A 144,179-nucleotide genomic window follows, 5' to 3' on the forward strand; every position below is an offset into this window, starting at 1 on the left:
CGCGCTCTACCTGGCGCAATGTGTATAACGTGCTCTACCTGCTGCAATGTGTATAACGTGCTCTACCTGCTGCAATGTGTATAACGTGCTCTACCTGGTGCAATGTGTATAACATGCTCTACCTGGTGCAATGTGTATAACGTGCTCTACCTGGTGCAATGTGTATAACGTGCTCTACCTGCTGCAATGTGTATAACGTGCTCTACCTGCTGCAATGTGTATGACGTGCTCTACCTGGCGCAATGTGTATAACGCACTCTACCTGGCACAGTGTGTATAACACGCTCTACCTGCTGCAATGTGTATAACGCGCTCTACCTGGCGCAATGTGTATAACGTGCTCTACCTGCTGCAATGTGTATAACGTGCTCTACCTGCTGCAATGTGTATAACGTGCTCTACCTGGTGCAATGTGTATAACGTGCTCTACCTGGTGCAATGTGTATAACGTGCTCTACCTGCTGCAATGTGTATAACGTGCTCTACCTGCTGCAATGTGTATGACGTGCTCTACCTGGCGCAATGTGTATAACGTCCTGATTATGTCCCAGTCAGAGGTGAGTGAGGTGGAGGAGGTGAGTGAGGTGGAGGAGGTGAGTGAGAAGGAGGAGGTGAGTGAGAGCGAGGAGGTTAGTGAGGAGGAGGGTGTGGCTGCTGCTGCAGCCTCCAGTGATAGTGATGGTGTTGTGGCTCCGCAGCCACGCACCACTACAAAGACGGGCCGCAATGTTAAATTCAGCTACGCTGAGAATATGGCTTTGGTGCGGGAGCTGATGAGGCATCATCGGCAGTTGTTTGGCCATGATGCTGCAAAGGTGTCGTCACGCAGGAAGAGTGTTCTGTGGAGGAAGGTTGTTGCGGCTGTGAATAGTGAGGCGGACCGAGGACACGCGTCGTAAGCGTTTTTACAACATAAAGCGCCGTGTCAAGGCGAAGATGGCCAAGGAGGCTAAATCGGCCCGCCAAACCAGGGTGGACACCCCTTCCGTGCATCTTACCGTGATTGGGAAGAGCCTGTGCGTGCACTCATTCCGCCAGAAGTGGTTGGTGCCACTTATGTCCGGGATTCGGATCGGCCAAGGCAGGATGGTGAGTTGTGTTTTTTGTGCTTTGTCCTTAGTTGTCTGAAATGTCTTCTAGCTAATTGTGGTTGTCAGTTTGTGCATTCTTCTAATGTGTTGGTGATGTAGTGCAGGCATGGCCAACCTGTGGCTCTCCAGCTGATGTGAAACTACAAGTCCCATCATGCCTTGCCACAGTTTTGCTATTAGGGAATGCTAAAACTGTGGCAGGGCATGCTGGGATGTGTAGTTTCACTACATCTGGAGAGCCACAAGTTGGCCAGGCCTGATGTACTGTTTTTTTTTTTTTTAATTATTACTGGTTGCCTTGGCGTTTTCCTGGTGTTGTAAGTGAAAAGTAAATGTGTGTAGGTGTGTTTTCATGCTTTAACATTTTTAATTTAATTGGGTTCTATTTTTGTTAGTTGGTTTCTTCTAATCAAATTTATATTTCAGTCTGGTGCGGGATAAATCCTAGTTTATTGACTGCTCTCATTGTTCCCAGTCACTGCCCCGCGGCACATAGGACAAAAGTAGAAGAGGGATTCAGCCTATATACACCAGAGCTTCTTTATATCTATCAGATGAACGATCTCTACCAGAAGAATGGTTATAGCAGTTTATATAACAGCATATATTATCATTATTACAGGCTGCTACTCTCTCCCCAACCTCATTCATTCTTCAGATGTTATATTTCTGTAGCGGGTGCTGGAGATACAGAAAATAAGAATTTACTTAACGATAATTCTATTTCTCATAGTCCGTAGTGGATGCTGGGACTCCGTCAGGACCATGGGGAATAGCGGCTCCGCAGGAGACAGGGCACAAAAGTAAAAGCTTTAGGATCAGGTGGTGTGCACTGGCTCCTCCCCCTATGACCCTCCTCCAAGCCTCAGTTAGGATACTGTGCCCGGACGAGCGTACACAATAAGGAAGGATTTTGAATCCCGGGTAAGACTCATACCAGCCACACCAATCACACTGTACAACCTGTGATCTGAACCCAGTTAACAGCATGATAACAGCGGAGCCTCTGAAAAGATGGCTCACAACAATAATAACCCGATTTTTGTAACAATAACTATGTACAAATATTGCAGACAATCCGCACTTGGGATGGGCGCCCAGCATCCACTACGGACTACGAGAAATAGAATTATCGGTAAGTAAATTCTAATTTCTCTGACGTCCTAAGTGGATGCTGGGACTCCGTCAGGACCATGGGGATTATACCAAAGCTCCCAAACGGGCGGGAGAGTGCGGATGACTCTGCAGCACCGAATGAGAGAACTCCAGGTCCTCCTCAGCCAGGGTATCAAATTTGTAGAATTTTTCAAACGTGTTTGCCCCTGACTAAGTAGCAGCTCGGCAAAGTTGTAAAGCCGAGACCCCTCGGGCAGCCGCCCAGATGAGCCCACCTTCTTTGTGGAATGGGCATTTACATATTTTGGCTGTGGCAGGCCTGCCACAGAATGTACAAGCTGAATTGTACTACACATCCAACTAGCAATCGTCTGCTTAGAAGCAAGAGCACCCAGTTTGTTGGGTGCATACAGGATAACAGCAAGTCAGTTTTCCTGACTCCAGCCCTCCTGGAAAACTATTTTTCAGGGCCCTGACAACATCCAGCAACTTGGAGTCCTCCAAGTCCCTAGTAGCCGCAGGTACCACAATAAGCTGGTTCAGGTGAAACGCTGACACCACCTTAGGTAGAAACTGGGGACGAGTCCGCAGCTCTGCCCTGTCCGAATGGACAATCAGATATGGGCTTTGTGAGACAAAGCCGCCAATTCTGACACTCGCCTGGCCGAGGCCAGGACCAACAGCATGGTCACTTTCCATGTGAGATATATCAAATCAACAGATTTGAGTGGTTTAAACCAATGTGATTTGGGGAATCCCAGAACTACTTTGAGATCCCACAGTGCCACTGGAGGCACCAAAAGGGGTTGTATATGCAGTACTCCCTTGACAAACTTCTGGACTTCAGGAACTGAAGCCAATTCTTTCTGGAAGAAAATCGGCAGGCCGAAATTTGAACCTTAATGGACCCCAATTTGAGGCCCATAGACACTCCTGTTTGTAGGAAATGCAGGAATCGACCGAGTTTAAATTCCTCCGTGGGGCCTTCCTGGCCTCACACCATGCAACATATTTTCACCTATGCGGTGATAATGTTGTGCGGTCACCTCCTTCCTGGCTCTGACCAGGGTAGAGATGACCTCTTCCGGAATGCCTTTTTCCCTTAGGATCCGGCGTTCAACCGCCGTGCCGTCAAGCGCAGCTGCGGTAAGTCTTGGAACAGACATGATTCTTGCTGAATCAAGACCCTTCTTAGTATCTCTTGAAGTTCCGGGTACCAAGTCCTTCTTGGCCAATCCGGAGCCATGAGTATAGTTCTTACTCCTCTCCGTCTTATAATTCTCAGTACCCTGGGTATGAGAGGCAGAGGAGGGAACACATACACCGACTGGTACACTCACGGTGTTACCAGAGCGTCCCAGCTATTGCCTGAGGGTCTCTTGACCTGGCGCTTCAGATGGGACGCCATCATGTCCACCTTTGGTCTTTCCCAACGGTTCACAATCATGTGGAAACTTCCAGATGAAGTTCCCACTTTCCCGGGTGGAGTTCGTTCCTGCTGAGGAAGTCTGCTTCCCAGTTGTCCACTCCCGGAATGAACACCGCTGACAGTGTTATCACATGATTTTTCGCCCAGCGAAGAATCCTTGCTGCCATTGCCCTCCTGCTTCTTGTGCCGCCCTGTCTGTTTACGTGGGCGACTGCCGTGATGTTGTCCGACTGGATCAGCACCGGTTGACTTTGAAACAGAGGTCTTCCTAGGCTCAGAGCATTGTAAATTGCCCTTAGCTCCAGTATATTTATGTGAAAAGAAATCTCCAGACTTGACCACACTCCTTGGAAATTTCTTCCCTGTGTGACTGCTCCCCAGCCTCTCAGGCTGGCATCCGTGGTCACCAGAACACAGTCCTGAATGCCGAATGTGCTTCCCTCTAGAAGATGAGCACTCTGCAGCCCCCACAGAAGAGACACCCTTGTCCTTGGAGACAGGATTATCCGCTGATGCATCTGAAGATGCGATCCGGACCATTCGTCCAGCAGATCCCCCTGAAAATTTCTGGCGTGAAATCTGCCGAATGGAATCGCTTCGTAAGAAGCCACCATTTTTCCCAGGACTCTTGTGCATTGATGCACTGATACTTGGCCTGGTTTTAGAAGGTTTCTGACTAGCTCGGATAGCTCCCTGGCTTTCTCCTCCGGGAGAAACACCTTTTTCTGGACTGTGCCCAGAATCATCCCTAGGAACAGCAGACGTATCGTCGGAAACAGCTGCGATTTTGGAATATTTAGAATCCACCCGTGCTGTCGTAGAACTACTTTAGATAGTGCTATTCCGACCTCCAACTGTTCTCTGGACCTTGCCCTTATCAGGAGATCGTCCAAGTAAGGGATAATTAAGACTCCTTTTTCTTTGAAGAAGAATCATCATTTCGGCCATTACCTTGGTAAAGACCCGGGGTGCCGTGGACAATCCAAACGGCAGCGTCTGAAACTGATAGTGACAGTTCTGTACCATGAACCTGAGGTACCCTTGGTGAGAAGGGCAAATTTGGACATGGAGGTAATCCTTGATGTCCAGGGACACCATATAGTCCCCTTTTTCCTGGTTCGCTATCACTGCTCTGAGTGACTCCATCTTGATTTGAACCTTTGTATGTAAGTGTTCAAAGATTTCAGATTTAGAATAGGTCTCACCGAGCCGTCTGGCTTCAGTACCACAATATAGTGTGGAATAATAATACCCTTTTCCTTGTTGTAGGAGGGGTACTTTGATTATCACCTGCTGGGAATACAGCTTGTGAATTGTTTCCAATACTGCCTCCCTGTCGGAGGGAGACGTTGGTAAAGCAGACTTCAGGAACCTGCGAGGAGAAGACGTCTCGAATCTCTGATCTGTACCCCTGGGATAATACTTGTACGATCTAGGGGTCCACTTGCGAGTGAGCCCACTGCGCGCTGAGACTCTTGAGACGACCCCCCACCTCACCTGAGTCCGCTTGTACGGCCCCAGCGTCATGCTGAGGACTTGGCAGAAGCGGTGGAGGGCTTCTGTTCCTGGGAAGGGGCTGCCTGCTGCAGTCTTCTTCCCTTTTCTCTATCCCTGGGCAGATATGACTGGCCTTTTGCCCGCTTGCCCTTATGGGAACGGAAGGACTGAGGCTGAAAAGACGGTGTCTTTTTCTGCTGAGATGTGACTTGGGGTAAAAAGGTTGGATTTCCCAGCTGTTGCCGTGGCCACCAGGTCCGATGGACCGACCCCAAATAACTCCTCCCCTTTATACGGCAATACTTCCATGTGCCGTTTGGAACTGCATCACCTGACCACTGTCGTGTCCATAAACATCTTCTGGCAGATATAGACATCGCACTTATCTTGATGCCAGAGTGCAAATATCCCTCTGTGCATCTCGCATATATAGAAATGCATCCTATTAAATGCTCTATATCAATAAAATACTGCCCCTGTCAAGGGTATCAATATTTTCAGTCAGGGAATCCGACCAAGCCACCCCAGCACTGCACATCCAGGCTGAGGCGATCGCTGGTCGCAGTATAACAACAGTATGTGTGTATATACTTTTTAGGATATTTTCCAGCTTCCTATCAGCTGGCTCCTTGAGGGCGGCCGTATCTGGAGACGGTAACGTAGGGATGGACATCGATGGTCGATGTTTCCGAACCATCGATGTTTTCATTTCGATGGTAGTGTTTTTAGCATTTAATGGTGGCCTCCCGATGTTTTTCACCATCGAATGATAGTCATTCGATGGTCTTCCGATGGTGGCTTGTTTTTTTCTAATTCCAAATAGCTATGCCTCCCCTTGCTGCTGTGTCTATCAGGGAAACTTCCTAAGTACGTTGGAGGCTGTCTGTTTCACACATGAGCCTGCTCAGCCAGTCCCCTCACCCCCTCCCCTCTCTAGACTGCTGCTAGGCAACAGGGCCCACTGCAAGCTCTGATTGGCTCTCACTGACTCAGAGAGCCAATCAGATCCCAGACCTTACCCTGCAGCAGCAGAAGCCACAGACACTCGGAGCTCAGGAGGATTCAGAGGAGACAGAGTGACCTCACTGATCTTTATATCACCCCAGCTATACACCACCACTGATCAGGGGGAATAATTTAGGAGGGCTATGGACAAAGTCCTTGCTTGAGTATGTTTTGGACTGTTTGAAAAACCAAGAGAAAACACAAAAAACATGGAAAGAACATACAAACTCCACACCATAATCATCGGAATTGGTCCCATGTGAGACAGCAAAGCAAACCGCGCACTGAGCAAGTTGCCATCCACATTATTGTAATAAATTCCCAGCCGGTACGCCGTACCGCCGGGTCGTCCACAATACTGCATTCCGCTGGCTTCGTTCTGTGTGAGGGGAGGAGAGCGCAGCGCAGTGCCTCTCCTGCCCCTCAATTCTCTTGGATGCCCAGTCTCACTCTCCATCGGCGGCGGCGCGGTCAATCTGAATAAGGCACCGGTTTACTAGCCAATCAGAGCTCATGGACCGGCAGCCGTGGCTCCTGATTGGCTGGCGGTCCGCAAACTCTGGCTAACGACCCCGCCGCCGTTGGAGAGTGAGACCGGGCATCAAAGAGAATTGAGAGGCAAGAGAGACGCTATGCTACGCTCTCCTCCCCTCACATAGAAGAAACAGAGCCAGCGGTAAGGGGTGGGGGGCAATGAGCGCACAGTGGGGGTAATGTATATCTGGCACAGTGGGGGTAATGTATATCTGACACAGTGGGGGCATTGTATATCTGGCACAGTGGGGGCATTATATATCTGGCACAGTGGGGGCGTTGTATATCTGGCACAGTGGGGGCATTGTATATCTGGCACAGTGGGGGCAATGTATATCTGGCACTGTGGGGGCATTGCATATCTGGCACTGTGGGGGTAATGTATATCTGGCACAGTGGGGGTAATGTATATCTGGCACAGTGAGGGCATTGTATATCTGGCACTGTGGGGGCATTGCATATCTGGCACTGTGGGGGCATTGCATATCTGGCACTGTGGGGGCATTCCATATCTGGCATTGTGGGGGCATTGCATATCTGGCACTGTGGGGGCATTGCATATCTGGCACTGGGGGCAATGCATATCTGGCACAGTGGGGGCAATGCATATCTGGCACAGTGGGGGTAATGTATATCTGGCACAGTGGGAGTAATGTATATCTGGCACAGTGAGGGCATTGTATATCTGGCACTGTGGGGGCATTGCATATCTGGCACTGTGGGGGCATTGTATATCTGGCACTGTGGGGGCATTGCATATCTGGCACTGTGGGGGCATTGCATATCTGGCACTGTGGGGGCATTGTATATCTGGCACTGTGGGGGCATTGCATATCTGGCACTGTGGGGGCATTGCATATCTGGCACTGTGGGGGCATTGTATAGCTGGCACAGTGGGGGCAATGTATCTCTGGCACTGTGAGGGCATTGTATATCTGGCACAGTGGGGGCATTGTATATTTGGCACTGAGGGGGCAATGTTACTTCATCATTGAGCATTGTGTGTGTATATTATATATGTATATTATACACACAATGTCCAGTGATAAAGTAATATGTTGCTCAGAGTCTGGTCCTGCCCCCGATCCCAATTCCCACATTGCAAACGAAAATGCAGGCTTTTGCGCATGAACTAGTCATATAACTAGTTTTCACCATCGAATACTTTTGATGTGATGGTTAGTAACCATTGCATCGAAAGTTTCAATGGTGGAACATTGCCATCATATGATGGTTTGCTTTCGATGTCCATCCCTACGGTAACGCCATTTGTTTTGATAAGCGTGTGAGCGCCTTATCCACCCTAAGGGGTGTTTCCCAACGCGCCCTAACTTCTGGCGGGAAAGGGTATAACGCCAATATTTGCTAGCGGGGTAAACCCACGCATCATCACACACTTCATTTAATTTATCTGATTCAGGAAAAACTACCGGTAGTTTTTTCACTCCCACATAATACCCTTTTTTGTGGTACTTGTAGTATCAGAAATATGTAACACCTCCTTCATTGCCCTTAACATGTAACGTGTGGCCCTAATGGAGAATACGTTTGTTTCTTCACCGTCGACACTGGATTCAGTGTCTGGGTCTGTGTCGACCGACTGAGGTAAATGGGCGTTTTAAAGCCCCTGACGGTGTTTTGAGACGCCTGGACAGGTACTAATTGGTTTGCCGGCCGTCTCATGTCGTCAACCGACTTTGCAGCGTGTTGACATTATCACGTAATTCCCTAAATAAGCCATCCATTCCGGTGTCGACTCCCTAGAGAGTGACATCACCATTACAGGCAATTGCTCCGCCTCCTCACCAACATCGTCCTCATACATGTCGACACACACGTACCGACACACAGCACACACACCGGGAATGCTCTGATAGAGGACAGGACCCCACTAGCCCTTTGGGGAGACAGAGGGAGAGTTTGCCAGCACACACCAAAACGCTATAATTATACAGGGACAACCTTATATAAGTGTTTTCCCTTATAGCATCTTAATATATATATAAATATCGCCAAATAAGTGCCCCCTCTCTCTGTTTTAACCCTGTTTCTGTAGTGCAGTGCAGGGGAGAGCCTGGGAGCCTTCCCACCAGCATTTCTGTGAGGGAAAATGGCGCTGTGTGCGGAGGAGAATAGGCCCCGCCCCCTTTTCGGCGGGCTTCTTCTCCCGTTTTTCTGACAACCTGGCAGGGGTTAAATACATCCATATAGCCCCAGAGGCTATATGTGATGTATTTTTAGCCAGCATAGGTACTTTCATTGCTGCCCAGGGCGCCCCCCCCCCAGCGCCCTGCACCCTCAGTGACCGTTGGTGTGAAGTGTGCTGAGAGCAATGGCGCACAGCTGCAGTGCGCTACCTCATGAAGACTGAGAAGTCTTCAGCCGCCGATTTCTGGACCTCTTCTCTCTTCAGCATCTGCAAGGGGGTCGGCGGTGCGGCTCCGGTGACCCATCCAGGCTGTACCTGTGATCGTCCCTCTGGAGCTAGTGTCCAGTAGCCTAAAAAGCCAATCCATCCTGCACGCAGGTGAGTTCACTTCTCCCCTAAGTCCCTCGTTGCAGTGAGCCTGTTGCCAGCAGGACTCACTGAAAATAAAAAACCTAACAAAACTTTTACTCAAAGCAGCTCTTTAGGAGAGCCACCTAGATTGTGCCTGGCCGAGAAGGGTGCAAAGAACTAACTGAGGCTTGGAGGAGGGTCATAGGGGGAGGAGCCAGTGCACACCACCTGATCCTAAAGCTTTTACTTTTGTGCCCTGTCTCCTGCGGAGCCGCTATTCCCCATGGTCCTGACGGAGTCCCAGCATCCACTTAGGACGTCAGAGAAAGGTGGTTCTCCTGATTTGTGGACTCATTACATACAGACGTCATTACTAGTCACTGGTTACTACTCGTTATCTGACTGATTTATATTTATATCAGTCGTCACTCAGTGATTGGCAATAGTATTGTGTAGATGCATGTTGGGACAACTTAGCAGGCCTTTGGAATGAAACAGGCAGAAAGCTGGATATTATCTATGCACTAACCTTGGGATAATATAATGTATACCTCGCTCTGTGACAGGGTTTCATATTGTATACCTTGTTACAGGGAATATCCCTTCTCAATAACAATATTGTCACAGAATTGATACAAATGTGTAGAATTGGATATGCATGCCTAAAGGGCCCTACACACTAAAGGGCCCTACACACTAAAAGATTATCTGTCCAATCTAGCTGATTGGAAAGAAAATCTGGCAATGTCTGGGAGCAAATGGCAATTCACTATTTACTCTCAAACATTGGAAAACAGACAAAAATGGACTTTAAGACAAATTGGTTAAGTTTGTTTCATTAAACCAATTTATCTGAACTGTTTTTGTCCATTTTCTTGATTTTGGTAGCAAATTGTTGATTGTCATTTGCTCCCACCCATTGCCAGATTTTCTTTCCAATCAGCCAGATTGGACAGATAATCTTTAAGTGTGTAGGGCCCTTAAAAGATTATCTGTCCAATCTGGCTGATTGGAAAGAAAATCTGGCAATGATAGGGGAGCAAATGGCAATTGACTATTTGCTCTCAAACATTGGAAAACAGACAAAAATGGACTTTAAGACAAATTGGTTAAGTTTGTTTCATTAAACCAATTTATCTGAACTGTTTTTGTCCATTTTATTGATTTTGGGAGCAAATTGTTGATTGTCATTTGCTCCCAGCCATTGCCAGATTTTCTTTCCAATCAGCCAGATTGGACAGATAATCTTTAAGTGTGTAGGGCCCTTTAGAGAACTGTGCTGTGTTACAGGGTTACACATGATATGCTCAGTCACAGGAGAACACCTTCTATTACCAACAATATTGTTTTATTCCATGTGCAGATCTTTGTGATGTGGTCAATTATCAATTTATAGATGTACTGAATGTGTAACACATGTGATTGAGGATTCTGCTCTGGTACAGGGTTTTACAATGATATACTTGGTTGGTACTTATTTCATGCCTATTGAAAAATCTATCTTAAATAAAAATAAAAGTTGTTTTAATTTATTCATGAAACAAAGAAAAAAAAAGAGTGTGCCACACATTAAGGCTTCTTTAGATATAAGTCCACTAGCGTTTTTTTCTAGACCACCTAACCAGTCATTGCAATTTGCTTAATGGTGCACCTCCAACCAGATTAGCTAATCTTTGGTATTAACACTTTCGGATTATTCCCTCTATCGGTTGGTTCATACATTGAAGGATCATAAAACAATTATCATTTGGGCCTGTGCATAGTCCCTCAGACTTAACGTCTTCCCTGGAAATACTTGTGGATGGAGCCATTCATTCGCTTTGCCAGGATTCAAGGGTGGTCAATCTGTTGAAATCAGAGCACTACATTTTGGCCACTGTGCTCGATCCTAGGTTTAAAGCCTACGTTGTATTTCTCTTTTCGGACACAAGTCTGCAGAGGTGGAAAGACCTGCTGGTGAGAAAATTGTCAACTCAAGCGGAACGTGAACCGTCAACAGCTCCTCCTTCATTTTCTCCAGCAACTGGGGCTGCGAGGAAAAGGATAACATTTCCGAGCCCACCCGCTAGACACAAAAGTAACAATACAAGTGACACATTAACAGGAAATTGTTTCTGTCACCATAGCGACAATTATCTGGAAATAAGATAATACACAGACACATAAAAAGACTCAACGGAAATCTTTTGTTTTTAAACAACTTTATTTCATATCTTTAATACACAGATTTTTCTCTATATTTTAAACTTAAAAAATACTTTACTCTGCACAACATGGATAAAATATCGTTTAAATCACAGAAACAATTCAAGTTACATTATAGTATTGCAGGTAAGTAAAACAGATACATATCAGGAGAGCCAAAACCCTATGGGGGTCATTCAGACCCAACTGCAATAGCGGCCCGCAGCACAGTTTGCTGGTGGTGGCAAAATGCACATGCGCAGCGGCCACGCAGACACACACATTGCGGTCGCATCCCTGAGGGGTGAACGCGGGTGGGCCGGGACCATTTTCCGGGGGGCTGCGCGATGTCACATCTGCGATCATCTCTGATTAACCCCCTACAAGCTTCCAGAGTGCACCTCATATCTCATCTTTTCCAAGCTACTACAAATGATATGAGATCGGTAGCAGCACTACTTTCAGGATTATTACACAGAACACACATAAAGGCTGACACAGCAAATAACAGTAACACATACAAGGGATTAATTAGAAATAAGGAAGCATAATCATCATTAAGCCTAATTATCAACTGGTTCTCTGTGGGATCCATACACCTCTTTACTGCCACCAGCAGCCCCAGGTACTGCACTGCGGCCATCCGCCCTGTCTCCCTCCCACTACAGCCACCCACCCCACTACTGCCACCACCCTGTCTCCCCCCACTACTGCCACCACCCTGTCTCCCCCACTACTGCCACATCTCCCCCCACTACTGTCACCGCCCCATCTCCCCCCACAACTGCCACCCACCCGTCTCCTCCCACTACTGCCACCACCCCATATCCCCCCACTACTGCCACCTGCCCAATCTCCCCCCACTACTGCCACCCGCCCTGTATCCCCCCACTACTGTCACCGCCCCATCTCCCCTCACTACTGCCACTGCCCTGTCTCCCCTCTGACACCTTAGTGCTGCTTGAGGACAATATTACCCACAGACAGTGCCTCCGGCAGCCCCCGCTACAGCACTAGTGCCACCACCCTGTCTCCACCTCTGACATCTAAGAACTTCTTGGGGATTCTTGGTACTGCTGGTAACAGTTCTTCATCTGCAGATGGCAGCAAGCAGGGCAGTAACGAGGCAGAAGCTGCTTCTGGTACCATGGACCCTGGTCATGTAGGGTTGGGATAGCCCATTATGTAAGAGTCACCATCTTACAGGCAGCCGGTGAAGGGAGCAGAGAATGGGTGTTATGTGGCAGGAACGGGCTGGTTAGGTAAAAGCCTGGCTGCTGCATTCTGTACAAGCTACAAGCGGTGCAATTCTTTTGCTAGGAGACCCAGGTAGAAGAAATTGCAGTAGTCTATGCGTGATGATACAAGTACATGTATGACTGTAGGTAGATCTTATGAGGGAAATAAGTGTTGGAGTCTGGCTATGTTCCTCAGATGAGGATCTGATTGTGGCAGATACTGATGTCTAAGTGTCACTCCACTATCCAGGACACCAAGATTCCACACATGATCAGCATTTTGTAACTCTGAACCCCCAAGCGTAAGTCTGGTTGGTTTGCAAAGCTGAACTGTAGCCCTGCCCTTTGGTGGTGAGCTTAAAGACCTGCTTCACCAGGACTGAATCACAGCCAACTGGCATCACCCACACCTGGAGCTCAGCTAGACAACCCTTTAGGATTGGTACTGGGTTCTCAGTACCTAGAGCAAAGACAGGTCATCTGTATAGCAGTGGTAGATGAGGGCATGACATCTGATTATTTCACCCGGTGGTAACATGTATATTGCAAAAAGCATAGGAGATAGGATAAGAACCTTGAAGAACAATGCATGGCAATGATAAGTATACTCCAGAAGATTAAAATGGTTCCTCACCTGAGTGATGTCTATTGTGTGCAACAAGAGATGATTTATTTCTCAGAGTATAGAAATCACTTCTCACCTGTGTGACTTCTGTAATGTATAACAAGATGTGATTTACGTACAAAACATTTCCCACACTCAGAGCAAGAAAAAAGGCTTCTCACCTGTGTGATTTCTGTTATGTCTAACAAGAGCTGATTTGTGTGCAAAACATTTCCCACACTCAGAACATGGAAATGGCTTCTCACCTGTGTGAGTTCGCTGATGTGCAACAAGATCTGATTTACATGCAAAACATTTCCCACACTCAGAACATGGAAATGCCTTCTCACCTGTGTGACGTCTGTGATGTATAACAAGAACTGATTTCTGTGTAAAACATTTCCCGCACTCAGAGCAAGAAAATGGCTTCTCACCTGTGTGAGTTCTCTGATGTATAACAAGATGTGATTTGTGTGCAAAACCTTTCCCACACTCAGAACATGGAAATGCCTTCTCACCTGTGTGACTTTGCTGATGGGTAACAAGTCGTGATTTGTGTGTAAAACATTTCCCGCACTCAGAGCAAGAAAATGGCTTCTCACCTGTGTGACTTCTGTGATGTAGAACAAGATCTGATTTACATGCAAAACATTTCCCACACTCAGAGCAAGAAAATGGCTTCTCACCTGTGTGACTTCTGTGATGTATAACAAGATCTGATTTACATGCAAAACATTTCCCACACTCAGAACATGGAAATGGCCTCTCACCTGTGTGACTTCTGTGATGTATAACACGTTCTGATTTACATGCAAAACATTTCCCACACTCAGAACATGGAAATGGCTTCTCACCTGTGTGCTCTCTCTGATGTCTAACAAGATTGGATTTCCAGGTAAAACTTATCCCGCACTCAGAGCAAGAAAATGGCCTCTCACCTGTGTGCTTTCTCTGATGTCTAACAAGATGCGATTTAAGTACAAAACATTTCCCACACTCAGAACATGGAAATGGCTTCTCACCTGTGTGACTTCTGTGATGTATAACAAGATATGATTTAAGTGCAAAACATTTCCCACACTCAGAACATGGAAATGGCTTCTCACCTGTGTGACATCTCTGATGTAGAACAAGAGCTGATTTCTCTGTAAAACATTTCACACACTCAGAACATGGAAATGGCTTCTCACCTGTGTGACTATTCTGATGTCTAACAAGATGTGATTTAAGTGCAAAACATTTCCCACACTCAGAACATGGAAATGGCTTCTCACCTGTGTGACTTCTGTGATGTATAACAAGATATGATTTAAGTGCAAAACATTTCCCACACTCAGAACATGGAAATGGCTTCTCACCTGTGTGACATCTCTGATGTATAACAAGATGTGATTTCTTTGTAAAACATTTCCCACACTCTGAACATATCAGTGGCCTTCCACCTGCCTTACCTGTGTGTAGGTTAATAGGCTGTGTGTTCTTTGTAAAACATTTGGCATCTATAGAGCATGGAAACACTGTATCTACTCTCAGAGCTGTAACAGATGCACCAATATCAGAGTGACCAGGAGAACATCTCCCAGGATCAGGGGGATCAGCTGATAGAGCTGGATGTATAATTGGGGTAATGGGATTAGCTCCTGGAGAATCCTGTCTACTGTCATTATCTTTTATGTCACAATCCGGGGATAACATTAGATGTCCTTCTGAGATATTCCTGCTTGTGTGTCCATCTGCTGGAAATAAAATACATTACGGAAATGTGACATTTTCTGTAACAATATTAATCCTGTAAATAGGAGAAGACGACTCTCTGGGACACTTAATTGTAAATGTGTGTGTATAATAAAACTTTTAATGAAGGCTTTATAATATTGTGTCAGACTATCATTGTGTCCACCCTCCTGAGAACACTCACAATAACATATGTAATATTATAATAAGACTTAGATATCTCTCTCTTGTACTGGTAACTAACCATGAAGTATAAATGGAGATGTAGTCACTCACCAAGTCCTATGTCAGCACCAATGTAAAACAATGGATGGGGGAACATATCGTATGATTTGGAGATTCTAGATGAACAATAATATCAGTCATATGAGCTGATGGATCAGAGAAATGTCTCCTAACGTTACTCCTGGAAGCATTGGTAAGGTAGCATTCCTTTATGTGTGTGCTCATACGCTGGTAAGCCTGTACATGTGTTACTCACCCTTATATAACGTATATTGCTACAGCAGAGTAGGTGTGGAACAAGGTACTTTACATGCAATATACCATATAATACCCTGTAATCATCATCATCTGCTAGGTTATACTCTACTTTCTCTTATGTACTAGAGGACACTTGAGTCCATTTAGTACCATGGGGTATAGATGGGTCCTTTGGGAGCCACTGGCACTTTAAAAGTTTAATAGTGTGGGCTGGCCCCTCCCTCTATGCCCCTCCTACCAGACTCCGTTTAGAAAATGTGCCCGGAGGAGCCGGTCACAGCTAGGGGAGCTCCTAGGAGTTTTCTTAGCTTTTTATTTTCTAGAGATAGGTTACAGGAAGGCTGCTGGCAACAGCCTCCCTGCTTCGTGGGTTTTAGGCAGGGGTAGAAACCAACTTCCTGAAGAATAGTGATGTGTACTGGAAATTTTTCGGGTTTTGGTTTCGGTTCCGCGGGCGTGTTTTGGATTCAGGCGCATTTTGGCAAAACCTCCCTAAAAATGTTTTGTCGGATTCGGGTGTGTTTTGGATTGTTATTTTTTTTTTTTCAAAAAAACCCTCAAAAACAGCTTAAATCATAGAATTTGGGGGTCATTTTGATACCATAGTATTATTAACCTCAATAACCATAATTTCCACTCATTTCCAGTCTATTCTGAACACCTCACAATATTATTATTTTTAGTCCTAAAATTTGCACCAAGGTTGCTGGATGACCAAGCTAAGCGACCCAAGTGGCCGACACAAACACCTGGCCCATCTAGGTGTGGCACTGCAGTGTCAGACAAGATGGCAGATTTAAAAAATAGTCCCCAAACAGCACATGATGCAAATAAAAAAAAAAGAGGTGCACCAAGGTCGCTGGATGGCTAAGCTAAGCGACCCAAGTGGCCAACACAAACACCTGGCCCACCTAGGAGTGACACTGCAGTTTTCTAGCGAGAGGATGAGTGCTTCCATCCTCACCTCATGTGAATCTGAACCACTAGCCATGAACATAGGCCAGGGCCTCAGCCGTTCCTTGCCACTCCGTGTCGTAAATGGCATATCGGCAAGTTTACGCTTCTCATCAGATGCTTTTAATTTAGATTTTTGGGTCATTTTACTGAACTTTTGTAGTATGCTTTACAACACAGAGGTAGAGCAATGGACTACTGTACCGTACTGCTATATATATACTGGTGGTCACCAAAATTCTGCACTGTCCTCCTACTATATAATACTGCGCACAACTAAAATGCACCACAGGTATGGATGGATAGTATACTTGACGACACACAGGTAGGTAGAGCAGTGGCCTACTGTACCGTACTGCTATATAATACTGGTGGTCACTGGTCAGCAAAATTCTGCACTGTCCTCCTATACTACAATGCAGCGTTTTTCAGGCAGAGAACGTAGATATTTTCAGCACACTGAGCACAGATATTTTCAGCACACTGAGCACAGATATTTTCAGCACACTGAGCACAGATATTTGCAGCACACTGAATACAGAAACTGATAGAATACTGCACATCCTCTCCCTATCATCTCCAATGCACGAGTGAAAATGGCGGCAACGCGCGGCTCCTTATATAGAATATGATTCGAGAATCCGACAGCGGGATGATGACGTTCGGACCGCAAAATTTAAAAAATCCAAACCCCCTCCCGTCTTCTTTAGAGGTGGTCGGGGAAGATCAAAAAAACCTGCACCAACAGGTTCCCAGGAACAGAATCCAGGTTCTGCTTCCTCCAAATATTCAGCATGATGGTGGACCTGTCAGCCTGGAGATCAGACAGGTGGGAGCGAGACTAAAAGATTTCAGTCACGTCTGGGCGTCATCATGCCTAGACCCCTGGGTGACGGATATTGTTACCCAGGGGTACAGACTGGAGTTTCAGGAACTCCCACCTCACAGATTCTTCAAATCAGGCTTACCAGGTTCGCAGACAGAAAGTGCTATTCTACAGGAAGCCATTCAAAAAAGAGAATTTTGGTACTTACCGATAAATCCATTTATCTGAATCCTCTAGGGGACACTGGAGTCCTATACAGTAGGGGTGTGAAGCCTTGAACCGGAGGTGTGGCTCCTCTCCCTTCACATCCCTCCTCCCTCAGTTTGAAGAATTGTGACTGAGAGAATAGGACATAACACTATAGACCATGGCGAGGAACCGAACCGTACAACATATCAAAGAGCGGCCAAGAACTCTTAACCGAATAACAAACGCTGTTTGTACGAACTGATTAAAACAAGAACTTGGAACACAGCAGGCTGACAGCACCGAGGCGGGCGTCCAGTGTCCCCTAGAGGATTCAGAGAAATGGATTTAATCGGTAAGTACCAAAATCCTCTTTTCTCTTTCATCCACTAGGGGACACTGGAGTCCTATACAGTAGGGGACGTCCCAAAGTTTTCCCCCAGGGAGGGAGTGCTGTCGGTGGCCTGCAAAACTAAACGTCCAAACTTAGATTCTCCGGACGCAAAAGTATCAAACTTGTAAAATCTTGCGAACGTGTGGGCTGAAGACCACGTCGCCGCTCTGCAAAGTTGAGTAGTGGAAGCACCTCTGGCAGCCGCCCACGAGGCACCCACTGATCGGGTAGTATGAGCACCCGTCTGACCCGGAACCTGTTTGCCACAGGAAATATAAGCCTGCCGAATGGCAAGTCTAATCCATTTGGACAAGGTCTGCTTAGAGGCCGGCCAAACCTTCTTTGGCCCATCATAAAGAACAAATAAATGGTCCGACTTTCTGAAGGACGACGTAACCTGTACGTATACCCGTAAAGCTCGGACAACATCCAATGACACGTCCTCATCTGTGAGACCCTGGAAAGACGGGACCACTATTGGCTGGTTTACATGAAACCCCGACACCACCTTCGGAAGGAAGTCTGCTCTTGCACGGAGTTCCGCCCTATCCTCATGAAAAACTAAGAAAGGGCTCTTACAGGATAAAGCTCCCAACTCAGAAACCCGCCATGCCGAAGCCAAGGCCAGTAATAACGTGACCTTCCAAGAAAGATATTTCAGGTCCGTTCTCGTCAATGGCTCAAAAGTCGGTGACTTCAAATATTCTAACACCAACCCTAAGTCCCATGGTGCCGTGGGAGGACGAAAAGGGGATTGAATCCTCAGAACCCCCTGTAAAAAGGTTTGAATCTCTGGTAAGGATGCTAGCCGCTCTTGAAAAAGGATGGAGAGAGCCGAAATCTGAACCTTCAAGGAGCCCAATCTGAGTCCTCCCTCTAGACCGGCCTGAAGGAAGGATAAAGTTAGATGAATTCCATCCCCGTTCCTGACACCAAGCCATGTACCGTCTCCAAATCCTGTAGTAGTGCCTGGCTGTGACCGGTTTCCTTGCGGCAATCATTCTAGGAATGGCCGTTCGTGGGATCCCTCTGTTTCTTAAGATACGGGTTTCAATAGCCACGCCGTCAAACACAGCCTGTTCAGATCGGGGTGTAGGAACGGTCCCTGAGATAGCAGGTCCTCTCTCTGAGGTAACCTCCAAGGATCTTCCGCAAGTAACCCTCGCAGGTCGGTGTACCAACTCCTGCGGGGCCAATCTGGTGCGATTAGAATGACCCACACTCGTTCCCGCTTTATTCTTTTCAGAACCCTGGGTATGAGTGTGAAAGGTGGAAAAATGTAAACCCTCCTGTAACACCAAGGAAGTGTTAATGCGTCCACTCCTTCTGCTGCTGGATCTCGAGTTCTTGATACATAACTGGGCAGCTGATGATTTTGTCGAGACGCCATTAGATCCATCTGAGGCAGACCCCATCTTATCACAATCATGTTGAAAATCCGTGGATGAAGGCACCACTCCCCCGGATGCATGTCCTGGCGACTGAGGTAATCTGCCTCCCAGTTCTCCACACCTGGAATGAACACTGCGGAGAGAATGATGTCTTTTCTTTCTGCCCACAACAAGATCTTTGTGGCCTCCTTTAACGCCATCCTGCTCTTTGTTCCTCCTTGATGGTTTATGTAAGCCGTCGTCGTGACATTGTCAGACTGAATCCTGATGTGTTGATTCATGACTAGGTCTTCTGCTAAGAGAAGGGCATTGTAGACTGCTCTTAGTTCAAGTATATTTATGGGTAATTTGCTTTATTGTAGCGTCCACCGTCCCTGAAACTGATGGTCCTCTAGGACGGCTCCACAACCTCTGAGACTGGCATCCGTCGTCAGGATCTTCCAATCCCAAATGCCGCATTTCTTGCCGGCTGTAAGGTTCTTGTGTAACGACCACCATGTCAAGGAGACCCGTACTTGTGGTTGAAGTCGGATTCTCCGATGTAGGAGCCAGTGCGAACCTGCTCCCTGAGCAATGAGATTCATCTGGAATGGTCGGGAATGAAGTCTGCCATACTGGAGAGCTTCGAACGACGCCACCATCTTCCCGAGAAGTTGCACACAGAGGTGCAGAGAAACGGTCTGCGTCCTCAGTACCTGAGCCACTAATCTCTGTAGGTCCTGTACCTTACTCTCTGGTAGGAACACACGTAATAGGACCGTGTCCAAGATGAGACCGAGGAATTGAATCCGTTGAGTCGGTACGAGGTTGGACTTTTGGAAATTGACAATCCATCCATGTTGAATTAGAAATTGATGTGATGTCTGAACATCCTTGAGCAGTCGATTCTGAGATGGAGCTTTGATCAGTAAATTGTCCAGATAAGGTATAATCGTGACCCCCCAACAGTCTCAGTCCTGCCACCATGATCGCCATGATCTTTGTGAAAATTCTTGGGGCTGACGCTAGACCGAACGGTAAAGCCCGGAATTGGTAGTGCTCCGCCACCAGTGCGAACCGTAAGTAAGCCTGGTGAGGAGTCCAGATTGGGATATGCAGATATGCATCCTTTATGTCCATGGATACCATGAACTCGCTTGGCTCTAAGCCTGCAATGACTGATTGGATTGATTCTATCTTGAATCTGTAGACTCTTAAAAACTGGTTGAAAACTTTTAAATTGAGTATTGGTCTGACCGTCCCGTCTGGTTTTGGCACGACAAAAAGATTGGAATAGAACCCCGTTCCTCTCTGAGAAGCGGGGACCGGAATAATGACCTCTGCTTGAAGCAATTTGTGAATTGCTGCCCGTAGTGCCCTTGCTTTTTGAGGGCACTGAGGCAATCCTGTTGTAAAAAACTGACTGTGAGGCCTCTGTTGAAATTCCAGTTTGTATCCCTGAGAGATTAAGTTGTTCACCCAAAGTTCTGGTGAGGTTTTGGCCCAGATGTCCTGAAAACCTTCCAGTCGGCCGCCCACCAAGGGGGACCCCAGGTGAGCTGGGAGGCCGTCATGCCACGGTCTTGTCAGCAGGTTTATCCTGCTTTCTGGTTGCAAGCAGCCTCTACCTCTGCCCCGCGTGCTTGTGCACCGAACCCCCTACCTCGGGCTCGAAAGGACTGTGACCTAAATTAAGTAAAAGATGGTCCTGAATAACCTCTCCTAGTTTGTGGAGCGGTTCTCGTATAAGGAGTTGGCAGAAAAGTGGACTTCCCCGCTGTAGCCTGCGAAATCCACTTGTCCAACTCTGGTCCGAACAGCATTTCACCCCCAAAGGGAATGGATTCTACCGCCTTCTTGGTGTCAGAGTCACCTTGCCATTCTCCGAGCCATTAAATCCTTCTAGCCGATATGGCCGATGCAGATATGCGCGATGCTATTCTGCTAATATCCTTAGAAGCTTGACACAAGTATGAAGCAGATTCTCGAATGTGTAATCTCTTCTAAGCTATTTTCCTCCTCAATAGCTTGTATGATCCGGCCAGACCATGCACCCATGGCTTTGTTGACCCAAGCACAGATGATCGCAGGTCTCTGCGCTGCACCTGCTGCTACAAACATTGATTTTAACGCAGTGTCAACTTTACGGTCGGACGCATCCTTTAACGTAGTTACGTTAGGAATTGGCAAGATTGTCTTCTTTGACAATCTTCCTAGTGAAGCATCCACTACCGGTGGGTTTTCCCACTTGTCCATTACACCCTTAGGTAGGGGGTAAGTTACCTGAAAACGTTTCGGAAATTGAAAACGTTTGTCAGGTTGTTTCCAAGCCTCCTCCGAGACTGGAGGGATTTAGGAATGGGGAACGCTGCTGAACGCGGCTTCTGGGATTCGAACAAATCGAAATCCTCCGGCTCCCGGACTTCCTCTTCCTTAAAGCTTAGGATGTCCTTAACCGCGTCAATTAAGGAATCCAGACCAGAGATCGCCGAGTCTTCTTCAGGAAAATCGGCGTCTAGGATGGGTTCAATTAACTCACCTTCTTCCGTATCCAGAAGAAAACCCTCTTCCTCCACAGTTTCTGGTATAATAGGAAAAGTTCTTTTAACAGCCCTGCGCACACTCGTCTCAGCGTGTGTGGGCGGTGTTAACTTGATGAGAAATTCCTCCATTGTCTTTGAGAATCCCGCAGCCCATTCTGATTGCTGCTTGCGGGATTCTGCCATTTCCTTGGAGATTCTATTGGCAAGGTTGTCTTCCCATGCCTTAGCCAGAGCACTGCTCCCAGGTGGAGCGTCCTTGTCTAAGCAGGAGTCGCACACCCCGGAGCTGCCAACCTGCGTGCTCTTCTTGTTACATTTCGTACAAACATAGCAGGTCTTTGAGGTCTTGGTAGCCTTAGACATGTTGTTTTTCTTTTTAAAACCCCCTCATCAGGGTATTACGCAGCGCTTTCACCCTTTAAACTAGGAAGAGAAAGACTGGGAGATGACGGAAGCGAAGGTATTGGATCCGGCTGGAATTACCTGTCCCCTTTTCTTTATAAAAGGAACAGGTCAAAAAATAAAAATAAAAAAATAAAACACCAGCCGACTCTCAACCCTCACACCCCAACTGTAAATCAGCCACGATGTTAGAGTTGGCTTGCTTCTGTGCATTTTCTCCGGGATCTTTGAACAGACGTCCCTTGAAAATATAATTTGTAAAGTTTGTTTAATTTTCAGGAGATCCTCATATTGTATATATACACATTTCCCCAGCAGAGGGAGCTGTTTCCTAACTCTCTCTATTATCTTATGCCTGTACTAACCAGGCCGTGCAGCAGGGGGAAGGGGAGGACCCATCCCTCACCTCATCCTGGCGCCAAAACGAACAAACATGATCCCCACTATGTAAGTTCATATGGTGTGGTTCTGTTAATATCCTTAGCCTTTTAACATTGATCTCCCCCTCTGCCGCTACACAGCGCGCTCCGGACTCGCCGGCTGGCGCGCGCGACGGGTCCGTCTTCCACAGCGGTGCCCGTGCTCCTCTCCGCACGTGAGTCACCCCATTTGCAAATCGCCCAGGGCCGCCGGCTGGCGCGCGCGACGGGTCCGTCTCCCGTAGCGGCGCCTGTTCTCCGCTCTGATCTTGCTGTGCAGCACACCGCTTCCGCCGTCCCCCCTGCTACAGGGAAGACAGGCTGAGTCCCGCGCCGCACTAAGTCTCCCACGCGCCGCCATGCCCTTCCTCCCTGATTAGCTGTATAAAAGGGAGTTTTAAACAATATTCGCAGTAGAGGTTTTAGAGAGAGAGGGAAAGAAATGAAAAAAAAAAAAAAAAAATGATATCTTTTCTAACTGGATCCCTAGGCTAAGCTTGTACCAGTACTCACTATTAGCTGATGTGAGGATCTCCTGTGGAGAGATGCAGGTCCCTTCAATAGGGATATTTGTCTCTCTGATCTTAGGCAGCTTTGTCCCCCCTTTATTAGGGTTACGCAGCCCCTTTTAGATTTTCAGTCAGGAGCTCAAGTGCTCCATGTATTGTGCCTCCAGCACAATTCTTCAAACTGAGGGAGGAGGGATGTGAAGGGGGAGGAGCCGGCTGTGCAGACAATGTTAATTTAAGATTGTGCCACACCTCCGGTTCAAGGCTTCACACCCCTACTGTATAGGACTCCAGTGTCCCCTAGTGGATGAAAGAGAAACTGGTACAAACAAATGTTAATTGTTCCAGTTCCACCTCACCCAAAAATCAAGGGTTATTACTCAAACTTGTTTGTGGTACCAAAACCGGATGGTTCGGTAAGGCCTATATTGAACCTGAAGGTGTTGAAACCCTACTTGAGGGTTTTCCAATTCAAGATGGAGTCTCTGAAAGCGGTGCTCTCAGGACTGGAGGAGGGGGAATTCCTAGTATCCCTGGATATCAAGGATGCGTACCTTCACATTCCGATCTGGCCGCCTCACCAGGCCTATTTACGGTTTGCACTACAGGACTGTCACTATCCATTCCAAACATTGCCATCTGGCCTCTCCACAGCACCGAGGGTGTTCACCATGGTCATGGCGGAGATGATGCTACTCCTACGCAAACAGGGAGTGAACATAATTCCATATCTGGATGATCTGCTGATAGAGGCATCTTCCAAGGAGAAGCTGTTGCAGAGTATTGCGCTCTCAACTCAACTACTCTGGGATCATGGGTGGATCCTGAACCTTCCAAAGTCACATTTGGAACAGACAAGGAGACTGCCCTTCCTGGAGATGACACTCAACACGGAAGTGCAGAGGGTGTTTCTACCGGTGGAGAAAGCTTTGGTGATCCAATCAATGGTCCGGGATGTTGTGAAACCTCCCCGGGTATCGGTTCATCGGTGCATTTGTCTTCTGAGGAAGATGGTATCCTCCTACGAGGCTCTACAATACGGAAAATTCCATGCACGCTTCATCCAGCTGGATCTCCTGGACAACTGGTTGGGATTGCATCTTCACATGCACCAACGGATATGCCTGTCGCCGAATGTCAGAATTTCACTACTCTGGTGGCTGCAAACTTCTCACCTGCTCGAGGGCCGCAGGTTCAGGATTCAGAATTGGATTCTTCTAACCACGGATGCAAGCCTCACCCAGGAGGAAAACTTCCAAGGAAAGTGGTCAAGCCAGGAACCGGTCCTTCCAATAAACATTCTGGAACTAAGAGCCATATACAATGGCCTTCTAAAAGTGGCTCATCTTCTGCAATATCGAGTCATGCAGGTTCAGTCGGACAACATCACAGCGGTGTCCTACATAAACAGGCAGGGTGGAACGAAGAGCAGGGCTGCAATGTCAGAGGTAACAAGAATCCTCCTCTGGGCAGAACGACATGCGCTGGCGCTGTAGGCGTTCATTCCTCAGCAGACACAATCTCCTTCCAGGAGAAAGGGGCCTCCACCCAGAGGTATTCACAGAGGTAACACGCCGATGGGGTGTACCTCAGATAGACATGATGGCCTCTCGCCTCAACAAGATGCTTCGGAGGTACTGTTCCAGGTCACGAGACCCACAGGTAGTGGCGGTGGACGCCCTGGTGACTCCGTGGGTGTTCCAGTCAGTATATGTGTTCCCTCCACTTCCACTCATCCCAAGGATTCTAAAACTAATAAAAAGATAACCAGTTCCAGCGATCCTCATTGCTCTTGACTGGCCAATGCAGGCTTGGCACGCGGATCTTCCGAGGCCTCTTCCTCTTCGTGAGGACCATCTACTGCAGGGGCCGTTCGCCTATCACGACTTACCGCAGCTACGTTTGACGGCATGGAAGTTGAATGCAAGATCTTAGCTTGGAAGGGCATTCCGAATAAAGTTTTTCCTACTCTGATCCAAGTTAGGAAGGGGGTAACGTCTAAGCATTACCATCGGATTTGGAAAAAGTATGTGTTTTGGTATGAATCCAAGAAGTTTCCTACGGTGGAGTTTCAACTGGGACATTTTCTCTTTCTGCAAGCGGGTGTGGATGTTGGCCTATGCCTGGGCTCCATCAAGTTCCAGATTTTGGCCTTGTCTATTTTCTTCCAGAAACAATTGGCTGCTATCCCTGAGGTTCAGACTTTCTTGAGAGGAATTCTGCACATCCAACCACCCTTTGTGCCTCTTATGTCACCTTGGGATCTTAATGTGGTGCTGCAGTTCCTGCAATCGGATTGGTTCGAACCTTTACAGGAGGTGGACGTAAAGTTTCTTATTTGGAATGCAGTCACGTTGTTGGCCTTGGCTTCTGCCAGACGTCTGTCAGAATTGGGTGCATTTTCGCACAAGAGCCCCTACTTGATTTTCCATGAGGATAGAGCGGAGCTCAGAACGCGTCAACAATTTCTCCCTAAGGTTGTGTCGGCTTTTCATATAAACCAACCTATTGTGGTGCCAGTGGCTACTGACACCTCAATTACCTCAAAGTCCGTGGATGTCGTGCGGGCTTTGAAAATCTATGTGAAGAGAACTACTCATCACAGGAAGTCAGACGCACTATTTGTACTTTATGAACCCAACAATATTGGGTGTCCTGCTTCTAAGCAGACAATTTCACGCTGGATCAGGCTTACTATCCAGCATGCTTATTCCACGTCAGGATTGACAATTCCAAAATCTGTTCAGGTCCACTCTACCCGTAAAGTGGGTTCTTCCTGGGCAGCTGCCCAGGGTGTCTCGGCTATTCAGCTTTGCCGAGCAGCTACATGGTCAGGGTCGAACACGTTTGCTAGGTTTTACAAGTTCTATACTTTGACCAAACTTGAGGTCCTCAGAGGCCAATCAGTTCTGCAGGAACCTCAGTACTCTCACTCCTGTACTGGGAGTCCATGGTACTAAATGGATCCCAGAATCCTCTAGGACGTAAGAGAAAATAGGATTTTAATTACCTACCGATAAATCCTTTTCTCGTAGTCCATAGAGGATGCTGGGTGCCCGCCCTGTGCTTCGTATTACTGCATTGTTAATTGGTTCAGTATTGTTGGTTCAGCTGTTGCTGAATTGTTCCAAGTTGGTTAGTTTGGCCTTATGTTATGTGTGAGCTGGTGTGAATCTCACCACTATCTGTGTAATTCCTTCTCTCGAAGTATGTCCGTCTCCTCGGGCACAGTTTCTAGACTAAGTCTAGTAGGAGGAGCATAGAGGGAGGGGCCAGCCTACACTATTAAACTCTCAAAGTGCCAGTGGGTCCCAAAGGACTTGTCTAGCCCCCCTGGTACTAAATGGACCCCAGCATCCCCAACAGACTACGAGAAAAGGACATCCCCATCATCAGTGTCTTACCTCTATTCTCTCAATAGTAATAAGGATGATGTGTGTACGGTAAGTATGATACAGAGAATAACATATCAGAATCTATACTGCTGCCGCCATACTTTGTATTCTCTAGGATCCGTTCGCTGCATAAACCTTGCAGCTTTTTCAAAGGTTTATGCAGCGAAACGCGTCAGAAATTTACCCTTTTGAACATGACAACCCGGAATTGGACCCGAACCAGCCCATATCACCTACCAGCTATCCAGTGGAGTCCTAGAGAGGCACCATCCTATCTCCGCATCGCATGAGGTACCCACCATACATGGGATATTGCAATAACCCTCTAGCGGCATATGGAACTTTTATTTGGACTCAATACCATCTAAAAGGGACTCTTTATAGTGGTATTTAACTGGACATCTCATCTATGGGCAAAATGTGGAACGGATCCTAGAGAATCCAAAACATCAGTCCCGAATAATTTCCTGGGGTAAACTTCATCCATCTTATATCATTGGCTAAATCATTCCTTGCTTACAATTGGCTTATTTTGCACAAAATACTGCTTTTTAAAGAGTTACTGTTTTTTAATAAATTGTTTTACAATGTACACACTTAGTGAATGGTACTGTTCTTTCCTCTCATAGCGCAGCCTCCTTTTCTTTTCTATTGTTACCATATAGGGAGTGACTCCCCTAAATACTGGCTGCTGCTTAGCCAAGCACCTCGCCTCATAGCGCCCGAATTCCCCTGGGTATTTTTTTCCTTATTCCCCAATCTATTAAGTCCCCCACTCCTACTGCCCTAAAGCCGCTCGCTCCGCTCACTCCGGGCACCGTTCACTGCCGCAGCCTAGTGATGCCTATGAAGCCATGGGCTGTATTATGGGGCTATGTGCGCCCAGACTCTCCTGCATGCTCCGGATACCTGACTTGAAGGTGCTTTTGGCTCAGACGGGAGTACTTGCTCTCCAGGTAACACAGGTGCGTAGCTCCCGCTATTGCTGGGGACAGAACGGGCTGCCCACAGTCACCGGAGCCCAGCGGTGATATTGGGGAGGGAGATGACTGCCATTTTGGATCCTGGTGCGTGGCCATCGCATGCTTTGCCTTCAGCCTTCAATAAGGTTTAATATAACTAAGTGTCCTGACGGCTGGACCGGGGTCACTACACTAAATTGAAGCATTTGCCTGGAGTTGAAACTACCTTCTATTTATATTGTACCACTATAATCTACTTCCCTGGAAGAAAAAAAGACAAGGCTGAGATTTAAACTTTTATGGAGCCTAAACGTAGGCCCACATCCACAACAGCCTGCAGGAAGTGCAAGAAATGTCCCAGATGAAAATCCACAGCAGAATACTGTTGACCCTCACACCAAGAGACACATTTCTTCCATATGCGATGGTAATGTTTCGATGTGACCATCTGGCCGGCTTGGAGCATAGTCGAGATAACCTTGCCCGGAATCTTTCCTGGCAAAAATCCTCCCAATATACTTCCAATGCATCAAACGTAGCCGTGGTAAGTCTGGATAGATGAATGGCCCTTGTGTAAGACGATCATCCTGAATTGGCAGAGGCCAGGGGCCCTCGAGTAATAAGGCTAGAATGTCTACATACCAGGCCCTGCGGGGCCAGTCTGGGGCAATCAGAATTGCCTGAACCCTGTCCCCTTAAGTCCTTTGAGAACTCTTGGAATTAGAGGAACTGGAGGTAACAAGTACACCAACCGGTAAATCCACGGTGTCGCCAGAGCGTCCACTGCTGCGGCCTGTGTATCCCTCGTCCCAGATCAGTAACGCAGAAGCTTCTTGGTAAGCTGAGAAATCAACAAGTGGATTTGCGGGTAGACACACCGATGAAATATGAAACACTTGCAGGTAGAGGCCCCATTCCCCCAGGTGCAGATCATGTCTACTGAGGAAGTGTGCTCCCCAATTGTCTACTCCCAGAATTAATATGGTGGAAATGGCCTTGGAATTCCACTCCATCCAGAGGAGTATCTGTGACACCTCCCTCATTGCAGTTCTGCTGTTTGGACCTCCTTGTTGGTTTATGTATGCCACAGTTGGTGCATTTTCCAACCATACCTGTATGGCCTGATACTGAAGGATATAAAAGAGGTCAGCAAAAGGGCATTGTAAATCGCCCTGAGTTCCAAAACTTTTATCGGAAGGGAAGCCTCTTGGTCAGACCACCTTCATTGGAACCGAGCCCCTAGGGTCACTGCAGCCCAACCATGGAGGCTTGCATCCGTTGTCAACAGAATCCAATCCTGAATTCTGAAGTGTCGACCCTCCAGGAGGGAGATCAGCAACCACCATAAGAGGGAAATCCTGGCGTTTGTTGAAAGGCATATCATCTGGCGCATGTGCAGAGGTGACCCAGACCATTTGTCCAGCAGATCCAGCTGGAATGGTCATGCATGGAATCTTCCTTACCGAAATGCGTCGTAGGCGGCCATTATCTTTCCCAGTAAGCTTATGCAAAGATGTACCGAGATTTTGTTGAGCTTCAAAATGGAACATACCATTGTCTGAATTATCTTTGCCTCGTCCATAGGAAGGAACACCTTCTGAGACACCGTGTCCAATATCATTACCAGGAACTGAAGCCTCTGCGTAGGTCCTAGGTGGGATTTCTGCAGATTGAGAATCCACCCATGATCCGTGAGTAGTCGTGTTTGAAGGCTGATCTTTTCCATCAAGTGCTCTGAATATAGCCATTATGAGGAGATCGTCCAAGTATAGAATGATTTTCACTTCCTGCTTGCGGAGTTGTAGCAACATCTCTGCCATCACCCCTGATAACACCCTCAGTGCCGTTGATAAGCCGAAAGGCAAGGCATGGACCTGTTAGTGACTGTCCTGCAGTGCAAACCTGAGGTAAGTCTAAAGAGGCGACCATATTGGGATGTGAAGATATGCATCCTTAATAGCCAGAGAAAACCAGGAATTCCCCTTCTTCCATGTCACGCTTGGCTTGAGTTGGGGATCTGACGACTGATAATTGACTGAGGGTGCAGCTATCGGCAAAGGAAGGAAATGAGGTGGCTGAATGTAGTTCTTACTCATGGATTGAAGACTTAGGCCTGAAGATGTAGAGGGGTAGGCAATGAGGACAATGACCGAGAATGATACACTGAAGAAAGAGGAATTCAGTTTTAATGAGACCGCAAATCATACACTACGACTAGGAGAGACGTCCGAGTGAATTCTGAAAGACAAAAGGTACATGACTTGTAAACGATGCTGAAGAATACTGAATGAAGAAGTGACTTGTGATTTGTAAACGATGCTGAAGAGAGGATCGCTGTGAGCACCATCCGCAAACGGAGACCCTCTGCCAGATATCAGGATACCAGGGGTTAAACCATAAGAGCAGGTGGACTGGGAGCAAAGGACTGCAATAACAGAACTGACCACCAGGCGGACACAACAGAACCAGGATACCAGGGGTTAACCTGGGAGCGCAGAGCACCTTACAGCAGCAAGTAACTTGAAGTACTGGCAACATAGCTAAGCATCAACCCCTTTTTATAAGGGAAGCCTGTACCTGATTGGCTGGACGCGAACTGGGATACCTATCGTCTTGGATTGATCTCCAACATGGTGGCTCCCTGCACAGAGGACACATGTGGAACCAGCACACAGTCACTACCTCTGGCCTCAGCCTCCCAGATGCCGCACTCCAGTAACAGGACACTTGGAAACAGACACCTCCGGCTGCCATGCTCCGCTCCCCAGGACCCGGACCCCGGCCTCCAGACACCCAGCAGCCGCACCGGAAGACCTTGCTGCTGTAGCTCCTATCCATCGCAGCGACACCAGCCAGCTAAGAGGAAGGCCGCAGGGACCAGAACCGGTGGTAAGACTCCGGATGCTGACAGTACCCCCCTTTTTAGGGTGGTCTCCGAACACCCACGCTGCTTAGTGGGATTCTTGGCATGAAAGGCACAACTCAGTCTTGGAGCATGAACATCCTCTGCAGCCACCCAAGATCTTTCCTCCGGACCATATCCTCTCCAATCTATGAGATACTGCAGACGACCATACCTCTTGCGGATGTCAAGAAACTTATGAACCTCAAATTCCTCATTTTGAGCAGCTTGAACCTTGGGAGGTTAAGGGAAAGATGCCCGAAAATGATTTAGTACAAGAGGCTTTAGCAGAGAAATGTGGAAGGCATTGGGAATTTTCAAATAGGGAGGCAGTTTCACCTTGTAAGAAACAGGATTGAACACTCGTAATAGGATACGGACCGATGAATCTTGGAGCAAACTTTTTGGTAGGAACTTTGAGTCTGAGGTCTCTGGTGGATATCCAAACACGATCTCCCACTTTGAGACTAGGAACAGCCCTATGTTTCCGATCAACATAGGTCTTTTATTTCTGGTAAGTCTCAAGTAGCGCCTTATGAATTTGACTCCAAATCTTAGTGAACTGACGAAGAGCGGATTCAGCAGCAGGAACCTCAAGAGGTGGGAGAGATTAGAAGGAAGGAACTCGTGGATGAAAACTATAGTTAATGAAGAAAGGAGTGGAATTGGTAGAAGAATGATATAGGTTATTGTATGCAAACTCAGCAAATGGGAGGTAATCCATCCAGTCTTACTGAGCAGGGGACATGAACATCCGTAAGAAAGTTTCCAGATATTGGTTGACTCTTTCAGTCTGTCCGTCAGTCTGGGGATGGTGGGCTGAAGAGAAGTTCAACTTGATTCCTAGGACAGAGCAGAGAGCTTTCCAGAATTTGGCGAGGAATTGAGGACCCCCAATCAGAAACTATTTCCTGTGGAAGGCCATGCAAATGAAAAATCTATGAGAAAAACAATTTGGATAGCTGAGGAGCAGAGGGAAGACCGGTGAGGGGTATGAAGTGAGCCATCTTTGAAAATCATTCCACAATGACACAAATGGTGTTGTGCCTCCTGGAGACTGTCAAATCGGTTATGGAATCCATAAAGATGCGAGTCCAAAGCTTTTGAGGTGTTGAAAGTGGATGAAGAAGACCCAAGGGAGATGTTCGTGGACCTTTGTTGAACACACTTGGAACAGACTGCTTCAAATTCAAAGACATCTGTTTTAAGATGAGGCTACCAGTAGAATCGCTGAATGAACTTGAGAGTTGTCAGACTTGGTTTTGTCTGTGTCCCCGGAGGGGGCGCTAGTGGGTCAGTGGAGGTAGAAGGGAGAAAGCGAGGAGGCTGGATTAAGTTTCTGCGCATGGGCGCAATGATATTTATTATACAGAAAGTTCACAACGGCAGCAGAAAATAAACAATAAGAAATGCAAATGTCAATAGTGCAGCGTGGAAGCTGAAAGTCTATGGCAACGGAAATATGGCAAATGGATGAATGGTAACTGATGAATGATAACTGGTAAATGATAATAACTGATGAATGTACACTGGAGATAATCTGGTATGGGAACCAGAGCAGTTTAAAACGTGGAGCCAGCAGAGATGGTAATGAATGGCAAACCTGGTAGCAGAGGCAGGAGACTGACAATGTCCACAGTGCAGGTGATGAAGCACTAGCAGCAAGCAAGCTGCATCACAGGTGGGGAGATGGAACACACCTGGAGTCAGTCTCTACTGCTTAGGCTGAAGCACACTGAGTTGATGTTTAGTGTGAAGCCTGTAAACAGAAGCAGGTGTTGCTGAGGCTTGTAGTTCCACGGAGCTGTGAAAGGTAACCAGGAGCACAGAGTCTCAGGAAGATGACCAGGAACACGAAGGAACAGGTAGGTATCCAGGAACACGGAGGAACAGGAACCAGATCCAGACACATGGGTCGCAGGAGTGACACAAAGTTCAGGATGCCTGCAGACTGATCCTGCAGCTCCTGATATACCCCCTGATGTGCAGTCATTGGTGGGAGTGAGGAAAGTAGGTGCGGCCAAGCACCGGATTGGCCGCCGTGCTCTGACCGATGGAGACTGTCATGGCGGCGCCCATGCCGCGGCCTAACGGGAACGCGGCGTGTTACACGCCCGCTGTCACAGGAGCGCTCCCAGTCCCAGGATGACGTCTGATGGCAGAGGTGCGGATGACAGTGGAACGCAGGGACCCTGGACGGAGTCCGCACCGGCGGACAGATGTGACCATGGTGAGTCGATTCCTGACAGTACCCCCCCCCTTTAAGGGTGGGCACTGAACACCCACGAGGCTTGTAAGGATGAGTGTTATGGAAGACACGGACCAACCTTGGAGCATGGATATCTGACGAATTCACCCAACTTCTCTCCTCCGGACCATAACCGGACCAATCGATAAGATATTGAAGACGACCATACCGGCAACGGGAATCCAGAATCTTCTCTATTTCGAACTCCACGCCCCGCTGAGTTCGAACTTTGGGGCCGACTGGAAGAGCTCTTTGGAAGCGATTCAGGACTAATGGTCTGAGGAGAGAAATATGAAAGGCATTAGGTATTCGCAGAGAAGGTGGTAACTTAAGCTTGTAGGCCACAGGGCTGATGACTCTTTCAACAGGAAAGGGACCGATGAAACGTGGTGCAAATTTAATCGTCGGGACCCTAAGACTAAGGTTCCGGGTAGAAAGCCAAACCTTGTCCCCAGGTTTCAGGCTAGGAACTGCACGTCTTTTGCGGTCAGCAAAGTATTTATACCGGCTGGAGGCCTTCTTGAGAGAAGCATGAATCTTCCTCCAGGTTGAAGAGAACTGACTCAGGGCAGTAGTGGCAGCAGGAACATCCATGTGAGGGAGTTCTTGGAAATCTGGAACACGAGGATGTTGCCCATATACAGCAAAGAATGGGGTTGTCTCAGTAGCAGTGTGATAACGGAAATTGTGGGCAAATTCGGCCCACGGGAGCAGATCCAACCAGTCATCCTGAGAAGATGAAACATAAAGTCTTAAAAATGTCTCCAATTCCTGATTCACCCTCTCTGTCTGCCCATTCATCTGAGGGTGGTAAGATGACGAGAACTTCAATTTTACTTGCATGGCAGAACAGAGAGCCCTCCAAAACCTCGCTACAATCTGAACACCTCTGTCGGATATTATTTCTGAGGGTAGACCATGTAGACGGAAAATCTCCCGTAGGAAGATTTGGGCAAGTTTTGGGCAGAAGGGACACCCTGGAGAGGAACAAAATGGGCCATTTTGGTAAATCTGTCCACCACAACCCAGATGGTATTGTATCCTTGAGAAGGAGGAAGGTCGGAGATAAAGTCCATGGACAGGTGTGACCAGGGACGGCTGGGAACAGACAATGGTTGTAACTGACCTGCTGGAGACTGACGAGGAATCTTATGCTGCGCACACTTAGGACAGGATGCCACGAAATCCTTGATGTAAGCTTTCATCTTTGGCCACCAGTATGTCTCAGAGAGGAACTTGAAAGTTTTCAGGACACCGGGATGTCCAGTGAACTTGGATTGATGGGCCCAAGACAACAACTTGGGACGGAGTTCTGGGGAAACAAAAGTCTTACCAGGAGGAGGATCTGGGGAAACTTGAGATGCAGCAAATACCACTGGACTCAGGATAGGATGCGGAACTGAGTTAGACGTTTCCTCTTCGGACTCCATAGATCGGGATAAGGCGTCAGCTTTAACATTCTGAGAACCTGGGCGGAAATGAAGCTTAAAGTTAAAACGGGAGAAAAACATAGCCCACCGGGACTTGCGAGGATTAAGGCACTGGGCTGCCTTTAAATATAGCAGATTTTTATGATCCGTATAGATGTTGAACGGATATTTGGCCCCTTCCAGGAGATACCTCCATTCCTCGAGGGCCAGCTTAATCGCCAGTAGTTCTTGATCTCCAACGGAATAGTTAGCTTCTGCAGGGAGGAATTTACGAGAATAAAATCCACAGGGGTGGATCTTCCCATCAGTTCCCTTCTGGGAGAGAACAGCTCCAACTCCTACTGTAGAGGCATCCACCTCCAACTCGAACGGCTTGTTTACATCTGGTTGAGACAGAACTGGAGCAGACATAAAGGCCAGCTTGATCTTCTGGAAAGCCGCTAAAGCCTCTTCTGACCAGTTGGAATGATCTGCCCCTTTCCGAGTTAAGTTGGTAATAGGAGCGATGAGAGTGGAGAATCCTCGAATAAATTTCCTATAGTAATTGGCGAATCCCAGGAATTGCTGAACAGACTTTAGAGAATTTGGAATGGACCAATTGGCAATGGCTTACAACTTTGTCGGGTCCATCTGGAGATCCGATCCGGAAATTATATACCCCAGGAAGGGTATAGAGGAAACTTCAAAGGTACACTTGGATAGTTTTCCGTAGAGCCGGTTCTCACGAAGACGTCGGAGGACTTCACGGACTTGTAGACGATGAGAGGGAAGATCTTGGGAGAAGATAAGGATATCATCCAGATAAACTACAAGGTATTTGTACAGAACGTCCCGGAAGATTTCGTTCACAAAGTGCTGGAACACTGCTGGGGTATTACTCAACCCGAATGGCATTACCAGGTACTCGTAATGACCATCTCAAGTATTAAAAGCTGTCTTCCATTCATCACCACTTCGGATTCTAATGAGGTTGTAAGCACCGCGGAGATCTAACTTGGTGAAGATGCGGGCTCCCTTAACTCTGTCAAATAATTCAGTGATGAGTGGTAATGGATAGCTATTTTTGATGGTAATGTCATTGAGACCCCGGTAGTCAATGCATGGACGCAATCCTCCATCCTTTTTCTTAACAAAGAAGAAGCCTGCACCAGTGGGTGAAGACGAGGGACGGATGAATCCTTTCTGTAAGTTCTCCCTGATGTAGTCGCTCATCGCTTCAGTTTCAGGAACGGAAAACGGATAGGTACGCCCCCTAGGTGGTTTCTTGCCGGGAAGGAGATCGATGGGGCAATCCCACTCTCTATGGGGCGGCAGGACATCAGCGGCTTTCTCACTGAAGACGTCAGAGAAATCTTGGTACGCCGCAGGAAGACTTGACTGGGTTTTGACTTCAGTAGACTTGATAGGACAAACTTGGGCTAAACAGGACTGGTGGCAATGTAAACCCCAAGAAGTAAGTTGTAACGTTGACCAATCAAACTGTGGATTATGTAGCTGGAGCCAGGGCATACCCAAAACGATCTCCTGGGTGGCCTGAGGAATGACTAAGAACTTTATTAATTCTGAGTGCAGGAACCCAACTCCCAAAATCACTGGTGCGGTTTGGTGAGAGATATTCCCCTTGGAGATTCGGCTACCGTCCACGGCGGTAATGTAGACTGGGTATGAAAGTTCACATACAGGCAAACAAAACTTATCTACCGCAGCTTGAGTGATGAAGTTTCCTGCGGCTCCACAGTCCACTAACGCAGATGCAGATTGAAGCCCAACTGAAGTCTCTAAAGTCACGGGAAGGATAAGGTCTTGATTTGAAGGAGCTTGTCTAGAAGATCCCAACTTGACTCCTCCTTTACAAGTCAGGATCTGGCGTTTCCCGAACGCACTGTACAGGAATTAATCTGGTGACCCGCAGCCGCACAATAAAGACACAGTCTCTCACGAAGTCTTCTTGACCGCTCCTCAGGAGTAAGCCGGGACCTATTTATTTGCATAGGCTCATCAGAAGGTGGAGACTGAAACTGTACGGAAGGTACCATCCTTGACCTGCGTGGCTCACTACGAGCACGTTCACTGTTGCGTTCGTGGATGCGAGAGTCCAACTTGATGCACAGGGAAATTAAATCAGACAATTGCTCAGGAAGATCGCGGGTTGCCAGTTCATCCTTGATCCGATCAGAAAGTCCATGCCAGAAAGCTGCTACCAGGGCTTGATTGTTCCACTGAATCTCTGCGGCTAACGTCTGGAACTGGATGACATATTGCCCCATACTACGGGTACCTTGACGAAGTTGGATAAGGTCTGCAGAAGCTGACGTTGCACGACCCGGCTCGTCAAAGATCCGTCTGAAGGTTGACACGAATTCTGCGTAGTTGTTCATCAGAGGGTCAGCACGTTCCCACAGAGGAGACACCCAACTCAAGGCAGAACCAGAGAGTAGTGAGATAATGTAAGCAACCTTGGATCTTGGCGTGGGGAAATTGTGTGACAATAACTCGAACTGGATTTCACATTGGTTAAGAAACCCGCGACATAACTTTGGGCTGCCATCATACTTGCTAGGCACGGGCAGGTGCAAGCGTGACACTGGAGCTGATGCAGCCGGCATAGAAGAACTCACAGTACTTGCAGGTGCTGGAGTAACAGGAACTGTAGAAGTAAGTACACTAATGTAATGTAATGTATCAATCCGGGAGGACATCCCTTGCAGGAACTGAAACATCTGCTGCTGCACAGCCTCTTGACCATCCAAACGGGAGACCAGATTTTGTAAGGCCTCTGACCCCACACTCGGACCACCGTCCGAGTCCATCGATCCTGAACTTACTGTCAGACTTGGTTTTGTCTGTGTCCCCGGAGGGGGCGCTAGTGGGTCAGTGGAGGTAGAAGGGAGAAAGCAAGGAGGCTGGATTGTTTCTGCGCATGGGCGCAATGATATTTATTATACAGAAAGTTCACAACGGCAGCAGAAAATAAACAATAAGAAATGCAAATGTCAATAGTGCAGCGTGGAAGCTGAAAGTCTATGGCAACGGAAATATGGCAAATGGATGAATGGTAACTGATGAATGATAACTGGTAAATGATAATAACTGATGAATGTACACTGATGAATAATAACTTGACAGGAGATAATCTGGTATGGGAACCAGAGCAGTTTAAAACGTGGAGCCAGCAGAGATGGTAATGAATGGCAAACCTGGTAGCAGAGGCAGGAGACTGACAATGTCCACAGTGCAGGTGATGAAGCACTAGCAGCAAGCAAGCTGCATCACAGGTGGGGAGATGGAACACACCTGGAGTCAGTCTCTACTGCTTAGGCTAAAGCACACTGAGTTGATGTTTAGTGTGAAGCCTGTAAACAGAAGCAGGTGTTGCTGAGGCTTGTAGTTCCACTGAGCTGTGAAAGGTAACCAGGAGCACAGAGTCTCAGGAAGATGACCAGGAACACGAAGGAACAGGTAGGTATCCAGGAACACGGAGGAACAGGAACCAGATCCAGACACATGGGTCGCAGGAGTGACACAAAGTTCAGGATGCCTGCAGACTGATCCTGCAGCTCCTGATATACCCCCTGATGTGCAGTCATTGGTGGGAGTGAGGAAAGTAGGTGCGGCCAAGCACCGGACTGGCCGCCGTGCTCTGACAGATGGAGACAGTCATGGCGGCGCCCATGCCGCGGCCTAACGGGAACGCGGCGTGTTACACGCCCGCTGTCACAGGAGCGCTCCCAGGCCCAGGATGACGTCTGATGGCAGAGGTGCGGATGACAGTGGAACGCAGGGACCCTGGACGGAGTCCGCACCGGCGGACAGATGTGACCATGGTGAGTCGATTCCTGACAAGAGTCTTAAGACCACTGGTATGACCCATGAAAGATAAAGAATGAGCCCAAGTAAGCAATTTCCTGCAAAATTTTGGTGCTACAAAAGTTCTCCCCAGAGGAGGTAGAGGAACAGTATGAGTTGAAGCAAATGAAGCCAGATTCAGAATAAATTGTTTCTCAGAGGAGTTGAGTGAATCATCCGTTTGAAAAGAACGAGAAAGTGCATCTGCTCTTCAATTTAAGGTTCCTGGGCGGTTAATAGTTTAAAGGAGAACCGAGAGAAGAAGGGAGCTCACCTGGCTTGCCTTGGGTTTAAACAATGGGTTTAAGCCATCATGGAAGGACTTGGAGAAGATTCTGAATGATCAGGACTGGGACTTAATGTTAGTTGATTAGGAAGAAGAAAAAGGTCTCAAGTCAGTTTGAGAGGTTTCCTGTTAAGGACGAGGTTTAGCTTTCTTATGAGATGATTTTCCAGTTCTGCCCATTCTTCAGCATAACATTACAGAGATTAGAGAACAAGGTCAGGAGGCCAGTAGCAACATAGCAGAAGTATTGAAGTGTGGAAATAGGGAGACATCAGTGAGCATAGACCCCCAGTGGCCATCGGTTACAGAAACATTGTGAGGTCAGTTGTTTATGGGTAATAGCAAGAAGATGCCATCCTTGAGCGGTAAAGTAATTTATAGGAGCCAGCAACTGGAGCCTGCTACTGTCCTGGACACATGGACTGTTACACCGTAGCTATACTGATGCCCCAAGAGCTCTAATTGGATCTTAGGGGGATTGATAAGAGCAGGAGGGAAAAAAACCCCAGCAGCAGTCAAACAGTACGGAGGATGTAGTCAGCACAGTCTGCCACCAGAGGGAGTCGACAGAGCAGGAGTGGAGGCCAGGCAATAATAATAATAAAAGCAGTTCAGGCGACCACTTACTGCCCAGGTAGGGCTGCAGCGGCAGAAGTCCCTGCCGGAAATCACTGAGGCTGTAGTGAAGGGCACTGATCATGGGCTGGCAGTGTCTGTAGCTCCCAGAGAAGCGGCTGGTTTCAGGAGGGCATGTGGTTATATTGCCAGTTTTCAAGATGGCCACTTCTGGCAGGGAAGCCCAGATCAGAAGAAACTGGCCGGCTATGGTGGGAGAACCAGGTCAGTAATAAGGCAGGAGAGGAGAGGTTCCAGGATGCAGTGGCACAGGGTAGCGTATCTGGCTGCATAGGAACCACACCTGTATGTCCTCTATAATTCACAGCTCCACCAGATTTCCCCCGTAGCACCATGGGTTACGAGGAGAGGGGAGATGCCGGGACACTGCTGGAGAGATGACAGGCAAGCGCTCCATGTATTTCCCGCTGCCACGACTCATGGCTTCAATGGCCGGACAGTAGGAGAAGGCAGGCTACGGGTAGGTGAGCTGACTAACCTGACACGTCCCTGCTGAGGCCACCAATCCCCGTAGTATGCACCGCATCAGATGCCGGGAGAGCAGCTCTGCTCTGTCTCCAGCCGCGGTCACCGCTGATCTCCAGTCAGCCTCTCCCCACGACTCCAACAGTACGGCTAGGCACAAGAGTGGACAGGGCGCACAACCCTCGGTGAGTAGCAGTGCTACCTCGTTGAGGTCCGGTCCGCGGTGGGATCACTGCACAACTTCAGTCCGCGGCTTCGGATCCGGGAGTACTCCGCAACCTGCAAAATCCAAATGAATGGATCCGCAACCTACAAAACACACAGAGGGGCAAGAAAGGGCCTGAAAGAACCCGTAGGACAGCTGTAAAAGGCAGAAAGGACCTATATAAGCAGGAGCTCCTTTATCCTGCTTCCTGCTGCCTTTCCAGTCACCCCCCTCCCCCGTGACATCATTTATTGATGTTGAAAATAGAAGTAATGTAGATTTTTGCACCAATCTAAGACCTGCGAATCTACTTTGGGAGCCACCTCCCCTTTTTTTTTTTTTAAACATTCCCCAGCTGGACGAGGATAATTGGAATTCCATTTCTTGGAATTCTAACTTCCTACTGGGCGTAACCCAAAATTTCCATCAGCTGTTTTGGGATGTTTAAACACAGTTGCCTTAGTTTTTAACACAGGCTCTGCTGCCTCTTCTAAGGATAGAATGGCTTACATAGCACTAATTAGCTCAGGTATGTCCACTGAGCTGAGACCTTCCGAAGTGCAATGAGTCCTCATCCTCCAACGAATCCTCATCTAAAACATGTGTAGACTGTGAAGATGTTGTATCATGTCTATGTGATTTACTTACCACCAGCCTTTCAGCCTGCTTTTTTGAGAGGCTAACAATTCCCTAGGTGTATAAACCTCAGAATGAATGCTGCATGTAAGGGTTAATAGGGAAACCTATCACTGGTATAGGAGCTGGTATAAACTGCTCAGCTACATTGGATAATGTCTGTGCAAAGTAGCCCATGAAGGTTCAACAGAACCTCTGCCTGCCTCACTGTATGTTAGGCGCCGAGGGTCCGCTCGTCAGTGCGGCCGGCGCCTAGCAACGGGGACGCCACTGTCGGATCGTGTTCCCCGTTGCTGGGTCTAAGTTTATATCATCACTGGTTTCCTGGCTGTGTAGCATGCAGCTGCATGGCATGTTGTAATTATCACTCATCTGTTTCCCTGGCCATGCAGCTTGTCAGCTGCATGGCATTTAATCCAATCAGCCTCCAAACAGCTGATTGGAAGACTCTCTGTTAAAAGCACTCCCAGGACTCCTCACAGACGCCGGTGATAGCTTCCTGTTTGCCTGTGTCTGCTGCAGAGAAAGTTCCCAGTCCCGGTCTATCCGTTTGTTCCGGTTCTCAGTGATCCTGTACTCGGAAGTTACCATCTGTTCCTGGAGTCTGATCGAGCACCTTTTACATCTGGTGGTGTTCGTGAGTCGCGGCGCAGCCGTGTGTTGCGGCTTGTCCGCTATTATTTATTATTTTGTTTATATTGTGTTTTGGAGCTTTGCGGAGGATTCCGCTTCCACAAGATCCACTCTGGTGTCCAGCGGTGCCGGATAGGAGTGTCGGATCAGTGGATCTTTGGTTGTCCTTTTCCCTGGCGGCTAGTCCGCACATACCTTTTGATTTAGTTTAGTTAGCTTGTAACCCCTGGCTTGGTTGCTTAGTCAGAGGGCCCCTTGTTATCACCCTGTCTCGGACTTCCCCTTGTCTCCCATTAAGACCTGCGGGGGCATCGGGGTTGGGCAGACATAATCCGCCCTTCGAACGCGGCTGCCATGGGCTCAAGCAACCATAGTCTCGCAGGGGATTTCTGATAACACGGGCGAGACAACGGAGTTAGGGTGCCAGGGGTTACTAGGCTTTCCAGCTCCCACAACCTGTATATGGTTCCTGTGCTCAGATCCCTGCCATAAGATCTTCCCCAGTCTGGGGTACAGGAATCGTAACATTATCACCGGCCTCAAAAGAAAAAATTTCAACAGGAGTTAATTTTTTCACTGATCCAGTTGGGAGAATTTTTGTCGGCCTCATGAATCCCACCGGTGTTGGGCCAAATCCGGGCCAGTTCCTAGTTAGTCAGATTCAGGAACTTACCCAGATGGTTCAGGATCTGTCCCTCCGGGTGAGCTCACAGGAAGATCTGTTACGGACTTCCCCGAGGGTCATCCCTGAACCAAAAATGCATCTGCCTGACCGTTTTTCTGGGGATAGAAAACAGTTTTTTAATTTTAAAGAGTCTTGTAAACTGTATTTTCGTTTGAGACCAGTCTCCTCAGGTACGGAGGCTCAGCGGGTTGGGATTATAATTTCTCTGCTTCAGGGGGATCCTCAGACCTGGGCTTTTGGTTTGGAGATAGACGATCCGGCCTTATCGTCTGTAGACGCCTTTTTAAAATCTTTGGGGCTATTGTATGACGACCCTGATAGAGAGGCGTCCGCAGAAAGTCAGTTGCGTGCTCTGAGACAGGGTAGGAATCCTGCAGAGAATTATTGTACGGAGTTTCGCCGTTGGTCGAACGACTGTGGCTGGAATGACCCTGCCCTGCGCAGTCAGTTTCGCCTCGGCTTATCTGAATCTATAAAAGACAGCCTCCTTCAGTATCCCGCTCCTGAGACCCTTGATAAACTCATGGAGCTCTCTATTAAAATAGATCGTCGGCTCAGAGAGCGGAGGACTGAAAAAGGGGCATCTGTAGTTTCTTTTCCCTGTGTTCCTTCCGTTCCTGTAGACATGGGAGAGCCTATGCAGATTGGTCTCTCCAAATTGTCTCCGGAAGAAAGAACCAGGAGGCAAAATTCTGGTCTGTGTTTGTACTGCGGAGGTAAGGGACATTTTGCCCGTAGTTGCCCAAACAAGTCGGGAAACTTCCTGACCAAGTGAATAGTGAGGGGGTTCACTTTGGTCTACAGCTCATCTCCTCGAATAATTCACTGTTGGTTCCTGCTAAAGTTTCTTATGACAGCCTCTGTTCCTCGGTCTCTGCTTTTGTGGACAGTGGAGCTGCAGGAAACTTTATGGACTTAACATGGGCCAAGGCCTTAGGTATTCCTCAGCTAACCTTAGGTAGGGGTGTCACCATGCATGGTTTAGATGGGAGTCCCTTATCCAATGGGGTTATTTCTCTATGTACACCTCCAGTTTTGCTCTCGGTGGGAGCTCTACATTCAGAAAAGATTGAGTTTTTTCTTACCCATTGTCCAGCAGTTCCTGTGGTTCTGGGTCACCCTTGGCTGGCCTTCCATAATCCCATCATAGATTGTAGGATCTCCCCAGACTGCCAATGGGGTACCATCTGTGATAAAGAATGTATTACACTTCCTATCCGAGTAGCTGCTGCCAGGTCCGCACATATTCCTGGAGAATACCAGGATTTTTTGGATGTGTTTTCCAAGGGCAATGCTGATATTTTGCCTCCCCATAGGCCTTATGATTGTACCATTGAGTTAATTCCTGGTGCCACGTTGCCTAAAGGAAGGTTATATGCTTTGTCTGGTCCTGAAACGGTGGCCATGAATGAGTATGTGAAAGAAAGTCTTGAGAAAGGGTTTATCAGGCCATCTAAATCCCCTTTAAGTGCAGGTTTCTTCTTCGTAGAGAAGAAGGATGGTTCCCTCAGACCCTGCATTGACTTTCGAGCCTTGAATAAGATCTCAGTAAAGAATACTTACCCCCTGCCACTGATCTCTGTCCTCTTTGATCAGCTACGTTCGGCTGTTATTTTTTCTAAGATTGACCTGAGAGGAGCATATAATCTCATTAGAATCAGGTCAGGGGATGAGTGGAAAACGGCATTCAGTACTCAATCAGGCCACTATGAGTATCTGGTCATGCCATTCGGCCTATCTAACGCTCCGGCGGTCTTTCAGGATCTCATTAATGATGTGCTCCGTGAGTTTCTGGGAAGATTCGTCGTGGTCTATTTGGACGACATTTTGATATATTCTGACTCTGTAGAGCAACATGTTACCCAGGTGCGTCAGGTGCTTAAGAAATTACGTGAAAATCACTTGTATGCCAAACCAGAGAAGTGTGAATTTCACGTCACGGAGGTATCCTTTTTAGGGTACATTATTTCCCCTCGGGGATTCCGAATGGAACCTAAGAAGCTCCAAGCCATCCTGAGTTGGGCGCAACCCACTAACTTAAAAGCTATTCAGCGCTTTTTAGGGTTTGCAAACTACTATAGAAGGTTTATTCACTCTTTCTCTGACCTAGTTGCTCCCATTGTGGCACTCACTAAGAAGGGAGCAGATCCTACCAATTGGTCATGTGAAGCTAAAGCATCTTTTCAGGCCTTGAAACAAGCCTTTGTCTCAGCCCCTGTCCTTAGACATCCCAACCCAGAATTGCCTTTCATCGTTGAGGTAGATGCCTCGGAGGTTGGTGTAGGGGCTATCCTTTCTCAGAAGGATCCAGATTCCCTTGAGTTACATCCTTGTGCCTTTATGTCCAGGAAGTTCTCGTCTGCTGAATCCAACTACGATGTTGGTAATCGGGAGTTGCTGGCTATTAAATGGGCTTTTGAGGAGTGGAGACATTGGCTTGAAGGAGCGAGCCATACCATTTCTGTTTTGACGGAACACAAAAATCTTCAATACATTGAATCAGCTAAGCGACTGAATGCCCGACAGGCTCGTTGGGCTTTATTTTTTACTCGTTTCAAATTCATTATCACCTTCAGACCTGGTTCCAAGAATACCAAGGCAGATGCCCTCTCACGCAGTTTTCTTCCCGTTCAAGACAACAGTCCTGTTACTCCCATACTTCCGCCTTCAGTCATTCAGGCAGGTCTCACACAGGATGTTTTTTCTCAATTGAAGCTGCTTCAACATCAAGCTCCGGGAAATACTCCTGCTGGTCGTCTTTTTGTTCCTGAGTTTTTGAGAGCAACTGTTTTGGAGGAATTTCATGATAGCAAAGTTGCAGGGCATCTGGGAGTCGCTAAAACTTTGGAATTGGTATCCCGTTCAGTGTGGTGGCCTGGTCTTTCTAAAGACATTAAAGAATTTGTTTTTTCATGTCAGGTCTGTGCACAGCATAAAGTTCCTCGCTCTTTGCCTATTGGTCAACTCATGCCATTGAATGTTCCTCTTAGACCATGGTCGCATATCTCCATGGATTTTGTGGTGGATCTCCCTCTGTCAGCTGGATGCACAGTCATATGGGTGGTAGTGGACCGTTTTAGTAAGATGGCTCATTTTGTTGGTCTTCCCCGATTGCCATCTGCCCAGGGATTGGCAGTCTTGTTCCTCCGTCATGTTTTCAGACTCCATGGGTTACCCACTGATATTGTTTCTGACAGGGGTCCACAATTCATTGCACAATTTTGGAAATCTTTTTGTGCTTCATTAAAGATGAAATTATCATTAACCTCCGGTTATCATCCACAATCAAATGGACAGACTGAGCGAGTGAATCAATCCCTGAAACAATATTTACGTTTGTACTCGGCCAAACTCCAAAATGACTGGTCTGAGTTTCTTCCATTAGCAGAGTTTGCTTATAATAATGCCTGTCATTCCTCCACCAATGTATCTCCATTTTTTGCAGTTTTTGGTTTCCATCCCAGAGCTAATTCATTTTTTCAACATTCCTCTGTCTCCTCTCTGGCCCTGACCTCTCATCTTAAACTTATTTGGAAAAGAGTGCACATTGCTCTCAGAAAAGCAGCTTTCAGGGAAAAAAAAATTTCTGACAAGCTCCGGCGGCCGTGCACTTTTAAAGTAGGAGACAGGGTGTGGCTGTCGACTCGCAATATCAAACTTCGACAAACCTCAGCCAGATTGGGTCCTAGATTTATTGGACCATTTCTCATTATCAAAAAAGTCAATCCAGTTGCTTTCCGGTTACAGCTACCAAAAACTTTACGGATCGGAAATACCTTCCATTGCTCTTTGCTCAAACCATATGTTTCATCTAGCAGATTTCCTCGTAAAAAACCTCAGGGGAGATCACCAGTTAATGTACAGGGTCAGCAGGAGTTCGTGGTTGAGAAGGTTCTCGATTCCAAGTTGTCCCGGGGTCGGCTCTATTTTTTGGTCCATTGGAGAGGTTATGGTCCTGAGGAAAGGTCGTGGGTCCTAGATGAGGATCTTCATGCCCCAAGACTCAAAAGGGCATTTTTTCAAGAATTTCCTCAGAAACCCGGATTTAGGGGTTCCTTGACCCCTCCTCAAGGGGGGGGTACTGTTAGGCGCCGAGGGTCCGCTCGTCAGTGCGGCCGGCGCCTAGCAACGGGGACGCCACTGTCGGATCGTGTTCCCCGTTGCTGGGTCTAAGTTTATATCATCACTGGTTTCCTGGCTGTGTAGCATGCAGCTGCATGGCATGTTGTAATTATCACTCATCTGTTTCCCTGGCCATGCAGCTTGTCAGCTGCATGGCATTTAATCCAATCAGCCTCCAAACAGCTGATTGGAAGACTCTCTGTTAAAAGCACTCCCAGGACTCCTCACAGACGCCGGTGATAGCTTCCTGTTTGCCTGTGTCTGCTGCAGAGAAAGTTCCCAGTCCCGGTCTATCCGTTTGTTCCGGTTCTCAGTGATCCTGTACTCGGAAGTTACCATCTGTTCCTGGAGTCTGATCGAGCACCTTTTACATCTGGTGGTGTTCGTGAGTCGCGGCGCAGCCGTGTGTTGCGGCTTGTCCGCTATTATTTATTATTTTGTTTATATTGTGTTTTGGAGCTTTGCGGAGGATTCCGCTTCCACAAGATCCACTCTGGTGTCCAGCGGTGCCGGATAGGAGTGTCGGATCAGTGGATCTTTGGTTGTCCTTTTCCCTGGCGGCTAGTCCGCACATACCTTTTGATTTAGTTAAGTTAGCTTGTAACCCCTGGCTTGGTTGCTTAGTCAGAGGGCCCCTTGTTATCACCCTGTCTCGGACTTCCCCTTGTCTCCCATTAAGACCTGCGGGGGCATCGGGGTTGGGCAGACATAATCCGCCCTTCGAACGCGGCTGCCATGGGCTCAAGCAACCATAGTCTCGCAGGGGATTTCTGATAACACGGGCGAGACAACGGAGTTAGGGTGCCAGGGGTTACTAGGCTTTCCAGCTCCCACAACCTGTATATGGTTCCTGTGCTCAGATCCCTGCCATAAGATCTTCCCCAGTCTGGGGTACAGGAATCGTAACACTGTACACGTGGGTAAGCTTTGTCGCGACCCGGCGGGGAGTTGTTGGAGCGACTCTAAGGTGAGTATAAGATGCTTTTTAGAAAGATCACTCAAAAAAAATAGTAATACTATAAAAATAGGACTTAAATACCTACCAGTAAATCCTTTTCTCCTAGTCCGTAGGAGGATGCTGGGGTCACTTCAGAACCATGGGGTATAGACTGATCCGCAGGAGACATGGGCACTTTAAGACTTTTCCAGAGTGTGAACTGGCTACTCCCTCTATGCCCCTCCTCCAGACTTCAGTATAGGAACTGTGCCCAGGGAGGAGACGGACATTTCGAGGAAAGGATTTATTGTAAAGTTAACAGTGAGAGTCATATCAGCGCACACTTCAACCATGCCGTACAACAGGGCATTCAACGTTACACATGTCAACGGCATGAACAAATGGCCAGGCACCGAGCATCCTCTACGGACTAGGAGAAAATAAGAATTTACTTACCGATAATTCTATTTCTCGTAGTCGGTAGTGGATGCTGGGACTCTGTCAGGACCATGGGGAATAGCGGCTCCGCAGGAGACTGGGCACAAAAGTAAAAGCTTTAGGACTACCCGGTGTGCACTGGCTCCTCCCCCTATGACCCTCCTCCAAGCCTCAGTTAGGATACTGTGCCCGGACGAGCGTACACAATAAGGAAGGATTTTTGAATCCCGGGCAAGACTCATACCAGCCACACCAATCACACCATATAACTTGTGATCTAAACCCAGTTAACAGTATGATAACATGAGGAGCCTCCAAAACAGATGGCTCACTACAACAAAACCCGAATTTTTTGGCAACAATAACTATGTACAAGTATTGCAGACAATCCGCACTTGGGATGGGCGCCCAGCATCCACTACGGACTACGAGAAATAGAATTATCGGTAAGTAAATTCTTATTTTCTCTGACGTCCTTGTGGATGCTGGGACTTCGTCAGGACCATGGGGATTATACCAAAGCTCCCAAACGGGCGGGAGAGTGCAGATGACTCTGCAGCAGCGAATGAGAGAACTCCAGGTCCTCCTTAGCCACGGTATCAAATTTGTAGAATTTTACAAACGTGTTTTCCCCTGACCACGTAGCTGCTCGGCAAAGTTGTAAAGCCGAGACCCCTCGGGCAGCCGTCCAAGATGAGCCCACCTTCCTTGTGGAATGGACATTGACAGATTTTGGCTGTGGCAAGCCTGCCACAGAATGTGCAAGCTGAATTGTACTACAAATCCAACAAGCAATAGTCTGCTTAGAAGCAGGAGCACCCAGTTTGTTGGGTGCATACAGGATAAATAGCGAGTCAGATTTCCTGACTCTAGCCGTCCTGGAAACATATATTTTCAGGGCCCTGACTACATCCAGTAACTTGGAATCCTCCAAGTCCCCAGTAGCCGCAGGCACCACAATATATAGAAGAAGCAAGTGTTGGTATTTATCTGTGTCCAGGGCGCGTAAAAAAAAGAAAAAGGTAATGAAACTTAACACATCCCTTGTCAAATGGGTATACGATGTCTTCTCCAGATTATACAGGCCTATGAGTCCTTTCGTTCAGGTGAATCTTCTCGTTATAAATGGCTCCCAGTTCATGTCAGAATGGAGAGAAATAAGAGAGAAAAGAAATGTGTAGCACCGTTTACAACAGCTAGAATCGAGAATTCCACACAATGAAAGTTTTTAAGGGCGTACCCCACTCACACAGAAACAAGTAAGTGGGTTCCCGTAAAGGTATCTTTATTGCTAGTTTTTCTCTCCAATCCCCTCAGGTTAGGTTCACGTAATTAAGCGTGCCTGAATCTCACACCACATGGGGTACTGTAAACACGTAGGGGTAGCGTCTGAGGCAATTTCAATGCGTACCCTCACTTACACAGAGCAAAGCCAGAACATTCATATAACGGTTTCTTTATATCAACAAAAATCCTCAGGTGCGTACCCCAACTCACTCAGTAAACGATGAATGACTCCTATAAAGGTTTCTTTAAATAGATTCACTGGTATCCCTTTGGTGGATCCACAAGAGGAAAAGGAACTCTTTCTCCCAAATGCCAGACCAGAGTCATGAAAAAAATCCTTCTTTCTAAAACAGGTTTTTTATTCCAGACATAGTCCAAATTCATACAAAGAAATCACCACACATGGTGACAGAAAAAATAAAAAAGTAAAAATTTAAAAGTACAATAAAAATTCCAAAGGCAAAATTTGAGATAATAATCGGCGTGATTATTCCCTTTTTCCAGAAAACTACTCACAGTACAGTCATCCGACGCGTTTCGGTCTCGAATGGACCTTAATCATGATAATATTATCATAATATAATAATTATAATAAATTAAAATAACATAATATAATAATCCTTCTGTATTGTCTTACTGACCTATAGTTTCTTCTGTATTGTTTTACTGACCTATAGTTTCTTCTGTATTGTTTTATTGACCTATAGTTTCCTTCTGTATTGTCTTACTGACCTATAGTTTCTTCTGTATTGTTTTATTGACCTAGTTTCCTTCTGTAATGTCTTACAGACCTATAGTTTCCTTCTGTATTGTCTTACTGACCTATAGTTTCCTTCTGTATTGTCTTACAGACCTATAGCTTCCTTCTGTATTGTCTTACTGACCTATAGTTTCCTTCTGTATTGTCTTACTGACCTATAGTTTCCTTCTGTATTGTCTTACTGACCTATAGTTTCTTACTGTTATGTCTTACTGACGTATCATGGCTTACTGTAGTCTTACTGACCTATAGTTTCCTTCTGTATTGTCTTGCTGACGTATCGTGGCTTACTGAAGTCTTACTGACCTATAGTTTCCTTCTGTATTGTCTTGCTGACGTATCGTGGCTTACTGTAGTCTTACTGACTTATAGTTTCTGCTGTATTGTTTTACTGACCTATAGTTTCTTCTGTATTGTTTTATTGACCTATAGTTTCCTTCTGTATTGTCTTACTGACCTATAGTTTCTTCTGTATTGTTTTACTGACCTATAGTTTCTTCTGTATTGTTTTATTGACCTATAGTTTCCTTCTGTATTGTCTTACTGACCTATAGTTTCTTCTGTATTGTTTTATTGACCTAGTTTCCTTCTGTAATGTCTTACAGACCTATAGTTTCCTTCTGTATTGTCTTACTGACCTATAGTTTCCTTCTGTATTGTCTTACAGACCTATAGCTTCCTTCTGTATTGTCTTACTGACCTATAGTTTCCTTCGGTATTGTCTTACTGACCTATAGTTTCCTTCTGTATTGTCTTACTGACCTATAGTTTCTGTTATGTCTTACTGACGTATCGTGGCTTACTGTAGTCTTACTGACCTATAGTTTCCTTCTGTATTGTCTTGCTGACGTATCGTGGCTTACTGTAGTCTTACTGACCTATAGTTTCCTTCTGTATTGTCTTGCTGACGTATCGTGGCTTACTGTAGTCTTACTGACTTATAGTTTCTGCTGTATTGTTTTACTGACCTATAGTTTCTTCTGTATTGTTTTATTGACCTATAGTTTCCTTCTGTATTATCTTACTGACCTATAGTTTCTTCTGTATTGTTTTATTGACCTAGTTTCCCTCTGTAATGTCTTACTGACCTATAGTTTCTTCTGTATTGTTTTACTGACCTATAGTTTCTTCTGTATTGTTTTATTGACCTATAGTTTCCTTCTGTATTGTCTTACTGACCTATAGTTTCTTCTGTATTGTTTTATTGACCTAGTTTCCTTCTGTAATGTCTTACAGACCTATAGTTTCCTTCTGTATTGTCTTACTGACCTATAGTTTCCTTCTGTATTGTCTTACAGACCTATAGTTTCCTTCGGTATTATCTTACTGACCTATAGTTTCCTTCTGTATTGTCTTACTGACCTATAGTTTCTTACTGACGTATCGTGGCTTACTGTAGTCTTACTGACCTATAGTTTCCTTCTGTATTGTCTTGCTGACGTATTGTGGCTTACTGTAGTCTTACTGACCTATAGTTTCCTTCTGTATTGTCTTGCTGACGTATCATGGCTTACTGTAGTCTTACTGACTTATAGTTTCTGCTGTATTGTTTTACTGACCTATAGTTTCTTCTGTATTGTTTTATTGACCTATAGTTTCCTTCTGTATTGTCTTACTGACCTATAGTTTCTTCTGTATTGTTTTACTGACCTATAGTTTCTTCTGTATTGTTTTATTGACCTATAGTTTCCTTCTGTATTGTCTTACTGACCTATAGTTTCTTCTGTATTGTTTTATTGACCTAGTTTCCTTCTGTAATGTCTTACAGACCTATAGTTTCCTTCTGTATTGTCTTACTGACCTATAGTTTCCTTCTGTATTGTCTTACAGACCTATAGCTTCCTTCTGTATTGTCTTACTGACCTATAGTTTCCTTCGGTATTGTCTTACTGACCTATAGTTTCCTTCTGTATTGTCTTACTGACCTATAGTTTCTTACTGTTATGTCTTACTGACGTATCGTGGCTTACTGTAGTCTTACTGACCTATAGTTTCCTTCTGTATTGTCTTGCTGACGTATCGTGGCTTACTGTAGTCTTACTGACCTATAGTTTCCTTCTGTATTGTCTTGCTGACGTATCGTGGCTTACTGTAGTCTTACTGACTTATAGTTTCTGCTGTATTGTTTTACTGACCTATAGTTTCTTCTGTATTGTTTTATTGACCTATAGTTTCCTTCTGTATTGTCTTACTGACCTATAGTTTCTTCTGTATTGTTTTATTGACCTAGTTTCCCTCTGTAATGTCTTACTGACCTATAGTTTCTTCTGTATTGTTTTACTGACCTATAGTTTCCTTCTGTATTGTCTTACAGACCTATAGTTTCCTTCGGTATTATCTTACTGACCTATAGTTTCCTTCTGTATTGTCTTACTGACCTATAGTTTCTTACTGTTATGTCTTACTGACGTATCGTGGCTTACTGTAGTCTTACTGACCTATAGTTTCCTTCTGTATTGTCTTGCTGACGTATCGTGGCTTACTGTAGTCTTACTGACCTATAGTTTCCTTCTGTATTGTCTTGCTGACGTATCGTGGCTTACTGTAGTCTTACTGACTTATAGTTTCTGCTGTATTGTTTTACTGACCTATAGTTTCTTCTGTATTGTTTTATTGACCTATAGTTTCCTTCTGTATTGTCTTACTGACCTATAGTTTCTTCTGTATTGTTTTACTGACCTATAGTTTCTTCTGTATTGTTTTATTGACCTATAGTTTCCTTCTGTATTGTCTTACTGACCTATAGTTTCTTCTGTATTGTTTTATTGACCCAGTTTCCTTCTGTAATGTCTTACAGACCTATAGTTTCCTTCTGTATTGTCTTACTGACCTATAGTTTCCTTCTGTATTGTCTTACAGACCTATAGCTTCCTTCTGTATTGTCTTACTGACCTATAGTTTCCTTCTGTATTGTCTTACAGACCTATAGCTTCCTTCTGTATTGTCTTACTGACCTATAGTTTCCTTCTGTATTGTCTTACTGACCTATAGTTTCCTTCTGTATTGTCTTACTGACCTATAGTTTCTTACTGTTATGTCTTACTGACGTATCGTGGCTTACTGTAGTCTTACTGACCTATAGTTTCCTTCTGTATTGTCTTGCTGACGTATCGTGGCTTACTGTAGTCTTACTGACCTATAGTTTCCTTCTGTATTGTCTTGCTGACGTATCGTGGCTTACTGTAGTCTTACTGACTTATAGTTTCTGCTGTATTGTTTTACTGACCTATAGTTTCTTCTGTATTGTTTTATTGACCTATAGTTTCCTTCTGTATTGTCTTACTGACCTATAGTTTCTTCTGTATTGTTTTATTGACCTAGTTTCCCTCTGTAATGTCTTACTGACCTATAGTTTCTTCTGTATTGTTTTACTGACCTATAGTTTCCTTCTGTATTGTCTTACAGACCTATAGTTTCCTTCGGTATTATCTTACTGACCTATAGTTTCCTTCTGTATTGTCTTACTGACCTATAGTTTCTTACTGTTATGTCTTACTGACGTATCGTGGCTTACTGTAGTCTTACTGACCTATAGTTTCCTTCTGTATTGTCTTGCTGACGTATCGTGGCTTACTGTAGTCTTACTGACCTATAGTTTCCTTCTGTATTGTCTTGCTGACGTATCGTGGCTTACTGTAGTCTTACTGACCTATAGTTTCCTTCTGTATTGTCTTGCTGACGTATTGTGGCTTACTGTAGTCTTACTGACTTATAGTTTCTGCTGTATTGTTTTACTGACCTATAGTTTCTTCTGTATTGTTTTATTGACCTATAGTTTCCTTCTGTATTGTCTTACTGACCTATAGTTTCTTCTGTATTGTTTTACTGACCTATAGTTTCTTCTGTATTGTTTTATTGACCTATAGTTTCCTTCTGTATTGTCTTACTGACCTATAGTTTCTTCTGTATTGTTTTATTGACCTAGTTTCCTTCTGTAATGTCTTAAAGACCTATAGTTTCCTTCTGTATTGTCTTACTGACCTATAGTTTCCTTCTGTATTGTCTTACAGACCTATAGCTTCCTTCTGTATTGTCTTACTGACCTATAGTTTCCTTCTGTATTGTCTTACTGACCTATAGTTTCCTTCTGTATTGTCTTACTGACCTATAGTTTCTTACTGTTATGTCTTACTGACGTATCATGGCTTACTGTAGTCTTACTGACCTATAGTTTCCTTCTGTATTGTCTTGCTGACGTATCGTGGCTTACTGTAGTCTTACTGACCTATAGTTTCCTTCTGTATTGTCTTGCTGACGTATCGTGGCTTACTGTAGTCTTACTGACTTATAGTTTCTGCTGTATTGTTTTACTGACCTATAGTTTCTTCTGTATTGTTTTATTGACCTATAGTTTCCTTCTGTATTGTCTTACTGACCTATAGTTTCTTCTGTATTGTTTTACTGACCTATAGTTTCTTCTGTATTGTTTTATTGACCTATAGTTTCCTTCTGTATTGTCTTACTATAGTTTCTTCTGTATTGTTTTATTGACCTAGTTTCCTTCTGTAATGTCTTACAGACCTATAGTTTCCTTCTGTATTGTCTTACTGACCTATAGTTTCCTTCTGTATTGTCTTACAGACCTATAGCTTCCTTCTGTATTGTCTTACTGACCTATAGTTTCTTCTGTATTGTTTTATTGACCTAGTTTCCTTCTGTATTGTCTTACTGACCTATAGTTTCCTTCTGTATTGTCTTACTGACCTATAGTTTCTTCTGTATTGTCTTACTGACCTATAGTTTCCTTCTGTATTGTTTTACAGACCTATAGTTTCCTATATACATAGTTTTCCTGTCTATGTATGGTAGGTATGGAAGGGATACCTACCATACATAGACAGTATATACAAGCCTCAGCCTCTCCCTTCTGAAAAGGATAATGAATAAGGTGTGTGTGTGGATACCATGCACATGTAACTGATTCTATTCACAGGAAACAATAGGGAGAGCTCACGGCTGTCTGGAAGTGTTCTAGATGGTTAAGTATTACACATATGAATATATTTCTTCTAAATAAATATTTTTCACCCTGATTGATATAATACTGATAGTAAGAGAATTCAGTCAATAGTAATCTTTCTTTTAATTAAGTAGGATCATTTTATATGAATTTGTAGTGAATATTTATTAAAGGTTATATTTTAATTGCAATTAAGTTAACAAGAGTGCTCCCAAAAAGGAAGTTTACTTCTTTCTTTCCCGACCGCTCTTCTATGAAGAAGGGAAATATCTGCTGTTTATTGAGAGATGCTCCCTGTAAGGAATATAGAAATTTGCCACTTGTAGCTGAACTTGCAAAAGACCCCTCCCAATTTGCATCAGTCAAATCAAAGTCTCCCATGATTATGACTTCTCCCTTTAAAGCCATTTTAGTGATGTCCAACAAAAGATTCCTGTCCAAATCCTGCACCTGGCCTGGTGGTCTACAGATCACCCCAATGCGAATAATGTCCTTCTCCTCGGTTTCTGTGGTGTCCCAAAGGGCCTCAGATTTGTCTTCAATATTTTGTATTAATTGAAGTAGCATTTATGCTTTTTTTCAACGTACATTGCTACCCTTCCTCATATACTGACCATTCTATCCTTCCTAAATAAATTGTATCCTGGTATAGCTATGTCCCAGTCATGATTCTCACTGCACCATGACTCTGTAATTGCCACAATATCTAGGTTATTCCTTCTCATTATCACAATTAGCTCTGGAATTTTGTCTCCTAAGCTCCTAGGATTTGCACACATAGCTTTAAGAATTATGTCTGTGCATCTGTTATTAGTAGCCATGTCCAGATAGTACAAAATAAATTACACGTTTAAAGTTGAAATTACCTGTTTGATGATGTTGCTCAGTATTTGTTACTTTTAATAACACTATAGTGATGTGTGTAATAACTCTCTTCATGTGATATTTGTCATGGATAACCTTGTGTTATAAGCACCCGAGAACAGGGCTGATGGTGGAGGAGGGTGAAGAATAAGATTGCTGTAGTGACTGAGCAATGAGAATATGTTACTTCTGTAATAAGTGTTTATTACTCACCTGTGCTGATATCTGTAGGGATTTTCCCCTCCTTACACTGCTGATCACCCCTCACATACGTCTCTTCTTCTCCCTTCATATTAGTCACATACATCTCTTCTTCTTCCTCTATATCTTCTGCCTTTATATCAGTCACATACGTCTCTTCTTCTCCCTCTGTATCTTCTGCTTTCATATCAGTCACATACGTCTCTTCTTCTCCCTCTATATCTTCTGACTTATTATCAGTCACATACGTCTCTTCTTCTCTCCTTATATCTTCTGCCTTTATACGAGAAAGACGTTCTACCTAAATAACCCACAAAATACAATGGCATTTGCATACTGTTTGATTAAACTGAGGTGAAACAGAATAATATCAGTGTATAAGACACACAGCTTCTCTGAACATCATATAGTGACAGTCACTGGTATATTGGATGAGACCATAAATCCGACCTACCTGATCCTCCTGTGGGATCCTGTGATTCTCCTCTGTACAGTCCTCGGAATACAGAGGACGGGGACATCTCTCTGGGGTATCTCTGTTACTGGATCCATCTGTAGGAGACACACAGTGTCTGAGTACAGTGTATATGTGATTATCAGGTGATGTGTGTATATAGGTGGCCCCCATACCTGCTCTACCCTGTACAATACATGACAGTCTCATCTTACCCAGTGATGTGAGGAGCAGGTGATTCTCCATCATCACGTCCTTGTACAGACCTCTGTGTTCCTCTATATACTCTCCCTCCTGCATGGAGACATAGACAGTGACATCCTGACACCTTCTAGGAACCAGACACACACAGTGATACAGTCATCACCCAGACACATCCCCTGGTGTTACTGTATAATGCCCCATTCCCAGCAGTCACCTCTCCAGTCATCACCCAGACACGTCCCCTGGTGTTACTGTATAATGTCCCATTCCCAGCAGTCACCTCTCCAGTCATCACCCAGACACATCCCCTGGTGTTACTGTATGCCCAGATCTCCTCAGACCCCAGTCACGTCCCTGTATTATTACAATAGATATGTGACGTCACTGTGACGCTCCCAGATCCCCTCACCTCCCCAGTCATGTACCTGTATTATTACTATAGATATAAGTGACGTTATTGTGACGCTCCCAGATCCCCTAATTTCCCCAGTCATGTCCCTGTATTATTACTATAGATATAAGTCATGTCACTGTGACGCTCCCAGATCCCCTCACCTCCCCAGTCATGTGCCTGTATTATTACTATAGCTGTAAGTGATGTCACTGTGACGCCCCCAGATCCCCTCACCTCCCCAGTCATGTCCCTGTATTATTACTATAGATAAGTGACGTTATTGTGACGCTCCCAGATCCCCTCACTTCCCCAGTCATGTCCCTGTATTATTACTATAGATATAAGTGATGTCACTGTGACACTCCCAGATCCCTTCACCTCCCCAGTCATGTCCCTGTTTTATTACTATAGATATGTGACATTATTGTGATGCTCCCAGATCCCCTCACCTCCCCAGTCATGTCCCTGCATTATTACTATAGATAGAAGAGACGTTATTGTGACGCTCCCAGATCCCCTCACCTCCCCTGTCATGTCCCTGTACTATTACTGTAGTACCCTAGTGATTTGAAGGCCTTGGGACACTATGAGGGGGCAAATCAATGAATGAATGTATAGATCTATAAGGTAATAGAGATGCTGCCAACTGATGTATACCATATATGTGATAATAACTTGGATCTTTCTAGTGATCCAATAATGTATAGTGTGTTTATGCATGTTATTATTCTGTGCCTGCTGAAGGTGAGGGGACTCTGGTAAGCGCGTAGTGGAGATCGTGGAGAAGCTTCCAGAGGTCCGTGTGCTGAGAGAGGTGGCGGGGCGCGTGTAGTGGCGGTTTTGTTGGTGGGCTGACTATGGGGAGAGAAGGGAGCTTACAGGAAGGCGGTTCCCTGTGAGTGAGAGAGCCCCTGTGGGGGAAAGGAATTGGATGTTTTCCGCTGCGGGTGAGAAGCGCTGTGTTAATTTCCCCTGGTGGACGCTGAGCAGGGACATCCCGGTGCCTGGTTGTCACGGAGAGTGCTGGGAGGCGGGCCAGGCTAGTACATGGGAGGAGACCGCAGTACGGGCAGCAGCTACCAAAAGTCCAGCAGTAGCAGACAGTTTCCCCCCCGAGACAGAGCTGTGTCCCTCATCCCACCCAACCCGCAGAAAGAGCCCGGTTGTTGGAGGAGGCGGAGTCGGGGGCGGTCCAGACCGGGCACACTATCATTGTAAGTGCAGGATGCCCCCATATAAATCCTGCTAATCTGTATACTCCCCTATCAGCCTTTAACAATTAAAGTACCAGCCCCCAGCACAGTAGCACAGGTACCAGCAGCATCGGTGGATCTGAGGAGTATAAATAGCACCTCTAGAGACTCCATATCCATTAGATAATGACCAGCAGGGTAGTAGTCATAAAGAGTGCGGTGGTGTATAATGATGAAAGTAGCTCGGAGAGGGCGCAGGGTCACCTAAACTTGGTATAGAGAAAAAAAGGACAAGACAAAAGAAATCCTTTTCGGGAACACTCTTATTTGAAAATGGTAATGATGATTAGTCAATATATAGTGAAATGATATGATGATGAATGATCTAAAGCTTAATTTTTATTCTATTCCATTAAAATATCGACCTATGTGGTCCAAACATATTTAAATATCTAATATTCAAAATAGAAGAGAGAAAGGTGAAAATAGGATTTTGGTACTTACCAGGTAAATCCTTTTCTTTGAATCCATAGGGGGCACTGGAGTACTCTTGGGATATGGACGGGCTTCCGTAGGAACAGCACTGAATATTTAAATTTAGAACACTCCACCCCTCCATATCCCAGAGTACCTCTCAGTGTTTTTTACTGAGCCGAACAGGAACTATAGAGATGTTGACAATGGAGTATTACATATAACATAACTGACAATAACGAAGTTAACACATAACGTTACTGACAACTAAACAGTTGACACCCTAACCAGCACTTGTAATTTGAACCAGTCGGTGAAAGTGTGTTACCATAAGATCCTCAGAACTAACCACAACTAGGTAAAACTGCTCTGGGTGGGCGTCCAGTGCCCCCTATGGATTCAAAGAAAAGGATTTATCTGGTAAGTACCAAAATCCTATTTTCTTTATCATCCACTAGGGGTCACTGGAGTACTCTTGGGACGTACCAAAGCTTCCCCCGTGGGCGGGAGAGCTGTTTGGCACCTGTAACACTAGGCGGCCAAAGCTAGATGCTGATGCCGCAAACGTATCAAACTTGTAAAAGCGCACAAACGTGTGCACTGAAGACCATGTAGCCGCACGGCAAAGCTGCGTTGTAGAAGCCCCACAACCAGCTGCCCATGAAGTTCCCACAGAACGTGTGGAATGAGCGATTACTGACGTAGGCGGTTGTAACCTAGCATGAAGGTAAGCCTGACGTATGGTCAGTTTTATCCATCTGGATAAGGTTTGTTTAGACGCTGGCCAACCTATCTTGGCAGCATCATAGAGAACAAACAACGTATCCGTCTTACGAACTGAAGACGTTCGGGATACATAAATGCGTAATGCGCGTACCACATCCAGAGTTCCAGAATGTGCTGTCAACACAGGAACTACTATTGGTTGATTGATGTGAAAAGATGACACTACCTTTGGTAAGAAAGCGGGATTCGTCCGAAGTTCCGCTCTGTCATCATGAAACACCAAATACGGTGCCTTGCATGACAAGGCACCCAAATCCGAAACACGCCTTGCCGAAGCTAAGGCTAGGAGAAAAATTGTCTTCCAAGTGAGAAACTTTATATCCACTTGCTGTAAGGGTTCAAAATATGAAGACTGTAAGAACTCTAAAACCAGATTCAAGTCCCATGGCGCTGTAGGTGGAATGAATGGAGGCTGTACTCTGAGTACACCTTGGAGAAAAGTGCGTATAGACGGCAATAGAGCCAATCGTCTTTGAAAATAAATTGAAAAAGCAGATACCTGCACCTTTAGTGTAGATAAACGCAGTCCTCCATCTAACCCTGTTTGTAGTAACAACAAAATGCGGCATAACTTGAAAGATGATGTCGGAAATTTCCGAGCTTCACACCAACCTATATAGGCACGCCATATTCTGTAATAATGAGCTGCCGTAACCGGCTTCCTAGCTCGTAACATGGTTGGTATAACTGAATCTGGAATGCCCTCTCTTCTTAAGAGGGCGGTCTCAACAGCCACCCCGTCAAACGCAGCCGCGCTAAATCGGGGTAAAGGAACGGACCCTGTTGTAACAGGTCTGGACATAGCGGGAGCGGCCAAGGATCGTCTGCGAGTAATCCTCGGAGATCCGAGAACCAAGCTCTCCGAGGCCAATGAGGCGCCACTAGTATGACTGTGACCGACTCCCTTTTGATTCGTTTTAGCACCAGAGGGAGCAACGGAAATGGTGGAAACAGATACACAAGACTGTACGGCCACGCGACAGTGAGAGCATCCACCGCCACTGCCTTTGGATCTCTTGTTCTGGACACATACTGGAACGTTTGGTGATTGTGTCGAGACGCCATCAGGTCCACCTGAGGATAACCCCATTTCTGAACCAACATGTGAAACACTTCTGGATTTAATGCCCATTCGCCTGGATGAAAATCCCGACGAGTGAGATAATCCGCTTCCCAGTTGTCCACTCCCGGAATGAACACTGCCGACAATATCACCTGGTGGCATTCCGCCCAATTGAGGATACGAGCTACTTCCCGCATTGCCATGCGGCTTCTCGTTCCTCCTTGTTTGTTGATGTATGCGACCGCCGTCGCATCGTCCGACTGCACTTGGACAGGCTGAGAGCGAAGCATATGCACTGCTTGTCGTAGCGCATTGAAAATTGCGCGGAGTTCTAGGACATTTATAGACAGCAATTTCTCGTGATCCGCCCAGAGACCCTGGAGCTGACAATTTTGAATTACCGCTCCCCAACCTCTGAGACTGGCGTCCGTAGTTAGAATTATCCAATTCCAACCCCCGAATCGTCTTCCTGCGGTTAAATTGTGTTCCTTGAGCCACCAGAGCAGAGATACTCTTGCCCTTGGCGACAACCTCACCCTGTGGTGAATCTGCAGATGCGAGCCTGACCACTGGGCGAGCACATTCAGTTGAAATGGACGAGAGTGAAATCTTCCGAATTGAAGCGCCTCGAAAGCTGCCACCATTGTGCCTAAGAGGCGAATGCACAAGTGTACCGACACTGTGCTTGGTTTGAGCACTAATTGTACTAGATGGCGTAGAATTTGTACTTTCTGCTGTGGTAGGTAAATTCTTTGATTGACCGTATCTAGAATCATACCTAGGAATTGAAGGCGTTGAGACGGAATTAGATGTGATTTCTTGAAGTTGACAATCCACCCGTGGTGAACCAGTACATCGTATGTTAGCAGCGCATGTTGGAGAAGTATCTGTTGAGACGGAGCTTTGATGAGCAGATCGTCTAAATACGGAACTATTGTCACTCCCAGGGATCTGAGATGAGCTATCATCACAGACATCACTTTGGTGAATACCCGAGGCGCTGATGACAGGCCAAACGGTAGAGCCTGAAACTGGTAATGGTTCTGGCGTATTGCAAACAGTAAGAATTTCTGATGAGGCTGCCAAATTGGAATGTGTAAGTACGCATCCTTGAGATCTAGCGCAATCATAAATTCCTTTGGCTCCAACCCCGCAATCACCGAACGCAGAGACTCCATTTTGAATCTGTAGTAAGTGACGTACCGATTGAGACCCTTTAAGTTCAATATTGGTCTGACTGAGCCATCCGGCTTTGGTACTACAAACAGACTTGAATAATAACCCTGACCCTGTTGGTGTACAGGGACCGGAATCAAAACTGCTGAATCCAGTAGGGACTGGATGGCAATTTGCAGAACCGTCCTCTTGTCGTCCGACAGAGGCAATCCTGTCTTGAAAAACCGCAGAGGCGGAAGACAGTCGAACTCTATTTTGTAACCTTTTAACACTAAATTGCGGATCCACCCATCCGCGGATGTGTGGAACCACGCCAAATGGAACGTCTGAAGGCGTGCTCCCACAATCGGAGAACCGAGATGGGCTGGTAGCCCGTCATGCCACTGGCTTGTCGGTAACCTTAGTGTCTTGGCGAGTTGTGTTGGTTTGTTGGAAACCACGTCCGCGACCACGTCTAGCAGGCGTGGCTGTTCCCCTGCCACGTCCTCGAAAGGGCTGAAGTCTAAAGGATTTGAACGAAGGTCCAGCGTACCTTCTTCTTGATACCGGTGGAGGCAATGGTAAGAAAACAGACTTACCTCCCGTAGCCTCAGCAATCCATGCGTCCAATTCAGGACCAAACAACTTCTTGCCATCGTAAGGCAACGCCTCTATACCTCGTTTGACCTCTGCCTCCGCATGATAAGCACGCAGCCAGAGTGCTCTTCGTGCCGTAACTAGCGACGATGAAATACGAGAAGTGAGCTGACAGACGTCAGTAGACGCTGTACAGAGATACTCGACAGCCTCAATCATTTGATTTACAAGAAGTATCAGGTTTTCGTCATGTAAAAGAGATTTGAGTTCTGTAAGCCATATTATGAGCGCCTTAGTGACCCAAATACCAACCAATCCAGGTCTTAGCATCACACCTGCTGCTACATACATGGATTTTAGCATAGTTTCTATCTTGCGATCTGAAGGGTCTTTAAGCGTAGTAGCTGCTGGCACTGGTATGGTTAATTTCTTGGTAAGCTTTGACACTGAAGAATCAACTATTGGTGGATTCTCCCATGTACATGTTACCGAGTCTGGAAACGGGTAACTAGACTTAAATCTGCGAGGTATAGAAAACCGTTTATCTGGATTCTGTCATGTTTCTACTAACATCTGATTAAGAGATTCCGACACAGGAAAACTTATTGGAGTTTTTTGTCGTTTAGTAAATACGACCTGATCATTTGTGAGAGGCTCCTCAGTTTCAGTAAACTTCAGAGACTGACGTACCGCTCTGATGAGATCATCAATGCCGGAACTGTTAAAATCCTCGCCATCTGACTCCACGTCGCCCTCCTCACCCTTATCGTGTTCCGTGAGGTCTGGCATGGAATCGTCAGAATGCAACATAGCAGACACTGGAAAATCATAAGACATATGAAATTTATCCCGTTTACCCAAAATGGATTTGGACCTTACGCAAGGCTGAGACGCCTCCGGTAGTTCTGGCGGTCTCACCCTAGACTCAGATCTTACCGTTTCCCGCTCCTGACGAGCGGCGGTCAATTCTGATTGTAACCTATCCAGTACATTTACTAACATACCCCACGGAGGGTCCGGTGAGGAAATTGGTTGTAAAACAGGAGCAGAAATGGTATTCTGAACCGAATTAACAAAACATACTTTACATGTGGTAGATCCATCCGGTAATACACTGTTACAGACTTTGCAATTATGCTTTTTAGTTTTTGCTGGTGCCTTACTCATTATGGCGACAGACAATACAATACACAAAAACCAGACACCTGCACGACTCAGTAAAATAGCAGTAAGGTGTCTCTGTATATAAATCTGGCCAAGTGCAGTACACGTGGCCAGTACTGTGAAATGTGATCCCAAATTCCCTCTAACACCCCTGCGCCTCCGGTGGAGTAGAGATGTAGTACTGGAACGTTCTGGAATCACATCAGGAAGACACAGGAAGCATGGTTAAACATGGCTGCCATGCTATGCTTATACATATAATCCTAGTGCTGGTTACAAACTTTCACTGATTATAACCCTGCAAATATCCCTGCAGCCTAGCATCTGGTGCTGCAGTATTTGTTATGCCGCTTATTGCCCCCTTATTTATTTATTGCCCCCCCCGCCTCACCCTTGTGTAATGGTTGCCTGCTCTTTCCGAATCAGAGCAGCGGCAGCGCAGCGTGTGGGGCCCCAGCGGGTATCGCAGAGCGCTGTGTCTGAGCCCGGGTGAGCAGCGCATCAACCAGCGGTGGGACCCGGAGCAGTAGCGGCGGCCGGCTCCGTGAGCGAGAGAGCTGCGGCGCCGGCACCCTCTGAGCGGCAGATCAGCGGCGGCCTGTGTGCGGAAGAACTGCTGTGGCCGTCGCCATGTGGGGAGAGCGGCTGAGTGGGGAGAGCAGCGGCGGGACGGGCGGCTAAGTGGAGCGAGCAGCGGCGCTAAGCGCTAACAATGTCCCCACACCTCGGGGCGGCAGCGGGAGCTGACCGCCCCGTTCACATACCTTTATCCTGCAGCTTGTGAGGAGGCTCCGACGGGGCTTCTGAACAAGCACCGGCCAGCCTGTGCAGGAGGCTGTGTGTGTGGCTGTGAGGGAGCTCTTTCAGAGAGGCCTGACACGCCCCTGCTGCTATCAGCAGCTGTACTATCCCTGACCCTGCCTTTTGGAAGGGGGAAAGGGATGTAAAATAGAAAAAATCAAATCAAATAAAAAGAAAAAGAAAACTTCTTCAAAGTAATCGTGACTTGAGTCACAGAGATGTTGCTACGTCGAGCACAGAAAAAACACTGAGAGGTACTCGGGGATATGGAGGGGTGGAGTGTTCTAAATTTAAATATTCAGTGCTGTTCCTACGGAAGCCCGTCCATATCCCAAGAGTACTCCAGTGACCCCTAGTGGATGATAAAGAAATATAGATTAGGTGAGTAGGAGTGAGCAGATTAGAACTGCCCCACCAGTGTTTTCACATGAAGATATAGGTGATCATCTTAGTGATATCCACAGTGCCTGGTATTCCTAAGCGGTCCCCCTTCAAAGTACTAACCAGGTCTATCCTATCAGCTTCCAAGATAGAAGATCGGGCTACTCTCAGGATAGTACGACCTTGAATAGTGAAGATGACATGTGAAGGAAGAGAGAACCCACTTCTGCTGTCTGTACTCTGCCTGATACTCGTTACTGGATAAATTGGCCCCAGGCTTTTCCAGATGAGAGAGTGTTGGAAAGGAGAGCCATCACCAGTTTTAATTGGGGAAGATCATAAATTAATTGGTCTACTTCCACTTAGGATTAAGGCAGAAGGAAGAAGGGAGCACTTCTGCTTTCTGTTGTGACAGCCAAATGTACGCTGGGAAGGGCAGAACCCTTGCCAGCACAGCTATCAGCCAGATGAGAGAGTGCTGAGAAGAGATAAAGCTCTGATAAATAATCAGAAATGTATAATTTGTTTGAACTAATTCATCCAAATGACATTCTAAATATTATAACTGATCTCCTCTTATTCTCCTATGCCGAAGTGCATAAGAATAATAACATTTAAAGTGATTTCCATATACAGGAGACCAATTGACGTTCACACACTTTTAGATTTGTGTCCTGAGCATTTATCAATCAACATATGCTGGTAATTCAGGTGAGGTATTTAGGCAGAGGTGGCATCTCGTGGTGATTTAGCAAAATCATAGATATCTAGAGTACCTTAATGATAAATAATTGTTGGCAGGAAGTTCCTAATCTCTCACATAAAGATATAAAGAAACAGTGTTGCAGAGAAATACTCCAGCAATAGGTCTGCAGATTCAATTAATTGGTATATTAAACTTGTATAGGCTTGTAACAATTCTGCAATCAGAGAAAACACTATCTCCTAGGCTTGTAACAATTTAGCAATAAAGTGATCCCCAATACACATAGTTACATGAACTCATTAAAATAGGATTTTGGTACCTACCAGTAAATCCTTTTCTCTTAGTCCGTAGAGGATGCTGGGGATTCCAAAAGGACCATGGGGTATAGACGGATCCGCAGGAGCTTGGGCACACTACAAAAGACTTAAAACTGGGTGTGAACTGGCTCCTCCCTCTATGCCCCTCCTCCAGACCTCAGTTAGAAAACTGTGCCCAGGAGAGATGGACAATTTCGAGGAAAGAATTTACGGTTATAACCACGGTGAGTGTTATACCAGCTCACACCTCAAACATACCGTAGAACATGGCATTCAGTAGAATACCAGTCAACGGCATGAACAAAACCCTGAGAGAATATGTAACACAACCCGTGTGTCCACAGACGCAAAAATACGACCCCTCATTCTATGTCATGAACAACGGTAGCAACCGCCAGACAGAGAAGACACACCACCAGGGTGTAACCAAAAGCAATAACTGCAGACACCATACGCACTGGGACGGGCGCCCAGCATCCTCTACGGACTAAGAGAAAAGGATTTACCGGTAGGTACCAAAATCCTATTTTCTCATACGTCCTAGAGGATGCTGGGGATTCCAAAAGGACCATGGGGTTTATACCAAAGCTCCAAAACGGGCGGGAGAGTGCGGACGACTCTGCAGCACCGAATGAGCCAACATAAGGTCCCAAATATCAGGGTATCAAACTTGTAAAGCATCGCAAAAGCGTTTGACCCCGACCAAGAATCTGCTCGGCAGAGTTGAACCGCCGAGACTCCTCGGGCATTCGCCCAAGAAAAACCCATCTTCCCAAAAGAAGGAATTTCCACCGAGTTCGGTGACTGCAAAGCAGCCTTATGACAAACATGCCAAACCGCATCACAGATCCAGCTTGTAACAAACTGCATAACGCAGTCTCCCAAAGTAAGCTGGGAACATACCAGACAAAACAGGGTCTCGGTTTCTCCAAACTGAGCCAAATGATGACCTACATACACAAATCCCTGGCTAGATCAAGAGAATTTGAACCAGCTAATGCCGAAGTAACCAACGGCATCAAAAATAGGCTGATTTCTGCGACACCCAGAAACCACTCTTGGTAGAACTACCAACCGAGTACTCAATTTCTCTCTATCCACCTGAACGATCAAACAAGGCTCTTGTGAGACCAAACCATCACTTCTGACACCCGCCTTGCGAACGTCAAAGTCAATAGCCTGACCACTGTCCAAAAGAGAAATTTCGTAAATAAACTTATTAGGCCTGCCTCCACATTGGCTTTTAAAAGATGGATAAGCCCGACCTAGCTGAAAGTCCTCCATAGGAACCTTCCTGGATACACACCGAGACACATAATTACTCCAACAACGGTGGTAACGCTGTGCCGTCTGTTCTTTCCTATCCCGAAGAATTGAAGAAACAACTTTACTGGGAACACCCATTCGGCGTAGGATACAACATTCAACCGCCCCGCCGTTAGACACAGCCGCAGTAAGTACTGATACACGCCCCGACCTTGTTGTAACATTACCTCACGCAAAGGAAGAGGGCAGTCATTTTCTATGAGTAAACCATGAAAAACTACATAGCCAACCCTCGCTGGTTAGGCTGGATTTCAGAGGCTCATCAGAACCCTCAATCATCTTACGCTTACCAATGTCAGAAAAGTGAAAGCGGAGAGGCCATCTAGACCGACTAAAAACACCCACTGTGTCACGAGGATGTCCACTGCTATATCCTGAGTGTCCCTTAACCTGGAACAATCTCCTCAAGGCCTCTCGTTGAGGCGAGACGCCAACATATCCAATTGCGACACTCCACCAAGATCTGTCACGTCTGGGAAAGCTTCTTGATGATGACAGTATCCTTCCCGGCTGGATATCGTGTCCGCAAAGGAAATCTATTTCTCCGTCGTTTACCTCCGGAACGAAGACTGCTAACACAGCGTCTACCAGACTTCCCACTCAACTGCAAACTGTGCATCTTCTGCCATTTCTGCTTATTCCTTGTTCCGCCCTAGCGGCTTACTTACGCCATTGCTGACAAGTCTTCTGGCCGAATTAACACGACAGAACACGAAGAATACGTTCGTCAAAAAATAGCTCTTAATTCAAGAAAGCCTACAGCAGACAAGTTTCCCAACTTGACCTCAACCTCTGAAAATACATCCCTTGCCAAGGACTGCTCCCCAGCTTCGGAGATCTATATTCACGGACACCAGGATCTAAACCTGGATCCCTAACCTTCTTTCCTATAGAAGAAAAGAACCGAGCAGACACCACAGGAGGGATGTCCTGGCCTTTTGATTATATTCCTGTGTATGCACAGGTAATACCCGGACCACATTTCAAACTGGTCCTATGCCAACCACTCTGGTAGTAGACCTGCTCACCAAAATAAAAGGCCCTGTCTTATTAATGAAGCCTATTGATGATGACGTTCCACAGGAAAACCACCTGAACCTTAATCGGTCAGTATATACCCGGAAACCCACTTCGAATATCTGCGTCGTTGGGAACAAAAGGCCAATTCCTGCGCCGAAGCACAGTCAGAGATAAACCACAATATGCACCCTTTTACAGAGACAACCAGACTATGCCCTGTACATGACGCAGCTCTGTACGGCGTCGCGTGCTACCTCCCCTTCCACAGGGGAGAGGCAAGATCTATTGGAACAAACAGTAAGGGGAAACAGCCGTAACCCAGAGTGTACCACCACTCACAAGTCCTAGTCTATTCTCAGACTAACTGAAAAGTAGTAAACCAGTGGTCACCGGAGTGGAGACCAGCCAGATAAACTCAGCGAGAGTGATGGATATAGTGGAAACAGAAACAGACCTCCACTTCTGCTAACCTAACAAGGCTGCAGAACTCTTACCTTTTCACCTTCCATCGTCTATGCAGAAATGAAAATAAAAGAGCGGCATCGAAGCGGTGAAAACATGACTGCATCCCACAAAAGAATGCATCACTAACCGTTTTCGAAGGAGGCTAACTCACAAAGTTAGACTTACCATTGATATCCGCCGAGCTTGACTGATCATAGGCCACGCCAAACAGCTGTATACCTGCGACCAGCTTCTCCCGGAGACATCCTCCGCAATTTTCCGGTCATACCTCCTGCCGTCATGTGGCAGCCTGCTATAATTGGAATAAACATAGGCAAGCCTACCTACTCTAGATAAGGTAACTCTATGTGATGTCTACTCGAACACCACACTCCCTCAAATGCAGACAATGCAAAAAAAGGTCAAAGTATAGGAATAGAATTTCACTTAGCTGCCTGTGTATGATCCCTTGCGACCGGGCTCTGCGTCGACCAGGAGTTGACTGTCATGATTGTCTCTCCGCGTTGTGAAGAGAATCATATTCGGACACCTTGAGAGGGTCCAACCCAACTCCTCACGGCCAATCTAGAGCATAATCAACAGAGTGAGCAGCACATGATAAAAATATCAATAATTCAGCATTCCTGATAATTGCTCATCCATGGGTTTTGATCCTATGACCCTTGATGCTGTAGTGTGGAACCGCTACCACATGAGTCACAGCTTTGTCTTATACATATATCATATAATACACACCAACGAACATATATCCTAACCCTGCATAACTAAAGCTATATCTACATATATATAAACATATAGATATAACGTATACGCAAGTGGATTGTCCCGACCTATCGGGTCCCTATAGACAGTAATGTGTTGTGAATGTGTACGACCATGTACCAAAGTAGATCTATCAGGGACATTATAGTCGACAGAAACGAAATCAATGTCGACAGCCAGAAACAGTAATCAGTTGGCCATAGAAACCCCGAAAGGTCTGAGGGAGGCAACGAATACAATTTCTAAAATACTAAGGGCATAACAGCCTATTAACACTTTTACCACTGAGATTACAGTCGATGCCGCCCGGGCATCCCTAGCGTGTTTACAGTTTTAAGTACACAAACGCCAACTTACTAATACTTAATTTTCCGAATCAAGTACCATTCACCAGCGAAAGCGACAGTTATTTCCACAGCAGCTTGTGACCCCTCACACCTGTCGACATGTCGACTAACGGATAGTGGGAAACAAACCGGGAAACAGCGCATTTGTGCATTGCATAGATTTTGTCCTCCCAATGGTATGACACCCATATCGCATTAAAACCCTGCGCCCCCCCCCCACCTTTCTAGTACACAGCAAGAACCAGTGGGGGACTTAGGAAATGGCGCTGGTCTCTCTCGTGAGGGCAAAGCTCCACCCCTCCCGGCGTGCTTAAGCCCGCTCGTATATAAATATGTATATATATATATATATATACCCATATGGAGCCGGGGACCCTAAACACAGGTGTTTTATCTCTGAGAGGGGCAACATACCCTCCAAACACTATGTCCCTTACTGTGTTTGCTTGGCGGGGACAGGAGGGAAAATGGCGCTGGCTCCGTGCTATAGCCTCTCGGCGGCTATAGTCTGTAATATCAAAAGACCCATAGATCGAGTAGCCTAATATGTTAAAACATATTTACCCCGATCCATGCCGCTCAGGGCGCCTCCTGCGCGCCCTGCATCCCAGGCATCAGCATGTGGAATCCCGGCGCGTCGCGTACCCCGCGCTGTTCTGGCGGGACTTCGTATGCGGCGCCGGGAGACCTACACTCCCCATAGTCATGCTGGCCAGGACGCCACCATACCCCGGCGTCCTGCACCCCCCCGCTGCCGATCGGCATGCGGGAGCCCCGAGCGTCGCGCACCCGCCGGTCTCCTAGCGGGTTATCATGTGCGGCGCTCGGGAGCTCTACAGCCCGCATATCTATGCTGCCCAGGGCGCCACCCAATCCCCGGCGCCCTGCACCCCCGGCAGCCGACAGGGACGTGGTGCGCTAAAACATGCCTGCGGGGGTCTGTAGACGGAGCCCCCGGCAGCGCGAGCAATAACAGTGCACAAAACTGACTCGCTGCCCAGGGCGCTCCCACCCCCGCGCCCTGCAAAAGCGGTGGCGGGGAATCGTTAACATATGTTGGCGGGGGTAACGATTTAAACATTAAGCAGACCAGTAACTTGCTGCCCAGGGCGCTCCCCCCCCCCAGCGCCCTGCACCCTGTGAGTGCGTTGGTGTGTGGGAACATGGAGCGCAGCACCATCACTGTACCTCCGTTACTGAAGTCTTCTGCCGTCACTGAAGTCTTCTGTTTTTCTCATACTCACCCGACTTCTTACTTCTGGCTTCTGTGAGGGGGGTGACGGCGTGGCTCCGGGAACAAGCAGCTAGGCGCACCAAGTGATCGAACCCTCTGGAGCTAATGGTGTGCAGTAGCCGAGAAGCAGAGCCTTGAAACTCACAGAAGTAGGTCCTGCTTCTCTCCCCTCAGTCCCACACTGCAGGGAGCCTGTAGCCAGCAGGTCTCCCTGAAAATAAAAAACCTAACAAAAAGTCTTTCAGAGAAACTCAGTAGAGCTCCCCTAGTGTGTGACCCATCACTCCTGGCACAAAGTCTAACTGAGGTCTGGAGGAGGGGCATAGAGGGAGGAGCCAGTTCACACCCAGTTTTAAGTCTTTTGTAGTGTGCCCAAGCTCCTGCGGATCCGTCTATACCCCATGGTCCTTTTGGAATCCCCAGCATCCTCTAGGACGTATGAGAAATAACATTTCATTGCTAAGAGGGCGTCATCAGGCCTTGATGCATTAATGGAATTCCAAAAATTTGTTTATATTCATTATATTGCACAGTGCTGCAATGTGTATATCAACAGACCTAACAATTATAGTCATTTGCTAGTCACTTAAACTTGGAAATGGTACACTAGGGAGACTAAGCACCCCTCACCTATCAGAGACAGGTCCCAATAACCGGGACTTCTGTATGTTCTGGAGCCACACCCACGGATCTACAGTGGGGCTACGCTTATACTGGGACAGGTAACACAGATCATCCCCCACTATATGTAACGAGTAGACCACGGGTGTCAGTGATTCCAGGGTGGACAGCTCCACGTACTACCTTCCTGTTTCAGGTTGTCTAGGAGCGCTACAATTAGATCTTCCATGGAAACCATGCTGTTCATTGCCGTAAAGTAGGGATTGCTCAACAATCGTGAGGACAATTGCTCCAAGTGGATACCCATATAACCCAGAGTACTTCTTATACACAGACACGAAAGGGCCCCAACCGTGCACGATTATAGTAAGAGAACCCGGGTGGTTTTTCAAACGCAGCCCACAACTTTCTTATGGAATCATATTTTATGTATTGTATGCATTACCTTATGGTGGGGTATATTATTATGTATAGGTGGGGTACATTATTATGTATAGGTGGGGTATATTATTATGTATAGGTGGAGTATATTATTATGTATAGGTGGGGTATATTATTATGTATAGGAGGGGTATATTATTATGTATAGGTGGGGTATATTATTATGTATAGGTGGGGTATATTATTATGTATAGGTGGGATATATTATTATGTATAGGTGGGGTATATTATTATGTATAGGTGGGGTATATTATTATGTATAGGTGGGGTATATTATTATGTATAGGTGGAGTATATTATTATGTATAGGTGAGGTATATTATTATGTATAGGTGGGGTATATTATTATGTATAGGTGGGGTATATTATTATGTATAGGTGGGGTATATGATTATGTATAGGTGGGGTATATTATTATGTATAGGTGGGGTATATTATTATGTATAGGTGGGGTATATTATTATGTATAGGTGGGGTATATGATTATGTATAGGTGGGGTATATGATTATGTATAGGTGGGGTATATTATTATGTATAGGTGGGGTATAATATTATGTATAGGTGGGGTATATTATTATGTATAGGTGGAGTATATTATTATGTATAGGTGAGGTATATTATTATGTATAGGTGGGGTATATTATTATGTATAGGTGGGGTATATTATTATGTATAGGTGGGGTATATGATTATGTATAGGTGGGGTATATTATTATGTATAGGTGGGGTATATTATTATGTATAGGTGGGGTATATTATTATGTATAGGTGGGGTATATGATTATGTATAGGTGGGGTATATGATTATGTATAGGTGGGGTATATGATTATGTATAGGTGGGGTATATTATTATGTATAGGTGGGGTATAATATTATGTATAGGTGGGGTATATTATTATGTATAGGTGGGGTATATTATTATGTATAGGTGGGTATATTATTATGTATAGGTGGGGTATATGATTATGTATAGGTGGGGTATATTATTATGTATAGGTGGGGTATATGATTATGTATAGGTGGGGTATATTATTATGTATAGGTGGGGTATATGATTATGTATAGGTGGGGTATATGATTATGTATAGGTGGGGTATATTATTATGTATAGGTGGGGTATATTATTATGTATAGGTGGGTATATTATTATGTATAGGTGGGGTATATTATTATGTATAGGTGGGGTATATTATTATGTATAGGTGGGGTATATTATTATGTATAGGTGGGTATATTATTATGTATAGGTGGGGTATATGATTATGTATAGGTGGGGTATATGATTATGTATAGGTGGGGTATATGATTATGTATAGGTGGGGTATATGATTATGTATAGGTGGGGTATATGATTATGTATAGGTGGGGTATATTATTATGTATAGGTGGGGTATATTATTATGTATAGGTGGGGTATATTATTATGTATAGGTGGGGTATATTATTATGTATAGGTGGGGTATATTATTATGTATAGGTGGGTATATTATTATGTATAGGTGGGGTATATGATTATGTATAGGTGGGGTATATGATTATGTATAGGTGGGTATATGATTATGTATAGGTGGGGTATATGATTATGTACAGGTGGGGTATATTATTATGTACAGGTGGGGTATATGATTATGTATAGGCGGGGTATATTATTATGTATAGGCGGGGTATATTATTATGTATAGGTGGGGTATATTATTATGTATAGGTGGGGTATATTATTATGTATAGGTGGGGTATATTATTATGTATAGGTGGGGTATATCATTATATATAGGTGGGGTATATTATTATGTATAGGTGGGGTATATTATTATGTATAGGTGGAGTATATTATTATGTATAGGTGGGGTATATTATTATGCATAGGTGGGGTATATTATTATGCATAGTGGGGTATATCATTATGTATAGGTGGGGTATATTATTATGTATAGGTGGGGTATATTATTATGTATAGGTGGGGTATATTATTATGTATAGGTGGGGTATATTATTATGTATAGGTGGGGTATATTACCATGTATAGGTGGGTATATTATTATGTATAGGTGGGGTATATTATTATGTATAGGTGGGGTATATTATTATGTATAGGTGGGGTATATTATAATGTATAGGTGGGGTATATTATTATGTATAGGTGGGGTATATTATTATGTATCGGTGGGGTATATTATTATGTATCGGTGGGGTATATTATTTTGTATCGGTGGGGTATATTATTATGTATCGGTGGGGTATATTATTATGTATCGGTGGGGTATATTATTATGTATCGGTGGGGTATATTATTTTGTATAGGTGGGGTATATTATTATGTATAGGTGGGGTATATTATTATGTATAGGTGGGGTATATTATTATGAACAGGTGGGGTATATTATTATGTATAGGTGGGGTATATTATTATGTATAGGCGGGGTATATTATTATGTATAGGCGGGGTATATTAGTAGAACGGTTCATGGTTTGAGTATTATATGATATAACTGTATAAGGTGGCCTATAACTTCTTGCATATTAAAGCTAGTATACTTACCGGTGGAACGGTCTCCGTATCTGTGGAAGAGCCTGAAATCACAAAGGAAAGGTACCATAGGTAAATGTGCATAGTCCTATCTGGTTACATCACATACTAATGTTATAGGCGACCACTCTAGGGGTAGGTTATTTCTTAAGTGATTAGAGTATTGGGCTCTAAATAGCTTGGGTGGAGGCACATTGCACATATACACTGTACCCCCAGGTAAAAGAGGGGTTACATTACTATAGATATAAGTGATGTCACTGACGCTCCCAGATCTCATCACCTCTCCAGTCATGTCTGTTTTATTACTATAGATATGCAATGTCACTGTGATGCTCCCAGGTCCACTCACCTCCCCAGTCATGTCCCTGTATTATAACTATAGATATAAGTGATGTCACTGTGACATTCCCAGATCCCCTCACCTCCACAGTGATGTCCCTGTATTGTTACTATAGATATAAATGATGTCACTGTGATGCTCCCAGATCCCCTAACCTCCCGTCATGTCCCTGTACTATTACTATAGATATATTATATCTATAGTAATAAAACAGGGACATGACTGGTGAGGTGAGGGGATCTGCGAGCGTCAAAGTGACATCACTTAAAATAAGTGATATCATGTGACGCTCCCAGATCCCCTCACCTCCCCAGTCATGTCCCAGTATTATAACTATAGATATAAGTGACATCACTGTAATGCTCCCAGATCCCCTCACCTCCCCAGTCATGTCCCTGTATTATTACTATAGATATAAGTGATCCGACACACACACAAATAGCAGACATGGAGGACTACATTAGCCACAATTCCCAGAAAGCGGCATGCAATTGGCTGAAATGCGTTGGAGAAACAGGAGCGAGAGCGTTCACCGTACAGGACACAGATCCTTGCACGGATCACAGGAGGTACGGTGTGACAAAGGGACTCAGGAAGTCGGCATCAACCCCTACAGATACATCGGAAGATAAGGCTCCGTGTTGACTGCGTAGGCTGAAAAGCCGTGCTGGACGACGTCCCCTCGCCAGGCTGCGGCTGACTTCTGCGTTCCAGTGTATACCACCCCCCTATGTGTGTATACCACCACCCCATGCGTATACCGTCACCCTATGTGTGTATAACACCCCCCCACGCGTATACCGTCACCCTATGTGTGTATACCACCCCCCTATGTGGGACAACCTTGTATCATCAGTATGTGTATAACACTGGTAATATGGTTGGTTCTATCTCGGAGTGGAGAAGGGAACTTCTGACGTGGCCAGGGGGAGGAGCTACGGCCAAACAGGGTACCCAAAAAGAACCCTCGGGGGCTCGCATCGCTCGCCACCTGATTACTAAAGGTAATAGTTGGGGGCGTGGATAGTAGAGGACCTATCAGCAGGGCAGAAACTAGGGGGGGCTAGGGAGGCACGTGCCCCGGGTGCTGGGCTGCAGGGGGCGCTATTGAGCCCAGTTCGTGTGTAACAATAGCTTCCGCTGGCTCCCCGACAGCAACTGACCTGCTGTAGGGAATCAGCAGCACTAGACGCGGCTCCCTGGGCTTCCGGGATGCGGACGGCGGCACATCGCGCGTGTGATGTCACACGTGCATGTGACGTCACACGCGCGCACCCGGCTAGAAAGAGGACGGAGGCGGGAGTCTCTGGCGCCGCGGCCGCATCTATCACCACCACACTATCAGCAAAGGGGGCCGGGGCTAATATGCCTGGCTGCAGTCAGAGTACGATATACACTGTGACTGCTCACTGACAGGTAAAAAAAATTTAAACCAGTATCCCACATTAAGATATATATATATATATATATATATATATATATATATATATTTATTTATTTTTTTGATAATGCTGATATTGATTACCTTATAACCTTTACTCTATGGGTAAGAGACTAAATACGCAATTGGCGTATGAGATTCCGTAAGGGTACACACTTAGCGTAGCGGACGCTTATCCGAGGTCGAGACGCACGAGCGGCACGTTCGCTCACGGCTAAATGCGTAGAGTCAAGCACGCTATAGGCTGCCGACTAACGTAATGATACGCTACCAGTGTAGCGGACGCTCGAGACCACGAGCGGCGCAGACGCTCACACTATGACAATCAATAAACCTAGAATGTAACACACAGAAAGGACACTCTTATGCTGTAAACCTTGTTCTGAAACACTGTAGCGATATAACGCTGCTTAACCTTAATAATACTAAAGCTGTTTGAGCGATCGAGACGCTCTTATTACCCTTTGCAATATAATGAACACACAATACCGTGCTAAGGTTCCAACGCCTTTACTAACAAGAGTCTTAAGTTATATTGGAAAGAGAAACAGTTAACAAGTCATACACTACACACTAACATATAATTCTAACAGGTTATCTAGACAGAAATATACAATTGTGGCACAATTACATTTAAGGGAAAGGAGAGAGAGAGAGAGAGAGAGAGAGAGAGAGAGAGAGAGAGAGAGAGTGGCTTACAATAAACATGAGGTAAAATGGTTGCAGAGAACTTACGCACAAAGGGGAACAATCGCATGCGCCTTCCGGATATCCAGCTCCCGATTATCAGTGATGAGAACCGTTGAAAAGAGTAGAGAATGGAGCTGGACCAGGTCGGCTTGTCCTTATATACACTGCATACAGTATACTATAAAGGGACCTATAATCTCATTGTTCATTGGACACAGGAATGTCTCCTCGCATCATAACAAAAGGTCATAGGTTAGTTTGAACAGGTGGGCTGTGGCTATTACAAACAGCTCAGGTGGGAGGGAATCTCCGGATTCCCGCCGCATGGGTAATGAACTGCAAATATATGAAATGTCCAGAAACTACTAATGGCCATAACTATATGCAGGAGCGTTTAATCTATACCTAACCAACACCGGATTATTGCTATTAAAATACTCTTCGGTTAGGTACCAGACACAACTGTTCTACCTTAATCAGACCCTTTGTACCACGTAAAGAGGGATTCCCAAGTCCGTGAACAAGTAACATTAACCAAACTTACAGTTATAACTAAAAGGAACATTACCAATAAAACCTGCTATATGGATTTATTATCCAGCGATTGAGTCGCTCGCTAGACGCGCACAAACTCTACCGTAAGTGCACATACCATGCGCTTGAGCGTACGCTCATAGAAGCGTCGTCACGCATTTGCGAGTATGTGCACGCACGCCAGTGAAAGTGCGTGTGCAGCGAGCACGCGCATGAGGTGAATATATGGCAACGTGTAGCGCGATATTTTTCTGACTTTGACAATATATATATATATATATATATATATATATATACACACACAACTCGAACAGCCGGCACTCCACAGGATATTTCAATAGCTTGCCAGGGTGCGCTCCAGAGGCCTGCCAACCTCAAACATGCTCTCCCAATAACAGAGTCACTCCTGGGCTACATAGTTAGTGGAAAATCAAGGTGCTTTAATCTTCAACGTTTCGGGGTACTGCCCCCCGTCATCAGGACACACATCCTGATGACGGGGGGGCAGTACCCCGAAACGTTGAAGATTAAAGCACCTTGATTTTCCACTAAGTATGTAGCCCAGGAGTGACTCTGTTATTGGGAGAGTATATATATATATATATATATATACACACATATGTATGTGTGAGGGACGGGCTGTCTCTCAAAGAGGAGGGCACAGGAGCAATATTGTGGAGTCCGTGGGGACGGAGGGAGTGCCGGATCGTTCTGGGCATTATATATATATATATATATATATATGTATATTACACACATATACCTATTTTTGTATGTATATGACAGCAACTTTGGCTCTTGTCCTGTTTCTCCGCCGTAAGTGCCGCCTGCACAGACGTTTTATGTTTGAGGAATACGTTTCTTTCTTCAATTGGAGAGCACCGGCATGCTTTATGTGAATCATTTGAAGTAATTGGAGTGCCGCCTGACTGGCTGTTCTATGTATGTATGTATGTATGTGTATATATATATATATATATATATATATATATATATATATATATATATATAATTTATATAAATATACACATATAGATATATAAATAAATAAGAATTTACTTACCGATAATTCTATTTCTCGTAGTCCGTAGTGGATGCTGGGAACTCCGTAAGGACCATGGGGAATAGCGGCTCCGCAGGAGACTGGGCACAAAAGTAAAGCTTTAGGACTACCTGGTGTGCACTGGCTCCTCCCCCTATGACCCTCCTCCAAGTCTCAGTTAGGATACTGTGCCCGGAAGAGCGGACACAATAAGGAAGGATTTGAATCCCGGGTAAGACTCATACCAGCCACACCAATCACACCGTGTAACTCGTGATACTATACCTAGTTAACAGTATGAACTATAACTTGAGCCTCTCAATAGATGGCTCACAACAATAACCCTTTAGTTAGGCAATAACTATATATAAGTATTGCAGACAATAAGCACTTGGGATGGGCGCCCAGCATCCACTACGGACTATGAGAAATAGATTTACCGGTGAGTAAAATCTTATTTTCTCTGACGTCCTAGTGGATGCTGGGAACTCCGTAAGGACCATGGGGATTATACCAAAGCTCCCAAACGGGCGGGAGAGTGCGGATGACTCTGCAGCACCGAATGAGAGAACTCAAGGTCCACCTCAGCCAGGGTATCAAATTTGTAGAATTTAGCAAACGTGTTTGCCCCTGACCAAGTAGCAGCTCGGCAAAGTTGTAAAGCCGAGACCCCTCGGGCAGCCGCCCAAGATGAGCCCACTTTCCTCATGGAATGGGCTTTTACTGATTTAGGCTGCGGCAGTCCAGCCGCAGAATGCGCCAGCTGAATTGTGCTACAAATCCAGCGAGCAATAGTCTGCTTAGAAGCAGGAGCACCCAGCTTGGTGGGTGCATACAGGATAAATAGCGAGTCAGTTTTCCTGACTCCAGCCGTCCTGGAAACATACATTTTCAAGGCCCTGACTATGTCCAGCAACTTGGAATCCTCCAAGTCCCTAGAAGCCGCAGGCACTACAATAGGTTGGTTCAAGTGAAAAGCTGATACCACCTTAGGGAGAAACTGGGGACGAGTCCTCAATTCTGCCCTATCCATATGGAAAATCAGATAAGAGCTTTTACATGACAAAGCCGCCAATTCTGATACACGCCTGGCCGAAGCCAAGGCCAATAACCTGACCACTTTCCACGTGAGATATTTCAGATCCACGGTTTTAAGCGGCTCAAACCAATGTGATTTTAGGAAACTCAACACCACGTTGAGATCCCAAGGTGCCACTGGAGGCACAAAAGGGGGCTGAATATGCAGCACTCCCTTTACAAATGTCTGAGCTTCAGGTAGTGAAGCCAGTTCTTTCTGGAAGAAAATCGACAGAGCCGAAATCTGGACCTTAATGGAACCCAATTTTAGGCCCATAGTCACTCCTGACTGTAGGAAGTGCAGAAATCGACCCAGTTGAAATACCTCTGTTGGGGCCTTCCTGGCCTCACACCACGCAACATACTTTCGCCAAATACGGTGATAATGGTTTGCGGTTACTTCTTTCCTGGCTTTTATCAGCGTAGGAATGACTTCCTCCGGAATGCCCTTTTCCTTTAGGATCCGGTATTCAACCGCCATGCCGTCAAACGCAGCCGCGGTAAGTCTTGGAACAGACAGGGCCCCTGCTGTAGCAGATCCTGTCTGAGCGGTAGAGGCCATGGGTCCTCTGATAGCATTTCTAGAAGTTCTGGGTACCAAGCTCTTCTTGGCCAATCCGGAACCACGAGTATCGTTCGTACTCCTTGTCTTCTTATTATTCTCAGTACCTTTGGTATGAGAGGCAGAGGAGGGAACACATAAACCGACTGGTACACCCACGGTGTCACTAGAGCGTCCACAGCTATCGCCTGAGGGTCCCTTGACCTGGCGCAATACCTCTCTAGTTTTTTGTTTAGGCGGGACGCCATCATGTCCACCTGTGGCCTTTCCCAACGGTTTACAATCAGTTGGAAGACTTCTGGATGAAGTCCCCACTCTCCCGGGTGTAGGTCGTGTCTGCTGAGGAAGTCTGCTTCCCAGTTGTCCACTCCCGGAATGAACACTGCTGACAGTGCTAAGACGTGATTTTCCGCCCATCGGAGAATCCTTGTGGCTTCTGCCATTGCCATCCTGCTTCTTGTGCCGCCCTGTCGGTTTACATGGGCGACTGCCGTGATGTTGTCTGATTGGATCAGTACCGGATGGTTTTGAAGCAGGGGCCTTGCCTGACTTAGGGCATTGTAAATGGCCCTCAGTTCCAGAATATTTATGTGTAGGGACGACTCCTGACTTGACCAAAGTCCTTGGAAATTTCTTTCCTGTGTGACTGCCCCCCAGCCTCGAAGGCTGGCATCCGTGGTCACCAGGACCCAGTCCTGTATGCCGAATCTGCGGCCCTCTTGAAGATGAGCACTCTGCAGCCACCACAGTAGGGATACCCTGGTCCTTGGAGACAGAGTTATCAGCCGATGCATCTGAAGATGCGATCCGGACCACTTGTCCAAGAGGTCCCACTGAAAGGTTCTTGCATGGAACCTGCCGAATGGAATTGCTTCGTAGGAAGCTACCATTTTTCCCAGGACTCGCATGCAGTGATGCACCGACACCTGTTTTGGTTTCAGGAGGTCTCTGACTAGAGATGACAGCTCCTTGGCTTTCTCCTCCGGGAGAAACACTTTTTTTTTTTCTGGTGTGTCCAGAACCATCCCCAGGAACAGTAAACGTGTCGTAGGAACCAGCTGTGCTGTTGTAGCACTTCCCAAAATAGTGCTACCCCGACCAATAACTACTCCTTGGACCTCGCCCTTATTAGGAGATTGTCCAAGTACGGAATAATTAAAAACTCCATTATTTTTCGAAGGAGTATCATCATTTCTCTTTCATCCACTAGGAGACACTGGAGTCCTATACAGTAGGGGTGTGAAGCCTTGAACCGGAGGTGTGGCACAATCTAAATTAGCATTGTCTGCACAGCCGGCTCCTCCCCCTTCACATCCCTCCTCCCTCAGTTTGAAAAATTGTGCTTGAGGTGAAGCACGTGGGAGCACAGAGCTCCTGACAGAGATACTAAAAGGGGCTGCGTAACCCTAATAAAGGGGGGACAAGGCTGCCTAATATCAGAGAGACAAAGATCCCTATTGAAGGGACCTGCCTCTCTCCACAGGATATCCTCCAAGACTTCTAACAGTGAGTACTGGTAGAAGGAAGAGTTAGGGTCCCTCATGTACTTTTATTTATTTTTATAGTGAGCACTGCTGAGATCCTGTAATTGATCTCTGTTGTAATGCTGCCTCTCACTGTACAAAAGCTGCCTCCTGTAATAGCAAGATGTAATGTAATGCTGACTCCGGTAATATAATAGCCCCTCACAGTAGTTACAGCGGCGGGAGCGGAGTGCGGCGCGGGACTTGGCCTTTCCTCCCTGTGAGCAGGGAGGGACGGCAGAACGGTACGCTGCACAGCGAGAAACTGACAGCCGAAAGGAGCTCAGGCACCGCTGCGGGAAGCTGCCCAGGCGCGCGCCGGCCAGGGGGTCCGGAGCGCGCCAAAATAGTGTCCGCACAGAGCGCCAGAGAGTGTACTCGGCGCGCGCCGGCCAGCGGAAGGGGTCTAGTATAAAGGTACATCCAGTGGCAGCAGCAAGTGGAACTCGTATAGCCTAATGGCTAGAGTTCCTTAACAGCAGCATATATATATATATATATATATATATATATATATATATATATTTGCAAAATAGACATTGGTGGGGGCCATGTGTACTGATTATGGCGCCAGGCTGAGGTAATAGGTGGGTCCTCCCCCTCACCCCAGTAGATACATAAGGGAAGTGGTTTAAGAAAGAACTAGCTTTCCCTGCTGCACTGACTGCATAGTGCATAGCAGAGAGATCGTTAGGTAACTGTTCCCTCTGCTGGTGGATAATATATATACAGATGAGGATATCCTGAAAAGTAATCAACTTTACAATTTATATTTTCAAGGGACTTCTATTCAAAGATCCTGCAGAAAATACACGGAAGCAAGCGAATACCAACCCTAACATCGTAGCTGATTACAGTTGGGGTGTGAGAATTGAGAATCGGCTGGTGTTTTAATTTTATTTTATTTTTTAAATTTTTTATTAAGGTTAATTTAAGTCAAGTTATTGACCTGCTCCTTTTATATACGAAAAGGACAGGTAATTCCAGCCGGATCCAATACCTTCGCTTCCGTCATCTCCCAGTCTTTCTCTTCCTAGTTTAAAGGGTGAAAGCGCGGCGGGTTACCCTGGTACAGGGTTTTCAAAACAGCATGTCTAAGGCGGCCAAGACCCCCAAGACCTGTTATGTTTGTACGAAATGTAACAAGAAGAGCACGCGGGTTGGCAGCTCCGGGGTGTGCGACTCCTGCTTAGACAAGGACACTCCACCCGGGACCAGTGCTCTGGCCAAAGTATGGGAAGACAACCTGGCTAAAAGAATCTCAATAGAAATGGCTGAGTCGTGCAAGCAACAATCAGAATGGGCTGCGGGATTCTCAAAGACGATGGAGGAATTCCTCATCAGGTTAACGCCGCCCGCACCCGTAGAAACGAGTGTGCGCAAAGCTGTTAAAAGAACTCTCCCTATGATACAAGAATCAGAGGAGGAAGAGGGTTTTCTTCCTGATACGGAGGAAGGTGAGTTAATTGAACCTAACCTAGACGCCGACTTTCCAGAGGAGGACTCGGCAATCTCAGGTCTGGACTCCTTAATTGACGCGGTAAAAGAGATCCTACGTTTTAAGGACGAGCAAATACGGGAGCCAGAGGACTTTGATTTGTTCGAATCCCAGAAGCCGCGCTCAGCAGTGTTTCCAATTCCTAAATCCCTCCAATCTCAGATAGAGGAGGCTTGGAAACAACCTGACAAACGGTTTCAATTTCCGAAACGGTTTCAAGTAACTTATCCCCTACCTAAGGGTGTAATGGACAAGTGGGAGACTCCGCCGGTAGTGGATGCTTCCCTAGGAAGGTTGTCAAAAAAGACAATTTTACTAATTCCTAACGTAACTACTTTAAAGGATGCGTCAGACCGTAAGGTTAGTACTGCGTTAAAGTCAATTTTTGTTGCGCTGGTGCAGCGCAGAGACCTGCGATCGTCTGTGCTTGGGTAAACAAGGCCATGGGTGCATGGTCCGGGCGTATTGTACAAGCTATTGAGGAGGAAAATAGCTTAGAAGAGATTACCCAACTGGCGGAACACATTCGAGAATCTGCATCGTACTTGTATCAAGCTTCTAAGGATATTAGCAGAATAGCATCGCGCATATCTGCATCGGCCATATCGGCTAGAAGGATTTTATGGCTCAGAGAATGGCAGGGAGACTCTGAGACCAAGAAGGCGGTAGAATCCATCCCCTTTGAGGGTGAAATGCTGTTTGGACCAGAATTAGACAAGTGGATTTCGCAGGCTACAGCGGGGAAGTCCACTTTTCTGCTTACTCCGTATACGAGAACCGCTCCACAAACTAGGAGAGGTTATTCGGGACCATCGTTTACTTCATTTAGATCACGGTCCTTTCGGGCCCGAGGTAGGGGTTTCGGTACACAGGCACGCGGGGGCAGAGGTAGAGGCCGCTCGCAAGCAGCAACCAGAAAGCAGGATAACCCTGCTGACAAGACCGTGGCATGACGGCCTCCCAGCTCACCTGGGGTCCCCCTTGGTGGGCGGCCGACTGAAAGGTTTTCAGGACATCTGGGCCAAAACCTCACCAGAGCTTTGAGTGAACAACTTAATCTCTCAGGGATACAAACTGGAATTTCAACAGAGGCCTCACAGTCAGTTTTTTACAACAGGATTGCCTCAGTGCCCTCAAAAATCAAGGGCACTACGGGCAGCAATTCAAAAATTACTACAAGCAGAGGTCATTATTCCGGTTCCCGTTTCTCAGAGAGGAACGGGGTTCTATTCCAATCTCTTTGTCGTGCCAAAGCCAGACGGGACGGTCAAACCAATTCTCAATTTAAAAGTTTTCAACCAGTTTTTAAGAGTCTACAAATTCAAGATGGAATCAATCCAATCGGTTATTGCAGGCTTAGAACCAAGCGAGTTCATGGTATCCATGGACATAAAGGATGCATATCTGGTGGCGGAGCACTACCAATTCAGGGCCTTGCCGTTCGGTCTAGCGTCAGCCCCAAGAATTTTCACAAAGATCATGACGATCATGGTGGCAGGACTGAGACTGTTGGGGGTCACGATTATACCTTATCTGGACGATTTACTGATCAAAGCTCCATCTCAGAATCGACTGCTCAAGGATGTTCAGACATCCCATCAATTTCTAATTCAACATGGATGGATGTCAATTTCAAAAAGTCCAACCTCATACCGACTCAACGGATTCAATTCCTCGGTCTCATCTTGGACACGGTCCTATTACGTGTGTTCCTACCAGAGAACAAGGTACAGGACCTACAGACATTAGTGGCTCAGGTACTGAGGACGCAGACCGTTTCTCTGCACCTCTGTGTGAAACTGCTCGGGAAGATGGTGGCGTCTTTCGAAGCTCTCCAGTACAGCAGACTTCATTCACAACCATTCCAATTGAACCTCATTGCTCAGGGAGCAGGCTCGCACTGGCTTCTCCATCGGAGAATTCGACTTCAACCACAAGTAAGGGTCTCCTTGATATGGTGGTCTTTACACAAGAACCTTACAGCCGGCAAGAAATGCGGCATTTGGGATTGGAAGATCTTGACGATGGACGCCAGTCTCAGATGTTGGGGAGCCGTCCTAGACGACCATCAGTTTCAGGGACGATGGACGCTACAGGAAAGCAAATTACCCATAAACATCCTCGAACTAAGAGCAGTCTACAATGCCCTTCTCTTAGCAGAAGACCTAGTCATGAATCAAAACATCAGGATTCAGTCAGACAATGTCACGATGACGGCTTACATAAACCGTCTAGGAGGAACAAAGAGCAGGATGGCGTTAAAGGAGGCCACAAAGATCTTGTTGTGGGCAGAAAGACGAGACATCATTCTCTCCGCAGTGTTCATTCCAGGTGTGGAGAACTGGGAAGCAGATTACCTCAGTCGCCAGGACATGCATCCGGGGGAGTGGTGCCTTCATCCACGGATTTTCAACATGATTGTGAGAAGATGGGGTCTACCTCAGGTGGACCTGATGGCGTCTCGACAAAACCATCAACTGCCCAGATATGTGTCAAGAACTCGAGATCCAGCAGCAGAAGGAGTGGACGCATTGACACTTCCGTGGTGTTACAGGAAGGTTTACATATTTCCACCATTCCCACTCATACCCAGGGTTCTGAAAAGAGTAAAGCGGGAACGAGTGTGGGTTATTCTAATCGCACCAGATTGGCCCCGCAGGAGTTGGTACACCGACCTGCGAGGGTTACTGGCGGAGGATCCTTGGAGGTTACCTCAGAGAGAGGACCTGCTATCTCAGGGACCGTTCCTGCACCCCGACCTAAACAGGCTGCGTTTGATGGCATGGCTATTGAAACCCGGATCTTAAGAGACAGAGGGATCCCACGAACGCCCATTCCTACAATGATTGCCGCTAGGAAGCCGGTCACAGCCAGTCACTACTACAGGATTTGGAGACGGTACATGGCTTGGTGACAGGAACGGGGATGGAATTCATCTAATTTCCATTTATCGCGACTTCTACTGTTCCTTCAGGCCGGTCTAGAGGGAGGACTCAGATTAGGCTCCTTGAAGGTTCAGATTTCGGCTCTCTCCATCCTTTTTCAAGAGCGGCTAGCATCCTTACCAGAGATTCAAACCTTTTTACAGGGGGTTCTGAGGATTCAACCCTCTTTTCGTCCTCCCACGGCACCATGGGACTTAGGTTTGGTGTTAGAATATTTGAAGTCACCGACTTTTGAGTCGTTGACTAGTACAGACCTGAAATATATATTTCTTGGAAGGTCACGTTATTACTGGCCTTGGCTTCGGCTAGGCGGGTTTCTGAGTTGGGAGCCTTATCCTGTAAGAGTCCTTTCTTAGTTTTTCATGAGGATAGGGCGGAACTCCGTACAAGAGCAGACTTCCTTCCGAAGGTGGTGTCGGGTTTTCATGTAAACCAGCCAATAGTGGTCCCATCTTTCCAGGGTCTCACAGATGAGGACGTGTCATTGGATGTTGTCCGAGCTTTACGGGTATACGTACAGGTTACGTCATCTTTCAGAAAATCGGACCATTTGTTTGTTCTTTATGATGGGCCAAAGAAGGTTTGGCCGGCCTCTAAGCAGACCTTGTCCAAATGGATTAGACTTGCCATTCGGCAGGCTTATATTTCCTGTGGCAAACAGTTTCCAGTTCAGACGGGTGCTCATACTACCCGATCAGTGGGTGCCTCGTGGGCGGCTGCCAGAGGTGCTTCCACTACTCAACTTTGCAGAGCGGCGACGTGGTCTTCAGCCCACACGTTCGCAAGATTTTACAAGTTTGATACTTTTGCGTCCGGAGAATCTAAGTTCGGACGTTTAGTTTTGCAGGCCACCGACAGAACTCCCTCCCTGGGGGAAAACTTTGGGACGTCCCCTACTGTATAGGACTCCAGTGTCCTCTAGTGGATGAAAGAGAAAAGAGGATTTTGGTACTTACCGATAAATCCATTTCTCTGAATCCTCTAGGGGACACTGGACGCCCGCCTCGGTGCTGTCAAACCTGCTGTGTTAAAAGTTCTTGTTTTAAAAACAGTTCGTATAAACAGCGTTCCTTTTATTCGGTTAAGAGTTCTTGGCCGCTGTTTGATATGTTGTACGGTTCGGTTCCTCGCCATGTGCTATAGTGTCATGTCCTATTCTCTCAGTCAAATTTTTCAAACTGAGGGAGGAGGGATGTGAAGGGGGAGGAGCCGGCTGTGCAGACAATGCTAATTTAGATTGTGCCACACCTCCGGTTCAAGGCTTCACACCCCTACTGTATAGGACTCCAGTGTCCCCTAGAGGATTCAGAGAAATGGATTTATCGGTAAGTACCAAAATCCTCTTTTCGGCCATTACCCTGATAAATACTCTCGGTGCCGTGGACAGACCGAACGGCAACTTTTGGAATTGGTAATGACAAACCTGTACCACAAAACTGAGGTACTCCTGGTGAGGATGGTAAATGGGGACATGCAGGTAAGCATCCTTGATGTCCCGAGATACCATGTAATCTCCCTCGTCCAGGCTTGCAATAACCGCCCTGAGCGATTTCATTTTTAACTTGAACCTTCGTATATAAGTGCTCAAGGATTCCAATTTTAGAATGGGTTTCACCGAACCATCTGGTTTCGGTACCACAACATTGTGGAATAGTAACCCCGGCCTTGTTGAAGGAGGGGTACCATGATTTTCCCCTGCTGGAAGTACAGCTTGCTGATTTGAGGTAACGGCGAGAGGGAGTCGCCTCGAACTCCAGCTTGTATCCCTGTGATACTGCATGCAGAACCCAGGGATCCACCTGTGAGCGAACCCACTGGACGCTGAAGTTCTCGAGACGCGCCTCCACCGCACCTGGCTACACCTGTGGAGTCCCCGCGTCATGTGGAGGACTCGGAGTTAGCGGGGGAAGAATTTGATCCTGGGAACTGGCTGACTGGTGCAGCATTTTCCCTCTTCCCTTGTCTCTGTACAGAAAGGAAGCGCCTTTGACCCGCTTGCTTTTCTGAAGCCGAAAGGACTGTACCTGATAACACAGTGCTTTCTTAGGCTGTGAGGAAACCTGAGGTAAAAAAATTTCTTCCCAGCTGTTGCTGTGGATACAAGGTCCCAGAGACCATCCCCAAACAATTCCGCATCCTTATAAGGCAGAATCTCTATGTTCCTTTTAAAGTCAGCCTCACCTGTCCAGTGCCGGGTCTCTAATACCCTCCTGGCAGAATGGACATTGTATTAATTTTGGATGCCAGCCGGCAAATATCCCTCTGTGCATCCCTCATATATAAGATGATGTCTTTAATATGCTCTTATGTCAGCAAATACTATCCCTGACTGACAGGGTCACAGACCACGCTGCAGCAGCACTATCCATGCTGAGGCAATTGCAGGTCTCAGTCTAGTACCTGAGTGTGTAAATACAGACTTCAGGATAGCCTCCTGCTTTTTATCAGCAGGCTCCTTCAAAGTGGCCGCATCCTAAGACGGCAGTGCCATTTTTGACAAACGTGTGAGCGCCTTATCCACCCCAGGGGATATCTCCCAGCGTAACTTATCCTCTGGCGGGAAAGGGTACGCCATCAGTAACATTTTAGAAATGACCAGTTTCTTATCGGGGGAACCCACGCTTCTTCACACACTTCATTCACTCATCTGATGGGGGAACAAAACACTGGCTGCTTTTTCTCCCCAAACATAAAACCCTTTTTAGTGGTACTTGGGTTAATGTCAGAAATATGTAACATATTTTTTATTGCCGGGATCATGCAACGGATGTTCCTATTGGATTGTGTATATATCTCAACCTCGTCGACACTGGAGTCAGACTCTGTGTCGACATCTGTGTCTGCCATCTGAGAGAGCGGGCGTTTTTGAGCCCCTGATGGCCTTTGAGACGCCTGGGCAGGCGCGGGCTGAGAAGCCGGCTGTCCCACAGCTGTTATGTCACCCAGCCTTTTATGTAAGGAGTTGACACTGTCGGTTTATACCTTCCACCTATCCATCCACTCTGGTGTCGGCCCCACAGGGGTCGACATCACATTTATCGGCATCTGCTCCGCCTCCACATAAGCCTCCTCATCACACATGTCGACACAGCCGTACCGACACACCGCACACACACAGGGAATGCTCTGACTGAGGACAGGACCCCACAAAGCCCTTTGGGGAGACAGAGAGAGAGTATGCCAGCACACACCAGAGCGCTATATCATGTGGGGATTAACACTATAACCATACCTCCAAACTGTCCCGATTTTCGCGGGACAGTCCCGTTTATTGAGGACTGTCCCGCTGTCCCACCCGCGGGCCGCAGTGTCCCGCGGTGGGGGGGGGGCAGTTGGGAGGCTCTGTCACCCCGCTGCCCTGCTTAGCAGAGCAGCGGTGAATAGACGCTGTGCGCATGCGCACAGCGTCTATTCAGTGCAGACAGAGGGAGAGGGGGCATGCCAGCGGCTCACAGAGCGCTGGGCATGCCCCCTCAGTGACGAAAACGGGGGCGTGACTCGCGATCGCGGGTCCTCCCACAAAGCCACGCCCCCTTTTCGTAGACCACGCCCCCTTTCGGGAGCGCGCGCGGCTTCGCCGCGCGAGTGTCCCGCTTCACAGAATAAGAAAGTTGGGAGGTATGCTATAACTGAGTGAATTTTCCCCAATAGCTGCTTGTATATACAATATTGCGTATAAATTTAGTGCCCCCCCTCTCTTTTTAACCCTCTGAGCCTGAAAACTACAGGGGAGAGCCTGGGGAGCGGTCTTCCAGCTGCACTGTGAAGAGAAAATGGCGCCAGTGTGCTGAGGGAGATAGCTCTGCCCCTTTTTCGCGGACTTTTCTCCCGCTTTTTTTATGGATTCTGGCAGGGGTATTTATCACATATATAGCCTCTGGGGCTATATATTGTGATTGTTTTGCCAGCCAAGGTGTTAATATTGCTGCTCTGGGCGCCGCTGCCCCCCCCCCCCCCCCACCCCCCCACCCCCCAGGGCCCTGCACCCTCAGTGATCGGAGTGTGAGGTGTACATGAGGAGCAATGGCGCACAGCTGCAGTGCTGTGCGCTACCTTGGTGAAGACTGAAGTTTTCTGTGTTTTTTTATTATTTTATTTATGTTTTTATTTTAAAAAAAGTATTCATTATTTTAATTTTTTTGTGGGGTGGGGGGCGCCAAATTACTGCCTTGACCCGGTGACAGGAATCCTAGTTTCGGCCTTGCTATCAGGACCTATCCCGCTGGCCTAGCTCCTCCCCCTTGTGTCGTGGCCCTCCCTCTGAAGGAAAGGGTCCCTTAGCCCACTTGAATCTAGCATCAACCATACTAGATCCAAGTGGCCCAAGGGACCTTTTCCGTAAGGGGGAGGAGCCGCAACACAAGAGGGAGGAGCTAGGCCAGCGGGACAGTTCCTCTCCTACCCACGCCACCACCGAGCCTGAAGCGTGGCGAGCGTACTTTTCGGGTAACCTGTTCGGCCGTAGCTCCTCCCCCTGGTGACGTGTCTCCTCCCCCAGGTACGTCAGAAGGTCCCTTATCCCACTCCGATATAGAATCAACCACCCCCGGTCTCCTCCTCCAGGTAATGGCCGCCGCCCCCCTCTCCTGCCGGGCAGGGCGTATGTGCTGCAGTGTGTGCTGCATGCAGTGTATATTACCCGTGTAGGCCACTTGGATCTAGTATCAACCGACCGAGGACGGAGCCTTGTTTACAGGAAGTGGCGGGGCGGTGTTTCCGGGTCACCGTCTGCATAGCGCATAGGATTATGGGTACTGGCAGTTGCAGTCACTAACAACCAGGAGCAGCCCCGCCCACTCTCCCGCTCATAAGCCGGAGAAACCCGTCACTCATCATCTAAGCAACGCCCATTCTACCGTTCATAGGCCGAAGCTCCCGTCACTCAGACACACCCGCCCCTGTGTCCCGCTATTAGTCGAACCGACCCTTCGCTCATTCACACACCCTCCTGCCCCATAGCTCGCAGCCCCGCCCATTCTACCGTTCATAGGGCGCAGCGTCCAGTCACTCATCAACAAGCACCGCCCACTCTACCGCAACTTGTCGGAGTGCCGTCACTCAATCACCTTCTCTCCCTCCCATAGGCCGCAGCACAGTCCCCGCCTTCAGCTGCCTCCCGCCCCCCGGCCACTGTATTCATCATTATCTGCTGCTCACACAGACTAAGCACCATGGCGGCGCCCATAGGGAGCCAGCAACATGGCGCCTGCCCCATCTTGATGCTGTCCTGTGTGTGTATGACAGCGTGTGTACAGATCAGGGTTCTGTCTATGTAGCCTACAGATCAGTGGCGTGCCATGAGGTTATTGGCTGGGTAGGTACAGGTATATATACAGATATATAGATATATATATAGATAGATAAAGATTTATATATATTTATCACCTCCCTGTCCCTGTAGCCCAAGTGATCTGGAGGTGAGCTGCCCAGTCACTTCCCACCCAGTCCAACTCCCCCCCCCCCCCCGCCCTCACTATATCCTTGTGGAGCACCAGAGGCCGGAAACACTTAACAAATAACCAAATAAGGATGTTACTCACACTCCGGCCCTTCCCCACCATAACTATTTATTGGTTGCTATGGAAACCCGTATACACAGGGTGATAAGCACATATCCAATAGGTATAATAGTATTCAGTAATCAGATTTAAATCTGATTTGTGAAGTGTTTCCGGCCTCTGGTGCTCGACGAGGATATAGTGACACACGGACGGCGCGGTCATGTGACCGAAAGAACGACGTCCTCCGTGAACGCAAATGCGTACTTTGTCACGTGTCATCATCTAGACAAATAGGATGGACTTGCACTCTAAAGACCCACAAAGTACACCAGCGCACCCCAGGCGAAGGGGGTTTCTGACACCCGGTCATGTGATTAGAACCACATGACCGTGGGTAGGTTATTCGACCAATGGGACTGCCAGAATAGCCGATCATGTAATGTGTAACATCACATGATCAGTAGGTTGTAGTTACACTGTCAAACGTTATTCTCTGACGTCCTAGTGGATGCTGGGAACTCCGTAAGGACCATGGGGAATAGCGGCTCCGCAGGAGACTGGGCACAACTAAAGAAAGCTTTAGGACTACCTGGTGTGCACTGGCCCCTCCCCCTATGACCCTCCTCCAAGCCTCAGTTAGATTTTTGTGCCCGACCGAGCTGGGTGCAATCTAGGGGGCTCTACTAAGCTTCTTAGAAATAAAGTTAGTTTTAGGTTTGTTATGTTCAGTGAGACCTGATGGCAACAGGCTCACTGCATCGAGGGACTAAGGGGAGAAGAAGCGAACCTGCCTGCTTGCAGCCAGCTTGGGCTTCTTAGGCTACTGGACACCATTAGCTCCAGAGGGACCGAACACAGGCCCAGCCATGGAGTCCGGTCCCAGAGCCGCGCCGCCAGCCCCCTTACAGAGCCAGAAACAAGAAGAGGTCCGGAAAATCGGCGGCAGAAGACATCAGTCTTCACGAAGGTAGCGCACAGCACTGCAGCTGTGCGCCATTGCTCCTCATGCACACCACACACTGCGGTCACTGATGGGTGCAGGGCGCTGGGGGGGGGGGGGGGGGGGCTGGGGGTTGCCCTGAGCAGCAATATTAACACCTTGACTGGCAAAAATACATCACATATAACCCCCAGGGCTATATGGATGTACATTAACCCCTGCAAGAATCCATAAAAATGCAGGAGAAAAGTAAGCGAAAAAGGGGCGGAGCCTATCTCCTCAACACACTGGCGCCATTTTCCCTCAGCTCCGGTGGAGGGAAGCTCCCTGGCTCTCCCCTGCAGTTAATACACTACAGAAAGGGTTAAAAAAGAGAGGGGGGGCACAATTTAGGCGCAGTATACAATATATATGCAGCTATAAGGGAAAACACTTTTTTATAGGTGTTATCCCTGTGATATATAGCGACCTGGTGTGTGCTGGCATACTCTCCCTCTGTCTCCCCAAAGGGCTTTGTGGGGTCCTGTCCTCTATCAGAGCATTCCCTGTGTGTGGGCTGTGTGTCGGTACGGCTGTGTCGACATGTATGTGGAGTATAACGAGGTGGAGGCGGAGCGAATGCCTGTAAATATGTTGTCACCCCCTGCGGGGTCGATACCGGTGTGGCTGAACTTATGGAAGGATTACGTGAAAGTGTCAACTCCTTACATAAAAGGTTGACGACACAGAACAGCCGGCTACTCAGCTTGTGCCTGTTCCAGCGTCTCAAATGTCATGGGGGGCTCTAAAAACGCCCGCTACCTCAGATAGCAGACACAGATGTCGACACGGATACCGACTCCAGTGTCGACGACGATGAGACTAGTGTACCCTCCAAATAGGTCCACCCGTTACATGATTGAGGCAATGAAAAATGTATTACACATTTATGATTATACCCCAGGTACCACATAAAAGGGTATTGTGTTTGGTGAGAGAAAACTATTAGTAGTTTTTCCTGCATCTAAGAAATTAAATGAGTGTGTGAGGAAGCGTGGTCTTCCCCCGGTAAGAAATTGATAATTTCTAAACGGTTATTGGCAGCGTACCCTTTCCCGCCAGAGGATAGGTCACGTGGTGAAACACCCCATAGGGTAGATACAGCGTTGACACGCTTTTCAGAAAAGGTGGCACTACCGTCTCCGGATACGGCCGTCCTGAAGGAACCTGCTGATAGAAAGCAGGAGGTTACCCTATAAGATATAGTCACACACTAGGGCATTATATTGCGACCAGCCCTTGCTTCGGCATGGATGTGCAGGGCTCCCGCTGCGTGGTCAGATTCCCTGTCGGAAAATAACTATGGATAGGGACAATATTTTGCTGACAATAGAGCATATAAAAGACGTGGTCTTATACATGCGTGATGCACAGAGGGATAATTGCCGGCTGGCATCAAAAATAAGCGCTAGGTCCATTGCCGCCAGATGGGGGTTATGGACTCGGCAATAGTCAGGCGATGCCGACTCGAATCGGCACATGGAAGTTTGCCTTATAACGGGGTAAAACTGTTTGGGGATGGTCTGTCAGACCTCCTTTCCACAGCTACTGCTGGGAAATCGACTTTTTTGCCACAGGTTACCCCACAACAAAAGAAAGCACCGTATCATCAAGTACAGTCCTTTCGGCCCCAGAAAAGCAAGAGGGCTAGAGGCTCATCCTTTCTGCCGTGAGGCAAAGGTAGAGGAAAAAGCTACAGCACACAGCTAGTTCCCAAGAGCAGAAGTCCTCCCTGCGTCCGGTAAGCCCTCAGCATGACGCTGGGGCTGCTCAGGCGGACCCGGGTACGGTGGGGGCCCGTCTCAGAAATTTCAGCGCCCAGTGGGCTCTCTCACATGGATCCCTGGGTCCTTCAAGTAGTTTCTCAGGGGTACAGGCTGGAGTTCGAGATGTTCGCCCCCCCCCCCCCCCCCCCGCCGTTTTCATAAAATCTGCCTTACCGGCACCGCCCTCTGCCAGGGAGGCGGTGTTGGTGGCTATTCAACACTATAATCACAACAAGTGATTGTCAAGGTGCCCCTCCTTCAGCAAGGAAGGGGTTACTATACCACAGTGGTCGTGGTACCGAAACAGAACGGTTCGGTGAGACCCATCTTAAAATTAAAATGCTTGAATGTTTTTATATCAGAAGATTCAAGTTCAAGATGGAATCGCTCAGGGCGGTTATTACGAGCCTGGACGAGGGGGATTACAGGGTCTCCCTGGACATCAAGGATGCGTACCTGCATGTCCCCAATTACCCTCCTCACCAGGAGTACCTCAGATGTGTGGTACAGGACTGTCACTATCAGTTCCGGACGCTGCCGTTGGAGTTGTCCACGGCACCGAAGGTCTTTACCAAAGTAATGACCGAAATGATGATACTCCTTCGCAAGAAGGAAGTTTTTATTATCCCGTACTTGGACGATCTCCTGATAAAGGCGAGGTCCAAAGAACAGTTGGTAGTGGGGGTAGCACTCTCTCGGGAAGTGCTACAACAGCACGGCTGGATTCTCAATATTCCAAAGTCACAACTGGTCCCGACGACACGTCTTCTGTTCCTGGGAATGATTCTGGACACAGACCAGAAAAGAGTGTTTCTTTCAGTGGAAAAAGCTGAGGAGTTGTCATCTCTAGTCAGAGACATCCTAAAACCAGGACAGGTGTTGGCACATCAATGCACACGAGTCCTGGGAAAAATGATAGCTTCGTACGAAGCATAATTCCATTCGGAAGGTACCACGCAAGGACGTTCCAGTGGGACCTGTGGGACAAATGGTCCGGGTCCCATCTACAGATACAACAGCAGATAACCCTGTCAGCAAGATACAGGGTGTCGCTGCTGTGGTGGCTGCAGAGGGCTCATCTACTAGAGGGCCGCAGATTCGGAATACAGGACTGGGTCCTGGTGACCACGGATGTCAGCCTTCGGGGCTGGGGTGCAGTCACACAGGGAAGAAAATTCCAAGGAAATTTCGCTTCACATTAATATTCTGGAGCTAAGGGCCTTTTACAATGCCCTAAGTCAAGCAAGGCCCCTGCTTCAGAACCAGCCGGTACTGATCCAATCAGACAACATCACGGCGGTCGCCCATGTAAACAGACAGGGCGGCACAAGAAGCAGGATTGCGATGGCAGAAGCCACAAGGATTCTCAGATGGGCGACCTACACCTGGGAGAATGGGGACTTCATCCAGAAGTTTTCCAAATGCGGAAAAACCGTTGGGTATGACCACGGGTGGACATGATGGCGTCCCGCCTCAACAAAAAGTTGAAAAGATATTGTGCCAGGTCAAGGGACCCTCAGGCGATCGCTGTGGACGCTCTAGTGACACCGTGGGTGTACCAGTCGGTTTATGTGTTTCCTCCTCTGCCTCGCATTCCAAAGGTACTGAGAATCATATGAAAGCGAGGAGTGGAAACTATACTCGTGGTTCCGGATTGACCACGAAGAGTTTGGTACCCGGAACTTTAAGAGATGCTTGCAGAGGGCCCTTGGCCTCTGCCGCTCAGACAAGACCTGCTGCAGCAGGGATCCTGTCTGTTCCAAGACTTACCGCGGCTACGTTGAACGGCATGGCGGTTGAACACCGGATCCTAATGGGCATTCCAGAGGAAGTCATCCCTACCCTGCTCATAGCCAGGAAGGATGTCACCGCAAAACGTTATCACCGCATTGGGCGAAAATATGTTGCGTGGTGTGAGGCCAAGAAGGCCCCGACGGAGGAATGTCAGCTGGGTCGATTCCTACAATTCCTGCAAGCAGGAGTGACGTTGGGCCTCAAATTGGGGTCCATCAAGGTCCAGATTTCGGCTCTGTCGATTTTCTTCCAGAAAGAACGGGCTTCACTGCCTGTAGTTCAGACTTTTGTCAAAGGAGTTCTGCATATTCAGCCTCCTTTTGTGGCACCTTGGGATCTCAATGTGGTTTTGGAATTCCTGAAATCACATTGGTTTGAACCACTTAAGACTGTGGATTTAAAATATCTCACGTGGAAAGTGGTCATGCTGTTGGCCCTGGCTTCAGCCAGGCGAGTTTCAGAATTGGCGGCTTTGTCTTGTAAAAGCCCTTATCTGATTTTCCATATGGATAGGGCAGTATTGAGGACTCGTCCTCAGTTTCTCCCGAAGGTGGTCTCCGTTTTTTCACTTGAACCAACCTATTGTGGTGCCTGCGGCTACTAGGGACTTGGAGGATTCCAAGTTGCTGGACGTAGTCAGGGCCCTGAAAATTTACGTTTCCAGGACGGCTGGAGTCAGAAAGTCTGACTCGCTGTTTATCCTGTATGCACCCAACAAGCTGGGTGCTCCTGCTTCTAAGCAGTCTATTGCGCGCTGGATGTGTAGCACTATTCAGCTGGCGCATTCTGCGGTGGGATTACCGCAGCTTAAATCTGTTAAAGCCCATCCCACGAGGAAGGTGGGCTCATCTTGGGCGGCTGCCCGAGGGGTCTCGGCTTTACAACTTTGCCGAGCTGCTACTTGGTCAGGGGCAAACACGTTTGCAAAATTCTACAAATTTGATACCCTGGCTGAGGAGGACCTGGAGTTCTCTCATTCGGTGCTGCAGAGTCATCCGCACTCTCCCGCCCGTTTGGGAACTTTGTTATAATCCCCATGGTCCTTACGGAGTTCCCAGCATCCACTAGGACGTCAGAGAAAATAAGAATTTACTTACCGATAATTCTATTTCTCGTAGTCCGTAGTGGATGCTGGGCGCCCATCCCAAGTGCGGATTGTCTGCAATACTTGTACATAGTTATTGTTAACTAAATCGGGTTATTGTTGTTGTGAGCCATCTATTCAGAGGCTCCTCTATTATCATGCTGTTAACTGGGTTTCATATCACAAGTTGTACGGTGTGGCTGGTATGAGTCTTACCCCGGGATTCAAAATCCTTCCTTATTGTGTCAGCTCTTCCGGGCACAGTATCCTAACTGAGGCTTGGAGGAGGGTCGTAGGGGGAGGAGCCAGTGCACACCAGGTAGTCCTAAAGCTTTACTTTTGTGCCCAGTCTCCTGCGGAGCCGCTATTCCCCATGGTCCTTACGGAGTTCCCAGCATCCACTACGGACTACGAGAAATAGAATTATCGGTAAGTAAATTCTTATTTTTTCTTAATAAATAAGGATATAATACTCGTTTTTAGTCGATATTTATTGTATGAACAGATATGATTACTATGATCTTGACTGTAAGGTTTTTATATTATTCTTATGGATGGTTTACTTCAATGTATTTTGCGAATAAACAGGTGATGTTCACTGAATCATTAAGAAGGGTATAAATAGGGTACCCAGTGCTTATAGGATTTATGCTCCTGAGGAAGCTGGATTGTACTTGTGCCAGTGAAACGCGTTGAGCTCATCCTACATCTATCTGGACTCCACTTTCTAAATAGACCTACAGGACTCCTGTCATCCCCTGGCAAAAATTGGACTTTCTCCCATCACTGGATAAATTACATTCAACCGGTTTGGCCCACACCTGCAGCTTTAAATGGACTTGTCCTAATGCTGATGCCCATCAATTTGTGGATCCGGTAATTATTTACAAAATACAGTGTATGCATCTTGGGAGACTGTCCTAGCCCTAAGGATCTGACTTTGTACAATTTTCCACTTTCTTATGTGACCAATCAGTCTATCCAGATAAGACGAATGAATTTACATTGCCATCTAGTGGTATTAGGGATATATTCCTTTTTTAATTGTTTTATCTATGATATGATATTAAATTGTTTATGATTTTACACATTAAGCAAACCATCTTTGTATTAATTTGTTAGCCAGCGCTGGTATACATTTCTTTATACCTTTCCTCACATTGCTGGGAGAGAGTGCGGAGGCCTGTGCTCCTTTCCTCACATTGCTGGGAGAGAGTGCGGAGGCCTGTGCTCCTTTCCTCACATTGCTGGGAGAGACAGCGGAGGCCTGTGCTCCTTTCCTCACATTGCTGGGAGAGACAGCGGAGGCCTGTGCTCCTTTCCTCACATTGCTGGGAGAGACAGCGGAGGCCTGTGCTCCTTTCCTCACATTGCTGGGAGAGAGTGCGGAGGCCTGTGCTCCTTTCCTCACATTGCTGGGAGAGACAGCGGAGGCCTGTGCTCCTTTCCTCACATTGCTGGGAGAGACAGCGGAGGCCTGTGCTCCTTTCCTCACATTGCTGGGAGATACAGCGGAGGCCTGTGCTCCTTTCCTCACATTGCTGGGAGATACAGCGGAGGCCTGTGCTCCTTTCCTCACATTGCTGGGAGAGAGTGCGGAGGCCTGTGCTCCTTTCCTCACATTGCTGGGAGAGACAGCGGAGGCCTGTGCTCCTTTCCTCACATTGCTGGGAGAGAGTGCGGAGGCCTGTGCTCCTTTCCTCACATTGCTGGGAGAGAGTGCGGAGGCCTGTGCTCCTTTCCTCACATTGCTGGGAGAGACAGCGGAGGCCTGTGCTCCTTTCCTCACATTGCTGGGAGAGAGTGCGGAGGCCTGTGCTCCTTTCCTCACATTGCTGGGAGAGACAGCGGAGGCCTGTGCTCCTTTCCTCACATTGCTGGGAGATACAGCGGAGGGCTGTGCTCCTTTCCTCACATTGCTGGGAGAGAGTGCGGAGGCCTGTGCTCCTTTCCTCACATTGCTGGGAGAGACAGCGGAGGCCTATGCTCCTTTCCTCACATTGCTGGGAGAGAGTGCGGAGGCCTGTGCTCCTTTCCTCACATTGCTGGGAGAGACAGCGGAGGCCTGTGCTCCTTTCCTCACATTGCTGGGAGAGAGTGCGGAGGCCTGTGCTCCTTTCCTCACATTGCTGGGAGAGAGTGCGGAGGCCTGTGCTCCTTTCCTCACATTGCTGGGAGAGACAGCGGAGGCCTGTGCTCCTTTCCTCACATTGCTGGGAGAGAGTGCGGAGGCCTGTGCTCCTTTCCTCACATTGCTGGGAGAGACAGCGGAGGCCTGTGCTCCTTTCCTCACATTGCTGGGAGAGACAGCGGAGGCCTGTGCTCCTTTCCTCACATTGCTGGGAGATACAGCGGAGGGCTGTGCTCCTTTCCTCACATTGCTGGGAGAGACAGCGGAGGCCTGTGCTCCTTTCCTCACATTGCTGGGAGAGACAGCGGAGGCCTGTGCTCCTTTCCTCACATTGCTGGGAGAGACAGCAGAGGTCTGTGCTCCTTTCCTCACATTGCTGGGAGAGACAGCGGAGGTCTGTGCTCCTTTCCTCACATTGCTGGGAGAGACAGCGGAGGTCTGTGCTCCTTTCCTCACATTGCTGGGAGAGACAGTGGAGGCCTGTGCTCCTTTCCTCACATTGCTGGGAGAGACAGCGGAGGCCTGTGCTCCTTTCCTCACATTGCTGGGAGATACAGCGGAGGCCTGTGCTCCTTTCCTCACATTGCTGGGAGAGAGTGCGGAGGCCTGTGCTCCTTTCCTCACATTGCTGGGAGAGAGTGCGGAGGCCTGTGCTCCTTTCCTCACATTGCTGGGAGAGACAGCGGAGGCCTGTGCTCCTTTCCTCACATTGCTGGGAGAGAGTGCGGAGGTCTGTGCTCCTTTCCTCACATTGCTGGGAGAGACAGCGGAGGCCTGTGCTCCTTTCCTCACATTGCTGGGAGAGACAGAGGACACCTGTGCTCCTTTCCTCACATTGCTGGGAGATACAGCGGAGGCCTGTGCTCCTTTCCTCACATTGCTGGGAGAGACAGCGGGGGCCTGTGCTCCTTTCCTCACATTGCTGGGAGAGACAGCGGAGGCCTGTGCTCCTTTCCTCACATTGCTGGGAGATACAGCGGAGGCCTGTGCTCCTTTCTTCACATTGCTGTGAGAGAGTGCGGAGGCCTGTGCTCCTTTCCTCACATTGCTGGGAGAGACAGCGGAGGCCTGTGCTCCTTTCCTCACATTGCTGGGAGAGACAGCGGAGGCCTGTGCTTTCCTCACATTGCTGGGAGAGACAGCGGAGGTCTGTGCTCCTTTCCTCACATTGCTGGGAGAGAGTGCGGAGGCCTGTGCTCCTTTCCTCACATTGCTGGGAGAGACAGCGGAGGCCTGTGCTCCTTTCCTCACATTGCTGGGAGATACAGCGGAGGCCTGTGCTCCTTTCCTCACATTGCTGGGAGAGACAGCGGAGGCCTGTGCTCCTTTCCTCACATTGCTGGGAGAGACAGCGGAGGCCTGTGCTCCTTTCCTCACATTGCTGGGAGAGACAGCGGAGGCCTGTGCTCCCTTCCTCACATTGCTGGGAGATACAGCGGAGGCCTGTGCTCCTTTCCTCACATTGCTGGGAGAGACAGCGGAGGCCTGTGCTCCTTTCCTCACATTGCTGGGAGAGACAGCGGAGGCCTGTGCTCCTTTCCTCACATTGCTGGGAGATACAGCGGAGGTCTGTGCTCCTTTCCTCACATTGCTGGGAGATACAGCGGAGGTCTGTGCTCCTTTCCACACATTGCTGGGTGATACAGCGGAGGCCTGTGCTCCTTTCCTCACATTGCTGGGAGAGACAGCGGAGGCCTGTGCTCCTTTCCTCACATTGCTGGGAGAGAGTGCGGAGGCCTGTGCTCCTTTCCTCACATTGCTGGGAGATACAGCGGAGGCCTGTGCTCCTTTCCTCACATTGCTGGGAGAGAGTGCGGAGGCCTGTGCTCCTTTCCTCACATTGCTGGGAGAGACAGCGGAGGTCTGTGCTCCTTTCCTCACATTGCTGGGAGAGACAGCGGAGGCCTGTGCTCCTTTCCTCACATTGCTGGGAGATACAGCGGAGGCCTGTGCTCCTTTCCTCACATTGCTGGGAGAGACAGCGGAGGCCTGTGCTCCTTTCCTCACATTGCTGGGAGAGACAGCGGAGGCCTGTGCTCCTTTCCTCACATTGCTGGGAGATACAGCGGAGGCCTGTGCTCCTTTCCTCACATTGCTGGGAGAGACAGCGGAGGCCTGTGCTCCTTTCCTCACATTGCTGGGAGAGACAGCGGAGGCCTGTGCTACTTTCCTCACATTGCTGGGATAGAGTGCGGAGGCCTGTGCTCCTTTCCTCACATTGCTGGGAGAGACAGCGGAGGCCTGTGCTCCTTTCCTCACATTGCTGGGAGAGACAGCGGAGGCCTGTGCTCCTTTCCTCACATTGCTGGGAGAGAGTGCGGAGGCCTGTGCTCCTTTCCTCACATTGCTGGGAGAGACAGCGGAGGCCTGTGCTCCTTTCCTGACATTGCTGGGAGAGAGTGCGGAGGCTTGTGCTCCTTTCCTCACATTGCTGGGAGAGACAGAGGACACCTGTGCTCCTTTCCTCACATTGCTGGGAGAGACAGCGGAGGCCTGTGCTCCTTTCCTCACATTGCTGGGAGAGACAGCGGAGGCCTGTGCTCCTTTCCTCACATTGCTGGGAGAGAGTGCGGAGGCCTGTGCTCCTTTCCTCACATTGCTGGGAGAGACAGCGGAGGCCTGTGCTCCTTTCCTCACATTGCTGGGAGAGACAGCGGAGGCCTGTGCTCCTTTCCTCACATTGCTGGGAGAGACAGCGGAGGCCTGTGCTCCTTTCCTCACATTGCCGGGAGAGACAGCGGAGGCCTGTGCTCCTTTCCTTACATTGCTGGGAGATACAGCGGAGGCCTGTGCTCCTTTCCTCACATTGCTGGGAGAGACAGCGGAGGCCTGTGCTTTCCTCACATTGCTGGGAGAGAGTGCGGAGGCCTGTGCTCCTTTCCTCACATTGCTGGGAGAGACAGCGGAGGCCTGTGCTTTCCTCACATTGCTGGGAGAGACAGCGGAGGCCTGTGCTCCTTTCCTCACATTGCTGGGAGAGACAGCGGAGGCCTGTGCTCCTTTCCTCACATTGCTGGGAGATACAGTAGAGGCCTGTGCTCCTTTCCTCACATTGGTGGGAGAGAGTGCGGAGGCCTGTGCTCCTTTCCTCACATTGCTGGGAGAGACAGCGGAGGCCTGTGCTCCTTTCCTCACATTGCTGGGAGAGACAGCGGAGGCCTGTGCTCCTTTCCTCACATTGCTGGGCGATACAGCGGAGGCCTGTGCTCCTTTCCTCACATTGCTGGGAGAGACAGCGGAGGCCTGTGCTCCTTTCCTCACATTGCTGGGAAAGACAGCGGAGGCCTGTGCTCCTTTCCTCACATTGCTGGGAGAGACAGCGGAGGCCTGTGCTCCTTTCCTCACATTGCTGGGAGATACAGCGGAGGCCTGTGCTCCTTTCCTCACATTGCTGGGAGAGACAGCGGAGGCCTGTGCTCCTTTCCTCACATTGCTGGGAGAGACAGCGGAGGCCTGTGCTCCTTTCCTCACATTGCTGGGAGATACAGCGGAGGCCTGTGCTCCTTTCCTCACATTGCTGGGAGAGACAGCGGAGGCCTGTGCTCCTTTCCTCACATTGCTGGGAGAGACAGCGGAGGCCTGTGCTTTCCTCACATTGCTGGGAGATACAGCGGAGGCCTGTGCTCCTTTCCTCACATTGCTGGGCGATACAGCGGAGGCCTGTGCTCCTTTCCTCACATTGCTGGGAGAGACAGCGGAGGCCTGTGCTCCTTTCCTCACATTGCTGGGAAAGACAGCGGAGGCCTGAAGGGTTACCTCTTCTGTCTTTGTACATATTACTTTTTATATGATCAGTTTCCTTATAATAATTACAGTATAAAAGTGAATATTTCTATTTCCCTAGTGAAGGGTTAAAACATGCTTTATGAACTCTTATGTGTTTGCAATGGATGCTGCTGCCCTGTGTTAGATGCCTTTGTCTCTCATACAGATACCAGGCTTGTGTGGGTCTGGCATCCAAGGTCAGCTCTCTACTAGATGAAACCTGCTTTTTCTACTTCTGTGTGTTACTAAAAGATCCTTTGTTAAGTTTCGCCTGATGCAACATATATAACATCTGCCTGGCAACTGCTATATCCAATTATGTTATGTCAAGTATTAACCACCCCTACGTACCCCACCCAGGCACCTACCCCTAAGCCAATGAGCCCTTTTACACTTGTCAGTTCCACCCATATGCATTGTCTTATATACTCTTGTTAACTTTATAATAAACAGTGTGAATTTTAACTGCTTGTGTGTGCATGTACCTAGTGGTTAAAAGTTTACACTCCAGACGTCTGTAAGGCCATCACATCGAGGGTTAAAGAAAATAAGGTCAAATCCTTTCAGCTGGGGGTTATGTCCGGGATTCAGTGATCGTCCCCGAATAATAAAGATAGAAGATTTATTGTCTGTCTTTGCTATGCGGGATTGCGGTCATACACTGAAGCTGAATCCGTGTCAGTGTTCCGGGAACACGTGACAAGGTAATATTTAAGTCCGGGACTTAATATTACGAAGTTTTTAAAACAGGTATCAGGGATACCATAGAATCTTTAATGTCTGGGACTTAAAGATACGTCTGAGAAGGGACCAGGGGTCCGAGCGCACTTCTCCAAAGACGTTAGTATCTGGGATACTTAAAATAGACCTGGGAGTCTATACGTAACGTAGAGAATACCCCGATTTGATCGCCTATATATTTCTGTATGTTTGTAGTGAGATAAGTTCTTATATTTGGTCCAGACGGCTGGTAAGTTTTCGTCTGCCAGATATCTTTACTCAAACACTTTTCTTGCTTCCTGTCTAAAACGCTGTATTTTTTCTGACATCTTGTACGAAGGTAAGCGTACCCGTCAAAAGATTTCATGTTCTCATTATACAGATAATATTGTGATATTGTCAATGACTAATTAACTGGTGTTAGCTAATGCATGCATAGAAAGTTTTTGTAAATTGCATTTTTTTTGTTGTGAAATTTCATAGAAAGTCTTTTTGTTGTGAAATTGCATAGAAGGTTTTTTTTTGTAAACTGCATTTTTGTTGTGATATTGCATAGACAGTTGTTGTGGGTTGTTGTGGAAATTGCGTAGAAAGCTGGTGTAGATTGCATTTTTACTATGGGAGGGACCTATGTATAAGTAGAGTGTCGTATATTTTAGATAATTTTCTTTTAAAAAGTTGTACTGTTGATTTATATTACTGTCTGACAATGGGCTCTAGTCAGAGTAAAAAAAACTGCATATCCCCCGCCCCTCCCTGGTGAGACATGCAGGATGTATGTTGCCCGTAACTCTACCTCAGAGTATTATTTAGTTAACCCATGGGTGGATAATTTAGCGGGATGGACAGAGAAAGCAGGACGGGACCCATTCCTACGGGAAGGCAGTAATTACCTTTTCTATATGGAGATTTAAGAAAAAATGTCAGTTTCCAATAGCACAGAAGCGAAGCTGCAGAGGAATTGTAAGTCTTTGAAATCCCTCTCGCCCCCCCCCCCCCCTTTTTTTGCATTCCAATGTATCCTGCGCTCAGAGACACAAATCTCTTGGCAGCAGTAACCCTTTCACACTAAATGGGATCGCTTCCAACTTCACTGCTGGAGGGTGCGTCCACTAGCTCTATCCCTAACGCACCAATAACCCAGAGTTTAGATAATAGTAAAACACTGTCCCAAGCCCACCATTACCCTCGATGGCTGTATATCTTATTTACGCAAAACTTGCAAAGGACGCAGCTATACACATATGAAGGAAGTTTTTTTTGCCTGTGTTTTTTTTGCCTGTCGCTGTAGCTTGTAAAAAGAAACCTGCGCCCACTCATAACTATCAGAGCTCCAGATGCTTTGACAGACAGAACCAACCCCGCAGTCAGGGAACATTCCAAAGACCCCGCGCACTGACGGGGCCCGGAGGAGGGTATCCCAGCCTTTATTCAACTCTCCCGTCATAGTGAGATTCACCTCTGCTGCCACTTATTATAAATGGAAGTAAAATTCCCTTTTTAGTGGACAGCGGTGCAGCAGCCAGTGTTTTGTGTTCTGACTTATGCAATACCCCCTCTCACCAGAAAAGATAGAAGGTCTCCGCCCCATGATACAGCAATTCTTACAACAGGGTATCTCAGACATATTGTATCACCATACTGTACTCCTGTGAACCCTGTTGCCAAAGCTGATGGTAGTATGGGATTTGTACAGGATCTCAGAGCGATCAATCAGTTAATTGTCCCAATTGCACCAATTGTTCCAGATGTAAACTCACTCATTTCTGCAATCCCTACAGATGCTGCGTTCTTCTCTTACAGATTTTCTGAGTGTTGAAGAATGCCTTTTTTTTCAGCATACCTGTAGATTCACAGACACAATTACTTTTGCCTTTTCTTTTGAGGGTGAACAACTTACCTGGTGCAGATTATTGGCGCACCTGTTGTCTCCAGGCCACATTGAGGCCCTGGCAACCTCACCATGGTTCAGTCCTGCTACAGTATGCAGATGATCTGCTGCTCTGTAGTAAAACTGAGGAGGCCTGCCGAGAGGATGGTGTTTCATTACTAAACTGGCTTTGTGAATGTGGACACAAGGTGTCCAAAATAAAAATGCAATGGTGTAAAAAGCATGTTGATTACTTGGGTTTTGTGCTCACTCAGGAAGAGAGAAAAGTCAGTCCACAATGCTTACAGTCTGTATTGGGCCTGGTCACCCCAACTACCCAGAAGGAACTACTGTCCTTCCTGGGTATGGTAAATTACTGCAGACAGTGGATATCTGATTGCTCTTATTGTGATAACATTTTGAGACAAGCCACACTGAAGGACAAACCTAAAACTGTACAATGGTCACAAGAAATGTTAACTGCATATGAAAGTTTAAAATGTATGTTGATGAAAAGTCCGGCACTTGGCCTCCCCAGTTATGTACTACCTTTCCATCTATATGCAAGGGACAATTGTAAAACCATGGCGGGGGTGCTCACACAGTTTCATGGAGGGAAGTTGCGCCCCGTGGCATTTTTTTCCCAAAGTCATGCCAGTGTCTGTGCAAGGTATGCCTGCCTGCCTCAGGGCTTTGGCAGCCTGTGCAATGGTTGCAGAAATGGCCACTACCCTCACTTTAGGCCACATCACAGTACTCCACACCACACATGATGTCCTGGCAATACTTAAAGGCTTACACACAGCACATGTCAGCACAACGCCTTAGTGGATATGAAGTACTCCTTTTGAGTAACCCTACCCTTACCATTAAGTACACTGCTGGTTCTTCTGGCCCTGCACCCATTCTCAATGCCCTTTTAGGCTTGAAAGGTCCCGAGGATGAACCACCCGACCTACATGACTGTGCTGCTTCCATTGAAGCTGAAACTTCTCCCAGACTTGACATGTCTCCCGTTCCCATACCAGGCACAGACATTGTTTTTGTTGACGACTCCTGTAGTAGGCCCAATGACAATACATACCAGGCTAGCTATGCCATTGTCACCCTCCCTGATACTGTGTTGGAAACCCTACCAATACCTTATCAGTCCGCGCAAGCTGCAGAACTCATTGCACTCACTAGAGCATGTCCCTCCCTTGACAACGTCCATCTGCTCACTCAACTTCAAGCTGCTGCGACTAATACTGATCTCTCCGACTGGACTTACCCAATTCTGCAGAAAAAATCCTAAATCAGGATTAATCTGCAAAGAGGGGAAACCCTGTATACCCCAGTCCAGTGCCCCTTTGCTCGTTGCCCAGTGCCGTGGTGTTGGTCACCGTGGTGAAGCCACAACACTCCTCCTACTAACCAGTGATTTTTATGTTACTAATGCCAAATCACTTGTGGACCAGTATGTTAGCAGATGCATCACTTGCCTCAGGAACAACCCTAATAAAGCTAAACACCAGCATCTTGAATACCCCACAGAAAACTCTAGGTTACTCCCCATTTAAAATACTAATGGGCAGGCCTTTTCCCACACCCTGGGCTAAGAAACCACTAGTAATACAGGAGGGAGATCTAGAACTTATCAGAGAAGAGTATGTCAGGTCCCTGATAACAAAACTGAATGAAATTGAACATGAGGTTGTTTGTAAAAACCCTTTTGAATCCACAGGAACCTACACACCCCTTTAAAGTCGGAGACAGAGTCGTGGTGAAGGTGCTCCCCAGGAACAAGAGCCCAGGAGACTTCACCTATGGTCCAGAGACAGAGGTCGTAGCAGTTACCCGAACAGCAGTCCTGACAGAGGAAAGTCCTACCTGGATCCATGCATCCCGAGTAAAAAAGGTTCCTAGACCAGACCTAGAGAGGGAAGCAAGTGATTCCAGTGAGGTACGAACCGGGGCAGACAGCCCTGACCTCCCACCTAGCGAAGAAAGAAGAACAGAAGAAGATGAGGAACCTGTCCCCTATCTTTATCCTGGGGACTACCTTGATAGCCCTACTGGCCCTCACTCACCACACAATATGTGAGGTTGATATTACACAGACTAATGGGATCCCCACCTTGTGGTACAATTCCTCCAATACACACGTAGCCACATATATCCTTGACTATTTTATGTTCCCCAAAATTGCTGATGACAAATATTATATACAACAAAGGAGGAAATCAGGAATGTCTGAGACAGTATATATTTGTGTTACTGACGAATGGTACTATGACAATAGATATTATGGATCTAATTGTAATTCCTGGGAAGCTGTGGGGTGGAATACAGGAGTAGATTGGAAATATGGCCCATCGTTTGCAAAGAATAGATGGAGCAAATATGGAGTACCCCTACTTTCTAGACTATCCATTCATAAGATGGATGAAGGCCCAAATTCATACAGGTTTAGACTAAACATAGTGAATCCTAGCAGAAGCGACAATGAGACTTATGTACTTGGTATATGGTGGCAAGCAGGGTATTATAGTGCAAGGCAAATGTTTTATTTATGGGATATGTATAAAAACCCAAAATACCAGCCTAAAATTGCTCCCCAAAACAAACCTTTAAAGCCCCATATTGCCACTTTTAAAGATATGGTGGCTATTACTAACCCTACCTTTGAAGACACCCTAGCTATTGAAACTGGTTTCTCTGACATTAATTTTTGGTTGGAATGGATGAAGTATAGTGCTAACAAACACAATAAAAGCAACTGTTATGTCTGTGGCAAATCTAGGCCCCACCTAGGTACAGTGCCCCTTAATATACCCCTAGAACAAGAAAATTGTTTTTTTTTCAGCCTTTTTAATGACACCAAAACAAATGACAGTCAGTGCGAAATGTGGAAAAGGGAATATCCCATATTGTCAAAAAATCCCAACCCAGGAAGCACCATAACCATATATCCTGGAAACTACACTTGTTATACATCTAACACCACAACAGGGAGAAATTTAAAAACCTTCCCACCAGGGTATTGTGCAAATAAAAGAACAACTGTTTTAGTCAACCAAACTAGATCATTAGGCGACATTTATTACATATGTGGGAAACTGTAAATAAAAACGTAGCCTGGATTAATTATATATATTATAATCAACAAAGATTTGTTAATGATACCAAAGATGCTCTTAAAGGTATAGCTGAACAGCTAGAAGCCACTTCCCAAATGACATTCCAAAATAGAATGGCCCTTGACATGATCCTAGCAGAAAAAGGCGGTACATGTGTTTACATTAGTAAGGTGGAAGGCTGTTGTACATATATTCCTGACAACACTGGTCCCAATGGTAAGGTTACTTTAGCCATAAACAAGTTAGAAACCTTATCCATAGAACTTAAGAAAAATTCAGGTATTGATAACCCATGGAGCCAATATTTTGGGTGGTTTGAAAATTGGAAACAGGCTCTTGTGCAAATAAGCATATTTAAACTCATAACTTTAATTCTTTTAGGCATTATAGTTTATTGTGTAATTCCCTGTGGAAAGAAACTTACCTCCAAAGGCATTGATAAGGCCCTGATGTATTATGACATAACCACCAGTCCTGTCACCTCCTCTGATAGTAAGGGACCCGACGATTATGTCCAATATCTCAAGAACTGGAGGAACAAGAAAGGAGCCTCACTCAAGAATCATGTCATATAATAATCATGATTCTAAGAGGGGATTGAAGGGTTACCTCTTCTGTCTTTGTACATATTACTTTTTATATGATCAGTTTCCTTATAATAATTACAGTATAAAAGTGAATATTTCTATTTCCCTAGTGAAGGGTTAAAACATGCTTTATGAACTCTTATGTGTTTGCAATGGATGCTGCTGCCCTGTGTTAGATGCCTTTGTCTCTCATACAGATACCAGGCTTGTGTGGGTCTGGCATCCAAGGTCAGCTCTCTACTAGATGAAACCTGCTTTTTCTACTTCTGTGTGTTACTAAAAGATCCTTTGTTAAGTTTCGCCTGATGCAACATATATAACATCTGCCTGGCAACTGCTATATCCAATTATGTTATGTCAAGTATTAACCACCCCTACGTACCCCACCCAGGCACCTACCCCTAAGCCAATGAGCCCTTTTACACTTGTCAGTTCCACCCATATGCATTGTCTTATATACTCTTGTTAACTTTATAATAAACAGTGTGAATTTTAACTGCTTGTGTGTGCATGTACCTAGTGGTTAAAAGTTTACACTCCAGACGTCTGTAAGGCCATCACATCGAGGGTTAAAGAAAATAAGGTCAAATCCTTTCAAGGCCTGTGCTCCTTTCCTCACATTGCTGGGAGAGACAGCGGAGGCCTGTGCTCCTTTTCTCACATTGCTGGGAGATACAGCGGAGGCCTGTGCTCCTTTCCTCACATTGCTGGGAGAGACAGCGGAGGCCTGTGCTCCTTTCCTCACATTGCTGGGAGAGACAGCGGAGGCCTGTGCTCCTTTCCTCACATTGCTGGGAGATACAGCGGAGGCCTGTGCTCCTTTCCTCACATTGCTGGGAGAGACAGCGGAGGCCTGTGCTCCTTTCCTCACATTGCTGGGAGAGACAGCGGAGGCCTGTGCTTTCCTCACATTGCTGGGAGATACAGCGGAGGCCTGTGCTCCTTTCCTCACATTGCTGGGAGAGACAGCGGAGGCCTGTGCTCCTTTCCTCACATTGCTGGGAGAGACAGCGGAGGCCTGTGCTCCTTTCCTCACATTGCTGGGAGAGACAGCGGAGGTCTGTGCTCCTTTCCTCACATTGCTGGGAGAGACAGCGGAGGCCTGTGCTCCTTTCCTCACATTGCTGGGAGAGACAGCGGAGGCCTGTGCTCCTTTCCTCACATTGCTGGGAGAGACAGCGGAGGCCTGTGCTCCTTTCCTCACATTGCTGGGAGAGACAGCGGAGGCCTGTGCTCCTTTCCTCACATTGCTGGGAGAGAGTGCGGAGGCCTGTGCTCCTTTCCTCACATTGCTGGGAGATACAGCGGAGGTCTGTGCTCCTTTCCTCACATTGCTGGGAGAGACAGCGGAGGCCTGTGCTCCTTTCCTCACATTGCTGTGAGAGACAGCGGAGGCCTGTGCTCCTTTCCTCACATTGCTGGGAGATACAGCGGAGGCCTGTGCTCCTTTCCTCACATTGCTGGGAGAGACAGCGGAGGCCTGTGCTCCTTTCCTCACATTGCTGGGAGAGACAGCGGAGGCCTGTGCTTTCCTCACATTGCTGGGAGAGACCGCAGAGGCCTGTGCTCCTTTCCTCACATTGCTGGGAGAGAGTGCGGAGGCCTGTGCTCCTTTCCTCACATAGCTGGGAGAGAGTGCGGAGGCCTGTGCTCCTTTCCTCACATTGCTGGGAGAGACAGCGGAGGCCTGTGCTCCTTTCCTCACATTGCTGGGAGAGACAGCGGAGGCCTGTGCTCCTTTCCTCACATTGCTGGGAGATACTGCGGAGGCCTGTGCTCCTTTCCTCACATTGCTGGGAGAGACAGCGGAGGCCTGTGCTCCTTTCCTCACATTGCTGGGAGAGACAGCGGAGGCCTGTGCTCCTTTCCTCACATTGCTGGGAGAGACAGCGGAGGCCTGTGCTCCTTTCCTCACATTGCTGGGAGAGACAGCGGAGGCCTGTGCTCCTTTCCTTACATTGCTGGGAGATACAGCGGAGGCCTGTGCTCCTTTCCTCACATTGCTGGGAGAGACAGCGGAGGCCTGTGCTTTCCTCACATTGCTGGGAGAGAGTGCGGAGGCCTGTGCTCCTTTCCTCACATTGCTGGGAGAGACAGCGGAGGCCTGTGCTTTCCTCACATTGCTGGGAGAGACAGCGGAGGCCTGTGCTCCTTTCCTCACATTGCTGGGAGAGACAGCGGAGGCCTGTGCTCCTGAAAGGATTTGACCTTATTTTCTTTAACCCTCGATGTGATGGCCTTACAGACGTCTGGAGTGTAAACTTTTAACCACTAGGTACATGCACACACAAGCAGTTAAAATTCACACTGTTTATTATAAAGTTAACAAGAGTATATAAGACAATGCATATGGGTGGAACTGACAAGTGTAAAAGGGCTCATTGGCTTAGGGGTAGGTGCCTGGGTGGGGTACGTAGGGGTGGTTAATACTTGACATAACATAATTGGATATAGCAGTTGCCAGGCAGATGTTATATATGTTGCATCAGACGAAACTTAACAAAGGATCTTTTAGTAACACACAGAAGTAGAAAAAGCAGGTTTCATCTAGTAGAGAGCTGACCTTGGATGCCAGACCCACACAAGCCTGGTATCTGTATGAGAGACAAAGGCATCTAACACAGGGCAGCAGCATCCATTGCAAACACATAAGAGTTCATAAAGCATGTTTTAACCCTTCACTAGGGAAATAGAAATATTCACTTTTATACTGTAATTATTATAAGGAAACTGATCATATAAAAAGTAATATGTACAAAGACAGAAGAGGTAACCCTTCAATCCCCTCTTAGAATCATGATTATTATATGACATGATTCTTGAGTGAGGCTCCTTTCTTGTTCCTCCAGTTCTTGAGATATTGGACATAATCGTCGGGTCCCTTACTATCAGAGGAGGTGACAGGACTGGTGGTTATGTCATAATACATCAGGGCCTTATCAATGCCTTTGGAGGTAAGTTTCTTTCCACAGGGAATTACACAATAAACTATAATGCCTAAAAGAATTAAAGTTATGAGTTTAAATATGCTTATTTGCACAAGAGCCTGTTTCCAATTTTCAAACCACCCAAAATATTGGCTCCATGGGTTATCAATACCTGAATTTTTCTTAAGTTCTATGGATAAGGTTTCTAACTTGTTTATGGCTAAAGTAACCTTACCATTGGGACCAGTGTTGTCAGGAATATATGTACAACAGCCTTCCACCTTACTAATGTAAACACATGTACCGCCTTTTTCTGCTAGGATCATGTCAAGGGCCATTCTATTTTGGAATGTCATTTGGGAAGTGGCTTCTAGCTGTTCAGCTATACCTTTAAGAGCATCTTTGGTATCATTAACAAATCTTTGTTGATTATAATATATATAATTAATCCAGGCTACGTTTTTATTTACAGTTTCCCACATATGTAATAAATGTCGCCTAATGATCTAGTTTGGTTGACTAAAACAGTTGTTCTTTTATTTGCACAATACCCTGGTGGGAAGGTTTTTAAATTTCTCCCTGGGGTGATGTTAGATGTATAACAGGTATAGTTTCCAGGATATATGGTTATGGTGCTTCCTGGGTTGGGATTTTTTGACAATATGGGATATTCCCTTTTCCACATTTCGCACTGACTGTCATTTGTTTTGGTGTCATTAAAAAGGCTGAAAAAAAACAATTTTCTTGTTCTAGGGGTATATTAAGGGGCACTGTACCTAGGTGGGGCCTAGATTTGCCACAGACATAACAGTTGCTTTTATTGTGTTTGTTAGCACTATACTTCATCCATTCCAACCAAAAATTAATGTCAGAGAAACCAGTTTCAATAGCTAGGGTGTCTTCAAAGGTAGGGTTAGTAATAGCCACCATATCTTTAAAAGTGGCAATATGGGGCTTTAAAGGTTTGTTTTGGGGAGCAATTTTAGGCTGGTATTTTGGGTTTTTATACATATCCCATAAATAAAACATTTGCCTTGCACTATAATACCCTGCTTGCCACCATATACCAAGTACATAAGTCTCATTGTCGCTTCTGCTAGGGTTCACTATGTTTAGTCTAAACCTGTATGAATTTGGGCCTTCATCCATCTTATGAATGGATAGTCTAGAAAGTAGGGGTACTCCATATTTGCTCCATCTATTCTTTGCAAACGATGGGCCATATTTCCAATCTACTCCTGTATTCCACCCCACAGCTTCCCAGGAATTACAATTAGATCCATAATATCTATTGTCATAGTACCATTCGTCAGTAACACAAATATATACTGTCTCAGACATTCCTGATTTCCTCCTTTGTTGTATATAATATTTGTCATCAGCAATTTTGGGGAACATAAAATAGTCAAGGATATATGTGGCTACGTGTGTATTGGAGGAATTGTACCACAAGGTGGGGATCCCATTAGTCTGTGTAATATCAACCTCACATATTGTGTGGTGAGTGAGGGCCAGTAGGGCTATCAAGGTAGTCCCCAGGATAAAGATAGGGGACAGGTTCCTCATCTTCTTCTGTTCTTCTTTCTTCGCTAGGTGGGAGGTCAGGGCTGTCTGCCCCGGTTCGTACCTCACTGGAATCACTTGCTTCCCTCTCTAGGTCTGGTCTAGGAACCTTTTTTACTCGGGATGCATGGATCCAGGTAGGACTTTCCTCTGTCAGGACTGCTGTTCGGGTAACTGCCACGACCTCTGTCTCTGGACCATAGGCGAAGTCTCCTGGGCTCTTGTTCCTGGGGAGCACCTTCACCACGACTCTGTCTCCGACTCTAAAGGGGTGTGTAGGTTCCTGTGGATTCAAAGGGTTTTTACAAACAACCTCATGTTCAATTTCATTCAGTTTTGTTATCAGGGACCTGACATACTCTTCTCTGATGAGTTCTAGATCTCCTTCCTGTATTACTAGTGGTTTCCTAGCCCAGGGTGTAGGAAAAGGGTCTACCCATTAGTATTTCAAAGGGTGAGTATCCTAGAGTTTTCTGTGGGGTATTCAAGATGCTGGCGCTTAGCTTTATTAGGGTTGTTCCTGAGGCAAGTGATGCATCTGCTAACATACTGGTCCACAAGTGATTTGGCATTAGTAACATAAAAATCACTGGTTAGTAGGAGGAGTGTTGTGGCTTCACCACGGTGACCAACACCACGGCACTGGGCAACGAGCAAAGGGGCACTGGACTGGGGTATACAGGGTTTCCCCTCTTTGCAGATTAATCCTGATTTAGGATTTTTTCTGCAGAATTGGGTAAGTCCAGTCGGAGAGATCAGTATTAGTCGCAGCAGCTTGAAGTTGAGTGAGCAGATGGACGTTGTCAAGGGAGGGACATGCTCTAGTGAGTGCAATGAGTTCTGCAGCTTGCGCGGACTGATAAGGTATTGGTAGGGTTTCCAACACAGTATCAGGGAGGGTGACAATGGCATAGCTAGCCTGGTATGTATTGTCATTGGGCCTACTACAGGAGTCGTCAACAAAAACAATGTCTGTGCCTGGTATGGGAACGGGAGACATGTCAAGTCTGGGAGAAGTTTCAGCTTCAATGGAAGCAGCACAGTCATGTAGGTCGGGTGGTTCATCCTCGGGACCTTTCAAGCCTAAAAGGGCATTGAGAATGGGTGCAGGGCCAGAAGAACCAGCAGTGTACTTAATGGTAAGGGTAGGGTTACTCAAAAGGAGTACTTCATATCCACTAAGGCGTTGTGCTGACATGTGCTGTGTGTAAGCCTTTAAGTATTGCCAGGACATCATGTGTGGTGTGGAGTACTGTGATGTGGCCTAAAGTGAGGGTAGTGGCCATTTCTGCAACCATTGCACAGGCTGCCAAAGCCCTGAGGCAGGCAGGCATACCTTGCACAGACACTGGCATGACTTTGGAAAAAAAATGCCACGGGGCGCAACTTCCCTCCATGAAACTGTGTGAGCACCCCCGCCATGGTTTTACAATTGTCCCTTGCATATAGATGGAAAGGTAGTACATAACTGGGGAGGCCAAGTGCCGGACTTTTCATCAACATACATTTTAAACTTTCATATGCAGTTAACATTTCTTGTGACCATTGTACAGTTTTAGGTTTGTCCTTCAGTGTGGCTTGTCTCAAAATGTTATCACAATAAGAGCAATCAGATATCCACTGTCTGCAGTAATTTACCATACCCAGGAAGGACAGTAGTTCCTTCTGGGTAGTTGGGGTGACCAGGCCCAATACAGACTGTATGCATTGTGGACTGACTTTTCTCTCTCCCTGAGTGAGCACAAAACCTAAGTAATCAACATGCTTTTTACACCATTGCATTTTTATTTTGGACACCTTGTGTCCACATTCACAAAGCCAGTTTAGTAATGAAACACCATCCTCTCGGCAGGCCTCCTCAGTTTTACTACAGAGCAGCAGATCATCTGCATACTGTAGCAGGACTGAACCATGGTGAGGTTGCCAGGGCCTCAATGTGGCCTGGAGACAACAGGTGCGTCAATAATCTGCACCAGGTAAGTTGTTTACCCTCAAAAGAAAAGGCAAAAAGTAATTGTGTCTGTGAATCTACAGGTATGCTGAAAAAAAAGGCATTCTTCAACACTCAGAAAATCTGTAAGAGAAGAACGCAGCATCTGCAGGGATTGCAGAAATGAGTGAGTTTACATCTGGAACAATTGGTGCAATTGGGACAATTAACTGATTGATCGCTCTGAGATCCTGTACAAATCCCATACTACCATCAGCTTTGGCAACAGGGTTCACAGGAGTACAGTATGGTGATACAATATGTCTGAGATACCCTGTTGTAAGAATTGCTGTATCATGGGGCGGAGACCTTCTATCTTTTCTGGTGAGAGGGGGTATTGCATAAGTCAGAACACAAAACACTGGCTGCTGCACCGCTGTCCACTAAAAAGGGAATTTTACTTCCATTTATAATAAGTGGCAGCAGAGGTGAATCTCACTATGACGGGAGAGTTGAATAAAGGCTGGGATACCCTCCTCCGGGCCCCGTCAGTGCGCGGGGTCTTTGGAATGTTCCCTGACTGCGGGGTTGGTTCTGTCTGTCAAAGCGTCTGGAGCTCTGATAGTTATGAGTGGGCGCAGGTTTCTTTTTACAAGCTACAGCGACAGGCAAAAAAAACACAGGCAAAAAAAACTTCCTTCATATGTGTATAGCTGCGTCCTTTGCAAGTTTTGCGTAAATAAGATATACAGCCATCGAGGGTAATGGTGGGCTTGGGACAGTGTTTTACTATTATCTAAACTCTGGGTTATTGGTGCGTTAGGGATAGAGCTAGTGGACGCACCCTCCAGCAGTGAAGTTGGAAGCGATCCCATTTAGTGTGAAAGGGTTACTGCTGCCAAGAGATTTGTGTCTCTGAGCGCAGGATACATTGGAATGCAAAAAAGGGGGGGGGGGGGGCGAGAGGGATTTCAAAGACTTACAATTCCTCTGCAGCTTCGCTTCTGTGCTATTGGAAACTGACATTTTTTCTTAAATCTCCATATAGAAAAGGTAATTACTGCCTTCCCGTAGGAATGGGTCCCGTCCTGCTTTCTCTGTCCATCCCGCTAAATTATCCACCCATGGGTTAACTAAATAATACTCTGAGGTAGAGTTACGGGCAACATACATCCTGCATGTCTCACCAGGGAGGGGCGGGGGATATGCAGTTTTTTTTTTACTCTGACTAGAGCCCATTGTCAGACAGTAATATAAATCAACAGTACAACTTTTTAAAAGAAAATTATCTAAAATATACGACACTCTACTTATACATAGGTCCCTCCCATAGTAAAAATGCAATCTACACCAGCTTTCTACGCAATTTCCACAACAACCCACAACAACTGTCTATGCAATATCACAACAAAAATGCAGTTTACAAAAAAAACCTTCTATGCAATTTCACAACAAAAAGACTTTCTATGAAATTTCACAACAAAAAAAATGCAATTTACAAAAACTTTCTATGCATGCATTAGCTAACACCAGTTAATTAGTCATTGACAATATCACAATATTATCTGTATAATGAGAACATGAAATCTTTTGACGGGTACGCTTACCTTCGTACAAGATGTCAGAAAAAATACAGCGTTTTAGACAGGAAGCAAGAAAAGTGTTTGAGTAAAGATATCTGGCAGACGAAAACTTACCAGCCGTCTGGACCAAATATAAGAACTTATCTCACTACAAACATACAGAAATATATAGGCGATCAAATCGGGGTATTCTCTACGTTACGTATAGACTCCCAGGTCTATTTTAAGTATCCCAGATACTAACGTCTTTGGAGAAGTGCGCTCGGACCCCTGGTCCCTTCTCAGACGTATCTTTAAGTCCCAGACATTAAAGATTCTATGGTATCCCTGATACCTGTTTTAAAAACTTCGTAATATTAAGTCCCGGACTTAAATATTACCTTGTCACGTGTTCCCGGAACACTGACACGGATTCAGCTTCAGTGTATGACCGCAATCCCGCATAGCAAAGACAGACAATAAATCTTCTATCTTTATTATTCGGGGACGATCACTGAATCCCGGACATAACCCCCAGCTGAAAGGATTTGACCTTATTTTCTTTAACCCTCGATGTGATGGCCTTACAGACGTCTGGAGTGTAAACTTTTAACCACAAGGTACATGCACACACAAGCAGTTAAAATTCACACTGTTTATTATAAAGTTAACAAGAGTATATAAGACAATGCATATGGGTGGAACTGACAAGTGTAAAAGGGCTCATTGGCTTAGGGGTAGGTGCCTGGGTGGGGTACGTAGGGGTGGTTAATACTTGACATAACATAATTGGATATAGCAGTTGCCAGGCAGATGTTATATATGTTGCATCAGGCGAAACTTAACAAAGGATCTTTTAGTAACACACAGAAGTAGAAAAAGCAGGTTTCATCTAGTAGAGAGCTGACCTTGGATGCCAGACCCACACAAGCCTGGTATCTGTATGAGAGACAAAGGCATCTAACACAGGGCAGCAGCATCCATTGCAAACACATAAGAGTTCATAAAGCATGTTTTAACCCTTCACTAGGGAAATAGAAATATTCACTTTTATACTGTAATTATTATAAGGAAACTGATCATATAAAAAGTAATATGTACAAAGACAGAAGAGGTAACCCTTCAGCTCCTTTCCTCACATTGCTGGGAGATACAGTAGAGGCCTGTGCTCCTTTCCTCACATTGGTGGGAGAGAGTGCGGAGGCCTGTGCTCCTTTCCTCACATTGCTGGGAGAGACAGCGGAGGCCTGTGCTCCTTTCCTCACATTGCTGGGAGATACAGTAGAGGCCTGTGCTCCTTTCCTCACATTGGTGGGAGAGAGTGCGGAGGCCTGTGCTCCTTTCCTCACATTGCTGGGAGAGACAGCGGAGGCCTGTGCTCCTTTCCTCACATTGCTGGGAGAGACAGCGGAGGCCTGTGCTCCTTTCCTCACATTGCTGGGCGATACAGCGGAGGCCTGTGCTCCTTTCCTCACATTGCTGGGAGAGACAGCGGAGGCCTGTGCTCCTTTCCTCACATTGCTGGGAAAGACAGCGGAGGCCTGTGCTCCTTTCCTCACATTGCTGGGAGAGACAGCGGAGGCCTGTGCTCCTTTCCTCACATTGCTGGGAGATACAGCGGAGGCCTGTGCTCCTTTCCTCACATTGCTGGGAGAGACAGCGGAGGCCTGTGCTCCTTTCCTCACATTGCTGGGAGAGACAGCGGAGGCCTGTGCTCCTTTCCTCACATTGCTGGGAGATACAGCGTAGGCCTGTGCTCCTTTCCTCACATTGCTGGGAGAGACAGCGGAGGCCTGTGCTCCTTTCCTCACATTGCTGGGAGAGACAGCGGAGGCCTGTGCTTTCCTCACATTGCTGGGAGATACAGCGGAGGCCTGTGCTCCTTTCCTCACATTGCTGGGAGAGACAGCGGAGGCCTGTGCTCCTTTCCTCACATTGCTGGGAGAGACAGCGGAGGCCTGTGCTCCTTTCCTCACATTGCTGGGAGAGACAGCGGAGGCCTGTGCTCCTTTCCTCACATTGCTGGGAGAGACAGCGGAGGCCTGTGCTCCTTTCCTCACATTGCTGGGAGAGACAGCGGAGGCCTGTGCTCCTTTCCTCACATTGCTGGGAGATACAGCGGAGGCCTGTGCTCCTTTCCTCACATTGCTGGGAGAGACAGCGGAGGCCTGTGCTCCTTTCCTCACATTGCTGGGAGAGAGTGCGGAGGCCTGTGCTCCTTTCCTCACATTGCTGGGAGATACAGCGGAGGTCTGTGCTCCTTTCCTCACATTGCTGGGAGAGACAGCGGAGGCCTGTGCTCCTTTCCTCACATTGCTGTGAGAGACAGCGGAGGCCTGTGCTCCTTTCCTCACATTGCTGGGAGATACAGCGGAGGCCTGTGCTCCTTTCCTCACATTGCTGGGAGAGACAGCGGAGGCCTGTGCTCCTTTCCTCACATTGCTGGGAGAGACAGCGGAGGCCTGTGCTTTCCTCACATTGCTGGGAGAGACCGCAGAGGCCTGTGCTCCTTTCCTCACATTGCTGGGAGAGAGTGCGGAGGCCTGTGCTCCTTTCCTCACATAGCTGGGAGAGAGTGCGGAGGCCTGTGCTCCTTTCCTCACATTGCTGGGAGAGACAGCGGAGGCCTGTGCTCCTTTCCTCACATTGCTGGGAGAGACAGCGGAGGCCTGTGCTCCTTTCCTCACATTGCTGGGAGATACTGCGGAGGCCTGTGCTCCTTTCCTCACATTGCTGGGAGAGACAGCGGAGGCCTGTGCTCCTTTCCTCACATTGCTGTGAGAGACAGCGGAGGCCTGTGTTCCTTTCCTCACATTGCTGGGAGAGACAGAGGACACCTGTGCTCCTTTCCTCACATTGCTGGGAGAGACAGCGGAGGCCTGTGCTCCTTTCCTCACATTGCTGGGAGAGACAGCGGAGGCCTGTGCTCCTTTCCTCACATTGCTGGGAGAGACAGCGGAGGCCTGTGCTCCTTTCCTCACATTGCTGGGAGAGACAGCGGAGGCCTGTGCTCCTTTCCTCACATTGCTGGGAGAGACAGCGGAGGCCTGTGCTCCTTTCCTCACATTGCTGGGAGAGAGTGCGGAGGCCTGTGCTCCTTTCCTCACATTGCTGGGAGAGACAGCGGAGGCCTGTGCTCCTTTCCTCACATTGCTGGGAGAGACAGCGGAGGCCTGTGCTCCTTTCCTCACATTGCTGGGAGATACAGCGGAGGCCTGTGCTCCTTTCCTCACATTGCTGGGAGAGAGTGCTGAGGCCTGTGCTCCTTTCCTCACATTGCTGGGAGAGACAGCGGAGGCCTGTGCTCCTTTCCTCACATTGCTGGGAGAGAGTGCGGAGGCCTGTGCTCCTTTCCTCACATTGCTGGGAGAGACAGCGGAGGCCTGTGCTCCTTTCCTCACATTGCTGGGAGAGAGTGCGGAGGCCTGTGCTCCTTTCCTCACATTGCTGGGAGAGACAGCGGAGGCCTGTGCTCCTTTCCTCACATTGCTGGGAGAGAGTGCGGAGGCCTGTGCTCCTTTCCTCACATTGCTGGGAGAGACAGCGGAGGTCTGTGCTCCTTTCCTCACATTGCTGGGAGAGACAGCGGAGGCCTGTGCTCCTTTCCTCACATTGCTGGGAAAGAGTGCGGAGGCCTGTGCTCCTTTCCTCACATTGCTGGGAGATACAGCGGAGGCCTGTGCTCCTTTCCTCACATTGCTGGGAGATACAGCGGAGGTCTGTGCTCCTTTCCTCACATTGCTGGGAGAGACAGCGGAGGCCTGTGCTCCTTTCCTCACATTGCTGGGAGAGACAGCGGAGGCCTGTGCTCCTTTCCTCACATTGCTGGGAGAGAGTGCGGAGGCCTGTGCTCCTTTCCTCACATTGCTGGGAGAGAGTGCGGAGGTCTGTGCTCCTTTCCTCACATTGCTGGGAGAGACAGCGGAGGCCTGTGCTCCTTTCCTCACATTGCTGGGCGATACAGCGGAGGCCTGTGCTCCTTTCCTCACATTGCTGGGAGAGACAGCGGAGGTCTGTGCTCCTTTCCTCACATTGCTGGGAGAGACAGCGGAGGCCTGTGCTCCTTTCCTCACATTGCTGGGAGAGACAGCGGAGGCCTGTGCTCCTTTCCTCACATTGCTGGGAGAGACAGCGGAGGCCTGTGCTCCTTTCCTCACATTGCTGGGAGAGACAGCGGAGGCCTGTGCTCCTTTCCTCACATTGCTGGGAAAGAGTGCGGAGGCCTGTGCTCCTTTCCTCACATTGCTGGGAGAGACAGCGGAGGCCTGTGCTCCTTTCCTCACATTGCTGGGAGAGAGTGCGGAGGCCTGTGCTCCTTTCCTCACATTGCTGGGAGAGACAGCGGAGGCCTGTGCTCCTTTCCTCACATTGCTGGGAGAGAGTGCGGAGGCCTGTGCTTTCCTCACATTGCTGGGAGAGACAGCGGAGGCCTGTGCTTTCCTCACATTGCTGGGAGAGAGTGCGGAGGCCTGTGCTCCTTTCCTCACATTGCTGGGAGAGAGTGCGGAGGCCTGTGCTCCTTTCCTCACATTGCTGGGAGATACAGCGGAGGCCTGTGCTCCTTTCCTCACATTGCTGGGAGAGAGTGCGGAGGCCTGTGCTCCTTTCCTCACATTGCTGGGAGAGACAGCGGAGGCCTGTGCTCCTTTCCTCACATTGCTGGGAGAGAGTGCGGAGGCCTGTGCTTTCCTCACATTGCTGGGAGAGACAGCGGAGGCCTGTGCTTTCCTCACATTGCTGGGAGAGAGTGCGGAGGCCTGTGCTCCTTTCCTCACATTGCTGGGAGAGAGTGCTGAGGCCTGTGCTCCTTTCCTCACATTGCTGGGAGAGACAGCGGAGGCCTGTGCTCCTTTCCTCACATTGCTGGGAGAGAGTGCGGAGGCCTGTGCTCCTTTCCTCACATTGCTGGGAGAGACAGCGGAGGCCTGTGCTCCTTTCCTCACATTGCTGGGAGAGAGTGCGGAGGCCTGTGCTCCTTTCCTCACATTGCTGGGAGAGACAGCGGAGGCCTGTGCTCCTTTCCTCACATTGCTGGGAGAGAGTGCGGAGGCCTGTGCTCCTTTCCTCACATTGCTGGGAGAGACAGCGGAGGTCTGTGCTCCTTTCCTCACATTGCTGGGAGAGACAGCGGAGGCCTGTGCTCCTTTCCTCACATTGCTGGGAAAGAGTGCGGAGGCCTGTGCTCCTTTCCTCACATTGCTGGGAGATACAGCGGAGGCCTGTGCTCCTTTCCTCACATTGCTGGGAGATACAGCGGAGGTCTGTGCTCCTTTCCTCACATTGCTGGGAGAGACAGCGGAGGCCTGTGCTCCTTTCCTCACATTGCTGGGAGAGACAGCGGAGGTCTGTGCTCCTTTCCTCACATTGCTGGGAGAGACAGCGGAGGCCTGTGCTCCTTTCCTCACATTGCTGGGAGAGAGTGCGGAGGTCTGTGCTCCTTTCCTCACATTGCTGGGAGAGACAGCGGAGGCCTGTGCTCCTTTCCTCACATTGCTGGGCGATACAGCGGAGGCCTGTGCTCCTTTCCTCACATTGCTGGGAGAGAGTGCGGAGGCCTGTGCTCCTTTCCTCACATTGCTGGGAGAGACAGCGGAGGCCTGTGCTCCTTTCCTCACATTGCTGGGAGATACAGCGGAGGCCTGTGCTCCTTTCCTCACATTGCTGGGAGAGAGTGCGGAGGCCTGTGCTCCTTTCCTCACATTGCTGGGAGAGACAGCGGAGGCCTGTGCTCCTTTCCTCACATTGCTGGGAGAGAGTGCGGAGGCCTGTGCTTTCCTCACATTGCTGGGAGAGACAGCGGAGGCCTGTGCTTTCCTCACATTGCTGGGAGAGAGTGCGGAGGCCTGTGCTCCTTTCCTCACATTGCTGGGAGAGAGTGCGGAGGCCTGTGCTCCTTTCCTCACATTGCTGGGAGAGACTGCGGAGGCCTGTGCTCCTTTCCTCACATTGCTGGGAGAGACTGCGGAGGCCTGTGCTCCTTTCCTCACATTGCTGGGAGAGACAGCGGAGGTCTGTGCTCCTTTCCTCACATTGCTGGGAGAGACTGCGGAGGCCTGTGCTCCTTTCCTCACATTGCTGGGAGATACAGCGGAGGCCTGTGCTCCTTTCCTCACATTGCTGGGAGAGACAGCGGAGGCCTGTGCTCCTTTCCTCACATTGCTGGGAGAGAGTGCGGAGGCCTGTGCTCCTTTCCTCACATTGCTGGGAGAGACAGCGGAGGCCTGTGCTCCTTTCCTCACATTGCTGGGAGATACAGCGGAGGCCTGTGCTCCTTTCCTCACATTGCTGGGAGAGAGTGCTGAGGCCTGTGCTCCTTTCCTCACATTGCTGGGAGAGACAGCGGAGGCCTGTGCTCCTTTCCTCACATTGCTGGGAGAGAGTGCGGAGGCCTGTGCTCCTTTCCTCACATTGCTGGGAGAGACAGCGGAGGCCTGTGCTCCTTTCCTCACATTGCTGGGAGAGAGTGCGGAGGCCTGTGCTCCTTTCCTCACATTGCTGGGAGAGACAGCGGAGGCCTGTGCTCCTTTCCTCACATTGCTGGGAGATACAGCGGAGGTCTATGCTCCTTTCCTCACATTGCTGGGAGAGACAGCGGAGGCCTGTGCTCCTTTCCTCACATTGCTGGGAGAGAGTGCGGAGGTCTGTGCTCCTTTCCTCACATTGCTGGGAGTGACAGCGGAGGCCTGTGCTCCTTTCCTCACATTGCTGGGAGAGACAGCGGAGGCCTGTGCTCCTTTCCTCACATTGCTGGGCGATACAGCGGAGGCCTGTGCTCCTTTCCTCACATTGCTGGGAGAGAGTGCGGAGGCCTGTGCTCCTTTCCTCACATTGCTGGGAGAGACAGCGGAGGCCTGTGCTCCTTTCCTCACATTGCTGGGAGAGAGTGCGGAGGCCTGTGCTTTCCTCACATTGCTGGGAGAGACAGCGGAGGCCTGTGCTTTCCTCACATTGCTGGGAGAGAGTGCGGAGGCCTGAGCTCCTTTCCTCACATTGCTGGGAGAGAGTGCGGAGGCCTGTGCTCCTTTCCTCACATTGCTGGGAGAGACTGCGGAGGCCTGTGCTCCTTTCCTCACATTGCTGGGAGAGACTGCGGAGGCCTGTGCTCCTTTCCTCACATTGCTGGGAGAGACAGCGGAGGTCTGTGCTCCTTTCCTCACATTGCTGGGAGAGAGTGCGGAGGCCTGTGCTCCTTTCCTCACATTGCTGGGAGAGAGTGCGGAGGCCTGTGCTCCTTTCCTCACATTGCTGGGAGAGACAGCGGAGGCCTGTGCTCCTTTCCTCACATTGCTGGGAGAGACAGCGGAGGCCTGTGCTCCTTTCCTCACATTGCTGGGAGATACAGCGGAGGCCTGTGCTCCTTTCCTCACATTGCTGGGAGAGAGTGCGGAGGCCTGTGCTTTCCTCACATTGCTGGGAGAGACAGCGGAGGCCTGTGCTTTCCTCACATTGCTGGGAGTGAGTGCGGAGGTCTGTGCTCCTTTCCTCACATTGCTGGGAGAGACAGCGGAGGTCTGTGCTCCTTTCCTCACATTGCTGGGAGAGACAGCGGAGGTCTGTGCTCCTTTCCTCACATTGCTGGGAGAGACAGCGGAGGTCTGTGCTCCTTTCCTCACATTGCTGGGAGAGACAGCGGAGGTCTGTGCTCCTTTCCTCACATTGCTGGGAGAGACAGCGGAGGTCTGTGCTCCTTTCCTCACATTGCTGGGAGAGACAGCGGAGGTCTGTGCTCCTTTCCTCACATTGCTGGGAGAGAGTGCGGAGGCCTGTGCTCCTTTCCTCACATTGCTGGGAGAGAGTGCGGAGGCCTGTGCTCCTTTCCTCACATTGCTGGGAGAGACAGCGGAGGCCTGTGCTCCTTTCCTCACATTGCTGGGAGATACAGCGGAGGCCTGTGCTCCTTTCCTCACATTGCTGGGAGAGAGTGCGGAGGCCTGTGCTCCTTTCCTCACATTGCTGGGAGAGACAGCGGAGGCCTGTGCTCCTTTCCTCACATTGCTGGGAGAGAGTGCGGAGGCCTGTGCTCCTTTCCTCACATTGCTGGGAGAGACAGCGGAGGTCTGTGCTCCTTTCCTCACATTGCTGGGAGAGACAGCGGAGGTCTGTGCTCCTTTCCTCACATTGCTGGGAGATACAGCGGAGGTCTGTGCTCCTTTCCTCACATTGCTGGGAGATACAGCGGAGGTCTGTGCTCCTTTCCTCACATTGCTGGGAGAGAGTGCGGAGGCCTGTGCTCCTTTCCTCACATTGCTGGGAGAGACAGCGGAGGTCTGTGCTCCTTTCCTCACATTGCTGGGAGAGACAGCGGAGGCCTGTGCTCCTTTCCTCACATTGCTGGGAAAGAGTGCGGAGGCCTGTGCTCCTTTCCTCACATTGCTGGGAGATACAGCGGAGGCCTGTGCTCCTTTCCTCACATTGCTGGGAGATACAGCGGAGGTCTGTGCTCCTTTCCTCACATTGCTGGGAGAGACAGCGGAGGCCTGTGCTCCTTTCCTCACATTGCTGGGAGAGACAGCGGAGGCCTGTGCTCCTTTCCTCACATTGCTGGGAGAGAGTGCGGAGGCCTGTGCTCCTTTCCTCACATTGCTGGGAGAGAGTGCGGAGGTCTGTGCTCCTTTCCTCACATTGCTGGGAGAGACAGCGGAGGCCTGTGCTCCTTTCCTCACATTGCTGGGCGATACAGCGGAGGCCTGTGCTCCTTTCCTCACATTGCTGGGAGAGACAGCGGAGGTCTGTGCTCCTTTCCTCACATTGCTGGGAGAGACAGCGGAGGCCTGTGCTCCTTTCCTCACATTGCTGGGAGAGACAGCGGAGGCCTGTGCTCCTTTCCTCACATTGCTGGGAGAGACAGCGGAGGCCTGTGCTCCTTTCCTCACATTGCTGGGAGAGACAGCGGAGGCCTGTGCTCCTTTCCTCACATTGCTGGGAAAGAGTGCGGAGGCCTGTGCTCCTTTCCTCACATTGCTGGGAGAGACAGCGGAGGCCTGTGCTCCTTTCCTCACATTGCTGGGAGAGAGTGCGGAGGCCTGTGCTCCTTTCCTCACATTGCTGGGAGAGACAGCGGAGGCCTGTGCTCCTTTCCTCACATTGCTGGGAGAGAGTGCGGAGGCCTGTGCTTTCCTCACATTGCTGGGAGAGAGTGCGGAGGCCTGTGCTCCTTTCCTCACATTGCTGGGAGAGAGTGCGGAGGCCTGTGCTCCTTTCCTCACATTGCTGGGAGATACAGCGGAGGCCTGTGCTCCTTTCCTCACATTGCTGGGAGAGAGTGCGGAGGCCTGTGCTCCTTTCCTCACATTGCTGGGAGAGACAGCGGAGGCCTGTGCTCCTTTCCTCACATTGCTGGGAGAGAGTGCGGAGGCCTGTGCTTTCCTCACATTGCTGGGAGAGACAGCGGAGGCCTGTGCTTTCCTCACATTGCTGGGAGAGAGTGCGGAGGCCTGTGCTCCTTTCCTCACATTGCTGGGAGAGAGTGCTGAGGCCTGTGCTCCTTTCCTCACATTGCTGGGAGAGACAGCGGAGGCCTGTGCTCCTTTCCTCACATTGCTGGGAGAGAGTGCGGAGGCCTGTGCTCCTTTCCTCACATTGCTGGGAGAGACAGCGGAGGCCTGTGCTCCTTTCCTCACATTGCTGGGAGAGAGTGCGGAGGCCTGTGCTCCTTTCCTCACATTGCTGGGAGAGACAGCGGAGGCCTGTGCTCCTTTCCTCACATTGCTGGGAGAGAGTGCGGAGGCCTGTGCTCCTTTCCTCACATTGCTGGGAGAGACAGCGGAGGTCTGTGCTCCTTTCCTCACATTGCTGGGAGAGACAGCGGAGGCCTGTGCTCCTTTCCTCACATTGCTGGGAAAGAGTGCGGAGGCCTGTGCTCCTTTCCTCACATTGCTGGGAGATACAGCGGAGGCCTGTGCTCCTTTCCTCACATTGCTGGGAGATACAGCGGAGGTCTGTGCTCCTTTCCTCACATTGCTGGGAGAGACAGCGGAGGCCTGTGCTCCTTTCCTCACATTGCTGGGAGAGACAGCGGAGGTCTGTGCTCCTTTCCTCACATTGCTGGGAGAGACAGCGGAGGCCTGTGCTCCTTTCCTCACATTGCTGGGAGAGAGTGCGGAGGTCTGTGCTCCTTTCCTCACATTGCTGGGAGAGACAGCGGAGGCCTGTGCTCCTTTCCTCACATTGCTGGGCGATACAGCGGGGGCCTGTGCTCCTTTCCTCACATTGCTGGGAGAGAGTGCGGAGGCCTGTGCTCCTTTCCTCACATTGCTGGGAGAGACAGCGGAGGCCTGTGCTCCTTTCCTCACATTGCTGGGAGATACAGCGGAGGCCTGTGCTCCTTTCCTCACATTGCTGGGAGAGAGTGCGGAGGCCTGTGCTCCTTTCCTCACATTGCTGGGAGAGACAGCGGAGGCCTGTGCTCCTTTCCTCACATTGCTGGGAGAGAGTGCGGAGGCCTGTGCTTTCCTCACATTGCTGGGAGAGACAGCGGAGGCCTGTGCTTTCCTCACATTGCTGGGAGAGAGTGCGGAGGCCTGTGCTCCTTTCCTCACATTGCTGGGAGAGAGTGCGGAGGCCTGTGCTCCTTTCCTCACATTGCTGGGAGAGACTGCGGAGGCCTGTGCTCCTTTCCTCACATTGCTGGGAGAGACTGCGGAGGCCTGTGCTCCTTTCCTCACATTGCTGGGAGAGACAGCGGAGGTCTGTGCTCCTTTCCTCACATTGCTGGGAGAGACTGCGGAGGCCTGTGCTCCTTTCCTCACATTGCTGGGAGATACAGCGGAGGCCTGTGCTCCTTTCCTCACATTGCTGGGAGAGACAGCGGAGGCCTGTGCTCCTTTCCTCACATTGCTGGGAGAGAGTGCGGAGGCCTGTGCTCCTTTCCTCACATTGCTGGGAGAGACAGCGGAGGCCTGTGCTCCTTTCCTCACATTGCTGGGAGATACAGCGGAGGCCTGTGCTCCTTTCCTCACATTGCTGGGAGAGAGTGCTGAGGCCTGTGCTCCTTTCCTCACATTGCTGGGAGAGACAGCGGAGGCCTGTGCTCCTTTCCTCACATTGCTGGGAGAGAGTGCGGAGGCCTGTGCTCCTTTCCTCACATTGCTGGGAGAGACAGCGGAGGCCTGTGCTCCTTTCCTCACATTGCTGGGAGAGAGTGCGGAGGCCTGTGCTCCTTTCCTCACATTGCTGGGAGAGACAGCGGAGGCCTGTGCTCCTTTCCTCACATTGCTGGGAGATACAGCGGAGGTCTATGCTCCTTTCCTCACATTGCTGGGAGAGACAGCGGAGGCCTGTGCTCCTTTCCTCACATTGCTGGGAGAGAGTGCGGAGGTCTGTGCTCCTTTCCTCACATTGCTGGGAGTGACAGCGGAGGCCTGTGCTCCTTTCCTCACATTGCTGGGAGAGACAGCGGAGGCCTGTGCTCCTTTCCTCACATTGCTGGGCGATACAGCGGAGGCCTGTGCTCCTTTCCTCACATTGCTGGGAGAGAGTGCGGAGGCCTGTGCTCCTTTCCTCACATTGCTGGGAGAGACAGCGGAGGTCTGTGCTCCTTTCCTCACATTGCTGGGAGAGACAGCGGAGGCCTGTGCTCCTTTCCTCACATTGCTGGGAAAGAGTGCGGAGGCCTGTGCTCCTTTCCTCACATTGCTGGGAGATACAGCGGAGGCCTGTGCTCCTTTCCTCACATTGCTGGGAGATACAGCGGAGGTCTGTGCTCCTTTCCTCACATTGCTGGGAGAGACAGCGGAGGCCTGTGCTCCTTTCCTCACATTGCTGGGAGAGACAGCGGAGGTCTGTGCTCCTTTCCTCACATTGCTGGGAGAGACAGCGGAGGCCTGTGCTCCTTTCCTCACATTGCTGGGAGAGAGTGCGGAGGTCTGTGCTCCTTTCCTCACATTGCTGGGAGAGACAGCGGAGGCCTGTGCTCCTTTCCTCACATTGCTGGGCGATACAGCGGAGGCCTGTGCTCCTTTCCTCACATTGCTGGGAGAGAGTGCGGAGGCCTGTGCTCCTTTCCTCACATTGCTGGGAGAGACAGCGGAGGCCTGTGCTCCTTTCCTCACATTGCTGGGAGATACAGCGGAGGCCTGTGCTCCTTTCCTCACATTGCTGGGAGAGAGTGCGGAGGCCTGTGCTCCTTTCCTCACATTGCTGGGAGAGACAGCGGAGGCCTGTGCTCCTTTCCTCACATTGCTGGGAGAGAGTGCGGAGGCCTGTGCTTTCCTCACATTGCTGGGAGAGAGTGCGGAGGCCTGTGCTCCTTTCCTCACATTGCTGGGAGAGAGTGCGGAGGCCTGTGCTCCTTTCCTCACATTGCTGGGAGAGACTGCGGAGGCCTGTGCTCCTTTCCTCACATTGCTGGGAGAGACTGCGGAGGCCTGTGCTCCTTTCCTCACATTGCTGGGAGAGACAGCGGAGGTCTGTGCTCCTTTCCTCACATTGCTGGGAGAGACTGCGGAGGCCTGTGCTCCTTTCCTCACATTGCTGGGAGATACAGCGGAGGCCTGTGCTCCTTTCCTCACATTGCTGGGAGAGACAGCGGAGGCCTGTGCTCCTTTCCTCACATTGCTGGGAGAGAGTGCGGAGGCCTGTGCTCCTTTCCTCACATTGCTGGGAGAGACAGCGGAGGCCTGTGCTCCTTTCCTCACATTGCTGGGAGATACAGCGGAGGCCTGTGCTCCTTTCCTCACATTGCTGGGAGAGAGTGCTGAGGCCTGTGCTCCTTTCCTCACATTGCTGGGAGAGACAGCGGAGGCCTGTGCTCCTTTCCTCACATTGCTGGGAGAGAGTGCGGAGGCCTGTGCTCCTTTCCTCACATTGCTGGGAGAGACAGCGGAGGCCTGTGCTCCTTTCCTCACATTGCTGGGAGAGAGTGCGGAGGCCTGTGCTCCTTTCCTCACATTGCTGGGAGAGACAGCGGAGGCCTGTGCTCCTTTCCTCACATTGCTGGGAGATACAGCGGAGGTCTATGCTCCTTTCCTCACATTGCTGGGAGAGACAGCGGAGGCCTGTGCTCCTTTCCTCACATTGCTGGGAGAGAGTGCGGAGGTCTGTGCTCCTTTCCTCACATTGCTGGGAGTGACAGCGGAGGCCTGTGCTCCTTTCCTCACATTGCTGGGAGAGACAGCGGAGGCCTGTGCTCCTTTCCTCACATTGCTGGGCGATACAGCGGAGGCCTGTGCTCCTTTCCTCACATTGCTGGGAGAGAGTGCGGAGGCCTGTGCTCCTTTCCTCACATTGCTGGGAGAGACAGCGGAGGCCTGTGCTCCTTTCCTCACATTGCTGGGAGAGAGTGCGGAGGCCTGTGCTTTCCTCACATTGCTGGGAGAGACAGCGGAGGCCTGTGCTTTCCTCACATTGCTGGGAGAGAGTGCGGAGGCCTGTGCTCCTTTCCTCACATTGCTGGGAGAGAGTGCGGAGGCCTGTGCTCCTTTCCTCACATTGCTGGGAGAGACTGCGGAGGCCTGTGCTCCTTTCCTCACATTGCTGGGAGAGACTGCGGAGGCCTGTGCTCCTTTCCTCACATTGCTGGGAGAGACAGCGGAGGTCTGTGCTCCTTTCCTCACATTGCTGGGAGAGAGTGCGGAGGCCTGTGCTCCTTTCCTCACATTGCTGGGAGAGAGTGCGGAGGCCTGTGCTCCTTTCCTCACATTGCTGGGAGAGACAGCGGAGGCCTGTGCTCCTTTCCTCACATTGCTGGGAGAGACAGCGGAGGCCTGTGCTCCTTTCCTCACATTGCTGGGAGATACAGCGGAGGCCTGTGCTCCTTTCCTCACATTGCTGGGAGAGAGTGCGGAGGCCTGTGCTTTCCTCACATTGCTGGGAGAGACAGCGGAGGCCTGTGCTTTCCTCACATTGCTGGGAGTGAGTGCGGAGGTCTGTGCTCCTTTCCTCACATTGCTGGGAGAGACAGCGGAGGTCTGTGCTCCTTTCCTCACATTGCTGGGAGAGACAGCGGAGGTCTGTGCTCCTTTCCTCACATTGCTGGGAGAGACAGCGGAGGTCTGTGCTCCTTTCCTCACATTGCTGGGAGAGACAGCGGAGGTCTGTGCTCCTTTCCTCACATTGCTGGGAGAGACAGCGGAGGTCTGTGCTCCTTTCCTCACATTGCTGGGAGAGAGTGCGGAGGCCTGTGCTCCTTTCCTCACATTGCTGGGAGAGAGTGCGGAGGCCTGTGCTCCTTTCCTCACATTGCTGGGAGAGACAGCGGAGGCCTGTGCTCCTTTCCTCACATTGCTGGGAGATACAGCGGAGGCCTGTGCTCCTTTCCTCACATTGCTGGGAGAGAGTGCGGAGGCCTGTGCTCCTTTCCTCATATTGCTGGGAGAGACAGCGGAGGCCTGTGCTCCTTTCCTCACATTGCTGGGAGAGAGTGCGGAGGCCTGTGCTCCTTTCCTCACATTGCTGGGAGAGACAGCGGAGGTCTGTGCTCCTTTCCTCACATTGCTGGGAGAGACAGCGGAGGTCTGTGCTCCTTTCCTCACATTGCTGGGAGATACAGCGGAGGTCTGTGCTCCTTTCCTCACATTGCTGGGAGATACAGCGGAGGTCTGTGCTCCTTTCCTCACATTGCTGGGAGAGACAGCGGAGGCCTGTGCTCCTTTCCTCACATTGCTGGGAGAGACAGCGGAGGCCTGTGCTCCTTTCCTCACATTGCTGGGAGAGACAGCGGAGGCCTGTGCTCCTTTCCTCAAATTGCTGGGAGAGAGTGCGGAGGCCTGTGCTCCTTTCCTCACATTGCTGGGAGATACAGCGGAGGTCTGTGCTCCTTTCCTCACATTGCTGGGAGATACAGCGGAGGCCTGTGCTCCTTTCCTCACATTGCTGGGAGAGACAGCGGAGGTCTGTGCTCCTTTCCTCACATTGCTGGGAGAGACAGCGGAGGCCTGTGCTCCTTTCCTCACATTGCTGGGAGAGACAGCGGAGGCCTGTGCTCCTTTCCTCACATTGCTGGGAGATACAGCGGAGGCCTGTGCTCCTTTCCTCACATTGCTGGGAGATACAGCGGAGGGCTGTGCTTTTTTACTCACATTGCTGGGAGAGACAGCGGAGGCCTGTGCTCCTTTCCTCACATTGCTGGGAGAGACAGCGGAGGCCTGTTCTCCTTTCCTCACATTGCTGGGAGAGACAGCGGAGGCCTGTGCTCCTTTCCTCACATTGCTGGGAGATACAGCGGAGGCCTGTGCTCCTTTCCTCACATTGTTGGGAGATACAGCGGAGGCCTGTGCTCCTTTCCTCACATTGCTGGGAGATACAGCGGAGGGCTGTGCTTTTTTACTCACATTGCTGTGAGAGACAGCGGAGGCCTGTGCTCCTTTCCTCACATTGCTGGGAGATACAGTGGAGGCCTGTGCTCCTTTCCTCACATTGCTGGGAAAGACAGCGGAGGCCTGTGCTCCTTTCCTCACATTGCTGGGAGAGACAGCGGAGGCCTGTGCTCCTTTCCTCACATTGCTGGGAGAGACAGCGGAGGTCTGTGCTCCTTTCCTCACATTGCTGGGAGAGACAGCGGAGGCCTGTGCTTTCCTCACATTGCTGGGAGAGAGTGCGGAGGCCTGTGCTCCTTTCCTCACATTGCTGGGATAGAGTGCGGAGGCCTGTGCTCCTTTCCTCACATTGCTGGGAGAGACAGCGGAGGCCTGTGCTCCTTTCCTCACATTGCTGGGCGATACAGCGGAGGCCTGTGCTCCTTTCCTCACATTGCTGGGAGATACAGCGGAGGCCTGTGCTCCTTTCCTCACATTGCTGGGAGATACAGCGGAGGCCTGTGCTCCTTTCCTCACATTGCTGGGAGAGACAGCGGAGGTCTGTGCTCCTTTCTTCACATTGCTTGGAGATACAGCGGAGGTCTGTGCTCCTTTCCTCACATTGCTGGGAGAGACAGCGGAGGCCTGTGCTCCTTTCCTCACATTGCTGGGAGAGACAGCGGAGGCCTGTGCTCCTTTCCTCACATTGCTGGGAGAGAGTGCGGAGGCCTGTGCTCCTTTCCTCACATTGCTGGGAGAGACAGCGGAGGCCTGTGCTCCTTTCCTCACATTGCTGGGAGAGAGTGCGGAGGCCTGTGCTCCTTTCCTCACATTGCTGGGAGAGACAGCGGAGGCCTGTGCTCCTTTCCTCACATTGCTGGGAGAGACAGCGGAGGCCTGTGCTCCTTTCCTCACATTGCTGGGAGAGACAGCGGAGGCCTGTGCTCCTTTTCTCACATTGCTGGGAGAGACAGCGGAGGTCTGTGCTCCTTTCCTCGCATTGCTGGGAGAGACAGCGGAGGCCTGTGCTCCTTTTCTCACATTGCTGGGAGAGACAGCGGAGGTCTGTGCTCCTTTCCTCGCATTGCTGGGAGAGACAGCGGAGGCCTGTGCTCCTTTCCTCACATTGCTGGGAGAGACAGCGGAGGCCTGTGCTCCTTTCCTCACATTGCTGGGAGAGACAGCGGAGGCCTGTGCTCCTTTCCTCACATTGCTGGGAGAGACAGCGGAGGTCTGTGCTCCTTTCCTCACATTGCTGGGAGAGACAGCGGAGGCCTGTGCTCCTTTCCTCACATTGCTGTGAGAGAGTGCGGAGGCCTGTGCTTTCCTCACATTGCTGGGAGAGACAGCGGAGGTCTGTGCTCCTTTCCTCACATTGCTGGGAGAGAGTGCGGAGGCCTGTGCTCCTTTCCTCACATTGCTGGGAGAGACAGCGGAGGCCTGTGCTCCTTTCCTCACATTGCTGGGAGAGACAGCGGAGGCCTGTGCTCCTTTCCTCACATTGCTGGGAGAGACAGCGGAGGCCTGTGCTCCTTTCCTCACATTGCTGGGAGAGACAGCGGAGGCCTGTGCTCCTTTCCTCACATTGCTGGGAGAGACAGCGGAGGCCTGTGCTCCTTTCCTCACATTGCTGGGAGAGACAGCGGAGGCCTGTGCTCCTTTCCTCACATTGCTGGGAGAGACAGCGGAGGCCTGTGCTCCTTTCCTCACATTGCTGGGAGAGAGTGCGGAGGCCTGTGCTCCTTTCCTCACATTGCTGGGAGAGACAGCTGACAATGCTAAATTCTTTTGTCGTATAATCAACCCTTTATGAAGCTAAGAACACTGTACGCTGTTTGCTTAAGAAATATCGTAATGATACGCTATTTGCGTAACGATCGCTCAGCGGTAAGCGAGACGCTCTAGCGTCACGTTCGCTCACAGCCCAGTGATCACAGGACACGTTATTGGTTATGTCTAGGGGACAGATTCGCTGTAACGTAGCCTACGCTCGAGACCACGAGGAGGTCACCAGCGATGCAGACGCTTACAACACTATACCTTTATGTTAAAACCTTATACCGATGAAATACACAGAATACCTTAATGTGAGTACAGGGTGTAAGTGCAACCTTGTGTAACCTGACTACCTACAAAGCTGCTTGAGCGTCACCGACGCTCAAGTGAACACTTAACACTATAGAAAATACACAGATACTGGTTTAGGTTTCCAAAGCCTATTAACTGTATTATATCTAATATACTTGTAAAAGGGGATAACAGTACATATGATACACTACAATATAACAGAGACCTCCTAACCACAGAACTAAACAATAAATACAAATAGACAATACTACACTGACCTAAATGAAATACAGTACAATACTATAATACTATGAGGTATATAAGAGAATAGAGGAGAGAGAGAGATAGAGAGAGAGAGAGAGAAATTGGCTCACAGAAAGACTATGATTATGGAGAGAACTTACGCACAAAGGGTATGATCGCCAGCGCCTCGATATCCAGCTCCCGATTATCAGCAGATAACCGTTGATGAGAGTGAGAGACTTGGATATGGTCGGCCTGCCTATTTATGCCCCACACACAATGCAATCTCCTAGTCCCTACAATCCCATTGTCCATTGGCCGAAGGAATTCGGCCCTGCATCATAACAAAAGGTCATAGGGTGATTCATACAGGTGGGCTGTGACGATTTCCAACAGCTCAGGTGGGTGGGAAACTGGGTTTCCCGCCGCATACCTGAGTATGTGTAAATCATAGAAATGGACATAAACTTCTTATGTCCATAACTATTCGCACGAGCGATTAATACGCTCCAAACCAACACCGGAATATTGCTAATTAAATACTCTTCCGATGGGTACCAAACACTGCAGTATGATTCCTGTTAGACCCTTCGTGCGATGCAAAGAGGGATTCCTCAACTCTGGGACATTGTATTTTAACCAAACTTACAGAAACTATCAAAGGGATCATGATCTATAAACTACATTAATTGTGAACATTTGTAACTAATGAGTCGCACGCTACGAGCACATAAACTCTACCGTAAATGCGCATACCGCGCGTGCGAGTGCACGCTCTTGCGGGTATGCGCTTCCACGGGAGAGCGTACGCACGCGCAGCACGGACCAGTGTGCGGTGCAAATATGGCAGTGTGCATTGAGACATTTTTCTGACTTTGACAGTCCACCCTTTGGCAGTCAATAATAACTGCCACAAAATTTTTAAGGAGAAAAATGTAAGTCAGGGGTTAATTGATTTCCATGGTGGGGTAAGGTAGAAGAGAGGAGTAGGTGTGAAAAAGGGTATGACCTAGTGAGAAAGCAGAAGCATGTGTGTATGAGTCCATGTTTGGAGGGTCATGTATCATCGTGCCGTACGTGTGGTAAATCAAGCTTCGAGGTATTGCGAAGTATACATTTGAATTTCTTCTTATCCCGTACTAAGGGTCTGTGGATGGGCTGTCAAACTCTACCGAGCTCATTTCGGCTTTCAGTTGTAACAAAATGGGGATGCACATTTTAGTTGATGATACATGAATGGGGGAAGTATGTGGTTGCTGATATCTGTGCCTGTATTCCCTATCGACTATGTGAGTCATTACCTGAGGGTTGTAGAGATGAAGATAAAGAACACTTATGGAAAATGCAATGATATTCTATGTCAGGGAAATGTACATCTGTCGTTGAAGTCGTTTTCGGTATCTGTTGAGAGTCGTCTTCTTTGCGCTGTATTGCTCCTTGGGCGTGAGCAACTAGCTTTGTCTAAGCCATCAGATTTACAAAAAATGTTGGGCTAGCGTGAAGTTAAAAGTTCTAGGGAAACTGGGGATCCATGGCAAAGTTCATCAAGTGTCCATATTTAAAGTTGTCAAATCTTCATCTTTGGTCTGGTCTGTTGTCTTGTCTGTATACCGTCTCGTTATCTTCCTCGTCCAAGGGGTCTTTGTATCTTGGAGAAAAGCAGAAAAACAGGTGAAAGAAACGGACCGTATAATCGCATTTTCATCACATTCTGGTTTCTATCATTGGGTCATAAATCAAATCCAGGTTAATTACAGTTTCCTCACTCCTCAAGCTCATCACTTTTGTACTTTGTTTGCACCTCATTAAAGCCTGCCCGCATCTAAATATCAATCCAATTGATATAACGACACCCAAGATACATAGTAGAAACTTTCCAACATCCATTATGACTCCTTGAGCCCATTCTCCCAAACCGGAGAACCAATTTCGCGGGTTCAACCATGACACCCAACCAGTCAGCTCATTACCTACAGCAGCAAGGGTGAGATTGTGTTTTCGACGAAATTCCCACTTTAATTGCAGAATATCGTCCATCTTTTGGTCTATGACCTCTACCGGATCCTCGGTGCTATTTGTGATATACGTGCAACACTTTATGCCGTACTGTGTTGCCAAGGTAACACAATATCCGCCTGTTACTGCTGTAAGATAATTAAGAACCATTCTATGCTGTACCAGTTCTGTTTTGTAAGCTTGAAGTTCTCTTCCAGTGTATCTAAACGTGTCATCATACATTTCAGTGATATTATCTAACAAATTGGCGAGTGCGGAAATGTATTTATAATTCATCACTCCTCGAGCGGTACGAGTGAAATCTAACGCTACCAGAACCTGAATCCCGGTGGATTCATGGATAAGATCAGAGGCCGGATGCTCTAACCTTTCTGACAGTTGTCTTTTAACTCGGTGTTCGTAATGAGTGTGAGTATAAGGAGCTTGGGCACCACGGTGTATGTCCTTCATTTTGTCATGTGTAACAGTCATCACTTCAGGCAATACTTTTCCAATATAACACAATCCTTCAGAGTTTGGGGCAAGCCACTTGTACGCCTTTCTCCCGCATATGAAATATGCGTCATCGGGGAGAACATAAGGGACGGAGAAGGACATGACCATGTTACAAACCTTCCAGGTGAAATCTCCTGACCCTAATTCTTCCATCTGTCTAATGCACGTATCAGTTTGTACGATATGTGCACAGTATCCTGGTGATACCTCTCCAACTTTAGTAATCCTATTTCCTAAGGTATATCGATACCGGAAAGATTTTCCTCTACTGGCTATGTGGCGTACGAGCTCTGTATCTGTAGGCATTCTATCTGCTCTATGTGAAAAGGTCATGGTTTGGTTGCTCCATGACACTTCCCAATTTCCCGGTTTTCTAGGATTGGAGATGTTAAAACATAAGAGGGACCTATCCACATGGTACTGGTGGAGCTTCAAACTAGGAGGGCTGGAGATATTAAACCTCCGGTCCACCGGTCTCCCACCACTTAGCTCAAGTACCTCCCCTAACGTTAAAGGAAATGGTACTAGCCCTGATTTGCTGTGACCCTGAGGTACTTGAGAGCATACCCAACAATCTGTTTGGTTCAACACGTTACCCACTAGAGAGTGATAGTCACTCAATGGATGCCGGTCCATATGGATATTAAAACTAGATTGGCATTTCTTTATGCATCCATCTTCAACCAGATTATCACAGTGCCTACAGATACAATTTTCCTCAGCTAACAATCCATCACAATTTCTTCTATCGGATCGTTTTCTGATACTCGCCTTTGCTCGTTGGTTTGGTTGATCTTGGAAAACTACGCCTCCATCATCATAATCGGAACCCATTCCAGAACCTCTCTCGACCTCTATGGTACTCTCGCCGGAACAGACTGCTCTGGTCAACATCATGGTTAACATCAAAATCCGGATTACAGTCTCTTGGGGCAAGTCCATCTTTGAGGAGGAAATAGAGAAGAATGAGAAGGGGGAAGAAGAAATTTTAAGGGAGAGGGGATGGGAGGTGGAGAAAAACAATAAAAGGGAGAGGGGAGTCGACAACTGCTTTCGGTCTTCAAGGCTCAGGTGCCGCCTCAGTCCTCCTGGAACAGACACTCCAGTGATACAACCTCTACCGTCTGTTCCTTATCACGGGACTTCTCTGGATCAGCAACCTTCTTGCAGTGGGATGAATGGACCCAAGTCTCTCTCTCAGCAACCTTCAATGCTGTGGTGCTAGTCAATAAGACCTGGTATGGTCCTTCCCATCTATCAATAAGACAACCTGAGCGTAGAAAATTTCGTATCATTACATAATCCCCAGGTTCAATGTCATGACAATTACTATCTGGCAAATCAGGAATCACCAACTTCAGATTATCATTTTGATTCCTCAACTGCTTACTCATATTAATTAAGTACTTTACAGTTACTTCATTGTTGCATTTCAAATCATCCTGAGGGTTAATCATGACATGCGGTTGTCGACCAAACAGAATTTCAAAAGGAGACAGATTAAGAGGGGACCTGGGAGTGGTTCTGATACTATACAAAACAATGGGTAAAGCTTCTGGCCACGTCAATCCTGTCTCTGCCATTACTTTACTCAATTTATTTTTAATAGTGCTGTTCACTCTTTCGACCTTCGCACTCGCCTGTGGACGGTACGGAGTGTGCAGCTTGCTATCAATTCCCATCAACTTACACATTCCTTGGAAGACATCACCTGTAAAATGGGTACCCCTATCACTTTCAATGATTCTAGGGATACCATATCTACATACAAATTCCTGCACAATTTTCTTAGCTGTAAACATAGCGGTATTTGTAGCTGCTGGAAAAGCTTCGACCCAATTCGAGAAAACATCTATACAGACAAGTACATACTTTAAATTTCTACATGGGGGCAATTGAATGAAGTCAATTTGTATTACTTGGAAAGGGCCGCCGGTAGGTGGGATATGGGATGGTTCTGTAGGTATTGCTTTTCCAATATTCTTTCTCAGACAGGTAAGGCATGACATTGCTCTTTTACTAGCATGAGAGGAGAATCCTGGGGCGCACCAGTATGCTCTTACCAATTTGCACATCCCCTCCTTGCCTAGATGAGTCAGCCCGTGAGCTGCTTCAGCCAGACATGGAAGGTATGCCCTGGGGGCCACTGGTTTACCATGTCCATCCGTCCAGAGCCCTGAGGACTCCTGGCCATATCCCTTTGCCTTCCAGACTGCTCTCTCCTGAGTGGAACACAAATTCTGCATTTCACACAACTTTTGTGTGTTGATGGTATTAAATACCATCAGTTGTGTGGTGTCTGTCCGTATGGGGGTAGCAGCTGCAAGCTTTGCAGCTTCGTCTGCTCGGCTGTTACCAAGGGATACTGGGTCTTGGCTATATGTATGTGCTTTACATTTGATAACAGCCACTCTGTCGGGTTCCTGTATCGCTGTTAGAAGCCTTTTTATATGAGCTGCATGCGCTATCGGTGTACCAGCTGCCGTCATGAAATTTCTGAGCCGCCATAGGGCTCCGAAATCATGGACTACCCCGAACGCGTATCTAGAATCGGTGTAGATATTGGCAGACTTACCCTTAGCCAATTCACATGCTCTGGTTAGGGCGACCAGTTCAGCAACCTGGGCTGAGTGAGGTGGGCCTAGCGGTTCCGCTTCTATGGTGTCTTGGTCATCTACGACTGCGTATCCAGTACACAAGTCTCCCGAGTCTGACTGTCTGTGACAACTACCGTCCGTGTAGAACGTGAGTTCTGCATCTTCTAGTGGATTGTCACTGATGTCAGGCCTTGCGGTAAAATTTTGGGTCAAATATTCCATACAATCATGTGTATCTTCCTTTGCATTAAATCCTCCTTCCCCATCACTCTCACCTTCCACCCTTTGTGTCTGACCAGGCACACCTGGGAGAAATGTTGCAGGGTTTAATGCGCTGCATCTCCTTATGGTGATGTTTACGGGGGCCATTAATGCCAATTCCCATCTCGTAAACCTTGCTGATGAGACGTGTCTGGTTTGGGCAGAATTCAATAAGGCAGATACCGCATGTGGTGTATGGATTGTGAGGTTGTGGCCTAGCACGACATCTTCGCTTTTCGTCACTAGCAATGCTATGGCCGCAACGCTACGCAAGCATGTGGGGAGGGACCGCGCTACCGTATCTAGCTGAGCGCTGTAGTATGCAACTGGCCTGCTGGCATCACCGTGTTTTTGTGTTAGTACACCTGCTGCGCACCCAGCACTTTCTGTTCCGTATAGTTCAAAGGGTTTCCCATAGTCTGGCATACCTAGTGCTGGTGCCTGCGTTAGGCATTGTTTGAGTCTCTCAAATGCTGTTTCAGATTCGTCTGTATGCGAAATCCGATCAGGTTTGTTTGAGGAGACCATTTCCTGCAAAGGTAGCGCCAATATGGAAAACCCTGGGATCCAATTGCGGCAATACCCACACATTCCTAAAAACGTCCTTATCTGTTGCTGGGTTTGTGGCAGTGTCATGTCTCTAATGGCTTGGATTCTATCAGCGGTCAGGTGTCTCAGTCCTTGTGTTAGACAGTGTCCCAAATATTTTACCTTAGTCTGGCATAATTGCAACTTGTCTTTGGAAACCTTATGTCCTGTGTCTGAAAGATGAAACAGGAGCTGTTTCGTATCCTTCAGGGAAGCTTCCAGTGAATCTGAACACAGCAGTAAATCATCCACATACTGTATCAATACTGATCCACCCTCTGGTTGGAAAGACTGTAAACAATCATGCAAAGCCTGAGAAAATATACTTGGACTATCTATGAAACCTTGGGGTAATCGAGTCCACGTGTATTGGACTCCTCTGTATGTGAATGCAAACAAATATTGGCTGTCAGGGTGCAGAGGTACCGAAAAGAAAGCGGAGCAGAGGTCAATAACAGTGAAGAATTTGGCAGTGGGAGGAATTTGCATTAGGATGACAGCTGGATTAGGCACTACGGGGAACTGACTCTCGACTATTTTGTTAATCCCCCTTAGATCCTGCACTAGCCTGTAACCCCTCCCCCCACTCTTTTTAACAGGGAAGATGGGACTATTTGCTGTGCTGGACGTTCTTACTAGAATGCCCTGTTGTAGCAAGCGCTCTATTACGGGAAAAACTCCTAACTCCACCTCTGGCTTCAGAGGATACTGTGGGATTTTTGGAGCTATCCTACCATCTTTTACTTGTACTACTACTGGAGCTACATTTGCCATTAATCCAGTGTCCTGTCCATCTTTCGTCCAAAGTGACTCTGGTATCTGAGATGTCATCTCTTCTACCTGGGATGGGTTCCTATTTGTTATAACGGTGTGTGACATTAATTTTGATGGGGAGTCTAACATGTCTCGTACTTCCTGAGCGTGATTCTCAGGGATGTCCAAGAATACACCTTCAGGAGTACAATAAATGACGCAACCCATTTTACATAGTAAGTCTCTTCCCAGGAGATTGGTTGGTGCCGATGCAGCCAGCAAAAAGGAATGCTTGGTATGCAAAGGCCCTATTGTAATCTCGGCTGGTTTGCTAACAGGGTAGTGCTGGACTACTCCTGTTACTCCTATGGCTGGAACTGTCCTACCAGTGGTTCTCATGCCCACTGTCGAATTGATCACTGACTTGGCCGCCCCTGTGTCTACAAGAAAGTTTAAAGTCTTACCGGCTACATTGATTGCAATCTCTGGTTCGCTTCCAAGACTGGCAATCAATTTAACTGGTTGCTGATTACAGGTATGGCCACACCCCTATTGGGTATGCTGACCTCCCTGAATCCCATTGGCAGCAACTACTTGTGCGGGGGTTAGCTGGGAACTACCAGAGGCATGCCAGTCTCTGTTCGGGGGATATCTTTTTGTTTCCCCTGTATGTGGCTCAAAACTCCGCCTCTGTGGACCCTGCTCCCAATGTCGTGTGTTGTGTTGTTGTCTAGGGGGTTGAAAAGATCTTTGTACATTCTTTGTTCTACATTCTCGTGCAAAGTGTCCCGGTCTGTTACAAGAAAAACATGTTATTCCACTTGCCTTACCCACAGGATTCGGTGGTACATACGCAGGCTGCCTTGTGGTCAGCGCCTGTATACTTACGGACATCAACTTATCACTTTGCGACTCCCTGTGTCTAGTGATGTTTTTGTCGTGATCAACAGCAGCCTCTCTCAAAGTGGACACTGACAGACCTCTCCAACATGGTTGTGTGGTCTGTACCCTAGCCTTTAATGTTTCTTTCAAACCATCCATCAGTACCGATACTGCTACTTCTCGATGGTTTGGGTTGGTCTTTATGTCTTCTATACCAGTGTATTTTGCCATTTCTGATAGTGCCCGGTGGAAATATTCTGCTGCCGTTTCGGACTCCTTTTGTTTAATGGAGAATAGTTTATTCCATTTAGCAACGGCTGGGAAATATTCTTTTAGCTGCAAATTTATCCTTTTTACATTATCCTGGTCGTACACATCTGTAAGCGGTACATCTTTATCTAGTCCACAATCAGCCAAGAATTTAACTGAGTCGACACTGGGAGGTAAGCAAGCTCTTAGCACTATCTGCCAATCCTTATTATTGGGCTCTAAAGTGTTTCTTAGATCCCTGATGTATTTTTGGCTTGCCACTAAATCCTTTCTGGGGTCTGGGAATTCAGACACTATGGTCCTTAATTCCATTCTAGTTAACGGGCAATACATGGCAATGTTCCTGACGGGTGTGGCTCCTGATGCATCTGTTTTCCCATTGGGAACTACTATCACCTTAACTGGATTAACTCTTACAACTTCATTCTGTGTAGATTCTACAGCTTGTGGTACAATTGTTTCCGTGTAATGCATGGTGCCGTACTTACCCGTTGACACGACCTCACCTATCCCTCCGCTAGGGGCCTTCACTAATCTCGTGGGTGGTGCAGTTCCTATTGTGGTTTCTGATATGGTGGCCGCTAGAGAGAGCGCTGAAATTGTTGCCGAATCGTCTTCTTGTTCACACTCCTGAGGAAGGTTCAAAACAGGGTACATCTTGCACGGGTTAATACTTGCATGAGTTATTGGGTTAACGTCATTAACATTTACATTGTTACTAAGAGTTTGTGTTTTACAACCCAGTGCGTTTCTCTCCGCAATCAACTTCTCTCCTGCAATGTATGGTGGAGGAGGAGCTGTGGCAATCAACTTCCTGACTGCCCCAGATCCTGCCGCCAGAGCCAAACCTCTCTGTATCTCACCTTCCTGGTGCCATAACTGTAAGTAATCATGATGTTGAATTCGTCTCTTTGATGATTTTACGAGACATATCCTCCTCCTTAAATTTTGTAACACCTCTGGACTAAAGCTACCTATTCTTGGGAATTTGTCCCTGTCTTGTACAGTCATTCTCTCCCATTCATCACATAAAATCTCTGTGTGACTACCGTATTTTTCACACATTACATATCGTGCCGACCCAACTGGTCGGTTCACAGAATCAACCTGAACCTGGGTTGATCGCCCCCTACCTGAGCAACTGGCCCCCATAGTCTGTAGGTGTTGCTTAGTCCTCCTTGGATTTTCTGTATCAAGGTTTTCAGCAAGCCTTTACAGACAACCAAATTACTCCACAGTAGGCCGGCGGTGGCGGTTTACCGAGTACCCCACTCACTCGCCCACCTCGACCAATACGACCTGATCACACCGATATGGTGCTGGCGTACTCGATACAGGGCCCCTATGGAACCTTCAGTTTACTGGAACATATGAGGGATACCCGCAGGACACTTACTCTTTCCAGTAAACGTTGGGGTTGTTAGATAGTTCCTGAGTGACCAGCGAACTTCTCTTCCCAAAAAAATAAAAAATTACACAAATCACGTCAGAGTGTACAAATAGCGTTTGTGACCACTTTACTCTTATGGTATGAGGTCAGATTACTAACTACTGCACACAATTACGTGCGGTCCAATCGTTCAGTACACGAGCACTACTTGTCATGTACTGAAAGATCAATGGAATCTATGTTTCCGGCTGTGATTCCTTCAGCCAGAGCTTGTATGGCCTATATGGGTTCTGCACCAACACCCCAGGCGTTGTGCCACTGGACTTTTATAGCGGACCTTTTTACCTTATGACCTCCTGGTCTGTTACCTTATGACCTCCTGGTCTGTTACCTTTACCTTATGGTCCGCTATACTCTAATGCTCAAATATTATTTAACTAGAGATGCCTCCCTAGCCACCGTATATGTCACTTACACGTGTGTCCCTTGACGAGTACTCGGCTTTCCTTGTGGTTCCACCTTTTAAATTGTATAAACACACTCACTCAACACATGTACACTTTGTTTCTATGTCTATTTCTGCGCAGAAATTGTCTTTAGGCCAAAAGTGTTACCAATTAGGAGCAGGATCTGTTAAACTAAATTTCAGATTTTCCAAAAATAGACTTGCGTTATTTACCGCGTCGCGTTATCTACCGCTGTGCATTACTTATCGCCTTTGCGTTACTTCACTTTACCACTTTACCACAACTTGAGCTACGTGGGCGTAACCGGACGCTATGTTGCGTAATGTACGCTGCGTGCGTCTGCCTTTCGGATTGCGTACGCAAGTCTTTGTTAGCGACACGTGTACGCAATGCAAAGGATCCACCGTAACACAATATATTTTTATCAATGTAGATGATCCCTGATCATCTACCGCAATCCACACTGACTGCCTTGTTTTCCAGACAACCCGTGTGTTGTTCTATACTTTAACTATTACCTCTACTATTAAATAACAGCAAATCTCCTTTTAGCCCCTTTCTATCAACTATAAAATTTGGCAAACAGGAATAGTGATATACGAAAAATGAAATAC

General features: G+C 47.9%; 1 protein-coding gene across 1 annotated transcript; it reads right to left on the reverse strand.

Annotated features, from left to right (window-relative positions):
* Nucleotides 1-12,251: 12,251 nt before the first annotated feature.
* On the reverse strand, nt 12,252-89,730 carry LOC134984595 (gastrula zinc finger protein XlCGF26.1-like). The gene is made up of 6 exons (XM_063950144.1): nt 89,679-89,730; nt 73,363-73,394; nt 55,586-55,664; nt 55,367-55,468; nt 54,929-55,213; nt 12,252-14,934 (listed from the first exon to the last, which is right to left on the reverse strand). Exons 3-6 carry the CDS (start codon nt 55,617-55,619, stop codon nt 13,355-13,357), a joined length of 2,001 nt encoding a protein of 666 aa, XP_063806214.1. The 5' UTR covers nt 55,620-55,664; nt 73,363-73,394; nt 89,679-89,730; the 3' UTR covers nt 12,252-13,354.
* Nucleotides 89,731-144,179: the final 54,449 nt, after the last annotated feature.

This window comes from Pseudophryne corroboree, assembly GCF_028390025.1.
Source record: "Pseudophryne corroboree isolate aPseCor3 chromosome 3 unlocalized genomic scaffold, aPseCor3.hap2 SUPER_3_unloc_69, whole genome shotgun sequence".
In the NCBI taxonomy this organism is placed as follows: domain Eukaryota; kingdom Metazoa; phylum Chordata; class Amphibia; order Anura; family Myobatrachidae; genus Pseudophryne; species Pseudophryne corroboree.

Coding starts and splice junctions, on each gene's coding strand:
- LOC134984595 (XM_063950144.1), bottom strand. CDS start 55,619: ATGATGGAGAATCACCTGCTCCTCACATCACTGG. Junction 55,469..55,585: donor CCTGCTCCTCACATCACTGG/GTAAGATGAGAC, acceptor TGTCTCCTACAG/ATGGATCCAGTAACAGAGAT. Junction 55,214..55,366: donor CCCACAGGAGGATCAGGTAG/GTCGGATTTATG, acceptor TTATTTAGGTAG/AACGTCTTTCTCGTATAAAG.